Below are 144179 nucleotides of genomic sequence, written 5' to 3'. Positions count from 1 at the left end.
CATGGTGGTGGTCTATAGTACAGTACCTGTTGCATGGTGGTGTTCTAAAGTACCTCTACCTGTTGCATGGCGGTGGTCTATAGTACGGTACCTGTTGCAGGGTGGTGGTCTATAGTACAGTACCTGTTGCATGGTGGTGTTCTAAAGTACCTGTACCTGTTGCATGGCGGTTGTCTATAGTACGGTACCTGTTGCAGGGTGGTGGTCTATAGTACAGTACCTGTTGCATGGTGGTGTTCTAAAGTACCTCTACCTGTTGCATGGCGGTGGTCTATAGTATGGTACCTGTTGCATGGCGGTGGTCTTAAGTACGGTACCTGTTGCATGGCGGTTTTCTAAAGAACCTCTACCTGTTGCATGGCGGTGATCTATAGTACGGTACCTGTTGCAGGGCGGTGATCTATTGTACGGTACCTGTTGCATGGCGGTGATCTAAAGTACGGTACCTGTTGCAGGGCGGTGTTCTAAAGTACCTCTACCTGTTGCATGGCGGTGGTCTATAGTACGGTTCCTGTTGCAGGGCGGTGATCAATATTTTGGTACCCGTTTCATGGCGGTGTTCTAAAGTTCCTGTTGCATGGCGCTGGTCTATTGTACGGTACCTGTTGCAGAATAGTGATCTGTAGACGTACCTGTTGCAGGGCGGTGATCTTTAGTACGGTACCTGATGCAGGGAAGTACGGTGCCTGTTGCAGGGCGGTGATCTATAGTACGGTACCTGTTGCAGGGCGGTGATCTATAGAACGGTACCTGATGCAGGGCGGTGATCTATTGTAGATACCTGTTGCAAGGCGGTAATCTATACCTGCATCAGGTACTCTAGTTTCAGGTACCTGTTTCATGGCGGTGTTCTAAAGTACCTGTACCTGTTGCATGGCGGTTGTCTATAGTACGGTACCTGTTGCATGGTGGTGGTCTATAGTACAGTACCTGTTGCATGGTGGTGTTCTAAAGTACCTCTACCTGTTGCATGGCGGTGGTCTATAGTATGGTACCTGTTACAGGGTGGTGGTCTATAGTACAGTACCTGTTGCATGGTGGTGTTCTAAAGTACCTCTACCTGTTGCATGGCGGTGGTCTATAGTATGGTACCTGTTGCAGGGTGGTGGTCTATAGTACAGTACCTGTTGCATGGTGGTGTTCTAAAGTACCTCTACCTGTTGCATGGCGGTGGTCTATAGTATGGTACCTGTTGCATGGCGGTGATCTATAGTACGGTACCTGTTGCATGGTGGTGGTCTATAGTACAGTACCTGTTGCATGGTGGTGTTCTAAAGTACCTCTACCTGTTGCATGGCGGTGGTCTATAGTATGGTACCTGTTGCAGGGTGGTGGTCTATAGTACAGTACCTGTTGCATGGTGGTGTTCTAAAGTACCTCTACCTGTTGCATGGCGGTGGTCTATAGTATGGTACCTGTTGCATGGCGGTGTTCTAAAGTACCTGTACCTGTTGCATGGCGGTTGTCTATAGTACGGTACCTGTTGCAGGGTGGTGGTCTATAGTACAGTACCTGTTGCATGGTGGTGTTCTAAAGTACCTCTACCTGTTGCATGGCGGTGGTCTATAGTATGGTACCTGTTGCATGGCGGTGGTCTTAAGTACGGTACCTGTTGCATGGCGGTTTTCTAAAGAACCTCTACCTGTTGCATGGCGGTGATCTATAGTACGGTACCTGTTGCAGGGCGGTGATCTATTGTACGGTACCTGTTGCATGGCGGTGATCTATAGTACGGTACCTGTTGCAGGGTGGTGGTCTATAGTACGGTACCTGTTGCAGGGCGGTGTTCTAAAGTACCTCTACCTGTTGCATGGCGGTGGTCTATAGTACGGTTCCTGTTGCAGGGCGGTGATCAATATTTTGGTACCCGTTTCATGGCGGTGTTCTAAAGTTCCTGTTGCATGGCGCTGGTCTATTGTACGGTACCTGTTGCAGAATAGTGATCTGTAGACGTACCTGTTGCAGGGCGGTGATCTTTAGTACGGTACCTGATGCAGGGAAGTACGGTGCCTGTTGCAGGGCGGTGATCTATAGTACGGTACCTGTTGCAGGGCGGTGATCTATAGAACGGTACCTGATGCAGGGAGGTGGTCTATAGTACGGTACCTTTTCGGCAGAATTTTTTTACCAAACAATGTAATACAATAAATGATAAAAATTTTGCCGTTAAATGATTTTACTTTGTTTACTGATATCAAAATATAGTGTTATAGCAAGCAAGGTCATTACAATCTGAATGAAATCTCTCCCTTTCTCATCAGTTTATAGCACATGCATCTTATAGATCTTAAAATTTCTAAAAGAAGAGTAGAAATTCAAGATATTTAAAAAACCTTTTATTTCTTGCTAAAATTATGCCGTTTAATATGTCACTGATGGTTTTTTCGTTCACACTTCATAATTATATCGATGACTCCTGCAGAGGATGCTATCATTAAATTTAAACCATTCATTCATTTTTTTGTCATTTTATTTATTCTCAAATTGTATTAAAGAACATAGAGAAAATATACAATATAATCAACCTGGAGAGTTGACTCTTATTTATAATATAGATTTTACATAGGTTATTAATAAAAGCTCATTTTTTTTTTTACATGAAAATGATTCAAAAAATTAGAAAGGATTTGGTCGTTTAAAATACAATGATGGTAAATAGGCCAGGATAGGTGTACACAAAGAACAAGCATGTATATATTCTGTTGACTCTGTGGTAATTGGCTTGTTTGTAGTGTCTGAAGCACAATTAACGAGAAAGGGGGAATTAACAGCCTGGTCATATTTAACCAAGGGTTTGCCTAACAAATAATTCAATAACCTATATGATAATATTAATTTTGTATCCTCCTCGGTTAGGGAGGTGTATTTTCCCCAATATGCTTATATTACAATAACCGTCAGTTTATATGAAATAACGGTATTGCTGAAAGTTTTAAAACCGGATTCAAAATGTAAAATTCAGGTTGTTCATCTTCTCGGGGCAATGCTATTAAAGAACATGTCATTATTATCGTAACTGCAAATATCAATACAAAATTGATAAATAAAACAATAAATTGTGATTTAATGACCTGTTGATTTTTCCTGTATAAATTCTGCATAGATCTGACTATTGAGGAAAATAATACGTACTGAAAATATTGAGAAAGACTTTTTTTCTGTACAGTGGGGTGCAGTGCTGGTCAGTGCCCTGTACAGTAAAAATCGGTAAGGAAATGTACAGTAGTGTACAGTCAAAGTATACTAGATGCCAAATAATTTACTCTCGCCACAATTTTTCAAACTCTCACTCCACTCTCATCCTACTCCCCCTCTCACCTTAATCTCTCTCTCATCCCTCGTCTCACCCTACATTCTCTCATCTCTCTTACTTATATATCTCACCTCACTTACCGCCCAACAAAATCCAACCAAACTCTCTCACCCTATTCTCAAGTTACCCTCTCCCTATTCTCATTCTTCTCACCTAACTCTCTTACCCAAATCTCACTCCCCTCCTATCATGCCTGTCCCCTATTCACCCACTCTCTTACTGCACTCTCCTTCTCACAACCAATCCACTCTCCCCCTCACACTCCACTGTACCCCACTCTTACTCTCAACTCTCCCCATCACACTACCCCTCGCATCCCACTCTCCCCGACTTACACCCACTCTCCGTCTCATACAGCAGCCTCCCTTCCACACCTCACTCTCTCCCCCTCGCACCACACTCTCTCCCTCTCTCTGACTTGCACCCCACACCACTCTCTCCCCCTAAACTGCAACCTCCCCCTCGCTCCTTACTTTCCCCCTCAAGCCCCCTTGCACCCACTCTCCCCCTCACACTCCACTCTTCCCCTTGCACCCCACTCCACTCTCTCCCCATCCCAACTCTCTCACACCCACTCTCTCCCTTGCGCAACACTGTTTCACTCACATCCCACTCACACACCCCCCAACCTCCCCCCCCCCCCCACTTTCCCATCCCTCTCTCTCTCCCTTTCACACCCACTCTCTCCCTTGAACCCCACTCCACTCTCACACACCCCAACCTCCCCCCACTCTCCCCCTTGCGCCCCACTCTCTCACCCCTTGCACCCCACTCTCTCACCCCCTTGCACCCCACTCTCTCCCTCCCCTTGCACCCCACCCTCTCACTCCCTTGCGCCCCACTCTCTCACTCCACTTGCACCCCACTCTCACACCCCAACCCCACCCTCTCACTCCCTTGCGCCCCACTCTCTCACTCCCCCTTGTGCCCCACTCTCTCACTCCACTTGCGCCCCACTCTCTCACTCCACTTGCGCCCCACTCTCTCACTCCCCCTTGTGCCCCACTCTCTCACTCCACTTGCACCCCACTCTCACACCCCAACCCCCTCCACTTGCGCCCCACTCTCTCTCCACTCTCACAACCCAACCCCCCTCCACTTGCGCCCCACTCTCCCCCCCACACCCAACTCTCCTCCTTGCGCCCCACTCTCTCACTCCCCCTTGTGCCCCACTCTCTCACTCCCCTTGCACCCCACCCTCTCACTCCCTTGCGCCCCACTCTCTCACTCCCCCTTGTGCCCCACTCTCTCACTCCACTTGCACCCCACTCTCTGTGGGGTGGGGGTGAGAGTTGGATGAAAGCATGAGAGAGAGAGAGAGAGAGAGAGAGAGAGAGAATTACACTATCTTTCCACTTTCACCAATACTTACACCCCCCCCCCCCCCCACCACCACTTCCTTACTCAAAGATAACAACAAACCAAGGAACTTTAATAATATAAACTCAAACGTATAAACATATACTAGTAAGTCCAAACATACAAACATTGATCATTAGATAGAATAAAGTCTTTTGTGCCAACCATGGATTATTTTCAAACATCCATTGCCAATCTTTTACATATAAGCACACCAGCCTTTGTGCATAAATTTGACCACGAAAATGACAAATATCTCCTCAAAGATAGGTCTATTTTTTTCCAGAATTTAAACGCATGCAATAAAGATGACTCATTGTCTCGAAGAATTCCAAAACAAACAGTTGCGTTTCGGGGTTCCTGAATGATGAATCCTTTGGTTATTCTTGATGCTCCAACAGAGATTATTATGTTTGGTTATCTTTGGTACCTACAATTGTAATAAACATTAATAACCAAATATCTACATGTAGACTTTTTGTTCCAGATTGATAGCATTATGTTGTGGTACAAAATAGCTATACATCGTTTAATTAAACTCTTCTAACGAGGGGGATGAGATAAGAATGAAATCAACAAAACGCTTAGAAAATATGTCAATTTTCTTTGTGATTTAAGCTTTCAACTAACATCGATTATTAGCTGTTTTGTAAAGAAAACGTAGGATCTAAACAATATTCTGTTTCCCTGCTATTAGCAATACATTTTTATCATGTCATCTGAACAGATGATCATAAATATGTGACAGATTATCGATAAAGGTAAGCAGATATTATATTTTAATTCACTTAAACCATATATGCATGATTAATACAAAACTAAAGTACCATATGTAGTACCATCTCTTGTATTGATCCTAAATTCCCAAATGTAAAACATTTGTAGTATAAGACTTGTACTGAAAGTTTGACATTAAACTAATGTATTTTAACTAAAGTAGATATATCTATAAATAGCAATAGCAGTGGAAGCCCAGATTTGCAAGCCAAGAGGGAACAACAGAATCTTGAAAAAGAGCATGTTTTTCTTACCACATCTACATGTGTATCACTATAAACATCTAATGTATGTATTAATATGCACATGGCTGTTCTTTATAACTGCTTCGGTATATAAAAAAGTAAAAGGCAATGTAACTACTAACATTTTCTTTTAAGGTGTTTAATATATATAATGCATTCATCAAATATATAATTTTTCAGAATCAAACATTATTATAAGCACTGCCTACCTAATACCAACATTTTAACATAGACAACTCTTTAACAAGATCTTTCAAACCAAGATTTTTGCAATAATTCAGTATTTCTTTTAATATTTTCAATTTCAATCAATTTCTTTTTTTCATCTCATTAACCAGCAAATATTGTTTCTATAATTTTCAGATTTTTGTGGGATTTCATCCAGCAGTTTGCTTTAAAAGAATTTTTAAATATTTTAGTTTCATATTTTGGTGTAGAAATATCATTCATGATTATTTTGTCTTTCATTTTCAAACTTCATAACACTTCACTTTCATATAAGAATTCTAAAACAGAAACACAATCTGGAAGCAGACTGATATTTTAAACAATTAAAAACAAGAGATGTTTGTGAAACACTTATGCCCCCCTCCCTTGGAAATTACATCCACAAAGAAAATGAACGTAAACTTTTAATAACTGGAATTTTCCTAAGTCCAAGGGCCATAACTCTGTCGAAAATAGCTCTATCATACCCAAAATCAAACTTGACCTAGATATTATCATGATAAACCTGTATACCAAATTTCATTTCAATATGTTCATCCTCTGCGAAGAACATGAGCGGAAACTGCAAAAAACTAGAATTTTTCTACGCCCAAGGGCCATAACTCGAAAATTGCTGTTATTCAATAAGACTCAAGGTAAAATCAGAATGGTATTCATCTTTCAACAACTTACAATTCTTAATAAAGATTTTTAAAGCTTTTCTTTAAATATTCCTATGTAAAAATTTGACCCCCCCCCCCCTTTGTGGTTTCATCCTACCCCAGGGGACTATGATTTGAACAAACTTAAATCTACACTATCTGAGGATGCCTCCACACAAGTTTAAGCTTTTCTGTCCAAATAACCACTGTCGTGTATCCGCGACGGTAGTGACATGTTTGGATAACGTGAAAATGGCGTATCCATTGCAAAAACAATGAGTGTTGTGTCCTTTTTTCTATCGACAATGAGGTAAATATTAATTAAAATATCGTAATAGTCGTTTATATTTTTCTGAAGGTTTTGCAGTTGAAAAGAGTGTGCGTTATTTTTGTTCATCGTTAATAAAAACGACTTATTTGTAGAAAAATCAATCGTTAACGTGTCATTTTAACGCTAAAACCAAGAACTATTTCTAGATTACGTAGATAATATAACACATACTAAAAATCTGAAGCAGCCAAAATTTATTTAAAACATTAAATTAACCAAATAAAATCAAACTGATTTTTTTAATACATTAATATGTATAAAAATAGCAATAACTTCATGCACCTGCTAAAGAAGTAGTACGGTTTGGATAAATAAATTATTCCGGTTTGGATGCTAAAATATATAAATTGTGCAAATGGTACGGTTTGAATAATTTAAAGTTATAGCATTTTTGATATTTTAGACATAAAGAGAGCAGTTTGCATTTTATCGGTGTGCAACCGAAGATACATCTTTTTAAAAAATATTGGGTCATTCAATTACACAGCATGCAAAAGATGTATTTTAAGTTAGGTAAAAAGAACATAATGTACAGACGATGAATTCCTTCCTGTTCGACATTTTTATGAATGTGATGAAACCAAAATACTTCCACATGTTCGAAGGGATCTAAAACTGGATGACTAAGTTCATTTCTCATAGGCGTCGGAAGCAAATTGAAAGTGGGGGGGCTAGACTAATCCTCAGAAATATTGAGAAAAAAGTAATTCCCAAAATCATGGAAATCCTAATCCGTGGGGGGGGGGGGGGGGGGGGGGTGGGGGGGGGGGGAGTATACCTATACTTCCAAAAAAAATATTTACTTACCAAAATTTTTTTTCTCAAAATCATGAAATTCCTAATCCGTGGGGGAGGGGGGGGGGGCTAGTATGCTTCTGAATCTAACCTCTCAATCTTTCAAGGTAAATTTAGGAACAATAGTCTTTCCTGCGAGAAAAAGTGGGGGGGCTGAACCCTCTATCATGCTATGTTTCTAATGGTTAGGTATAACTTTGCAAAAAAAGTGGGGGGGCTAAGCCCCCCCTAGCCCCCCCGGTTCCGACGCCTATGTTTCTTTAGACAAGCAAGTTTTTCCCTCTGATTAAATGGTATACAAATGTATAAGTATATAATTGATCAGAAATTGATTATTTAACAAATAAGGAATCATTCTTTGATCGAATATCATGAGTTGATTATTTTGGTCGGGGCGTGGTCAAACCCAATAAAGCTCGAAACGAAATTACACCTCACAATATCGAAAGAATGATTTCTTATTACTTATATTAATTTAATTCAAAGCAATTGTACTTTCAAATATTTGAATAAGCAAATGTCATTTGAATTTACTGGACTGAATATCTTAGTGTTATCACATGAAAAAAAACACAGAAAAATGTAAATATAGTTATATCAAGTTTTTTTTTACTAACATTTCAAAAGACTACTTTCTTTAATTTTAAATTATAAAGAAAATATGAGTTGAAACATGAGGAACACAATAAAATGTAAGAAAAAAAAGATTTTCACCTTTAACCTGAAAAGCAATACATCATATTAACACCTTAACAGACAACTATCTACTACTTTTATGGCAAGCGACTATATGATGTGTTTTTTAGTTATTCTGAAATGATATTTATAATCGTGAAGTACGTTTAACGGAGAACGTGCTTGGTAATAATATCATGAAAGTGAGCGTCGTTTTCATTCAACACCAAGCCTGTACATCGCTAGACAAAGAAATTTCTACAATTATTTCACTCCCAGTGATATAATACAAAGTACCATAGATGTCTGCCAAGTCATATATTTACTCTGATGTTAGAAATAGTTGGTCCAAAAAATTCAAGTGATGTCGAGACCTAAGTAAACATAGCCATTTTATATGTACATTTATTCAATCATAATTCTCACCAGAAAATCAAAACGATTAATATGTATCAATGTATATCAAGAAGTTTCGGTGACTCTTGCGGGAAATGAAGGTATCGTTACTGCAGAAAATGTACAAAACCCGCGTTAGTATTTAACATGAAAGTATAATGATAAAAAATTCATAGTTAAAAATATGCCAAAGCGCAGTTGTTAGGCTGTTGCAAAACTAAAAAGTTGTTTTGGAACGTTTCAATTTTTAATTTGAAAATGAGACAAGTATGATATTTGATAAGTTAATTACTCTGTATCAAAAGTGATTATATTTTCATTTTCATGAAACCCATATCAGGATACCAATAATTAAAAATCCACGTTATCACGGTTTGTTCTGTGCAGTGTATCTATATATTATATCGTTTCAATTTTAAAAGAGATCAAGAAAAAAAAATATTTGTATCATTAGTTGATTTTTCAGACTTTAACATTTTTAAAGTTGGTATAATTCTGTATTTGACTGATCTCTTTTATTTTTTCACGTTTAAAGCCGATAACTTTATAGAAGCATAACAATTGAAACTGTCGTAAACACATGTGTTTTTGTGTCGGTAAAGATTTTGGTAAGGCTGAATCTTTCGAAAATAATATCGATGGAATGATTATACAACAGACTTAACATATTTGTAAAGCACTCTGTATGCCATCTTTATAAGCCAATTGCAAGTTACTTGGAGCGTGTGTAAAATTTATTAAATTCAAATTACGGTATATTAAGTTCTGTTGGCTTAAATGGACAAGTCTTTAACGTGTATGTTTATTTTTTTAAACAATGTGACTTTATAGTATATGTCTATCACATGATGATATCCATAATATTGAAAGCATGCTTTTCAATGAGGGCATGTATATCGCACGGTAGCGATGCTATATCCCCCTCGCGAGGGGAAATTAAAGAAACTGTTTACACTCACATATTAATTACATCCAAACCGTATCAGATGCGTATCCAAACCGTTCCTATTTTGAAAAACAAGGTCATCCAAACCTGTTCCGTTGTTCAAAATTAATCGACATGAACTGCTTATTTACATAATTTTAACATAAACTTCGTAGAACTTTTAAGATTTTATACACTTTTAAATAGATCTGACGATCTTTTTCATGTAAAAGTAGACAATGTATGCCTTAAATAACACGAAAACTTTTCAAGAAGCAAACGGAACCACCATTTTCACTTTATCCAAACACGTCACTACCGGCGCGGATACACGACAGTGAATAACCTTCCAGAAGAAGATTTTTAAAGATTTTCTCTATACATTCTTATGTAAAAATCCATCCCCCTATTGTGGCCCCACCTTAACCCCAGGGACCATGATTTGAACAAACTTTAATCTACACTATCTGAGGATGCTTCAATACAAGTTACAGCTTTTCTGGCCTAACATTTTTTGAGAAGAAGATTTTTGAACAATACCAACAAATTTTCAATATATCTTAACTCCCCTTAAAAGCGGGTGTGGCCCTTCATTTGAACAAAAATAAATCCCCTTCACCAAGTGTTGCTTTTTGCCAAGTTTGGTTGAATTCTGCTCAGTGGTTCTTCAGAAGATGAAAATGTAAAAAGTTTACAACAACGACAACGCCGACAGACAACGGACAAATTTTGATAAGAAAATCTCACCTGAGCCGAAAAATGTGTCAAACAAAAAATCTAGGACTATTTGTGTATTTTGATTTCAGTTGTTCTTCATCGACATGCATTTTTATTTATCAATTAATTATAAAGGAGCCAGAAACAAAATATAGTATAATGAATACATGTTTCTAAAACATGCACACTTACAAAACACTTAACGGTATCTGTTGCAAGACCTGCTGGTGCTGCGATGATGATGATGATGGGTTGATGAAGATGTGACGACGATGATGAAGTGGTTAACTTCCTTCTTTCAACATCTTTCTTCGATGTTAAAATGAAAATTAAGAACATTAAATTAATTTTCACAAAATCTTAAGTATAAACAGTAAAAAGATTTATATCATATTTTATATGGCCTATGAAGATGCCAATCATTGCAAAAATGAATACAGTAAAACTTGTTTATTACAAACATGGATATAGTGAATTCTTGGATAAAGCAAAGTTTCTTTGAGTCCCCGGTAATATTCTTGACAAATCTTTGCAAAATTTTACGGTTATAATGAATTCGGATTTAATAAATTTACCGATATAGTAAACTGACTTTGAGTTCCGTAGAGGTTAATAATAACGAAATTTAACACTTTTATAACGAATTTCAAAAAGTTTAAACAAGATTGCACTACCATTTAACATATAATAGTTTCAATGAATTTATTTTCATATAAATTTTTGACTCACACTCTGATTCGTAAAGGTATCAAAGTAATGTATTTTTATTCTAAGCCTAATTTATTAACAAAACTTATAGTCTGGTGAGAGAAAACGTGTATATAGTTAATTCACTTTAGTTATTATTACAAAATCGTTATAGGAATATAAGGAATTAGGGATATAACAAAGTAAATCCATTGGTCCCTTAGGACTTCGCTATAACCGAGTTTTACTGTATAGGCTACATTGTACTTAACCCGCGTCAGCGAATACATGAACCGCCATAACCTCATGAACACCAAAATCAGACACTTCATTTATGTAAGTGTTTATTGTAAGTCAGTACACAGGACTTAACAAAGAAGATGGGAGAAGTGTGTAAAATGCCTACAATAGGATTACTGAAACTGAACTTTATTTATTTCACAACGATTGATAAGCAAGGTTTACAACTTATATTAATATCTCTCGTTGGCACGGATGTTAGCGCGAGGGGGTTATTGGTGTGGGAAGAAGTCGGAGTACCCGGAGAGAACCCACGTGTCCAAGCGGGCGACCGCCATACCCTATCACATACAGCCACTGTCGATCACGAGGATCGAACTCGGGTCGCAGCAGTGACAAGCGAGTGCATTGTCCACTACGCTACTTGGACACCTTACAATAGGATTAGAATATCTATCAGATTATCTTTGTATTTTTATCTGCACCATACAGATAAGCAATAAATTTATATATATATATATATATATATATATGGTATAAACATTTGCATACTTGCCAACCTCCAACATGTGAAAATCTGGTCATGACCAGATTTGGAAAGTAAAAAATCTGGTCATAGCGCGTAACGACATTCACGACATATTTACCATGCACTTCATAGGTATATACAATAGAAATATGTTTAATAACTTATGTGTAATACTTTATTGCAAAGAAGCATTTTAACTAACAGTTGCTGATTTTGAATTTTGTAAAGTGATCTGACCCAGGAAATGGTAGGTTGTGTTCAGTTAAAAAAAAATGCAAAAAGAGTTTCTGCTACATAAACCTTGCCTTTGAACTCTGTAAATGATGGCATGAAAGTTGTAAGTGACTTGGAAAACTTTTGTGTATTAAAAAGCATTCTATACATGATTTAGCGTTTTTGAATGTCAGATCATTTTGGGCACACAATCCAATATTCAAATGTGCGTTACATAGAACACAAAAGCCTCGTTTTGTACACGATTACTTTGTTTTACCTATGGGGATTCATTTTCCAAGATATGTTTAGGTACAAAAATATCGTTTTCTTTTTGTTGGTTTTGATTCCGCTGGCCCTGATGAAGACCTTTTCTTATTGAAAGCCATCACATTTAATGATTTAAACTTTCGGTTAGTCAAAACAACTCACGATAATAATTACACTTAATGTGTCTGTTCTAGCCATCGGCATTGTTTACGCGTTACGTAAATCCAAGCTCAGCTTGGGTTCATAACTGGAAGTCACACGCGCAACGTAATTTACGAACCAAATCCAGAAATAAGGAGATTTTCGGGTTGTTCGACAAAAATCGTGTGAAAAGCATGACCCGCCGGGTCATAAAAAATAATCGGGTGAAGGGTCGAAAAATCGGGTGTGACCCGACGAAATCGGGTCAGTTGGCAAGTATGCATTTGGTATAAATTTAATGAAAATCCATCAAAATTTGTAGGCATGAGAGAGCTTACAAGGTCACAAAGTCCCATAACTCCAACAAAAAGTATCGACCAATGCTGATTTTCGAACTTGACCAAGGTAATAGTGGTATAAACATTTGGTATAAATTTTATGAAAATCCGTCAAAGTTTGTAGGCATGAGAGCGCTTACAAGGTCAATTTTTGGATAAAACAAAGTCATTTTTGTGGTCAAAGTCCCATAACTCCAACAAAAAGTATCAACCAATGCTGATTTTCGAACTTGACCAAAGTATTGTGGTATAAACATTTGGTATAAATTTAATGAAAATCTGTCAAAATTTGTAGGCAAGAGAGCGCTTACAAGGTCACAAAGTCCCATAACTCCAACAAAAAGTATCAACCAATGCTGATTTTCGAACTTGACCAAGGTAATAGTGGTATAAACATTTGGTATAAATTTAATGAAAATCCGTCAAAATTTGTAGGCATGAGAGCGCTTACAAAAAAGTGTGACGGACAACAACTTGCGCGAGGGGATAAAAAGTACCCCATATGACCATCTTCTTGACGAAGAGTGTTATTTAGGGGCAAACACTTAGTGTCGGTATAACTGTCTAATGATAGCCCCTATTTTATTTTAAACTTGGTTTATTCTCAAGGGATAAACATTACATCTACAAAAAACGTCATGATAATAAAATATATGATGAATTCTTAATTGTTTTCTCGCTAGGAGTATAACCGATGTGTGGAAAAACTTGTATGACAAGGTATTTCCCTGGGGGAGGAGGGTGTTCGAGCTTGTTGGGAGTGGGGGGGGGGGGGGGGGTCAGAGGGATTTGTTTGCCAAAATGGATCCGTGTACATGTATGTATTGATAACCCACTACATCTAATCGTCGTGTTGGATACTATATGAAAACAATTCACATATAGACATTTTGCCAATATCCACAAGATGTCTGCACCAGAGTAATTGCTTACACCTTAGTATTTTATCAGATGTGAGTTGATGTCCGAAAGCAATAAATGAATTTCACCTATTAAATAAGTAATACTTGAGAAACTATTTATGTCCTAATGGGACTTAAACCCCCGCAAGGCTTATTTGAAATGGGACAAATAATTAAATTGACTAATAAAGGTTTGAAACACATACCAAAAAAAAAAATTCTAGAATTGTAAAAAAAAAAAATTACCTAACAAAGAAAAATTAAAATCAAAATTGTCATAATTTCACTGTAAATGCATATGTATAACAGTAATACATTTACAAATTTATGTATCTGAAATCTTTTCATTTATTTGTTTTAAAGACAAGAGGCCCATGGGCCACATCGCTCACCTGAGCAACAATAGGTATGATAAAATCAGCTTAACACACATCTTCCCAAGTCAAGGGTTTCTGATCCGCTGTGCTCTACATAAACCCTTGACCGAATAATCAGAGTTTGACGGGGTTAGAAACCTCGCACGCTGGTTGGTGTCATACAAGTTTGCATGATCCCATAAGAAACGTTGTTTCAATAATAATGTTAATTGTGAATTGATCAATGTTGAACCGTTGTCAAATAAATTTGAGACGGAATAGTAAGTATTGGACTTACTGATATCTGTTTTTAGTCCATATTTTCTACGAATTTGATTTTGTTCATGGGAACAGCCATATTGCTAGACTGTGTCTGTTTATAAAGCATTCTCTGATTGGTCAGAACAAAGGTCACAAAGGTTTAAAAATGAGTACTCTCGCTAGATGGCGTAATCGTTAACCCGCATATGTGTTGTCTTTTCGGTCAAGGGTTTATGTAGAGCACAGCGGATCAGAAACCCTTGACTTGGGAAGATGTTTAACACTGTCATGATTCAAACTATCTTGGCAATGTAGTATATAATACATGCAGATCCTGTATAAGTAAGAGTCCATTTTTTTTACCCTGGATATTCTTATGTTTATAATCAAGTCCCTTTTTTAACAGGATTATTTTATAGTCATATCACCTGTTTTCCTGGCTGATTATAGATTCTGAGAAAAAGATTTTTAAAATTTTACTGTATATATTCCAATGTAAAACTTTGACTCCCATTGTGGCCAAACCTTATTCCCGGGGACAATGATTTGTACAAACATGAATCTACACCCTTTGAGGTCGCTTCCACACAAGTTTCAGCTTTTCTGGCCAAATGGTTTTTGAAAAGAATATTTTAAAAGATTTACACTCTATATTCCTATGTAAATTAAGACCCCCATTGTGGCCCCACCCTACCCCTGGAGGTCATGATTTTCACAACTTTAAATGTACATTACATGAAGATGCTCCCGCACAAGTTTCAGCTTTCCTGGCTGAATTGATTCTGAGAAGAAGATTTTAAAAGATTTACTCTATATATTCTATGTAAAACTTTGACACCCCCCCCCCATTGTGGCCCACCTTACCCAGGGGATAATGATTTAAACAAACTTGAATCTTTAAAAGTCTTACACTATATATTCCTATGTAAAAGTATGACCCCCAATTGTGGCTCCACCCTACCCCTTGGGGTCATGGTTATCACAACTCTAAATCTACACTACATGAGGAAGCTGCCACACAAGTTTCAGCTTTCCTTGCTGATTGGTTCCTGAGAAGAAGATATTTAAAGATTTACTATATATATTCTATGTAATACTTTAAACACCCCCCCCCCCCCCCCACCCAATTGTGTCCCCAGGAACAACGATTTGAACAAATTTGAATCTACATCATCTTAGGATACTTCGATCCACACAAGTTTCAGCTTTTCTGGCCAAATGGTTTCTGAGAAGAAGATTTTTGAAAAATATCAACAAATTTTAAATAAAGTCTAATTATCTCCCTTTGAAAGAGAGCTTGGTCTTTCATTTTAACAAACTTGAATTCCCTTTACCAAATGATGCTTTGTGCCAAGTTTAGTTGAAATTGGCCCAGTGGTTCTGGAGAAGATGTCGAAAATGTAAAAAGTTTACAGACAGACAGTCGGACGAATGCCGGACAAAAAGTGATAAGAAAAGCTCACTTGTGCTTTCAGCTCAGGTGAGCTAAAAAACCAACAAAATGACAATAACCCCTCCCTTTGCAGTAAATGGAAATACCGGTAGCCAAGCAATGCTCCTCTGTTGATAAAACTTTAAATATCTTTCTAATAAGAGTCCGGGTTGACAGATGCAGTTAGTTGTTTCAAATTTTCCCTACTTTCTTCTATTCTAAATTTAAACAACTTCTAAAAATAGTTAATTTCTTTATTAATAATGATATTATTTATTTCCTTATGATGATAGAAACTTTTGGTTTACATGAAACAGTTTTAAAATAGCGCCAAAACCACCGCCCATTTTACAGATTATCAATTTTCCCTAAACACATCCTCCATCTAAACCATGGCTCAGATAATGGCCCCCTTGGACAAATGAATTCAGCCACACTTAATAAATATTGTCTTTGATGTTCTTATTATTAGCTCCTAAGAATTATCATTGACAAACAAAAATTTTGCATTCTCAGTTGATAGAATTATACTTACAAAAAATAAACTTATTTAAGACATAAAAACAAAAAACCTCCATCTGAATGTATTTATATAAATATATTTTAGAGTGTTTTAATACTATCAATTAATTAATAAAATCTGTAAGGATTACCTCCCTTTATACTATTCAACATCAGTGAACAATATATAGAATAAGGAAAATGAAAATTGTCATAGAATCATTAAATCTTGTCTGATCTTAAAAAACATTGCAGGTACACATCTTCAGATGGTGTTCAACATATGTACAAATTTTCAGACTGTTCCATGCAGTATTAAAAAATTTCTATAGGGGGGGACAAAGTTGCATCTACAGACAGACGGACAGGGTGAAACCAATACCCCCCTAAACTTCGTTTGCGGGGGTATAATAAATTAAATAACTTATTTAGGGTATACATAAAAATTAAGATATGTCAAAAGTTGAATTAATGCTAAGATGAGTCAATTCGTTTCTTGAATGCGCGATTTTAGTTTTGATGGATATGTACTCTCCAGAAAAGGGTAACCTATTTAAATACGCAGGTTAACTAATCAAAGTCATGGCGGAAAAAGTAGGGCGAGTTAATCATCAGGCAGTTACATGTACCTTGGATCTGACAACTTTCGTTTAAGATATGCAAAATAAAAATCTGCTTACTTATCTTCTATTATTTTATTTTAAATTACAAACATTTTTATACCACTGAAGATTGGTAGTAAGCCACATAAATAAATTTGTAAACATAAACAAACCGTGTTAACAAATCTACGTCTGTGTGAATAGATGATGCATGCATAAAACAAGAAATTTGAATCGGGTCGGGTAAGGTTACAGTCATTTATCTGATTCAGAAAATCTTTTTTGGGACGGTGATAATAGTTATAGTGAAAGGACTATATTTGGTATGGTTACATTTCTGCCCCCATTTTAACCATTTTTTAAATACGTGTCATATAAAAATTAAATCTCCATAAATCATTGTACAGAGGTTGCCTATCACTTTAATCTTGATTTTAGTCATCATTACTCATTCCCTGTTTATATATGACGTCATCTAATTGACCCTATTCCCGCAATTTTGAAAGAAATCAAAATATTGTCATTTTTTCTTTATATATTGCATTCGGGAGTATTGAGCGCAGGTCTGCTCAAGTATGATTATAACATATGATTTTCTTCCTATAATATATATACACATCATACTGAAAAATGGTACTTGAGCAAGCCTGCGCTTGCATGATCAGATGTTTCCAAGTCGAAAATAATACGATTTTCATGTCATCATTTCCACCTTATGACGTCACTGTGGTGATAACCTTTTACGCACTTATTTTTAATATGATTTCAACTATCTGCCACTTTATTTTTAAAGCTCTTTGAAAAACTTAAATTTTGGGGGTGAAAATGCATAATACCGTACATACTCCTTTGGCATAAAGACCTAAAGAATATAATTTAGATAAGAGAACATACAGCCACTTCCTGGTTTGAAATAAAATGAAAAAGTTAGCATTTTTTTTTTTAATTACAGTCAGCGGCAACAAGAAGAATAGAGGCCACACACATGAAGCATTGTATCATATCTTAAAATGTTTAAAATTAGTGTTAATTTCTGCGTTTGCGTAGGATTTTATTTAGTTTAAATGAATTTTACATTATTAGTTATTGACAAATACATAAAAGTTAATGTATGAATTTTTCAAGGAGAGGGTTTCGAAAGATCGATAATTTGTATTCCGAGTTTCCCAATCCCTTTGACCCCCCTCCCTGATCTCGATCTCTCTCTCTAAATATGTGCACGTAATAAACAACTCTTGATTAAATAATTTAAGATCCCTGCATATCAGATTTTACAAACAAAGGCGAAACAAATATTTCAGGCTTGCATGAGGCCCCCAAATACATATGAAGACCAAATTAATACATTTATTTTTGACATAAATGTGAATTAACACTGGGTTTTTTTTTAAGTTATAAAGTGTATGTTTTTTAGATGACTTTTTTTTTCCTCTTGAGTTTTTATCCGAACTTAAAAACCATACAGTATACATGTATCAGCTGTGTATACAAGTACATATACTATTATTATACTTATTAGGTTAGTTACTGACTCACTACGGAAATTTATTGGGTTGATCAATCTCATAGATGGCGATGCGAAGCCGAGCCGTCTATGAGATTGATCAACCCAATATATTTCCATAGTGAGTCAGTAACTAACCGCTATTAAGTGCTTTGTTTTCCCGAGGACTTATAATCAAGCGACATATTTATTCACAAATAGCGATGATCTACGCAAAGCCATGTACAAGATGCTTAACACCTCGTCCAATTTAACTCATTTAAACTCTTCAAAATTTTCAATCTCACCTTTCAATTATACTCTTTAAAAAACTTTGCTTCACCTATGTTCACTTACAATGTTTTGTTAAAAATTGCAAATCAATTTTAAAAGTTTTCTACCTTTCCTCTGCAGGGATTTGAGCAAATTTCGAAGCAGCCATTTTGTTCTGCTCCAGACAAAACACTGTGACGTCAATATTCTAAGGGCAACTACTCTAATTTTAAAGAATTTCAAAGGGCAACTACTCCAAATACTTTAAGAACTTACAGCATGCGGTTTATGTATTAAATACCATGGAATGTCGAAATAAGTAAAGAAAGCGTCGGCCAATGACGGCCATATTGCCTCATATTATTTCTCACCGAACAAATATAGAGATATATGAGGCAATCACGTGCTATGTCTAAACCAATGAAAGTGTGACATTTCAGTCCAAGGGAAAACAAATGTTTGCTATGCATCTAATTTTATTATATATATTAAATGTTGGTATATGATAATCAGCCACGTAGCATCGTTTTTAAATTTGAGGGGGGGGGGGGGGGGGGGTTCAAAGAAAATCAAACATAAAATGTAACTGTGCCAATCATCAAATTCATTTTGGGGAGTGGGGTATAAACATTTAAATTAAATCAAAAGATATTTTCTGTTTTGAAGACACTTCCTCCCCCATTCCTCCCCAGCCGATGCTACATGTCTGACTTTTGCTAACTAAAGCAATGTAGCTTACGTTTACTATTGATGACCCGAGTTGCATTAATTGATATTGTCTTCCCTCAAAGGAGATTTTGTTGAATTGCTCAGATTTCCCAATCAGTTTCGGCACAGGTGGATTTTTTCTACGTTTTACATGGAATATGAAAGAAAAACAATATGAATAAATGAATAAAGTCATGAACAGTAGCATGCATGGATCTAGAGGAGGGTGTCAGGGGAACCAGATACCCCCACCCTCAACACAAATAAATGCAAATCTTTTACATTTTATTTCAGTAAATTAACCGAAGTTGTCAAAAATTAAGCCTTTGATCACCACAACAAACAAAACAGGTACGTACGACATAATCACATTAAAGTACGTAGCTTGAATTACCTACATAGCTTTATCCACCTACCTGAAGTAGATTTGTAAAGCTACTCAATCGTATTTGTTTCTAAATGAGCATTTGTACAAAACGTCGCACTTAGGAACATCAATAATGTTCTAATGATCTAAAATAATTACTGTAAAAGGCAAAATTGCATAAAAATTAAGGTGTCTTAATAAACCAACTTCAAGTAGGTAAATAAAGCAATGTACATGTAGGTAATTCAAGCTACCTAGCTAAATTCAGTGATTTTACATGCAGGACCTGCACAATTATTCTTTGGATCCCCCACCTCCTTCCCCCGAAGTTTAAATCAGCTCAAGAAATGTTGCTGGTAAAATTTAGACATGTATCACTTCCAAATCTGTCACATACCAGGGTGAATACCAATTTCAATAGCATCTTGTTATTTAAACATGATGATGAAAGAATAAGAAGTGTTTGAATAGACTGCTATATAAACGAAAAATAAATCATCAAACGGGTGAAAAGAGCTAGCAAATATGTATACTAATTTGATATTTACGTACCTTTGAATTTTGCAAGGATAATTTCCAGGCGGGAACCTGTTCTTGTAGGCCGTGCATGATTATTTCAAGTCTGCTGCTCTTGAGGACTGTTCAGTACAGTGCGTCTGGTCCTTGCTCTTGGTCACGTGGGCAGAGGCCGACCGTGCAGTGAGCTATTATCATGGACACACTTGTTGGGCCATCAACCATAGACCATACAGTTAAATAATGGATTTTAGGGTGCGGATCATAAATTGCAGATTATTCCGCGAGGTTGGTTGGGGGGGGGGGGGGGGGGGGTGAGGAAAATATTAGTAGTTTGAAGTATATATGTACATCAGAGACATAAATAACATGTTATTTATGTCTCTGATGTACATGTACACATGCTGGGTTTTTTCAGAGGCAGGGGGATTGGGGACCGTCCAGAAAACCAAAATTCGTATCTGTTCAGGGCGAAGTCCTTTTATGAACAAACTCATCATTTTATAGGAACCCCTCCCCCCGATTTTAAAATGTAAATTTGTATTATGTAAAAATATATATGTGCTTGTATGTAACTTAAACGTACATATACATATAATATTGCTGACCCCCCCCCCCCCCCCCCCCCCATTTTCATTTTTTCCCCTGTAACTTAATTAATGTAATTTTTCATTTCTTTTATTTTCACACTGCTACATTCTGTAAAATGCTTTCTCCGGTGATTCATGCGGAATATGAAGGTGGCGACATTGCAGAAAAATACATTACGTTAGCGGCTAATGAATTTTTTGGGAAACTGTTTAATACCTATTTATAGGCAATTTTTCCCACTTATAATAGAAATGCTGTAATTATCTCAAATAAATGCTTTTAAAATTGCTTATTTAAAGAATTTCGTATTGTTTTGTTTCCAAGAATCGGAAATTCTGTTACAAAAATACCGTGTAAGGGGTTAACCATTATGAAAATGCACAACTTTTCAAAACTTTTCTAAATACGATCGCATCTGTACTAGTGCCGGATGATGTTAGCGCACTCATTACAGAGGTCACATCAAGTTCCCTGGGACGACAATTGCTTTTACCATTGTATTACACCTACCATCTTTTCAGCAGATAAATTATCCCCATTCTTTTGTCATATCCTATCATTTAGACCTTTATTTAAGAAGGCAATCGATAGAAATCAAAATTGATAAATAGTTCAGAATTTAAAAACATCAAAGACATAAAAAAAAATTACCAAAATATCCGTTTTTATAATAGTTTGTCGCAATTAGTCTGAGTTATTTTTTGTTCCTTAGTGTTTCTTTTCTATCAAGCATATTAGACGCACTTTCTCATTGCTGGAAACTTAGGTTTCTTACGGCTAGATATTATGCATATCCTCCTTTAATTAAAAGTATTGTTTGTTATTGGTGGCTTCACTGTCTCGTTTAGCAAGCTTAACAGTACCTGCAGTTTTTAACTACGCTAAATTAAAGTTGATATTAAAGTAGGTTTGTGAAACTTTTTTTATGATGTCATGTATTTGACCAAGAGGTGCAGAAGATAAACTGTTGAATGTTGTTGTTGAATGAAAAGAAATTGTAACAAATAGAACAGTGTGCATTCTTTGCTAACAATTTATTTCATTATTTTGTCGGAAGGTAACAGCTGTTCATATTGTATACATGTGCCCAAACCATTATTGTTATATAATTCCAGTTTTGACTAATAGGGTGTGAAAGTATAATCTGAGACATTGCACAGTGGTTTTAGTACAGTGTAATAATGATTTTTACATGTATTTCAAAGAAAATAATGATATTTTAAAATAAAATGTAATCGCTCGCCTCTATTTTTTTTATGTCGCTCCTAAATTTTCAAATTTCAGTATTTTAAAATCGCTCGCTCGCCCCAATATTTTTTTGACTAAAATCCGAAGACCAAGAAATCAAATTGGTGTGGCCTTACCTAAACCAAAACGCCAAAACGCTCAATAATGCAGTGCACTCTGATGTTGAAATACATGTAGATGTGAAATAGATAGGATAGTGATGAGATAAATGTTTATTAATCAAATACAGTTGTATAACGCACTGAAAACGTTCAAAAAGTCCTTGTTTATTGACAAATAATGAATTTTGCACATATTGATTTTCATCAAATGGACCCCCCCCCCCTTTCCAAATTTCTGAATCCGCCTCTGGTCGTTACCTTCATAACCCGCATGAATCATCAAAGAAGGCATTTTATTGTTTATATTAACTTTAATCTTTCCTTTAAATTGATCGTAAAAAGTAAGTAAAATTAACAAAATTATTGAGTACATCAATACGTAATATTAGAAAAAAACCCCGGTCAAATAGACTTCCATGGGAATTTTGAGTCCGACATTATAATGATAATTTCGTGCAGTCCATGATTTTTCTTAGATTGGTTAAGGTTTCAACCAATTAATAAACGGGGCGTTTAGATTACAGATCTGTTAGTTTATACAGAAGTAGGATTTACCATTTATTTCCGTAAGAAATAAAAACATAATTTAATAAAAAAAGATGTATTTTTTCAGCAAGTCAAAACGTAATGAAACCCCAGAACTGTTTTTTTTTTCAAGATTGTCAGTTAGAAATTGTTCTTCTCATAAACATCTAGGCCTAACGCTTTCTGATGGTTTGAATGGTCTGTGTACATCAAGATATAGTAAACATCGCTTGCAAAAAATTACGACTACCGGTACTTAAAAAACTTAAATTTACTACAGGCAGAGACAAATTATCAAATTTATATATAACTTCTGTAAGACCAATATTAGAATATGCTTCTGTTGTAAGGGATGGTCGTTCTTCCGCAGAAACTGAAAAGTTAGAAAAAGTACAGCTACACGCTGCAAGAATTGTCATGGGTCTTCCAATTTTATTTGATTGCAAACTATTTTCTAAAGCAAGAAATACTTTATTTATTGAACTATTCCAAAACAAATTTTAGGTATTATAGACTTGCATACTTTACTATTAGGAACTTAGATTATAAAACTGGCAACTTAGATTATAAAACTAATGTTAGAATTATATATATATATATATATATATATATATATATATATATATATATATATATATATATATATATATATATATATATATATATATATATATGCATTTTATAATTTTTTTTTGTTCTTTACTATATATATATATATATATATATATATATATATATATATATATATATATATATATGCATTTTAAACAATTTAACGATTTACCCCTTACTTGTTATATTGTGTATAATAAAATAGTAATATTAAGAACAGAAGAGAGTGTGCTTATAGCAGATATCAATAAGGGCTAATTAAAATATATTCTATAGTTCCACAAGTTGTTATATCAACATACATCTAAACACAAAATACTTAAAAAAAAAAGAAGAAAATTATCAACAGGAGTTGAACCCAAAACACTACTTTTCAATATTCACTAATCCAGGATGAAACCAGTGAACCAGGCTAGACATTATCATATGTGGTATAAAGTAGTATTCAAAACAACATTTTCATGTCTATGGACTTTGTTTATTATCCTCCAAAACATATTTTGAAAAAGTACATAATCAGTCATCTCTCCATCATTTTTTAAAAAGCAATAATTTTCATGTTGAAATACCCCTATGTCATCTTTACATGTTTAAAATTTGTGGAGAGAAGTCCCAGAAACAACAAAATAATTTAAAATAAACTTAAATGAGTAGGATTTTGCATTAAATCGTGACAATTTTTTTCAAGACTAATTTCTGATAATATAAAAGCAACTTATGGTATATTTATCATAATAGAAATAATAGATGATGTTACAATTTGGACTGAACAGTTTTCACTTTGTATACATGTACTTAAATAAAAAGAAAATCATTTCCAGGTATCAAATGTATTACATGTACATCTTAAACAAGATGTTAAAAGTATTTCATCCATACTCTGAAAATATCTGGATAATTTTGTGTTGTCTTCATTCATTCATAGATTTACAGTGTTCATTTGGGTGGCATCTGGGTGGTCTGTTTAGTCGTATTTAAACACGGTGGATTTCATGTCCCTCCGCGGGGGCTGGGGAGGAGGGACCCCGGCCATTACTTGCCGAGCATAGGGAGAATTGTGGAGACCGGCCTCCCTCAGTTTGGCCTCGAGGCGCATCCGTGGATCTGTGGTGATCTGAAACATCATCAAATAACAAGGAATACTTATTGGGGTCAATCAGAACTAGTCTACCTTTGTACTGTAGATTCTTAATCATAAAGTAACTATGTATAATATTAAATAAAACTCACCTGCTTGGAATTAAAGGTGTTAATTTCAAACAAAGGTTTGTTGATGTTTATATCTTCATCCTCTTCACTAGGATTATTCTTAGCTTGCCATGCCTGGAAGGAATTTGCTTAATTATTCTTCATTGTTAATATAATGTAAACAAAACTGAAGATGCAAATGTTCTGTACATAGTTAAAGGAAAAAAGATGCATTGTACATGCATCTTTCAAGGTGCATGTCTTACCTTTGTGTCTTGCATCATCCGAACTGGATCACTTTCTGCAATCACTCGAACCTGAAAGAATTAAACATTAATAAAATACAGTCAAACTCTGTTATCTTGAACTAGGCAGGACTGTCAAAAAGCTTAATATTTGAGATATTCAAGTGTTCGAGATATCAAAGGCGAAATATTTAAAAAATAAGAGGTTGGGACCTAAGCCACTTCAACATGATCCATTGTATTTGAGATACCAGTGCTCGAGATATCAAAGTTCATCTGTATTTCACAATTACTACAAATGCTGAACCAAGTTGAGATGATAAACCATCAACACAGTATATACATGGGTTAGCTAAGGAGTTTAAGTGAGGATTTACAAGTTTTACTGTAATCATGCAGCATCATTTCTGAAGCCAGTCACATGAGTGCAAATACACGAGACAAATGTGGACAGTTTCAATTCCCCTCCTAAGTACGATGTCAACTAACATTAATAGCAAGTACTCAGATTCAAACTCAACAATGTACTAATTAGACTAACTTGTTCTCGTAAAGCTTCCAATCTTCTTTCTTTCTCCAGTTCATCTTCAGCTTTCTGTTCTTCCTTTAACTTTCTTTCTGATATTTTTACGTCTAATTGTTCTTTGCGATAATTTACTCTGTAATATGAAAAAGAAAATGTGTCACAAGATCTTTCTCTATTCTTCTTTATTTGCATTTAAACATGTTCATGCCCAAAAATTCAAGGTGTACTACTAGGCTATTTTTGGAGTGAGAATACTTTGAATTTTTCTTTTAACAGCATACAAAATGCAATTGAATGGTTATTGATTAAGTCATAGTACAATGTATATATTTTTAATTAAAATACTCTGAAATTCGTGGGGGCCAATTTTTGTGGATTGCTTCAATTTTAAAGGTTCGCTGAGACATAATTTCGCGTATTCTTGGATACTTACAAAAGGAAATATGACTTTATAGTCCTAATTTATTTATTCGTGGAGGATGTTAATTCATGGGTGAGCGTTGCCCACGAATTCCACAAAAATTGAGCCACCTCGAAATATTCTAATGATTCTCAGTATCCAAACAGAAATATACTACATAACATGAAAATATAATTTTCGAATTACATAGCGGAAATCTTAAATTGTGGAGATAGGAAAAAATCAAGAATAATGGCAGTTAGGTAGCGTCTGACCTTAAATAAATTAAGACTAACAAGCAATCGGAGCATATTAATATTACATAAACACTACATGTACCCACCAGATCCCTAAATTCATTTCAAAGATATCTTAATTGTTTTATCTGGTGATGTTTCAAGGAAGAAAATAGTACATTCATTTTATAGAATAGAATTATTCTGATATATCCATGGCAACAATCATTCTGAACAGATTCTCCACAGGAGGAAAAAGTACTTTTGTGAGAGTTACCTCTCTTTGTCCAGAACAGCCTGTTCCTCCATCAGTCGCCTAAGTTCCTCCATCCTCTCTTTGTCTCTCTCTTCCTGTTTTCTTCTTTTCTCTGTCCTATCATCACTGAACTTTTGAACCTGTGATATAAAAATTACTGTATCACGTTTTATCGATAACACTGTACGTGTACAGAAATGTGTATAGTATATATATTATAAATCGTACTCACTTTGGATGGGTGTATTGTTAACATTGTAAAGATTAAATGCAAAATAAAAGGCATATGTACATTGATCAATAACACTTATAATTAAACTGTTACAGGTGTATATGTTACAAGAAAAGAAAATGTTTATGATATATTTACAGAGCATATACTACCTGTCCTATGGAAGCTCTTAAAGCATTTGCCAGAACTAATTATCATAATGTTAATAATTAGAGGTACTTTTAAATAGAAAAAAACTGATCATAATGGATAATAGAAATTTCATTGTCAGGTACATGTGAATGTTTAGCATCTTCAAATAGATTGCAGCAAAACTTGGAAACAGCAAATTTAATTTGACCAGAGAAAAACTTCATATATTGACCAATGTTCATAATATGCTGTTATTTCATAACAAATTCTTTAAAAACAAATGTTGTTAATAAATGGTATAACATTCTGCATGTCACTCACATAAATATTTATAAGGATTTATAACTATACCTATACATATAGATGTATTTTTCAATATCACTATTTGTTTAATTCAAAATTAAATTTTGATAAGTTGATAAAAGCATTTTACTGGCCGGGACATCACAATGAAGCATACTGAAGCAGTAAATTCACTTAATTCTGTGTTTGTATATGACATTATTTGGTAAGTAAACGTTTTTGTGACCTTTTCTTTTTCGTGTGCCCGTCGTTTCTTCTCTTTCTCGGCCTCCATTCGTCGCTGTTCCTGGGCCTCCTCTCTCCTCCTGGCGTCCATCTTCTCCTGTAACATCATGGCTTCCAGCTTCTGCTCCCTCCAAATCCTCACCTGGTGAAAGCAATCAAAATCTTAGACATGTATCTCTAAAATTGATCATATCCTTGAATCTTATAGTGTCTAAATCAAAATCTTGTAATCTTGCTCTTGATGTGACCAAATCAAAAGTTATAATTACCTGGTACTATACAGTCATGTATATTTCCAAAGAATCCATATACAAAGAACTATATAATTATTATGATATGAGTCAAATTTGGCTCCCATAATTCACCACTTTTTAAAGTGTTTTGGGTACAATAAAATGTAATGTTATTTTTTTTTAGAAGAGTTGTTATGAAATATATTTTTCATCTATTTATTTGATTTATTTGCACTCACTGGCAGTATAATATGACATCAGAAGTGACTCTATTTTTATAATTCAATCAGAATCAGTCAAACGTTGTCATATTTGTTTTCTTTTTACAAATGGAAAATATAGAAGACGCTTTGAACAAGGAAAATTTTTAGTCTTGGCTAGATACATCTCTGATCAAAATATTTTGTTTGTTCAAGCATGCGCTCTATGATTTTTGAAAGAAAAACTGCTTGAAAACAATCTGTTTTATGCTAAAATGCAAAATGGCGAGAAAAGGTGATCTTTATGATGTCATATATATATCTAAATTGTGGGCACTTGAATCAAAATGAAAAACAAGAGGCATATGGGCAACATTGCTCACCTGAGGAACAATAGGTATGATAAAATCTGCCTAATGGAGTCATAACACAAACTGTCTGGACAATGTAGTGTAATACATGCAGATCCTGTATATTGAATAAAAATCCATTTTTTTCACCCTGGATATTCATATGTTTATAATCAAGTCCCTTTCTAACAGGATGATTTTATAGTTGTTGAACATTGCAGTTCTCCAAAAGATCCTTAACAATTGTTTATAAATAGAATATAAACCTATATCAAACTCTGGACCCTATGTGAGGCCCAAGAATCGTCCAGGGGTAAAAAGTCTAAATATAAATTTTAAAGAATCAGCAATATGTCAAAATGCTTGCATATAAGTAAAACCATATATTATAACATTTCGGTTTTTGTAAACAATTAAAAAAAATTTCTTTGTAAAATTTGATCCCAAATGTGGCCCCAACCTACTCCTCAAGATTTTAATTTGAAAGAATTTAAATCTACATTATCTTAGGTTGCTTTCAGTAAATTTTAAGCTTTTCTATGCAAATGGTTTTCAAAAAAAATATTTTTGAAAGATTTTTCTCTTTATATTCCTATGTAAATTTTTGCCCCCTCTACGTTGTGACCCTACCTACGCCCGGGGATCATGATTTGAACAAACTTAAAACTACCCTACCTGAGGATGCTTCCACACACATTTCAGCGTTTCTGGCCAATTGGTTTCTGATAAGAAGATTTTTAAAGATTTTTCTCTAAAAATTCCAAAGGAAAAATTTGACCCTCCACATTGTGTCACCACCCTACCCCCAGCGGATCATGATTTGAGCTAACTTGAATCTACACTACCTGAGAAAGCTTCCGAACTAATTTCAGCTTTCCTGGTTGACTAGTCTCTTAGAAGTAGATTTTCAAAGCTTTACTCTATATATATTCCTATGTAAAACTTCGACTCTCCATTGTGGCTCCACCCTACCCCCGAAGGTCATGATTTTCACAACTTTGAATATACACTACCTGAGGATGCTTCCACACAAGTTTCAGCTTTCTAACTGAGTAGTTTCTGAGGTTGATTTTAAAAGATTTACTCAAAATATTCCTATGTAAAAGTTCGACCCCCCATTGTGGCTCCACCCTACCCTTGGGGTTCATGATTTTCACAACTTTGAATCCACACTACCTTAGGATGCTTCCACACAAGTTTCAACTTTCCTGGCTGAGTAGTTTCCGAGAAGAAGAGTTTAAAAGATTTACTCAATATATTCCTATGTAAAAGTTCAACTCCCCATTGTGGCCCCACCCTACCCCAAGGGGTCATTATTTTCAGAACTTTAAATCCACACAGTCACTACCTGAGGATGCTTTTACATAAGTTACAGCTATCCCAGTTGATTAGTTTCTTAGAAGAAGATTTTTAAAGATTTATCCTATATATTCCTATGTAAAAGTTTGACCCCCCCCCCATTGTGGCCCCATCCTACCCCAGGGGTCATGATTTTCACAACTTTAAATCTACACTACCTGAGAATGCTTCCACACAAGTTTCAGTTTCCCTGGTTCTTGAGAAGAAGATTTTTGAAAATTTCTAAAAAAAATTCTATAATTCCTAAATATCTCCCCTTGAAAAAGAGCATGATCTTTAATTTTCACAACTTTACCTAAGGGTTTGGTTGAAATTGGCCAAGTTGTTCTAGAGAAGATGTCAAAAATGTGAAAAGTTTACAGACAGTCGCACAGACGACAGACAAATATGATCAGAAAGCTCACTTGAGCTTTCAGCTCAGGTGAGCTAATTATGAAAAAATATTACGTATGTATATTTACAAAGAAAACAAAGAATTACAGTAAAATGATGACGTTCATTTTAGGGGCCATTTTAGGCCCATATCATATATATATATATATATATATATATATATATATATATATATATATATATATATATATATATATATATATATATATATATATATATATATATATATATATATATATATATATATATATATATATATATATATATATATATATATATATATATATATATATATATATATATATATATATATATATATATATATATATATATATATATATATATATATATATATATATATATATATATATATATATATATATATATAGTCCTTTAGGTTTAAAATCATGAAGAAACAGGACTTGCAAATCTCATCAAGGTATCAAATTTTAAATTTAAGTTTTAGGTAACACTGTTAGCATTAAATATATATTTTCTCCCTTTCAATTCTGATTACCTTATTATATAATTCATCCCTGATTTTTTTCTGCCCTCTGTTATATTCTGCTTGGACTTCTGCCAGCTCCTTGGCGATTTCCACCTCTATGAATGTATTGCGGGCTTTGCTGAATAACTCACTCCGGCCTTTTCTCCAGGCTACCACTAAAGCCCTTTTGCGCTCATGGAAATATTTGTTGGATTCACACCATTCTTCATGAGCTACCTAGATATATGATGAAAAAGATAATAATAATTAGCCTTTTGATCCAATAATATGAAGTTGTATACATGTTTATCATATACTTGGTATAAAACACAGGGTTTTGGACCCCTTATATGAACAACGGCACGTGCCTTTATCACATCCCATGTATCATCATACTTGGTTTCCCTCTTTATCACACCCTTTATTACCCCTTTCTGAACACCTTTGTATTTTAAATTTGGAGTACATTGAAACATTTCCTCTTTTTCAATGCTAATCTGCAGTTTGAATTGTGACACCATGACATAAACATTTTAATTTACATGATGTCAAAATGCATTTGTGAACATTAGAAATATGACATTTTTGAGATAATTATGGGACAGAGCAGCAATTGTGCATTCACAGAAAATTGAAGACTAGTTATATTGAATTCAAATGTATAGTAAAAACAACAAAAACATGTCAAAATCTATATCACACCATACATCAACCCTCAGCCAATATTGGTCTTGGGCTGATATTGAAGTCACGGCTGATGGGACTAGACACAGATTTTGCCATGTATTATTCTCTATTTACATGAATAATTTTTGCAGTACTTGTCAAATACACCATGTTATGTGCCTAAATTGTACATGTATATATATTTAAACAATAAAATGCTTTCTTTGGTGTTTCATTCGGGATGTGAAGGTAGCGACATTGCAGAAAAAATACATAACCCGTGTTAGCGGGTTATGTAAATTTTTTCTGCAATGATCGCTACCTTCATAACCCACATGAATCATCAAAGAAAGCATTTTGTTGTTTATATTAACATCTTTCTTTTAACTAGTTAAAATATTGATTATGAAACATTAGTAAAATTCACTAATTTACTATTAATGTACATAAGTACGTTAGCTAAAAAAAACCCGAGCCTTTGAGTCTGACATCATCATGATTATTTAGTGCAGTCCATGATTATTCTTAGGCTGCTGCAGGTTACGACTAAGCGATAAACAGAGCATGTCAATTTCAGTCCTGTCAGTTTCAGTCGCTGTAGATTTCGACCAATCCATAAACGGGGCATGTAGATTTCAGTCTGGCTGTTTCTATAGAGCTATGAATTAACTATAAGTTTCCTTTAGAATAATAGGAAATACTACTTAGTAGATGTAAATATATTTGTGTTAAATCCTAATGTCTCTTCATGAGATAAATTATATAAATTGATTGAATCACTTAAACAAAATAAGCCTCACTTTATCGGAAGTATTTTATACATTGATTTCATTTACTACCATTCCTCTTATGCCTCACTTTCTGAGGTGTAGTATGTACAGGGCTTCATATACTCACCAGTTCAGGCCTAGATTTATGAGGCAGATGTCTCCTCAATCTGTCCATTATTAACTTTCTGCGATTGTTGAGTTCCCTGGGATATTGATCATAGTTGACCACAAAACAAAAGTGATCCTCCTCACTCCAGCCCCCATGTGTGCCTCGGCTGTTCAAAAGTACAAATAAATGCATATACATGCAGATAACATATTCTAATTGTGACTTCACAAAGCAGAAAACCTTTGTTATTTGCTATGGGTTATCAATATGCCATTGGATAAAAATCATATCTCATTTAAACAAACCATATATCCTTTTGATAACAAACATTGTAATGTTACTAGCTTCCTCTTTGATCATTTGAAGAAACATGTCATCAGGATAATAAGTAATTTGTCATTTAACCAGGGTGTAAATAGTCACTGTTTAGGCAGACACCTGTTACACACTACCTCAATATCTTGGAGTGTTCATCCTCCAGAAAGTGAAGCCTCTCTCTGAACTTCTCATCCAGAATGATAAACTCTTGTAACACTGTGACCTTCAACTCATCATCAGAGCACTCAAGGTCAAAGGCCTCCTCTGGAATACCCTCAGCAAAATCAATATGTGGTGTTTCTGATCCTCCATGAGTTATCTCCCACAGAAAGCCTACAAAAATTGAGGAACATTAAAATTTTGTATTTATTAGATACTCTACAACTATTTACATTTTTGAACTGAATATATAATGTTTCAGATGTCTGATATAGATAATATTAACCAAGTCTAAAAGTGAAGTGAATATCACCCATGGAAGGTACCTGAGCCATCATATTCAACTCCAAAAAAGTTATTAATTACAAAAATGTAGGTTTTATATATATATACAGGGATAGACATTAACTTTTCAATTCACTTGCCCTTTGGGCAAGTGAACTCAAATTTTGACATGCCCGAATCTAATTAAACTTGGTTGCCCGAATTCAGTAAGAAGAAAAACACACTGTCAATCAATTTTATTGATATAAACAAGTAGTAATATGCCAATAATGTTATTCTACAGCACATAGGCAAGTGGATCTTGATAATCAGATTGTTATTTCCAAGAATCAACAAATCCCCGTTTTCTTTTAAGTTCGTATTTTTTTTATTTTCAGTAGAATCTTTTGATTCTTTTGATTTACTTTCATTTTGTTTCCCCCCAAAGTATTTAAAAAGAGAAGACTGCGATGCCATGACATTTAATAAAACTGAACTATCTCCGTTTCCATCAATACACGTGTTTGTGAAATAATCAAGTCGTACGACAAATCGTTCAGAATATCGTGACATGCACAATGGTTTGGCTCTTTATTGTGACAGCACATACCGTAATACAAAAAAGAACTACTGTCATCGAGCACATGGATATATATTCGCGGGATCTGTAAATCAATGTAACAAGAATGTCATATGGAACACTTATCTAAAGTTAAACGCTAAGGTAACAGAAGACTGAAGAGTTCCAATTCGGAAAGGATGTTGATTTTATGATAAAAATTATTTGTAACCAAAACAAAAGAAATCAGAAATTTTACTGGCCTGATCAGACAAGTCTACCCAGAGTTTCACTTGCCCGAATAGAGATTTTACTTGCCCCGGGCAATCGGGCAACCGTTAATGTCGATCCCTCACACATATATATAATCAAAAAAGAAAATGAACAGTTCCAAAGTTTCTATTCACTAGCGCTTTCTGGATTTACATCCTTCTTCATATGTTACATAACTTATGTACGTTCACCTGAAGAAGGATGTAAATCTAGAAAGCGCTAGTGAATAGAAACTTTGAAACTGTTCATTTTCTTTTTCTTTTTTGATTATTTATACTGTGTGATATCACCTTTCACTCATTTTGGATTATATATATATATATATATATATATATATATATATATATATATATATATATATATATATATATATATATATATATATATGTGTGTGTGTGAACTGTGTCTAACAGCTTCAGAAGTTTAAAGAAACAAGGAAAAGCAAATTCAGCCAATATCACAGTACAGAGGCAGATATGTAAGAGATATGTAATTATTATTGTATGTAATTAACCTCAGATAATAAGTCTAACTTGTGTTTATGAAAATATTATCTACAGAAACCAGTACTTTATGGAACAAATCAAAAATTCACAATGCTTTAGATACAAGTTTGTGAGTGAGCAACATACATGTCTTTGTGTGAGTATGAGATCTACCTGAGCTGAGCTCGCCCTCCAGACACTTCTGTTCGTTGTACAGCTGCTGCAGTATACTGTTCTGTTGACCTTTGACCTGGCTGATCATCTGGCGGATCTCGGCATGTTTCTCCACCACCTCCGGGTCACCCATCCGGATTCCCTCGTGGTTGTCCTGGATCCAAAACTGCAAGTCTTCCCTGTTATATGTACCATTTATGTTTTTATATCAAGTAGAATATGGCTGATATATGTATTATTTCTTTCTAATTGTGATATGACCAGGGTAACGAGTTCATACACTCCACTACAATATTTTTTTTAGAACTATAGGCATCTGTAGAACTATTTTTAACCTTTTTGATAATAGCATCATCTACAGATTAATGGTAACATGCATGTGCTGTTTGATGATTAAAATCTTTTTCAAGGAAAATACTACATGTTTATTGATAGACTGATTCTTTATTACTTATATTTATATAATTTTCAGCAATTAAACAATTACTTGGTAAATATTAATTATTACTAGTATTGATGAAATGGAAAACTGATTCATAGTGTTAAAAATTATCACAGACAAAGACACTGGGAAATGTAAATATTATTCACTAAAGGCATAATGGATTTAGGCATCTGATAGACTTATAAGCAACAAGCTAGGCTTACTAAGTAAATATCAGAAATGCACACAACAGAAGAAAAAAACAGAGTTTTTCTTTTCTTTCTGTTTCTCCCATAATGTCACACTGAATAAACATTAATCAAAGCACTATAGAAAAGAATTTAGGCAGTTATATAAAGAAGAAAATTGAATATCATAAATTTTATGCCATTGGGCACTTTTCAAGGACCTTTTACTATCTAATAAATATCTGCATTTTTAAAGACAGGGTAAAAAATGTCTAAAACACACTTTTCATTCTATGAACCCCCTGCTGAATACTCATCTCTACTGCATTTCCAACCCCCCCCCCCCCCCCTCCTCTTTTATCCACCTCTACCCCCTTAAAAAAAATAGACACACAAAGTACCTCAAATTCCACACAGGATCACAAGTGTTCATTTTAAACTCTGCAAACTCTTCATCAAGAGATGCCTCATAGAGGTCAAAGTGTTCATACATCCGACAACAGCCGCTTCCTTCTGTGGCGTTTTGCCGACGATGGCCCTCTACCTCAGCCTGTGCCCTCTTTCTGACATTATTCAGTCTCATAAACTCCTTCTGCCAAATCAGCTTGTGCTGTTTTAACAGGAGATTTTCTTTGCTCTGTTTGGACATTTGCTCAATTTTCTTTACTTTGAGCAGACTTTTCTGAGCAGAGAATTTTTTTTCAGCAGCCATGAGTTTAAGTTTGTCATAATCCACTGGGAGGTATTTATTGCTGCGTATTCCATTATTTACTCTCAGTTGCATCCTGTCTGTAATAAATAGGCATATATGATAAAACATGATGAGTCACAGTCCCTGTTCTTTCCATTTAGAGGAATTTTGTTCCACTACATGTGCATGGGGAATCTACAGCATTTCAGAAACCCTTGACTGGAAAATGTCAGGGTTTATACTTCATATTTTATCTGTGTTCATTTTCATTTTGAGAAATGTTCTCAAAGATTCAAAAGATTAAACATGTCAAAGTTAACCTACCAGTACATACGTCTATCCCACAAACAGTTACAGAAACAAAGGGACATCAATTACAACATGAAATAATGCTGGGTTTTGATATTTTGTAAAGCATTATTTGCTTCTACAATGTCAATGTTAACCTACCAGTACTTATGTCTATCGCAAAACAGTTACAAAAACAAAGGGACATCATTTACAATATTTAATAAGACTGGGTTTTGAAATTTTATAAAGCATTATTTGCTGCTACATATTAATGAAAAGGAACCATTTATACTAACTCGATTCGTCTGAGGTGTACTGTGTGATGAATGGCTTCGTATCCATTGTTCTATTCGGCCAACTAGGACTAGACATGATTGAAGGATGGAGCACCTAAAATGAATAAAATAAAGTTTGGAACCAAGTATCACTGATTTATAAATAATTATTATAACGTTATATTATTTTTATGTGTCTTAAGATTATCAAACATGTATGATACTGTTAAAGTTTGAGGAATTCCGAACACATTGTTTACGTATTTCTTCGATAAAATAACTTTAAATCAAAACAAGTTATCTAAAAGTATATCGTGTATTTTTACTAAATACATATTTCTTTAGATAAATTGTTACTCAAATACCTCTTTGACTGATTGTTTCATTTAAAAATCGTCATTTTCTGCGAGTCATGTCTAGGACTTACCTTGTTTACCTTCTCAACGTAATTTTGTCCATCACAGATCCCGATCCCGATCCCGATCTGAAATGTTTACTACAGAATCGAGTACGGTATTTACCTATACATTCTTCTTTGAGGAAGTGAAAAATGTGACGACTTTATTGTTAAAAAAGGCATTTACTCGTAGATAATTATAAAGACAAAACTATCTAAAACGTATTCACAGACAAAGTAATAAAAGTATAATAAAAAATAGTTTCAATAATACATGCATTTAGACAATTTTTAACCATAAATTTCGACTGAGTGACCTGTACCTAATAAAGAAATTTATAGACATGAAAATGCATTGACAATAAATCTATGCACTTCATGACACCCCCCCGCCCACCACTAAATTCACAGATGTTTTGAGCATTGAAGAATGCAAGTTAATAACATGATCACAACATTCTAATTACCTTGCATTAATTTAGTATTCATTGATAATAACAATGATATTAATCTTTACTCTTTGTGTACATTTGTTTAAAGTCACTATGAGCGGCGGATCCAGCATTTGAGGATGTGCGCCAGACACCTCATCCCCCCGTGCAGTGGATGGACCAGGTCGAGGAAATGTTGTCTTACAGAAAAAAATATTTTTTTAAAACGTCACCTTATGTATCTCAAACCGCTGTCATACAACAAATGAATAAAATATTATGAAATATGTTTGAAATTTAAATTAAAATATTATTTCAATTTCTATTAATCAGATATTTTTGTAGAAACCTAAAAATAAAAATTTTAAACATCCGGTAAGGACATGTATTCAGACAACGTCGTACGTTTAAATATGCACACGGTGGACATAAAAAAATCACTGAAAGATGACGTTCTAAATAATTGACAACAATTATAGAATTTATGCGTCTGGGTTTTGTTTTGTTTTGTTTTGTTGGACTGTGTAGAGTGCATTACAAATTTGAACAAAAGGAGACGCAGAAAGCTTTGCTTGTATAAATAAAAAGAACGCATACAGATGTACATATTTGAAATTTGAACACCGTTTTATGTAATGTTCATTGAACATCACTAGCTATTATAATCAGACTTTATAATTTATATGCAGGATTTACCTGTGAATCATTGTCAGCACCATTTCTATGGCCGCTGGCGGAGTCGCCCATCAGTACATGCCGTGGTCACGTCAATTTGACAAACGTCAAAATTCTATCATTGGGAAGAGACAAACTATATCAATTAATGTTTGGCGGTGTTCATTAATTGATTAACATGCGGTAAGTGTGAAATCTGACACTGTAGAAATGCCTATTATCATCAGTGTCTACTAAGAGACATCTCTCAGTGGTCCATGACACATGTCGACGGCAGTGGGTTAAACTTTATACCAGTTTCTTGGATTTTATCTGCATTAATTTTAGTCTATAACTTATTTTGAAATTAATTGTAGTATGTCCATATTCAATTTTCCACACACAAACACACAGAGAGCATTCTTATCAAGTGTTAAATAAAAAAAATACATGTAGTTAGGTATACAATGTAGGTGTGATTCTATTGCTACGCTATAAAAATAAGATATAGAGGTTAAACGACACCAGCATACTCAGACATTAAATTAAATAAATTTATACAAATACACTTTATTTATTCCTTTGTGTTGCTCTTTAACAATTGCCCTTGCAAATGTGTTTGCGTCAGTTGTTTTTTAATTAAAAAAATATTTCTTTGAAGCAATACTCTTTGCCCTCACAAAATTGTTCAAAATGTTTGACTGATTGAATCTTAAGTGATCTGAATTGATCCGGATAATCCCAAAGATAGGCCTATAGACACTACAAAATGTTTAATTTGGTAAAAAGGAACGAGAAGATATTATGAAAAGAACGCTTGCTGCTGCTGGCAATTTCGTCGACTTACCGTGAATTAATATTTTTTTTTAATATATCGATCTTTGTGATGTCATCCCGGGCTGCGCCGTTAATAGAGGGAGTATTGCATTAATATCCTTTTAATTGGAAGTATATTCACTTGTTGTAAAAACCATAAATCAGCGAAACCTCGCTGGATTTTTAGACATTTTGTTTGAACATTTCTTGAAATTATTGACTGGGTATTAAAGAAGTTAAACTGACTCTCAATTTCTTTCCTACCTGAGCTTTGCACCTGTCCTTTTCTGGTCAGGTAAGACGGTGCCCCTCTCATGTTTCTGCAAAAGTTACCGCAAAATAATTAATTTTCCGTTTCAAACAGGTAATTTTTGCGAAGTGATTTATTTGTTTGAATCTGCAAATGGAAGGATTATTTGAAAGAAAACTCTGTTTTTGCTACTTGATCTTTTCCATCTTTCTTCTCGAATCTATTTGTTTGTAAGTTTGTAAGTGGTAGAGAGAGAGAAAAAGTAAATATTTATCATACAAAAGTATATTCCACGTTTTTATCGACGAGATTTGGCAAAGGTAGTATTCTAGGAAATTAAACATATGCATGTACATGTATGTATGGCTATGTACACTAAATATACAGTTAAATTGGGTTTAATGGGATATTTACATGTACATGTAGCTATATATAGTGCGCTACAACTGAAATAAAAATTTCGGAACTTTTCCATTATACTTTCAAATATAAACTGAACTTGGGTAAGGACAAATAAATAAAACAGTTTATCAATTTGATTTAAAAACACTTTAAATGCTTTATGATCTATTAATGATTTTTTTCCAAAAACACGAATATCTAAAGCTAGTTAGAATTTCAAAGAATAAACTCGTCAAATCCTTCAATCCAAAAGTATATGTCTCAGGCACGTAGCATCAGGGGGGGGGGGGGGCAGGGGGGGGGCCTGGCCCCCCCCCCCCACACACACTTTTTCTCGCAGCAACAATTTTTTTTAAATTTACATATAAATTTCCCTTTTTTTTTCTTTTTTTTTTTTTTTGCTTGTCAAGATTTTTCGGATGAGTCTGCCCCCCCCCCCCCCCACTTTCTAAAACGATGCTACGTGCCTGTGTCTAATGATTACCATAAAATATATATGTCTGCATTGTCGCACAGTAAAAATATAGTATATGTTTGAAATATTGACAAAATTATCAGCTCTGTTTGTTGATTTAAAAAAAAAAAGATTCTTAAGTGCAGAATTTCTCATATGAAATATTCATAAGTATAGTAAAATCGTGGAACTAATGGCGAATTAAAGGCTTTGCACGGGAAAATCCCCTCCATGTATTTGCATTTCTTTTCTCGTTGAAATCGCGTTAGTGACGGAGCGCCAATTGACCCCACCGAATTATTTGGGGTGGAAATTAGCCCCTCCGATGCCCTATTGAGTGTCAAACTATGCGTGCATAACACCAGAGAACCTACAAGCAGATTAGGGTTTCTTAATCCTTAAAGCATAGAGATTGAATACTTAGACCTTACGCTGGTTCAGAGTTCCCTCATTGTGTTTCTAAATTTTGCCATCCTTGTCAAAATTTTCCAATTTTCCCCTGTGAATAAGATTCATTTAAAGTATAGTTGCATGGACCTTTCATTATAATTTTTGTAATTTCAACTTTGATATTTTTCTTTTAGTGTTGTACATTGTATAGCTACAGATTGTAATCACTGAGAAAATTCTTAAACGTATAGGACCACCCTTTCCTGAATTGAGAACACTTCACGATTCATTCAGTGGCATATCCATCACAATATTTCAATAGAACCCAATTGTGGAAAAGAACTCTGTTAAAATACGACAAATCATCCATCTACCCAAAGTAGAAAAAAGAGGGGAAAAAAGAAGTTTCCCTTGAAATCAACATCATATAGTGATTTACGTGCAATTAAGAAAACATTTGTCACTCCAAACCACAAAAATGAAAAAAAAAAAAAAAAAAAAAACAAATTGCATTGTATTTCCAGAACTTCGTTGCGCATCACTTTATAATTGAAGACTAAAGGAAAGATTAATATTGTCTTTATAGTGGTAAATTAGCTTAGTTCTGCTTCATTAAAGTGCAAATAGAAAAGGCCCAATCTCTGACACACTATAGACACACACGGTGTGTTTTCCTTTTCTTTATCTGAGGACGTTACAATAACAGCGTTATTTTCATTCAGCGACGCTCCGGTCCCTATTGTGTTCTCCGTGCCGCACAGGAGTAATAGAATATTACGCAGGGATTACGGAGGTCAGGTTTAAATTCGCCTATTTTGCCCGTCTTGCCGAGACGATCGATCCCTCATGGTTTGCCTTTTTTTCTCTTCGACTTGCGGAAGGTGTTGACTTTCATGTAATAAAAAAATCTTCAAGCTGGCACATCATCGTCTTCATGGCCTTGTTGGCGGTCGGATTTTTAGTCGAAGCCACGCCTTCCGTTTTTTTCCCCCGTCTGATTATTGGAAGCTCCGCCCCTGCACGCGTCTGTCGTCAAAAACCGAGACCCGCTTAAGCCAATAAAAACACGCTTGCCTGTTACCAAGTTCAAAAAGGCAACGGATAACTATAGTATCAATCTGCAAATGGTATAAATTTCCCCGATTTGATATTTAGACAGTGTTCTACCCCCATCCTCTTTGGTGCTGCTTGGTTTGGGGGTTAAAAAGTAACGCATATCCGACAAGGACCTGTAAGTTAGCAAGAGGTAAACTTTGACAACTTCGAAATGATGGAGATTCCAGAGGCTGGCTTTGCCAATCATGTGGGATACGAAGATTCTTATTATTCGGCTGTGCCCAATCTTAACTTCAATGATGGATCATACCCGATGTATTCCGAATGTCAACAAGACGGTGATGCCCAGCAGAATCTAGCATTGATGGGAATATCTTCCCAAAATCATCTAGAAACTAGCACCAGTTGGACTGATGTCTTGTCAAGTGAGTGCGGATTTAGTAACTTTGACCAATATTGTGCAGCAGAAGAATCCTCATCCATTGATTTAGACTTTTTGTCACCCAGTCCACAATCTGTAAGCAAAAACGGAAAACCTAAACGGAAACGAGTGCAGTCCAAGTCCCAGCGGAAAGCGGCGAACGTTCGCGAGCGGAAGCGGATGTTCCATCTGAATACCGCCTTTGACGATTTGAGGAAGCGGCTCCCAGCATTTAACTACGAAAAACGGCTCTCCAGAATCGAAACGCTGAAATTAGCCATGACTTACATTTCATTTATGAAAGACATTTCCGATGGTAAGGACCCCGAGAGCGTTAAACTGAAAGCGGGCAACACGATCCCTTGTGATATCTTTAGTCAGACCGACAACGCCAGTTGTAGTGAAGATTCTCTGAGTACATAGCGTTACTACAGGATCTACACCACCAATGTATGAATCGTCTTCCTCTGAAAACTTTTTTTCTAGACGAGTACAAACTTTTTGTCTGGCGTTGAGCGATTGAATTTTTTTCGTTCTTTAGATTTGTCTTGGTATGAAAGTTATAATATAAAAAGTAAGCTGATTTTACCCGTCCACCTGAAGATTATAATAGTGTAGTGAAAGGAAGAAAAGAAGCTAATATTATCTTAAAATTTTCATATATATATACTTATATTACATGTATAAAAAGTGTTCACGGACATATGAAATCCGAAGTGTGTTCATATCATGTAAATCTTGTATTTACATACATAGAATGGCATATGTTTTATACGATTTTTTTTTTGTTATTTTTGATTCATGTTCATCATATAAACATGATATTTTACTTCATGATCATAACGCTCGCAATATTGAGATTTCGTTCCATTTTACATATCACGCCGTTGTGTGTTCATAAATTGAATGAAGTAGGTTGTTCATGATACTATCGTGTACCTACATGTATTGAACAAGCCCGTGTGTTCTTTTATCAATACCACTGAACTATAGTGCCTGAATTACTGTACATAATACTGCTGTTTTATATTAATTATACATATTTATAGATAACGAAGTTTTACGATGGTTGAAATAAAAAAAATACCAATTAATATGACTTTGACGTTCTAATTCATGCTAATCAAGAAAGAATTTTGATGAAAAAAAAAAACAAAAAAACAAAAAAAACAAAGAAAGAAAGAAACGAGGGCTAACTGGCCTGTCAGGTGTAGTGTACAAGAAACAAGAAGAGATAAGATACGAACACAATCTATAATACTATAGTGCAAGCAAAAATGTCAACACTTCAGAATTACAACGTCAAAAAGAAAATATGATTAATAATCATATGGAGGTTCTATTCAGTGGTCCGCTGTTTTCGACTTTCGCTATGTAATTTCGTTTTTACACATGGATTATAATGCTGATTTACTCACATGCTTCACAAGTTTCTCTGAATCAATTTTAAAATTGAGATTTTTTTTATATCTGATATCGTATTAGGCTATTTTTTATCTTCCACTTAATATTTTACGTATGCGGCTTGTTTATGATTTGCTAATAGGGGTCTGTTCTGATCTTAATCAAAGCTCTTAACGATAAAATAGTGTTGGTAATAAGAATGAACAACATCCATTTTTGCCACCAGCTGAGAGGAACAAGTCGCCAATTCATTCATCAACAGAAGCACGTGGACTGGTTTAAATGACACTTTCTGTGCGACTTTTACCTGTGCCGTATTCCATTCATGTAAAGCTTTAAGCACCGCCCACCTTTCAAATTTAGCTCACGAGAAGCCACGCCCAGCTCTCGTTCAGCACGCGACTGACTGCATGCCTGCCTAATAGCTTACCTACCAATAAAAACCCGACGATCTGTTGCATGCTCTTCACTTCAGAGTTGACTGAAAAAAACCCACCAATGCAGGTATGAATATACGTAATCTTGAAGGGTTATTGCATTGAGAAACTTATTTCACAAATTTTTTCTAATAATGATGAAACTCAAAGACAAACTAAAACACCAGAAACCAAGAAAAATCTTAGAATGCAATATGATATGTACTAGAAAGTTATAAACAATGCAGAATGCGAAGCATCTGACGCTCTCACAGCATTATAATGTCGTTATTTTAAACGAAATTCACCCCCCCCCCCTGAAAAGTTTTCTTAAAAATATGTCTAAGGCTTCATCAATGATGAAGAATCAATTTGTCTTCTCTTCATAGATAGTTTGTCCCGTGTTTACAAGGAACAATCGGTACATCTGTGGACCAGTTGGTAGTTTGTACTGTAGGCTAGTTTTGATGGTCAGCGTCTAGTTGACAAACTATCGATGTTCTTCACGGAATGTTTAATTGCACACGTCACCAAGTATGATTTACTGCAGCTGGACTCGACAACACAATGTACAGCTTTTATGATTATTTTAAGGTAAAATGTGTTTTTCTTTCATTAAAAATACAAGAAACACTGCACTGTAAGTACAAACAAACTGCGTGTGTGTCAATATAAATACTGTTTTATTGCCTACTTCAACCCCCCCCCCCCCCCGCCGACAAAAAAACAAAAACAAAACAAAATAAGACTATAAAAAAGAAAAAAAAAAGAAAAAAGAATCCCCCATCACACACAGAATAATGAAAATAGAAACAACAAAAACTGCAGCGGAAAACGTTTCAAACTGACAATCGTATAATATTATTTTTTTATGTTCATGTAACTGCAACAGTTACACGGTCCGTCAACCCGAAATTTTACTGCGATTAACCAAGAATTACGTCATTTTCGCCATTTTTCGCCAGATTAGTCTTGCGATAATTGTACAGACGGTGCATTTTTCGAATCTAGTACGACTCGACCACGATGTCTGTTCGACAATGTACGATGTTTGTGCGATAGCAGGATGAGATGTGACGATTCATGTACGAATTTCGGCGATTGAGTAACGAACGTTTTGAGATCTTCCTCCGAGCAGTTAGGATGGAAGACAATTTGTATGATATGCTCTTACGAATGAGTAAGAAATTGTACAATTGATACACGATATTCCCACGAATAAATAAGTGTTTACGATTATATATCTTGTGTGTTAAATTATCAAGTGATTAATAAACGAAATAATGATTGCATTTTTGACTGAAATACTTACGTGGAAGTACTAGCATATTTTAATTATGAAGAATGCAATCAGAGTTATTTTCCTTTAGATTATAAAAGATATATGAAAACACATACAATTATATAGGTGTAAATTTGTGAGTTAAGAATACCAACGAACGCGAAATACACATTGTGACAATGTTTGCAACTTTGAGTAAAATGTTTTAATATTTTGCTAACGGACAGTTATCATTTTAGCTATAAAGGAACAAGAAGATTGTGTTATTGTTTTGAAATCACAAGTATTTTGAAATAAAAGGTTCTGCAAGTAACTTACGTACTTAGTAATCAAAATAAGAACACTATTACGAAACACTTACTAGTCTCTCATTTTCGTACTAACTCTTAGTTCACTCGCAAGATTCTCGTATTGCACTCGCCCCCAATCGCCTGTTTTCGTATTGTATTTGCATCAAATCGAACTACATTCTCTCGGAGGACACTCGGGGAAGACTCGAGAGAAACAATCGCATGAACTCGTAGAATACCCGGTGTATAGATCGTAGGATATTCATAGCATCGTAAGTATACTACGAAGATTCGCGAGTTTCCTACGCAAGAGTTCAGTGCGAGTGTCGTGCGAAAGTCTGGGCACGTTGTTTTGAACATGCTCAGGACAATCGCCGCGGTTGACAATTTGCTGCAATGAAGGAAGAGAGTTTACGATTTTCTCTACAATGAATCCCAAATAAATGCGATGATTAAATTTGTACACTATCATAGCTCAAAATCGTGACAGGGGCTTAACGTCCGTGTTAATAGTTCAAGTGATATGCTCCTAAAACTTAAATAACATGTTCATATCACTTATTAATATTAGTATCGTAATAAAAGACGCTCTAGACTTATACACAAGTCTAATACTGGTTTGGCGAAACAGATATACATTCGTCTACGTAACGTCTTAACATTTCACTTTGTAACGTAGATTTCTTTCTAGTCCTAAATACATAACTAACGTTTTTCTGGCTTTGTTAACGATTTTGATATTTTACTTGTCAGGAAAATAGCTATAAAAACGTCAAATATTTGGGACTAACAGTAATTTCTGTCTTGTCACGCATGTGTGAATTACAATCGATTATCGTACAAAACTTTCACTTGATGTAAATATATGAACACGTACACTTGCGCATTCTTCGAAAATTAAACTCCCTACGATTACCGTTAGTTTTTTTTATTAAAATACTCTGAAGAAATGAAGCATCTTTAACACATGTGGTTGAAAACTGTTTTTGAGTCGACTTAACAAAAGGGATAATGAACTTAGCTGCTAAAAACTGCATTTCACATTCAGATTCACAACGTGCTCCATAAATAAGTAAAAAATATTAGAAAATAATGGCGCAAGGTGTGCGCAATGCATACATCTTTCATCTGTTGACACCTCTTTGCCAGAAGACAAGATGGTCACGTGCATTTTCAGAAAACCTACGTCATGCATGCGCAGCTCCAATAATGGTGGGGGATGCTTCTCGTTTTAGGCTATTTTGTATCTAATTAAGGATTATTCATTTATCAGACACGTCTGCATTTGTCGATGCACGGTGTTTATATATCGTCTGCTTCCGTGACGAACTATTGGCAGTTTCCTTAAATGACGCTCGCCATTTAGCTGGTACAAAAGGATTATCGGGTATGTTTAAATTCCAGCACGTGCGTGCAAGGACTCGCTAATAACAGTCATTAATTAGATATTAATTATTAATCAATCTATCGTCATCTTTAACATCGTGAATAAATGTCGATGAATGGATCCGATCAAAGATATCTTGCGGTTTTTAATATTACAAATAAAAAACGAATATTTTAATATTTGATTAGGAACGATAAGTTTAAGTTTGTTTAATGATTGAATCAAAAGAAATTAACAATCGTTGAATTCTTTTGATTCAAACATTAAACAAACTTATGTCACTCTTACTTCTTTTTTGTACTTTTATACATATATCTTCTGATTTAATTATTAATTCTGTAGCAATATCTTATTATGTATAAAATTCAAGCCCCCTTCCAAGAAGGTAAAAGAAAACGTGGTAACTAATACAGAATTTTTGGTAACGATTTTAATTAAAGAATAAGGAATCATTCTTTGAGTATTATGAGGTGATAATTTCGGTCGGGGCGTGATCAAAACTAATAAAGCCCGATTTTGGAGTACCGATTTTAAGTAAAAGGAAAGTGGATTACTTAAAATAATCACACAATATTGCATTTCGTGCGCTATGCAAAACGACATGATTTATCTAAAAAATGCTTAAATATTATATTTGTACTAATTAAACCTTTTAATTCATTAAACAGTGTATGCTTTCATGGAAACTTAAGTTACTACCACCATAAACATCATATAAATCAGCAATTTTAATAACAATTGTAAATTGTCAAATGGCCAAAATGCATTAATACAAACCTAATCACATATATCACATCTACATAGCGTTACCGATATCTCGCAGACTGTGATTATAAAGGTCAATTGAGTTACATGTATTTAAAATACTGGGCTTTATTTCGTGACGGACAGCGTAAAGTACTAACCTTCTTGTAACTCTTTTCGTAATGACCCTAAAGCTTAGTCGGTTTTCTGGACAGCTAATCTTTTAAAAAAAATTTAAATAATGGAAATGTAGGTAGATATTTTAAATCTTAAAGGGACTTGGACACGATTTAAATTCAAATTTTCAAATTTTATTTTTCCATTTTCAATGTTTATACTGATAAATATAGAAGTTTATAATGCTATGTCAGAAACTCAAATATCAAGTTATAAGCAAGATACGGAGTTCGTAATTGTTTGTTTTGTAAACAAAGCTCGAATATTGTCATTTTTTTTTTTTTACATATTCGTGGTATTGGTGTAAATTTCAATCAAATGTAACTTTCATTTGTTGATAATAGTATTTAAGAAGACATTGAACTAGTTTAAATTGTTTTTTACATGTCATTTTGTCTAACAAATGGTAATTCTCTACATTTCATTTTTTGTAAACAGCTATAAGACTCGAGCTTTGTTTACATAACTATCAATTCTTACCTCTGTATCTCGCTTGTGACTTGACTTTAACATTTAGTATTTGGGTCAATTATTCAAAATGCACCAGTAAACCATTTTATACATTAAATAAAAATAAATTTTTAAATCTCAAATCGTGTCCAAGTCCAAGTTCGTTCTGACAAATGAACACTTAACACATGATTACCGGTAACTCTTTGGGAAAATTTGTACACACCTGCTTTTTCGTTAAAAAATCTTCAAAGATGAGTTTCTTTTATACAAGAAATTAAACACTTTATGAACCTTTTTTGAAATTTTAAATGTCTAAATACACGAAGCAGATTGGCTAACTCCTTTTCCTCATGATTTTAAAGATTCACAGAAAATCAAACAGTATTGAAATTAGAATTCATTTAAAATATCTCTTACTACCATTCATTATTAACATAAGAATTCTTTAAAAATTCTCCCTCTGTGTGTCTGTCTGTCTCTCTGTGTGTCTGTCTGTGTCTCTTTGTCTGTCTGTCTGTGTGTGTCTGTCTCTCTGTGTCTCTCTCTCTCTCTCTCTCTCTCTCTCTCTCTCTCTTAAATAGAATGCTGTACTAACCCGTATATGCATTATTGGATTGGGTTTTGTTCTGGGTTTAGTTTTAAACTGAATAAGACGTTTGCCTAAAGGAAGAGGAATGCATGTGTCAGGGAGGGATTTAGTCTTCATTCAGAAGACGGGACGATTAGAAACCCTGGATATAACACACACGGGGTACAAGTCACAAAAATCCAATTTTTCATATTTTGTAAATAAATAATTACCAAGCCTCATGCCTGGGTTCACAGTCTATTTTGATTTAAATCCGTTATAGGTGATAAATTTATTTCTAGTTTTCCTTTTGACACTCGCACGCTTTTAAACTCTCCATGTTTTTCTTTCCAGCTGCAATAAAATATGGGACAAAAGATCTCGCGAGTTTTATTTTATTCCTTTCTTCGTCAGTAATTCTTCATTTTTATTCAAAAGACTAAATATGTGTCCCAACGCCTTCTGTGGAAACGTATAAATAAAAGCCGACATTAAAAGCTTGAAACTTTCCGATTTTTAATATTCCATCGTCTTCGCCTCAGTTGCCATAGTGAAAAATATCAGACGCAATCGCATCACTTCCGGTTGAGTGAATCGCCGCACATTTCATCGCCTGATTATGTAGCTATTTACAAGTCGACGAAATTTAAAATCCTTATTGAGATGTGATTTTGTTTTATCCTCTCTAGCAATAAGATCCTGTACTGTCTTTGATGATAATATTCAATTTTGCTATTTCATTATAACTTGAAAATTCTTTTGTTACATTATGAGAAAAATTGTGGTATTTGAATATGATATTTGATCCAAGCATTTCATTAAAAAGATATTTCCAATCTTCTTTTGTCAATTATGCCCTTTCATTCACTTGAAAATACTGACCAAAACAAACACTGAAAAACCTAAATAAACTAAAATATTGTAGAATAAAGGCACAGTGTGATGAACCACATAAGATTATTTATAAAGAGCGTTCTCTTGTATCTGTTTGGAGTGTTGATGGAAAAATAATTCGTTATCAGGGGCTCGTAATATAAAGGGTACCAACTCTAAGACAGTGCCTAAGTAGAACTAAGTATATTCTTAGAATTTAGTCCGTAACTAGAATTTTTAAGAGTGCTTAGCTAGGACAATTTATCCAAAGCTTAGGCGGCCTGTAGAGGTTACTTAAGTATGTCTTATGTATTCTTTACGCCCATTTAGAACTTTTTTTTTGTCGGAAAGATCCGAAAAATTGGGTTTTGTGACCGTCTATTTTATTTTTGTTGGCATAATACAACTTGTTTTGTTCATTGTGCCTTATAAAATACGTTTTTTGTATACGGACGCAAGGTTCCGGTCCTAGGCAAAAACTGTAGATTTTATTGCACCTCGCCTTATACCACATTTAACAACCAGAAACGTATGTAGACAACATTTTAATATGTGAAGGCTTTGAAGAAGAGTATTTCTTGCGACATGTTACCATGTTTAACACTTAACCACCTTAACTACGCTAGCTACCTAATCTTTTGTAAAAAGATAAACGTATTTTAAACATACATCAGTCGCTGTGATTCCTCTCCAGAGTCAGTGTCAAACACCACATCCGCCGCTTCGCTCGCGCACACATGTAGAACGCGGACAAATAAATATATTCTGTTTTTTATTTTAAATGTTAACGGAAAATATATTTTCCATACATGTTTTTTTTATCTCTAGGTCATATTTCCAATTACACTTATTAACAGTAAATGTTTAAAATCCATAGAAAGACCAAAAAAACCATCCATTTGTATTTGTATCGTATATGTATACAATAAAATATGTTTAAATCAGTTTTAACAACTGTTGAACATGAGTAGAATTTTTAGATAAAAAGCAGCGTTTAACCAGACTGATTAAACTAACTTAAACACCGGATGTAAGAATTTTATACAAAATGGAGTCGCTTCCCATTAAAATAAGTATCGGCTAGACAGTCTTGTATGTCGCTTCTGAGTTATATTTTAATGGATATCGTTTACTTTAATGAAGTATAGCTCACATCTCAACAAATCGTAAAATGTGTTGTATTTATATCAAGTTTTATAAAAAGGGGGGTTGTCATGGACGCCTAGTTAATACATACGAGATGTTTTTCCGAGCCTGCCGGAAAGACCCGAGAAGTTGCGATTAGCATCACACCGGTAATCAATTGTAGTTCCATACATGTATATACTTCAGAATTATTTTTTTTCTTGAGTGCATTTTTACATTTTCTTTTTCTCAGTTTTAAAATTTTTTGTACCACTGAGTAGAATATTTCATGTATTTTGTTAGGTGATGATCTTTTTTCACAGGGACTACTTCTTTCAGGGCACATGCAGCAGCTTCCTGGGGAGTGTGCAGTCTGTTTACATACAAATGGAAAACACGTGGTTTTGAGGGTAGACCTGTTTGGAGCTAGATATTTTGAGAAAATGCCGTATCGCTTGCCCTTTTTATGGTGTTAGCTGATGAGATAGGTAACAAATAACCTTTCCTCCGAATATTTTGTCATGAGAAATACAAACTGATTTTTAAGAATTGTTTCCCCTCTATAGTGCTATATAGTGAAACAATTACCGGTGTGATACCTTGAAATTTTGCCCAAACCCACCCAACCCTCAGACATTGCAGATGCATTTAATTATTCAATTATATTAAATTTTATTTTATAAATTTTGTTTTTGGAACAGTTTGCTATTTGAAAGTTATTTGCATATTTGTTGCAATAGTATTCTAAAGTCAAAACAATTTTATAACAACTGTCTTACAATCGTACGTTTGTGGTTAGTAATCGCAATTATCCAAATGTTAATTTGCAATTCGTACTAATAATATTGTATGTTTGTTGGTAACGGATACTGCTGTTGTTTACCGTTGTATTTGCAGTTTACTATGAGGACTTTTAAAATCAACTATGTATGGTATATCAAAGATTCAAGAACTCATCATAGCTTATTTCATCTTCTGCTTGTGCTTCAACAGTGGACTGGCTCAGTGTTGGTAAATTGAATGTGAATGAACTCTCTGTACGGTGGAATTTGCACCATGGCAAGATTTCTCACGTCTTTGATGTAGTCAACTGTTCCCAGGGCCTGCTCAAAGATTGGGATTAGGTGGTCAACTGTTCCCAGGGTCCGCCTAACCTAGCCATTAACCCGCCTTAATCATATACATATATGATACATTATTGTTTATGCATTTGATTATATTGACATTTTTCAATAATTGACATTAATTATTGATTGCATGCATTATTGTGATTATTAAATTGCTTGAACATTGTTTGCATTGATTATCATGATTGATTGACATTGATTGAACACTTGATTTTGTTTATTGTACAGCCATATACCTGCTCATCAAGGGGGTGGCAGGTCGGTTGTTAAACTGTTGGTAAATTTTGTAAAATAAATAAGCCATAACCAAAAATCACCAATTGGTGTTCTGCTGTTGTTTTTTTTATAAAATTTTCACTCTTATTTTACGCCTAGATTAATGCCGAACCCAAATCTAATGAGCCTAGTTGCTTTGACATAATTTTATGAAGCCATTATATAAATAGTGCCCGCTTCGCGTCGGTTGACAATGGTTTTCTCGGGGTGTCAATTTCAACAGTTACCCTCCCAAACAGGCACTATTTATTTTATCATACTGAATGTCTTGATTTTAAAGAAAATTTTACTGCTTTTATATAGAAATGAAGTGAGTTCTACGGTGAACCGTACGCGCATAATTTACGCGCATGTAACAATTCGTTGTGTTACCCGTTGCCAAGTGTGTTGCTAACGGATTATCACCTGCGTATAAACCAATCAGATTTCAGTATTTAACATGAAAGTATAAAAATATATTTTACTATGAGCGCAGCATAATTATACTTAATTGTGTTGTGTCTTTGGAATCTACTAGTATACATGGAAAATGAACGAACCACCAAGCGTGTGTTTCTTTGGGACTGTGAGCAAAACAATAGCTCTAACTGGAGCTCTCAAGTTAGAAAAACCCTGCAATCTCTAAACATGGGAGGTACCTACACCAATTTTACACCTTGTAATTTACACTATGCATGGGGAAAGTTACGTAATAACTTTGAAACCGAATGGCTCAACAATATTCAAGATGTACCAAAACTGTACCGAACATATATAACCTATTTAAATCAAGCTACTCCGTCGAAAAATACAATGTACGATACGCTAGATCTTCCAAAATCCATCAGATTAAAATTGGCAATGCTTAGATGTGGTGTAGTTCCCCTCAGGGTTGATACAGGTCGCTACAGAGGAGAACCGGTAGAGGACAGAATATGTAACGTGTGACTTGAATGAAATAGAAGCTGAAAAGTATTTTTATTACATTGTCCATTCTTCAATAAGCAGAGAAGTCACTTTAGTCTTAATTTCATAAAATTGGATAAAATTTAACTATAAGTCAAAATATTATCAATTATAGTACTCTGTTCACTGATCTATATAATATGTAACTATCCCCGCCAAATTTCTCATATTATTTATAAATTATACAACTTAAAACCCTAAAACATGCAAATTTTATTCATCTAATAACAGTTTTAAAGCGACTTTTAGGTCCGTTGGGCCGGGTGTATTGACATTATATCTGTAAAATAAATTTTGTAATTAATTAGATACACGTGTCACTATAATAAACCATATACTTAAATACTTATATTTAATTACACATTTCTTCCGTTTTTAAATAATCAATATCTTTTTTATTTATTTGGTGGTAAGGCTTGTATCGATTATAGTAGAAAAATAAATAATTTTAGTTTAATGAAAGAAAAGTAAATACCGCCACATTTCTGCAACTTTCGTTTACAGATGCTAGTCTTACATGTACCATAATAGCAAACCACATTGATAATGAAGGGTTGGCATAATAAAGGAACACATTTTATATTATTATATACATTTATTGCATGATGGAGAGGGAGATATGGATATTTATTCTTCGAAAAAAAAATCATATTTCTCGAGGGCATCGCCCGAATATTGCTTTCAGCTGGTTTATTGAAAAAATAACGCGTCATTTTCATTCATCATAGCAATTTTATGATTTTTCGTTCTCTATCTTTAAGATTGAGAATCTTGGAAAATAGTGTCCGTTTATGTCGTTCGTAAATTAAATCATCATCATAAAATTGTCTCCTTTGCGTCGATCATTATTTTTTACCAACCACAAAGGAGAGAAAGAGAGAGAGAGAGAGAGAGAGAGAGAGAGAGAGAGAGAAACAAAGACAGTCTTACAAAGAACACGGTAATCATAGGATCGATGTGCAGCTGGCCCGAATTTTCTCTTCCCACTCGCCTTGCTGAGTGAGCTCGCATTGATTGCCGGAGCTTCACTCGTAATGATAAACCACATACTTAATTCCAAAAAATTACACTCTAATGAATATATGTACTAAAATGCATACATTCTTACCATGATGAAAGGGTGTAAATATGTTGTAAGTATATGCATTATGTGTTCATGGTTATTTTGCTCAAAAATGTATCATTATTTGCTACAGACCTACTTGTGAGCGCCTTTGCACCTACTGATTGTTTGTTATACGCATAATAGTTATTCTTGGAAATATGCACTCTGGATGACAACATGGTGACCGAAGCATTATTTTTTTCGTATTTCATTATTACACATGGTTTTTATTGTAAAGGCAGACAAATGGTTTGATTCTCGACAAAAATGGAAAATTGCGCATGTAACACCCCCCCCCCCCCCCCCCCCCCCGCATTCTATGGACATCAACAACCAGCTAAACATACACAGTAATTAAACCTATATGTTAAAGCTTTCCTTGTATTTAGAAACAAAATTTCAGTGCAAAAAGTACTTTAAATTCACTTTCTTGCGATGTATATTTTTGATGTCGCATTGTCCAGAAACAAGGAGTTAGTCGAAGATATATATCAATTAAATAATCAACACTTTATCAACTTACAACATATCATTTTTATGGATTTATTTCCTTTTTCTAATTAATTGCGCTAGCTTCCTCATTTTTTAAAAAGATAAGCTTGTAACATTGTATGAAGTGTCTTTTGTTGAAAAACCAAATTAAACTTATTCAACTAATGTTTTTGTGACTAAAAAAATGACGCCTTTTCTAGGAACATTATTTTTAAAAATTTTTCCCAATGTATGTTTTTTATGATTTTCTCGAACTCAAATGATGACAAGACAGTCAATTATACTTAATAAGCTGAAAGGAAAACATCGTTTGTCGTCTCCTTAATCCATAATATCATACATTTGTATGATAATGTACTTGGCTGATTTTCAAATTGGTCTGCATATGTATGAATGCACTGGAGTGTAGACAGTTTCGAAGCAGATATCAATCAAATATCTCAGGTGCCCCGGATGAAGACCAGCTCGGCAACAGTTGGTGAATATTGAATCAACAATTTAATTACTGCGGGCTAATGGAAAGCTATCTAGCCTATGCCATAACCTTTGATAGAAATATTTGGGAGATAAATAATAGCAGCTATTAAAAGCGATTTTTAAATGTAAATTATGACATATTCATCAACAAATTTATAAAGAATCGTACATTTCATTAAAGTTTATTTCAATAATTCGTTCAAAGACGTACATGTGCACTTAAAAGTAAAAAAATGTATGTTTCTGTCCTCCGTATACACTCATTAAACAATAATAAGGTCGGAGTACGGTAAATATGCCTGCTAATATAAGGAACAACCGGGTTTTACAAAATAAGATCATGAAAAATAGGTGTATCTAGATTTAAAATGTGTTTTAAACTGTCATTTTCAATTAACATAGTTCACTAAAATAGATTGTCTCTGAAACATCATTCATTTAGAATCCCATGTCCGTGCTCCGTTTATATGCTACATTCTATTGGTCCAAAAATAATATACAACATGTATCATTTTTAACCCCCCCCCCCCCATGACCGCAACTGAGCCATAAAGAATAAAGAACGATAGTGCAGTATATAAACGTACTGCCATGTTGAAAAAAAAATGGGTTTTGGGGTTGTTTGTTTGGTTACTTTGATATTTACATTCATCTTTTAAAGGGGCATAGTCACGATTTTGGTCAAATTCTATTTTTATGTTTTTATTATTTACAATGCTTTAGAAATGCATTTCTAATGATCACATAAAATTTGAGAGTCATTCGTAGCGTTACAAGCAAGATACAGGGCTCACAATTCTTTGTCATGTAAACAAGGCTCGTGCCCTGTGTTTGTTTACATAGGTACAATATACCAGTAAAAAATCTTTTTCCAGCTTATTTGTCTATCTTTCTATTCATTTTAAGCATAGATAAACAGTTCCTAAAGTTTAAAACATACGTTTTAGGTTAAAAACTGAAATTTTTAATTCAACGTTCAAAATGTAAACAAACGCTTTGTTTACATATCGAAGAATTTCAAGCTCGGTAACTCGGTTATAACTCAACAAATGACATTCAAATTGCAGTTGTCTATTAAAAATGCCATTCTAAAGCATTGTAAATATGAAAATCGGAAAAATAATTTTTGACCAAAATCGTGACCATTAACCCTCGTACGGTTGGATGTTAACTAGCAATAAATGTATTTTTATTCATAGATTGCAGCAATAAAACTATAATTTCATACAGATATTTGCAGAACATGTAAGCTACTAATACTAACTCCATGTAACCATTATTTGCTGTTAAACTCAGGGTAGTCTAAATGTATTGCAATCACACTCATCTAAAGCACGATCAAAAAATTAATACAAAGTTCTGAAGCTATCTGATTCAAAAGTTGGACTGTCCGTCCTTCTGTCCGTTTGTACACATTTTACAAATAGAAATTGAGAATTGCGGTGGGATGACACAAGAGTGGAGTTCCATTTTTTATTATTATTATTATTTTTTTTTTTTTACATAAAACACATTCAATTAATGATTATGGAAAACAATATAAAAGACAGTTGGTATAAAAATGTTTTAAATTAATGAGTTTGACATTATCTGAACATTTTTACATGTTTAAATCTTTGAGTGTGGCATATTATCTGTATATAGCAAGCTGCGTTATTTTGGGTGTCAACTACAAATTCTAATACAGAAATATAAGATGGTGAACATAGAGGTCAAATGCGAGAAAAATGAATGCAATGATAATCACGGTGCATGTATATAAAAAAGTTTATACGAAAAATCAAAACACAACCTAAATTCTTTGATTAACATTCAGTTTAGTTTGTTACTAAGATCAAAGGTAGACGTCGTGGGTCAGGTGAGTGATGTTTTAAATATTTTGACGAATGTTCGTCAATGTTAGTAATGATATCATACGCGCAGTTTCTCTGAGTTTTATTTGTTTTGAACCACATTTTTGAATGTAATTCTTCAAGCGTTCCATGCCCTTCTACGTCTCCGCTGATTTATTTCTATCAGTTTCTTTTATGGTGAGCGAATATTGGTCATTTCTTTTAATTCAGAAACAGGATTGGTATTTGAAGTGGCACTATAATAATAGCGCTGGTTTGATTACTATTGTTATTAAATTTACGAGCTTAACTAATTATTTCAAAAGTAATGTTTCCTTTTAAAAGCCGGCTATGTACTAATTTTTACATTTCATGATCAGAAAAGTTTTGAAAACGGACGTAAAAATGTTAACTGATTAAAATCAAATATTTCTTTAACGTTTATGAAATAAATTGTTATCCCAGAAAAAATCAGCATCGCCTGTTCCTGCATATTAAGTCTCTACATGTATAAAGGTTAAGATACATGTGGAATCTTTTGTCTTGTATTCACTGTGTTTATGTTATAGCTAAATCATATTTTATAAGTGGCATATTCTAGCGAACATGACAGTACGGAGGGAGCTAAGAACGGCCAACGTGAAGTGTATCGTATCTGGAAAAATAATTAAACTTTTGGAATTACTTTAGTTTTGACTTTTCACAATATTCAAGTTAGATGATTGTCAGTACACGTAGTAAAGTTTAGACGTCTTGTTGCTGATTGATACGTTTGTGAAGCAAGGCCTATCTTAACGTCTTCACAACTGCAGGCATAATGAAGTCATTCCAAAACTTTGAACCAAGACGTTGTTGTGATATTCAAAAGATGTTGGGATTCTGTTCTGATCAACTAGTTGGCTTATCTATTTTTCAACAGATTGTATTAAACCGGTAATTACGTGAAGGAGTGGAGGTGGTACATGTACGTGTGTATAGAATTGATTGAAGTTATTACAATTTTGAAACAAGTGGGGATGGGAGGGGGTATCTCAAAATTCAATTTTCTGTAGATAAATTTAAGAATAATTGTTTTTTTTCTTCTCAAAACAGATGCTACATGTACGCGCCTACATAAAAACTTAATTCAATCCTTTAATATTAAAAAACCCTAAGGTTTCAAATTTTTACATGGTATTAACACCTGTTTTGTCTTTTATTGACAACTCAGCTTTAATACAAAAATTGTCCCTTTGGTTTGTTATTTAAGGTAAAAAATTGAGTGATATTGAAGATTTTATAGATATTTACATCCATCTAGAGCTAATGAATTGAAAGATTCGATAACAAAAATATGTTGCACAAATAAATATGAATCTGATAAAAAGCATGCTCCCCAAAATAACTTTTCAACCATTGATATTGAATTGATAGGATCTGCAAAAATATGAAAATGTTTTCACGGCAAGGAGTCCAGCAAAATTAAACCCAATTTTATTCTTTGACAACATGATCTGGTGAATTTGTTACATAACAGATAATAAACTCGCTGACATCAAGCGTTTGCCGTGTTTGCTGAAATACAGATCCTGTGAATTTAAGAATTTGTACACAGATTATAAAAAATCGATCGGATAGGGAAATCAAATAAAACGCCGAATTACACTTTTTCAATATAACAGTTCCGATTTCTTAACAATGAACTGTTAAAAATCTGTGAAAGATTAAAGGTAGCTAAATAAAAATGGCTACGTCCAGCATTAGAAGTGGTCGATATATTTGATTTGAACTTGATTACTTTGATATTCTGCATGTAAACACCTATATCGTTTAATGTTTAGAGAAATCGTTATCTGTGTCAACATTTGTAGATGATTCTATAGAGATTGGATTACCCAGGTGCGAAGATGGAGAAAGAGCCGCAGCGAAATAATAATGATTCTGTATAGATCTCTCCTTTTAATTGCCGTTGCATTCAAACTTTGGACTGTAAACATTTAACATAAAACTGGAATGAAACATATCATGAACACGACAATTTCTATCTAATTCTCAGTCAATCTAATTGTCACTTTCGAATGTTTTATTGTGCATGTCACGTCATCTGGAGTTCTGTCCATCCAATCAAAATAGAATAGTCTGAATGCATCAAAAAGGGGTCGAGTGAAATATCAAAATTTAAAGAAAATAATGCACAATCATTAACGAGTTTGATAAATATAATTTTTGTTTTAATCATCTTAAAAATTATACCTATGCTTAAAAAGTGCTTTACCCGTAGTCTAAACAAATCAAAATGAAATCAAAGTTATATAGAAATATCATTTATGAAAAACAAATTTATAGATCCCCTTCAAAAGGAAGAATTTTAAAGATCCGGTAGATTGTTAAAAAAGGCTTATATTCCGCCTAAACGGTAAAGTACATAAACAACAAAAACTAAGCAGATATTTTATTTAATGAATTTGAGCACACTGTGAATAATTCGCGTCAGCAATTGACGCACCTTTAAATTCAGCTAGAAATCTATGACAAGGTGCTTATCGTGTTTCATATGTACTTCTTGTCTCATTCAGTGAATGGAACAAAGCAGTCAACAGACCAACAAACAAGTGAAGTCTCTGAATACGTCTTCTCTAGCTGTATCAGCAGCTGGCGCTTGTAACCTGAGGCAACAGACGACCAACAAATCAGAGTGCTAGTATAAGCCGTTATAAGTTCATGTTAACGATTTTACAATTTGGTTTTTAATAAGACGTAAAACAGGTATTCATATATGGTATCTAGAACGTTAAGAGATTAATATGTTGCGTTAGTGATGCTAAGATAATGATTATCAACACGTACTTTAAGTCAGATACTGTGGAAGCCGTATAACTCTGTGAAAATCCCTTGTATGGATAAATGAGTTTTCAATATTTCAACGGAATTTTGACTCAGAAACATACCAGGATCCAGTTTCACAAAGTGATCCGTGTCCAAGATCTGTCTAAAGCTAAATATTTAACATAAGATCTTATCATAGATAGCTGTTTCACAAAATCATAGGCATATCATAGAAATCTTTTAAGACAACCAATAGTTTTTGTATTTGAAGTAAACTTGGCGGTGGTAGAAGTATATGATTTATCAAAAAAATAGTTATAGTTTTAAACAGAGGGAATGTATCCTTTAGAACGTATAATTCATGAAGGATATGGGCTTCAATTATAAGTTCTACTGTTTTGTCTGTGTGATGAATTCAATATTCGTTGATACACTTAATTTGCTTAAAGTGATGGTTGATGCAAGTAAAATGGAGCAAGCTTTCCTCCTCGATATTATAAGATTTTATAGTTGGTATGGAAACTTTTCATGCTACGAGACACTGTTTGGTTAGTTTAGATAAGATTTGAAGAGTATTAGTTATTTAATGAAATTAAAATATGTACAGCTTTTGAAGAGATGAATATGCTTAAAGAATTTATTATCGAACTTCTCATTAAATTTTACCCGATACTGTATGTTTATTGAAGCTTGTTTTATCAAAAATCTGTTATTTTCCACATATTTTTTCAGCAGATTTTAAAACAATTTAAACTTTTTCTTAATTCAGTTAACATAATAAATGATAAACAATCATAATATGACTGGTTTTATATTTGTAGGCAACGATGTTAATATAATATCTTTTTTTAACATTAAAAATTAATATCCGTAGTATCAGCATTCTTGTTATAATGTAGAATTGCATTTTTTCATAGATATACCTAAATATATCTCCAAAGTGCGATAATTTTTGTGAGACGGCAATCTATTTCACGAAATAGATATTATACATTCAGTTAACGATATCCTGTTCTAAGAGTTTTTGCAGTTTTATCTCCAAAGACAGAACTATTTTATTGGACTGTCAAAGCTGAACTTTATCCGGTTACAAAGTGCAAATTCCTTCTTGTTTGTATAAACAATGCTTAAGTGTTGACAAAACATCTTGTCATGTCACAGACTGGTTTCGATGTTAGAAAAGTATACAAAGACACCGGTCCCGGCACGCGACTGGAACAGGACCGCCATTGAAAGCAGGCCCGCACTAAATGACGCAACAAGCAGCTTATTAGCCAATTCATTGGTGTTAAAAAGTCCCTTTGTTAGATAAATGTAGTCAAATTTCTCTTTTATGAAAATCGATTTAAATCGGTAAATTGACATAATTTGCCATTTACATTTGCAACGTTAAACGTATCGCAAATCATTAAACCCTTTTAAGAAAGAAAATTATTATAATTAGACTCAAGTTATGTTGATAATTAGAAAAAAATAAGGTTTTGTTATTTTGGTTTTGATTTCTTCTAAATGAATGAACGATGCAAACTTAGAAATCTTGTGGCGCATGGTATTTATGATAATTTCTATTTACGGCTAGATTTGCTAGGAATTATTGCTGTGACAGTTTTGTCTTGGGTCATCAATCAAACGTATGATACATAGCACCGGTAATAAAACACACACACAAAAAGTTTGACCTCAGTTTTCGAGGTGGGAAATATAACGTTGAAGCATTCGGTTATCTTACATCCGTTTCACGAAAATTCTATTGATCAGATTGACCGTTGAAGGTTTTGGATAGAAGCATAACATTTGAAGTTTTGGTCATCCCGACACTTGATCAGGGACAACATCGAATCATAGTCATTGATCAAAGCATGTAAACGGTTAACGTACACAACGTAAAGAAGACGCATCAAGTCATTGGAGGAATACAGAAAGGATGTAATCAACTGTGATTCTTATTCTGCATTACCTTTATCTACAGGTTCAAGCTTTTTAATCTTTTGAAATTCTGCAAATAATTTAAGTTAAAAACAACAGGACACGTGACGGTAATCTCAACTGTTTTGAATTTGCATCGAATTTTTCTAAATATATAACATGAACAAAAATTGATCATAAATTACATGTACATGTAAGTAATACTAGTAATAACGTTTAGTTTAGAAACTTCATGAACAACTGTTTTATCTGAATATTTTAGGGAACTGTTATATCTGAATATCTTAGGGAAGTGATGCAATGTTATGTGATAAAAAATTTCATGAAGCCAGACAAAAAGAGCGTAATATAAGATCATATACGATCACAGGCAAACGCATAAAAAGTTAGACAGTCAGTAATTGTAATTAAGATTTTCTGGCTCTAATTAGGCGATCAGTAAATTTTAGGGACTGTAATTTATAATTTGTCAAATTTTCTAGTTGACATCTGTATTCAGGTGCTGCAGTTCGGTTTATAAAGATAAAAAAGACCCCAGTTTTTCCTTTGAAAGCAATAATTTCCATGTAATGCTTAAAGCCCTGAATACCACACGTGTATGTTGATTGCAAATAGATCGTTCGCACGTGCATACCTGCGCGCTTTCATTCTCGATTAGCCGGTCTCGACGCCTTGCAACTGTCGTTTATAAAATGGCCATTTGCCTGGCATGCATTCGGTCGTATCCACGGCATTATTCCCCAGCTTGTGTACATTGCGCTGTTAAAGGTTTCAATGACAATGACGTATTTTTGACGTCCGTGTCTTTATAGTCCTTTCGTTTTATTTTTAACTTTGAGCCCCCATTCAACTCTGATGTATACCGGCGACCGTTGCCACGTCTCGCCTCATCTCACCTTACAATTCATCAATTATTTCTGAGGTACGGGGACGCCAGGATATACGGTGTATACTATAACCACGCTCCAATCAAGTATCTCACTGCTAATTGTTTGATTTTTGTTCGAGTTTCATTAAGAATAAATTTAATTACAATTTTTATAAAGTTGTTCATTTTTCCTCTCCATTTATTGACGTGACTGTATATTCAATGTGTTCTAACAAAAGAAAATCTTTTAGCGCAATATTTCAGCGCTCTCTGATATAACTTATTTTGGATTAACCTTAAAAATCATTAATAAATGCACTTCAAGAGCATAAAAAGCTTTCATATTATCAAGTACTAGTATTACCATCTTTTTGCGTATTTTAGATTAAAATTTATCAATCTTATTATTTTATTTAAAGTGAAATACCTGTTGGCAGCAAGTAACTATGTTTAGAAAATGATTCGTCCTTGTTTTCTGAAATGTCAGATATAAAGATGGTCTCCTATTTTGAATGTGTCAAATCAAGTAACATTGAGTAAATATGCCAGCAATTATTTGTCATCTTTACAAGTAACATAATAGAGCCACCCGTATATTCGTTCCTCTTATAGCAAAGGTTCGTGCAAGACCTGTAGGAACTTGTGCACTGCGTTGTGATACTTCCTCGAAGCAAAGGTATTGTTGAAGCTCCAGTTCAATTTGTCTCGTATTATGACGAATTATCAATCCAAACGGCTTGTTTCTGATTTTATTCTTCTGTTCAGTACATTACTTGTACATTTGTACTCGTTACCTTCACAAATTGCACCGATCATCACATCAATTGTATTTCAATTTTTAGAATGATATCTCTAAACGAATACACGTAAATGCATATAGCGTTAGCAAAGATTCAGTAATTCGAATGTGCATTTACCTTTTCAATTTCAAGCTATTTTATAACGGGTCAAACTGAATAGTCACTGTTACGATGTCACACAAAATCGGAAACAGAAGCCAGAGCACGACAAACAGAAATAGTTGCCATTATAAGTATTTGCACCTGCCTCAACACTATTTACCAAATCATGACATAATATTTTTCACCTCAAAGCTAGGTCAGTCAACTGATTGAAAATCACAGGGACGATTCTCCGATCTGAATGTGAAAGATTATCAAAAGCAAATCTGAGCTTTTAAACAACTGAAATGTTTTGCACAGAAGTTTTACTAAGGTATCCAACTAAAGTAAACAGCCAATTTACGAAAATATCGATTAACAGACTTAATATAGTCATCGGACTCTTTAATTTTTCATTTTTTTTCGAATTTGTCGTTATGACTCCGTTTTTTTTGGAACACTTTTCCACACAAACGTCACAAATATGTTTATATTTTCTGTTAGGGAGAGGATTGTCATACATTGTGACGTGCGATATCCACGTTCCATCACACAAACCCGCATTTGTTTGAGAAAAATTGTTCTGGGTGGTTTGAGCGCATTGATACTACCAAATTAACCCTCAAATATTTTTTAAATGTTTGAATGTCTCCCTAACTCTACAATTCTGTATTTGCTAATAATATTTTTTGAAATAAATCACCCCATATCATTATAGAAATTTAAAGGCGTCGAATTGGTAGGAGTCAGCCGGCTATTCTCCACTACGAAACATACAGTATTCATTCATATTTTAAGAATTGACGCGATGAAGTGTCATATTTTTTAAGTGTCTCGAAGATTTTATAAGCAGACAACAGGATATTGTATATTGAAAATAAACATTGCTACCGCTTATCTGACCGCTTATCATGAATGTTACATGTAGAATATTTCACAAATATTTCCTGATTAAAATATACATTTACCAATGATCTATCAATTTTAGCAAATACATGTATATACGTAATTCAAAACATTCTAGTATTAGGCTGCAAAAATCCAGAAGTTTGCGATTTGAATCTAAGATATTGCTATGAAATTAGAGTTAACCATACAACTCACTATGAATCACAATTAGGCTTTTTTGTTGATGTGATAGAGTCGGTCGATTTTCACTATTCATCAGACATCATGTACACAAACGGTGCACCACAGTGCAGCATGCAAAGCACGAACAAAGCAATGACTATGCAATTGCAAAATATATAAACATAATCAATGCTGTTTAATTCTATTTACTGCTTTATGCTAAATTTTGCTAAATGCTAAATCCCTTCTCGATACGGTAGTTCGGACGCTAGAAATTAACTACTTAAACAAAGTACTAGTATACTAATCGAACACATTAAGACAATCGTGAAATCTCATTGGGAATTTGAAATCTCATCGGGAGTTTTCATTTGCTGTTAAAAAAAGCATACAAAAACACTAATAGAGACATACTCACAAGCACATACTGTTTACTTCTTCTACGGGTAATAAATTGTGTAATATATATATATATATATATATATATATATATATATATATATATATATATATATATATATATATATATATATATATATATATATATATATATATATATATATAATATATATATCACTGATGGCATCGTGTACATTCATTGCAATCATTCCACTTTTGAATTTTACCTTCATCTTTACTATTTATTTGTGTTTTAGAACGAAGATTAGTTTTACCAATCTAACATTTGATAACAAATTGTTTTAATATTTTCATCTTAGAATTAATTAATTTTGAAGCAAAGGTTCATCGTAATGTTACAATTAGGAAACGGTTTCGTTTTGGGGAGTGTATGTTTTTAATACCAAGTAAATACCAGAGAGGCGGTTATGGATTCCACTTATACTGATTTGCATCTTTTTTACCTTGCTGAATGATGATCTAGAATTGCGATAACAACCGCAGCTGTCAGTCAAAGATCCCCGCCCACTTTTCTTTCTTTTTTTTCTTTTTTACACACGATAGAAATGTCTTAATTCAACAAGTATCAGAGTCTGTTTTCTTATTCTCACGTGAAAAAGAAACTTAATGTATGTGATTTGATGACCATTTCGTTTCAGAAACTGTTTTCTGAATAAAATCAACTATCAAATTTATACGAAATACACAAAGCATTCTGACTTGGAATAAAATCAATAATTTACAGTGTTTTTTTTATTATTGTAATTTTATTACAAAACACTGTTTATATTAACAAGAGGCTTTTTATTTCTAAATTCTATTTCACAAAAGGTGTAGCACGTTTTAAACAAAACCGCAAAATCAATTCATATGTCCTATACATTGGTTTAATGTTAAACAATTGTGTAAGCAGCTTTTTTCTTCAAAATAAGCCAAGTAGTTTGAATTACATATGAATTCGGAAACATAACTTTCAATGTCAGAATACATGTAGATATCATTTTTGAAAAAAAAAATGATTTCACAATAATGGAAATAAATGATAAAGGTTGCAACATATATATTTGCAAGGAAAATTAAAGTTATAGACATGAATTTCAATCTTTAGCAATCGGCCTAAAAGCATTCATTTTTATCTTTGTTCAAGGATTAATAATTAATGAATTATAAAATTTAAACAAATCAATTGAATGTAAGTATTATCATCATGAAGCATAGGTAAACAACGCACTTCATAGTATGGGGCTTCAATTAATTTATACCCTACATTCGAAAATATAAAGATACAAAACATCTTCACATATATATTATGCCGATTATTACAACGCATTTCAATTGAACAATGGCTGACAATTTTCAAAATAACAATGAACTGATCCTTAAAATTGTTTCCCTCTTTTTGGGCTATGTATATAGTTTTGTAATATAATTAATGTACAGGATGTTAAAACACTGAAAGATAAACCTATGAGATTAAGTTTTAACGACAGTACAATAATTGCTTTTAGAATGAAAACCAGTTGTTTATTCGTTGCAGCCAAGTTCCGAAGTCTAACCCCCGCATACAAAACCATTGTTATTGCTCATTGTGTGTCTTGTTGTTATGTATTAAGTATACCAAAATAAAAGTAATGCTATTAACCGATTAAAGATAGGGCTAGCGCGTGACAGCCACGCTTCAGAAAGATGATCGCATGTCTGCGTGCTTTGAGTTGGATATCTTTAAAACAAAATTGCTACTTCGTATTCAAGTAATGTTAATCCATTCGTTTGTTATCTTCAAAATAAACCGTATACTTTCTAAATAGTCACTTTACAACAGAGAGAGATAACCTTGTTCTGCTGTAGGCATCTGATATGGTTAATAACGTTATCAATCTTTGGAGTTAGGACTGATATCAGTGCTCGAGTTGTATCGGGTATTTGCTATGATACACTGGAGCTTTAAAACTTCCGGGTAAGTTCTAAGATTTACAATCTGATGATCGCTTTCATGTGCTACGCTCTTGTCCAGTAAAAAAACCCCATAAAGGCACCGTGGTTTGAACGATTAGAAAATATAATTGGCCTTTTCGAAACTAATTTGCGTGTGTGTGTGTGTGTGTGTGTGTGGTATTATATCTTAGAAAGGGTATACGTATGTTATGATCATAAAGAGATTGCAAAAATTAAAAAAAGAATAACGTGTGTGTAAATAATGTGTGTGTGTGTGTGAGGGGTATTATTAATATCTTAGAAAGGTTATATTAGTTATGATCATAAAGAGATTGCAAAAAAATAAATAATAATAACCATACAAGCATTACCAATGTGGTTAATTGTTCTCCACCGTCTAGTCATTAAATGGACCAAATCATATTTTAGAACTGTGACCATTTATTTATTGTTCTTTCATCTCCCTATGAATCTTTTATCTGAGCAAAATAATTTTTTTCTATAAGTTTATTTTGCTCAACCATTTCATAATTAAATTGCCATCCTTAACAGGGTTGCATTGGTCTCTTGTATGTTATGGGCAATTTGTTCTTCCGATGCAAATGCTTGTACTGTTTTAATCCATATTAAAAGACTTCGTTTTCTTCAATATTAGTTTATACGAAAAAATGGTACTTTTGTGTAGATAATTATTGCAGTTGTTATGCAGTTTTGTTCTTGAAATGTTTGTTATCCACCTAGATGGACGCTAAAGCGCATCTCCTGGAATAAATTATTTGATGTTTATCACATCGCGTGAACAGGTAAGATGATCACATATCAATTGTATCATATACCGGGTAAAGACCACCTACCTCAACACCCTTCCTCTCATCTAATCTTCCAAGCCTACGATGTCGAAAATGCGGTCAAGCGTTCAACCATATATTTGATCTTTTATAAATAATTTCAAACAATTTTTAAGAATTTTTAAAAAAAAGCCATTGGTAGCTTATTAACACATAAAGTTGCAAATACGAGTAGTGTCAAAGCTTGGGTCTTTTGGGATAGTGGGTTTAATGTATAAAACTGATTGAGGGGGTTACACACTTATAATTGTTTAACAAATGCATATCAATCAAGGTGTGAAATTACTGAAATGTCAAACGTCAAATCACCGTCTACCTGTAGACGCCGGTCCATTTGATAAAAAAGTTTGAATACACATTGATAGCAGATGAAATGTATTTCCAAGTTTTATCATAGCTTTTAAATTCATTAAAGAGAGCTGTATGACACAATATTTAATAACAAAAGTGAATAATTTTAGTTATGTTAATTTAGAAAATGAAAATACTTTAACAGAGTTTTTATTTTTTATTCTTAAAATTTATGAATAAGTCTCACCTCCTTGAAACTAAATTATAAATCCGATGTTATAATAATATCATTATCGTAAAAATAATTCGTTTGTATTTATTTCTTAAGTGCATAAAGATGATCAATTAATTATTGCATAAATTACACAACACTTACAGAGAAAATTCGTCAAAAATTGATAAATGATATCAACTTAACAGATGATGTTAAGTTTTGCCAGGAACTATATTTTCTTGCGGAACTTTTTTTTGAAAAAAAGAAGAAGATAAAAATCAAGAAATGTTTTGAAATATATTAACAGTTTATGTATCCTAGAAATAAACTTTTTTAAGCACGTTAACTTTTTATCTTTGAGACCCTCTTCCTAAAAGGTAACATAACTGGTCCCCATGCTTATAAAGTCAATCAAACACTGACAACAGATCTAGACAAACTGAATTTTAAAAAATCTTTGATTAAAAAACTGTATTTAAAATGCATTAAGGACGTTGTTTACTCAGGGTTTGAGTTCTCAAATCCGAATTGTGAAAAGGTTCAATTTCATGGGTAAAAATTGTTTTAAATACAAAAAGTATTTATGAAATGAATTATTATTGACATAACAATAGATAGTTTTACTACATTATGGAATAAGGCTCTGACAAAGTTTGTGTTTTAGCGAAACAGAGGAAATTCGGACTAAATTTTTCAGATTTTGTTTTCCACTGAAACATCTTTGATAGTACTATAATAACTAAAGTTAAGAATTTATTTGTTAGTCAACATAATTTTGCATATTTTCTGTTGGTTTTACTTTGCTTTTTCGTTTAGATAAGCGCATGGACACACTACAAAAATATTGAAAAATGCTTAAAAATGATTAAAGACACCATATCTCAAAATTTTGATCATTGACCTCATATAAATTTCATGCCAGCAGAGAAAAGTCAATATACTTGGTTTAATACTATAAATGTTTTAGCATTATCATCATTCAGTTTTTTGTTATATTGAATCAAAAATGGATAGTAATTTGAAAACTGATAGAGGAAATTCGGACTAGAATATCTATAAAAATTGGGAATGAAAACTTAATGCTTTGTATCTATTTAATGTCACTACCATTCATAAACTGTATTTCATTTGTTAAAGAGTTAAGCAATTTGTATTATTTTCACAATTAAGAAAATCTCAATCATAGTGTAAAATTTTTATGGATTTTTCTTAAATTTTCAAAAAATATTCAATGGCCATTTACTCAAAAATTAGGTCATTGACCTACTTTTTTGAAAGTGAAGAATGACACTACCATGTAAGGTCTATAACACACAATAGTTGGTTTTTCATTATCATCAGTGGAATTTTTTTTCATTCTGAGTAAACGTCATCCTTAAGGTCGTTTTTTTTTAAATGCCCGAACTCAGATTGCACACTGACCAATTTTTCCTTTTATTTTAAAGTATGCTTGTGGAAAGATTTCAATAATATACATGAACCTCTCAAGAAAGTTTTGATACAACCATGTTGAGGAGCGATATACCTTCATATTTGACTCTCCGATATGATAGCTAGATTTTGATCGAAGAGGAATGAATTTGCACATCTATATAACTTAATATACAATATTGCTAATATGACTTGTCTTTTATGCATAACAAGAGGTCCACAAGCCTTGACAGTCATCTGAGTACTAAAGGCCTTAGATTGACCTGTCAAAGGGTCTCATTTTTGCATTTTAAGCTTCATTTTGGAGTTTAAACCGTAATCTAAATTTTAATGTCTGAAAAACATTTATTCCTAAAGGGGGAGGGCAAGTGTCGGAACATTAGGTAATTCACCTTAAGCTGTTTTAATTATAACGGTGTTAAAATTTCACGATTTCTCAAAAAGTACCTATTGCGATAATTTTAATTTTAAACTGCAATTTTCAAAGTATTAGCATTGAATCGTTTTGGAAAACTAATGATAGCATTCACGGTAGCATTAATTTTGCGGAAAATGATTAATTGCGAACATAGTGATATTTAAACCATCAATCTACAGTATACCCTGGCTCCAGGTCCCAAAACTTTTAAACTTTTGGTAAAAAAGAGAGTTGAAGACCTATAATAATATCATGCATACAGTTTATTTCTATACATAAAATGCACAGTAAATTAAAGTAGACTTCCAAAGATATGGCGGCAATAAGTTACCCGAGTGACCCAAGTGACTTCCAACAATTTAATGTTCGCTATATGGACACAGCCGTATGCCAGTACAATATGTAAATAATAACAATGCATTTAGTTTCCAACGGCTTTGAGAGCACAGAAGAAAATATTATAAAATTTAATACATTTATGCTACATGTATGTGGCCATATTGGCCCTACTAAAGGGTCCTCAATATTATAACCAAGAAATTAATCGCCCCCCTGCTAAGGACGAAGGGAAGAAGATTTTCTAAGATTAAATACGTTTTACTATTATGGCAATATTAACCTTCTCTACAGCCTGAACTCCGACACCGGGGCCATGGAGTTCAATATTTTCTTGGGGCTACATTAACATCATATTTATGCACTTAGTTCATCTTCCCCTGCTGTGGATAGAAAAAAGAAGACATTTCACTATATGATCATATTAGATGCACCCTATGGCCTGACCCTGATCCAGGGACCAAGCATTTCACAATATAGGTATAAGAAGGATTCATGGACATCACAATCATGTATTTACTTTTGTTCTCAAAAGTATTTGTTGAAAGAGTGTAAGATGTTCTTATATTTAAGACATTTTCACCATATGTCCATATTGGCCCGATCTTGAACCACTAACCCAGGGACAATGAATTTCACAATTTTGGTTAAAGGCTCTTTGGACATCATAGCAATGCAGTTTTGCTCATATATATATTGGATTAAAAAAAAAGTTGACTTCTGAGATTAAACACATTGGTCCTTTTTTGCTTAGTATAGTCATAAGTTTCCAAATTTATATTTCTCTATTCTCAGAGATGCTTCCAACCAAAAATGGTAATAATTAGCCTTGTATTTTTCAACAAAAAGTTTAAAACGTAAATTTTTAACGGACAACGCGTGACGACAAACGGACGATGACGAACAAATACCAATTGCATTAGGAGTAAATACTAAAGCATCGAATTATTATTTTTTTTAAAGATGTTGTCTTTATGAACAAATCGCCATTAACGGAAGAGCGATCAGAACAGCTGAAGTAAGCTGACAAATAGTGCACAATGCTTTATATTCTAATAACACAATTTTAGTTTTCATTCTGTTAACTTATGGTTACCTTTGGTATGATTTTAAATTAATCAATTGGATTCATTCAACTGTTAACAAATGTTTAAATCAATGAAATGTTTTCAGCGTAGGTACAGATGTATAATATTAGGTCGTGATCCGGTTTGCAGTCGAAGGCGAGTCAAAAATGTTCTGAGAGAAATACTGAAAGATATAATTGTATTCATACGCACCATATTTAGTCATTGCGTATATTGCGTGAATATCACTCAAATCAATCAATGCAATTTAAAAGGAGGAAAGAGGTAAATGTAAATATAATGATATAACTGAATCATTATGTTTTCGTTTAATATTTCTTCGAAACGATGAAGTTATATCAGTGCAAGATAGAGAGAGAGAGAAAATGGATTACAGAAAGAGAGCATAGATTATACTTTGATACACCGGTCTTTTTACTTCTTTGAGTTTTATATCCTGGGCTGCATTTTACAAAAGAACTTACGACAAAGTCGTAAATATTTACAGTCTGGTAGAATTATCTTAAAAGAACAAAACTGACATAAAACCATTTGTTTCCAAGTATTTCAATTATTATGTTTTCCAGCCACAAGAATAAATCATTGATTAGTTGGTGATTAATTAGCATTCATTAATTTTGACTTAAGTCGTACGTTCTTTTGTAAAACGCAGCCCAGGTTAGTTCATTCATAAAATGTCTTTTTATAAATACGTAACTCTCATATTGTATAAAAGAGTTTTTTTTACATAGGCAAAAGTCAATCATTGTTTCATACAAACACCGCTTTATACATTTCTTCACCCTGAAAGAACATATTTGATTACTCCTAGCAGCATAGGATTAAAAGAAATGAGTTTGTTAAAATAAAAGGATTATCCAGGTGCGAAATATCTTTATCTTGTCAAGGGTCTGGTTTTCAAGAAGGATTTGGGCGGCACGCGTTGTAGCAAAATATCGAGCACCAGTCACAAGTATTAAACACACCGACGGCAATTCGAACTCTTTTTTTTGATTTACATTCAAACACAAAATCCAACATAAACAGAGATTTTTCATGTTCACGCACGTCTGAAGTGCAATTGGGAGAAGAGAACAAATTGAGACGTCGTCTAACCAAGATTTACTATCTCGATGCTGCAATATTGAGGACTTAAGCTTGCAAGGATTGACAAGCACATCTTGTTAAAGTTAAATATTTGAAGTGTACGTCTCTACTTCAGAACAATGTAAAGTCATTGATTTCACTTGAATTTGTATGAAAAATGTTTCCAGTTCTTAAATCTAGTAAGACCAAATCTCAAATGCTATTGTATAAATGAGTACCTCTTGGACAAGAATCGAAGACTGGGTAATCTTTCTGGATATTTTATTGGTTTTCTATTTCACTCTTTATGCTAAATTGTCAAAGAAAATTAAGCAAAAGAAGCGTTTTGGTTAGAATTGGAGATTTTATCTAAATAAACCCTAATCGTTTCTAGAGTACAATCGTGTGAAATATGCGATATTTCTTACAAAGATAATATAACAGAACAACGTACATGTATCGGTTAAGAAAACATAACCATGACAGAAATGGAAAAGTGTATTTATTGTTTGTCAATTACATATTATGTCACTTATATTCAGAACAATTTACATGATTTCTTTATCGATGGATTCAGTGTATTCAAGAAAAGGTTGATGATCAAAATACTCATGTTATCCAATGTCAAAAGACTCTATAATAGTCATGCAGAGACACTAGTTTACGATCCGTCCAAAATGGTTTTATAAATCGGCATATGCAAATACTTTTACACCAACAAGAGCGATGCTATGAAATAAATATTGTCATAACGCAAGAGAACTTTTGATATGTATTTCAAGACTCTTCGTATAGCCAAGCTAAATGTTGTGATGCTTTTAGTTCAACTTATTTCTTTGTGTTTGTCACTTCTCGCGTTCAATCCCCACTTCTGGGTAGCAGCAAAAGGGGAAGCTATAAGTCTTCCATTGCCAGTACAAAGCCTCTCCACAACAAGTGATGCCTCCACGTGAAAGCAGACAGATATTGCACTGGGCATCATACAGCCCCAGGCTTACTTCACAAGGGCGTACGGAAAGATTAGGCTCGACAACCTTAGTCAGGAACTCATCTAAGAGAGAAAACTCTGTTCACAAAGTGGGAGTGGAAGAACCGTTATCAACTACTATGTTGGCCTCCAGACATAAAGTGGAGATTGGACTTGAGGCTAATTACATCTTTCCATTAAAAATAAAGTACTGAAAGTACTGTTAGACGGTGGCGTCGTTTGGATGTGGCATATTACATGCACGATAATTATTGTCCTCAAAAACCCGCGGCTCATTAAAAAAAACACAATTTCATACATTATTTAGATGTATTTACAAAATAATTAGCAGTTATAATGCTTAAGATATCTGATAAGGTGTAATTATAGTTCTCAAACTAAAATCGACACATAGGTAAAGCATTGCCTGTAACACTGCATACCCAATCGGAACATCGCTCGGCCTTTTCCGTCAAGTCGAGAAAAAACTCTTTTTTCTCGACTTGACGGAAAAGGCCGAGCGATGTTCCGATTGACTGCATACCTAACAGAGTTATCGTTCCTTATACGCTAGGGTCCCCGTGAGAAATACTCTTCCGGTCAGGACGATAGCAATAGACCGTGGCTATTTATAGCCACCGTCTAAAAACCCAAACGAAAGCGCACTGTACAAGACAAAATCTACCTTCATTGGGAACCCGAGAGTATGGTGGATATGAGAAATAAGTAGAAAGACTTCAATGGCCCGAAAGAAACGCAAATACCATCCATATCAAAACATTAACTCACATGGGAAGTTTAGATAAAGAGAAGCTTGATGCGTTCCATCGGAAATGTCTTCGGAGAATTTTGAAGATATGCTGGCCAGGCAGGATATCAAATCAACAACTATATGAAAGTACAGCAACGATGCCACTACCAAGAACAATTCAAGGGAGGTGTTGGAATTGGTTAGGCCCTGTTGTCTGAAAGGACAACAGTTCAAACATCAGAACAGCGCTGACTTAGGCTCCTGAGGGAAAGAGAAGGAGAGAACGGCCAAAGAGCACCCAGAGGCACACCGTGGAGAAAGAGGAAAGACCTGGGGCGGCACAGTTGGAGGGAGGCGCAGGTTGTTGCCAGCGACCGTCGTAAGTGGCGTCTTTTGTTGCACGGCCTCATGCGTCCTCCAGGTCATGGATAGGATTAAGCAATCCAATTAAAGTCAAGAGGTTGTCAAAGACAGTTTGCATGTAGCTACACGCGTTGATGTTTTCTGAAGACCCATGGGTCTCTCCGATCAAGATTTGGTCTACGGAAAAATCTACGCAGTTCTCCCACGGAAATTTAGCTCTACTGTACGATTTTCTCCATTGGAAGTTTAAAATGAAAACTTACCGACAAATTTTCTCACCGTGAGTATGGCTAGAAAGAAATGAAACCGGAGATCTAGCCCAATTAATGGTAAAAAGTTCAACAGTTGTTTAATATATTTTGAAAATGAATGCTCGCTACACTAATACCTTTTCTGCAACTACAGAAATTGTTTCACTATAAATTTGTAACATATATAAGATTTTGATGTTGGGGCGGGCCGAGCCACATGAACTATAGACAGACAAATTAGTCGATGTGTCTGATCTAAGGATAAGTGAGGATCAACGTGTGCGGCTCAACGCCTTTTGAAATTCTAGAAAACTAATTTGCATATTCCATTAAATTATGCAATTTTGATGAAATTTGGGAGTAACATTGCGATCCACCTTGACTGAAAGTAAAAGATAACATAATTCTTCGTACCTGACACGTACCCCATAACATAAACAATGGAATAAACAAATAATTAACAACAGACATGTCATCAGGAAAATCTTTAAAGTTTTTAAAGTATTTCTCATTGACATTTGCATTGCAAATATTTACTGCATGTCTGTCGGATTCTTTCAAGCTCGCATTACAAATGAGTATTCATGTTGTATTTTAATGTAAAAATTATTCGCATGTTGCGAATTATGAAACTGAAAAACAACGTAAAATGTCCTAAAATCAGTACAACAAGTTCGTTCGACACCTGTTCAAATTATGCTTATTTGATATAGTAAGTGCTCACACAGCTCAACATAGAATTCCCGAATTCAATTTTGCGCAAAGTTCATTTCCAAAATATCGTCGGCATCAAACGGTCACCGCTGATATTCCGCTGCCCGTAGGAATTAAGTTAAAGACGTTCTTCTTGATTTTACTTCACAGTAATTCAAACTGAAGATATCTAAACATGCACATCATGGTGCCATAAGATACTTGTACTGAAGTACACCTCAGCAGTTTAATCTCTCTCTCTCTCTCTCTCTCTCTCTCTCTCTCTCTCTCTCTCTCTCTCTCTCTCTCTGAGGTAACATATAGCCTCACAGTTGCATTCGTCTCAAATTATGTTTACAGATTCTTCAAATTTATCTTTCAATACTGGTAAATAAAATGAAAAGAGAAAAATATAGTTCTGATTTCTGAATAGGAAATAAACAACCCTCTTATTCTACAATTTTTTGTCGAATAAAAAGCAATGTGGTGTTATAATTTTCATATACACTTTGAAAAGTACTCCATTGACCCTCCCCCACCCCCCGAAAAAAGAAAAAAAAAGAAAATTAAATAAATAGAAACGACACCAAACGAACAGAAATTTAACTACATGTAATTTACGAATTATCCCATGAATGTAAATTTTCTAAACTCATGCACATCTATCTCTGTTGACGTCATCACATGAGGAAAAACAACAACAAAAACGACAACGACCCACTCCCACCAAAAACATTTCAATTTTAGAATTTGATCATAATTTATTTTCTTTGTTTATGTAATCAAATAAATCAGATGTCATTTCAGTAATAAATACATGTAATTATTTTGCCAATTTGCTTTTATTTATTTTTTTTTATCAAATCCTAACTTTGTTCCTAATCCTAACTCCTAACGTTTTGAATATATTTATTATTGTAAGATTAAATGAAACGTTCAAACTAAATCATATCTATTCGTTTATGAATAAGATTTTTCTTCACAATGTTTTTTGCACTACATTAGTTCCTATTTTAGTTGCGGAAACGAACTCAATACCATGTTAATATGGCTGTTTCGATTATGTTTCATATCCATGACCAAGAGCGTATATAATGGCTTTAAAGCGACAATGCACAAATATTTCATACAAATTAACATCAATATGAATATAAGCATTGAATGCTTATATGTACAAGACATGTACTATCTGCTTTTACAAAATTGTCAATTTCAAGCTAAAATTATACATGTATTAAAACAATTGTAGAAGGCTCTAATGGAGCAATCTTTTAATTGAAAAAAAAACATGCTAAAATACGGCATTCAAACTTTTTTATCTTATGAATGATAAATTTCTAGCTCTCTGATTGGCTCATATCCAACTATCTCGAAAAAAAACCCACCGAACGTTATATTCACCTGCACGTGACCTTGGAGGTCAATATAGCATTTGATTTTCTCTACATTATATTGGACTAAAAATAGATTGTCCGATGAAACGTCGCATTTCTCAATTTGTTCGGCTATGGCTTGAAACTGAAACGTTGCTTGATAACAATTAGTATGTCTGTATCAATTCGTTGCTGAATCATATAATAAAATAATTTTTTTTTCGATCAATACGATGATTTAGCTACAATCGAAGTACTATATTCACCTCGCCTCTGGCTCGGGTAGCTAAATCATCGTATTGACCTCAAAAACAGTAATAATTGTATATTTACATTCCACATATTTTTTGCTTGTAAAGTGTGTTGAAAGCTACGGCAGCTACTGATATTATAGCATTGAATCATGATTTTTTGAAGTATACACTCTCATAACTGCCGCGGTGTGTGCATACAAATTGAGTAACGCGCGTTAGCGCGTTATGAAAATTTGTATGCACACACCGCGGCAGTTATGAGAGTGTATACTTCAAAAAATCATGATTTAATGCTTATATTTACATTTTTTAACTTCTTGCCTTGTCTGCAAATGTGAATTATACCTTAAAATTCCGATCTTATCCTAAGGGTAAGTTAACATTAATGGAAGAGCCACAGTAACAGCCACAAGCGTGAACTTTGATTTTCGCTTGTGACGTTGCAGTTTACAGCGTTCAACGTTTGTGACGTCATAACAAAACTCGTCAATTTGACCTTTGACTACTTGTTGCATTTAGAGGCATTTAAACATCACGGAATTTAATGGAAAAACACAGTAGAATGTAAATATTATAGCATTGAATCATGATTTTTTGAAGTATACACTCTCATAACTGCAGCGGTGTGTGCATACAAATTGAGTAACGCGCGTTAGCGCGTTATGAAAATTTGTATGCACACACCGCTGCAGTTATGAGAGTGTATACTTCAAAACATCATGATTCAATGCTTATATTTACATTTTTTAACTTCTTGCCTTGTCTGCAAATGTGATTCATACCTTAAAATTCATATCTTATCCTAAGGGTAAGTTAACATTAATGGAAGAGCCACAGTAACAGCCACAAGCGTGAACTTTGATTTTCGCTTGTGACGTTGCAGTTTACAGCGTTCAACGTTTGTGACGTCATAATAAAACTCTTCAATTTGACCTTTGACTACTTGTTGCATTTAGAGGCATTTGAAGATCACAGAATTTAATGGAAAAACACAGTAGAATGTAAATATAACATAATACACAGAGGGTACTCAAAGGTTAAAATGACGAGTTTTATTGTGACGTCACAAACGTTGAACGCTGTAAACTGCAATGTCACAAGCGTAAATAAAAGTTCACGCTGGTGGCTGTGACTGTGGCCCTTGCATTAAAATATGAACCTACCCTTACGATAAAATAGGAATTGTAAGATATAAATGATATTTGTAGACAAGGCAAGAAGTAAAAAAAAAGGTAAATATATGCATTAAATCATGATTTTCTGAAGTATACAGTCTCATAACTGCAGCGATGTGTGCATACAAATTCTGCCTTGCAGAAATATTAGAAACATTTCCTCTTATTTTTACTAGACTTTGACCCGTGCGTGCACGGGTTGACATTGCATATGATATTGGATATTTACGAAATAGATACATCAATATCAATTTGTATGCACACAACCACTGCAGTTATGAGACTGTATACTTCAAAAAATCATGATTCAATGCTATAGTATGACTTTTATCCAATCGTAATTCAATCAGGCAATAAAATTACTATGTTCCATATTCCGCAATAATTATTGTCAACCTTTGTCTACTAAGTCCGATAAGAACCAGGGGCGGATCTATGATTTGAAGTTAGAGCCCCCCCCCCCCCCCTAGTTTTAGTTTTAGGCAGGGGGTCTGGGGCTGCCTTTGATGCCCCCAGGGGACGAAAGCTTCTGGATTCTACAGATTTTGCACGGGACAAAATGAAGGCTTCAAATTTTAAATCTTTTGGGATATTTCTTCTCGTGATTATAAGTTAAGGTAATAAAATTATTTATAATTTCTAAAAGTTTATAGATTTAAGAACTGCGCTAATCATATTAATACCCTCTGCCTTGCAGAAATATTAGAAACATTTTCTATTATTTTTACTAAACTTTGACCCGTGCGTGCACGGGTTGACATTGCATATGATATTAGATATATACGAAATAGTACATCGACACACCGTATTGTTGACATTTACGTATTAACCAAGCTTTAAGCCTGCAATAATGCTATTTATTTTACAACACTCTGCTTATAGTTAGAACAATATGTGTCTCGGGACATACAGTCATTTCATGCATATCTTTTACAATTGTATGCTATGCTATGGTATGCGATTTTAATAATAAGCTATGAGATTTGTATGCTATGCTATGAGATTTGTTTGCTATCCTATGAGAAATTGAAATGAAGGGCTTAATGATATGGTATGCTATGCTATGAGATTTGAACAAAAACGCCTCCATACACAGAAGAGTTCAGCACATTTCAAAGTAAAATAATTAGCCAAAGTGTACCACAAATCTGGAATATAAACATTTAGATTTTCAAATAAAAACATTTAGAATCGAGTTAAAATAATATTGTATGCTATGCTATGCTATGACGAATGAGATTCTATGATATGGTATGAGATTCCAATGCTATGCTATGAGATTTCAATGCTATGCTTTGAGATTTCAAAACTATGCTATGCTATTATGGTGCACGTTGTTAAAGATATGCTTGAACTAACTGTACCTTCATCACAGTTAAAATGCCTCCCATATACCCGTTATGTAGAAAAAAATTGCAGAATCGCTCCGAAACGATTTTGGAGAAAATTAATGAAGTTGCATTGAAAATAACAGTCAAATCATTCATACCAATCCATTTTGAGGCTGTAAATACCTTTCATCTAAAAAAAATTTGATTCATATTATTGAAGAATTCAACACTTATTCAACAACGGTTTTACTCGCCTCAAATTTACATACCATGTTGACATTTGGAAATCTAGGGATTTTTCATAGTTAATGCACTGTGTACGGGTTTTCTCCCGCATTTTCTTTGATGAACAGACGGTATTAAGCAAATTTTCAATGAAAATTTACACGTATTTGTATTATCGTTTCTGAGTTTATACATGCAAATTTGATATTGTGGAAATATGAACTAAAGAACCTCCCGTGATTTAGCGTGAATGTAATGCGCATGTAATTGTAAGATTAAAAAAAAATCCAGATGATTTCCGGAATTTTTGGGGGAAAATTTGTTGATTATTAATAGCGAAGCCTGATTGAGAAAAAAATAAAAACAATTTTGTAATCTTCAAGTGTCATTGCTGTTTAAAATATATAAAACAAAAGACAGTACTCTTCCGATTTATCGGTATTAAAGGCCAAAAATTCAAGTCTAGTATTTTAATATAGTAGTATAGATTGATGGGGGCCGAAGGGGACGGAGCCCCAGGAAGCTCATGGATTCTAGAGATTGTGTAGGATAAAAATAAAATCTTAAAATTTATATTTTTTTCTTGTGATTATACTTAACTTTCCATTCTTTAAAGTTTTGTAGATTTGAGACCTGCAGTAATCCCATTTAAACCCTATACCTTGCAGAAATATAAGAAAAATTTCCTATTATTTTTACGGGTCCCAAGGGAGCGGAGCCCCCGGAAGCTTATGGATTCTAGAGATTGTGTAGGGGAAAATTGAAATCTTAAAATTTATACTTTTTTATTTCTTGTAACTATAATTAAAAGTAATAAAATTATATTCCATTTTTTTAAGGTTTGTAGATTTGAGATCTGCATTAATCCCATCAAAACCCCCTGCCGTGCAGAAATATTACAATTTCTACTAAGAATGGCTGTAAATTAATCTATTTTAAAAAATCAAGTTTAATGGGACAATGCAAAGGAAGTTTTAAAAAAAGATAACCATGATAAATATGAAAAAAGGTAGGATGACTAGTCCCTCCCCCCCCCCCCCCCCCTTGAATTCGCCACTGAGGACAGTAGTGCCATACGTCATGACACAGATATTGACTCCAAATAAGGCAATATACATGTATTTTTTATATTCAAAAGTATATTCTTACTATATAACTCTATATAGACAAAAAAATCAATGAGTGAAATATTAGCTTATCTAAAAAATATTGACCGGCTAGGAATAAAAGTGATGTATATACAGTGAGTAAATATAGAGTTTTTGTTTTACGCATCCAGTTTGCAATCAGTGATAACATTAGTTTTAGGAGCTATCTTCTTTTTATAAAGTTATTCTTTATTTTTAAAACTATAATATAAGTCTTTGAGTAATAAAACCATCTATACCATCCTATATTACGGGCTCTTACATTGATACTAAAACTCTCCGGCCTGATTTTCATTCAAACATTCATCTCTTGGTTGAATTTGTAAAATGATAGGAGATATTTTTATGTAAGAAAATAGCAAATTATCTTGAAATAGGACCTTAACCAGGCACAAACCGGCACTTTTTGCGATAAAAACAACACTTTCAATTTCAGAATCAACACACAATAGCCAGCATTTCAAGATGGGTAATGGTATATCAAAGATCTGATTTAACACTCTTTAATTATTATTCATAAGAAACTTAAGAAAATAATAGACCCAGGTGCAAAAGTTGAACGGAGGAACTTTTTTTTTTTTTTTTTATTGTAAACAAAGGTTAAATATATAAATCATTTTATGAAACATTTACTCTCTCACTTCTCACATGAACAGAGGAACTTTATACATATCGCTCATCTAATACTGTAAAGTAAAATAGTCTTTAATTTCTTTCTGAGCTTATCTAAACTCTGTGTCCGGATAGCTAAGACGCCAGTATTCTTTTAGCGTAAATTAACCTTTACAATTGAATAGTATATAAGCACTTCACTTTTAATGAACTCTGTATATAGAGTCAATAAACATGTTTTTTTCTGCTATGATGGTAGAAACATGGGCTTTTCACAAACACCCCACCCCGGATCCGCCTCTGGGATTTTACTTGCAAATTCTTCCACATTAGAACTCGTAAAAGATAGAGCGTAGAACTTTGAAATATTAGTAACTCATTACGACATTGTCTGCACTGATAATGATCAGCTCGTTCTGAATCCATTATTGATGGCTCTTTGAGGCAAAATAACAGCATAATTATGCTTGTTAAACATAAAGAAAATGCACCAAAACGAGCCTAATCTGGAAAAAAGTTAACGAAATTGAGCAAAATATCTTCGAACAATCTTTGAAGAGGTTTGCTTCAATGCTTTTATTATACATTTTTGTTCATTACTAGTCTTAAAATCATGCACCTAATATTCATTTATCATATATTTACACATGTATTCTACCCTGTCAATTAAATTAATCTTAATTAATTAATCTCTAAGTAGCTGCCTATGCAAACTTGCTTAAAAGATTAAAAAAACCCAAAAAACTTATAAAACCAATGGAATTGAAAAAGGTAGTAGAAACCAATTAAATAATCTAATGTATCTGATACTACTTTTAGCCAACAGAGAAAATATAAATAGGGAATGAAAATTTTATAACAGTACTATTTCATTTATTGTTGTATCACTTTTTGCTGAAGTCCATCCACATTTTGCATTTTTCTCTTATATCATTAGTGGATGTGAATTTTGACTCTAAATGGTTTAATTTTGAAATTTATTCATTAATGGACGGCAAAGTAGTTTGTTAATGATAAAATGATATCATTAATGGTCAAAATTCACACACTTATGCAACTTTCTATCCTTAGTGGATACAGTATCAATAAAGGAAGCTAAATTCAGCAGAAGAGGAATGTCAACAAGTCTATCAAAATATAAATCAAATAAGGACAAGAACTTCCTCTAGAGTGTTTCCATATATTTTTCTGTGGTTAAAAAATATCTATCAATGATAGAAGTTTAAAGTCTCTATGTTGATGGAATATCATGTTATAGTCTGGACAATCTTTTTCAGAAAATGATGGAAAAATGATGGATGGAAAAATCGGTCAAGGTCAAAAAATTTGATAAGTTATATTTATGTTATATATTATCTATCTATGGTATTATAATAGTTTTAAAAGCTGATAAAGGAATCTATATTATAGCCTAGAAATATATTTTTATTGATGATTGATTTTGAGATACAAAATAGGTCAAGGTCAAAATGTTTGGCATGGGTCACTTTTTCTGTAGATCATTTAAGTATTTTTAAATTTGACGTCTATCAGTGAAAGGATTTTTAGATCACCTGAGCTGAAAGCTCATGAGCTTTTTCTGATCACATTTTGTCTGTCCTCTGTCTAAAACTCATGAGAAAGAATCCTCTGCTAATGTTTATTCAAAGTTGTGAAAATCATGATTCTCAGGGGTAGGGTAGGGTCACAATGGGGTCAAGTTTTTACATAGGAATATATAATTATATAGAAAATCTGAAATCTGTGTTCTGCACATCATGGTTTAGTTTAAATAACCGCATCATTATATGATGGAATAAGACATATATCTTAATAGATTTTTATGTTTTAACATAACCCAAAGTAGGATATGATATGAAAAACGACCAGTACTTACGTATTTTGAGAATATTATCCAAACACTTATACGTATTTTGATAATATTATTCAAACACTTATACGTATTTTGATAATATTATTCAAACACTTATACTTCCGCTCGAAATTTCACAGGAACGGAGCAAATCTCTGGAAAGTCTCGTGAAGTTTTATTCGAGCACCTCTGGATATATTACATACTTTGCAACGATAAAGAAAACATTCCGAACACATTCGCAGGGGTGTTATAACTTGGCTTCTAACATTCAAATTAATTCAGTCATTCAAAATGCGCACGTTAACTATTTCTTACATAAATTAAAAATAAAATTTTGATCTAAATCCTGTCCAAGTCCTTTTACGCTTGAAGTACTTCTGTCCAGGTATATTCACTATTCAGGAAATGACTGAGAATGTTCTATTCTAATTTGACCTTGAAATAAAAATATTAGGTCAAGTTTAAACATTTTGGTGGGGTTCAGCTAGATTATATACTATCAATAATTCAAAGAACAAGGATGCACATGGCATTAAATATCCCCCATTTGGATCAATAAAAAAACTTTATCAAATGTTGCTAAAATATTCATTTTTGGCTTGTATACATTGTTTATACTATATATTTCAAAATGATTGCCAATAACGTGCTTTCAATCTGTAATCACCAGAGATAGAGGTTTCCAAATTAAACCACACGACGTTTTATGCCTCAATCTTGACCATTTACTGTGATAAATTGCACATTTTATGGTACGAATGGGAATACACCCATCCTAAAAATACTTTTATTAAAAGGATAAGTTTTAATTTTGTTTATTATTTATTTTGTAAAGTGGAGTCCTAACCCATTATGGGTCAAAATTCGTAAATTTGATAAAAACTTGAATATTTAAAATTGTCAAACTAAAAAAAATATTTAGAGGGATTGTTATGTTTTAGAGTAGCTCAGTGTGTTAGGGGAGGATTGTAGACAGCACCTCCTGGCTGAGAGTGTTCGGATAGTAGTGGCCGTATTCTTTTTAATTACTGCGCTTTGCTTTCTTAACCTTTTTTCTCCAAATTTTATATAATAGAATTCCTTTGAAAATATATGAAACCCTTCGGATAGCGATAAAAATATATATAATGTTCTTCCTCAGTCCAAATAATGTCAAATAAACAATAGCGCTTGTACAGTCAGAGATTGTTTCAGATCACTTTGTATTGTTAACAAACAGAAATGAAACTAAGGAGAAGAGTGTAAAGCATAATTGTATGTTTGTTAATGGTCGGGCAATGCAGTTCTATATTGCACATGTACCGTAGCACACATTCGAATGTAAGATTCTATTATATCATATAGATATACGTTTAAATATTCTAGGTGCGAGGAATTCGACAGGCATTGTACGCTCTTCTCCTTAAAAGTCTGTATGTGGAAACTCATGCTATGGTCCGGTCTCTATTTTTATTTTTTCGAAATAATCGATCTCTGGATAAAAGATAAGTTCAAGGTCAAAATTTTTGGTGGCAAGCACTTTTTTTTTTATCATTTTTATCATTCTTAAGTCAAATGCATACAATAATTTGCAAACAACCACTAGCGCCTCACCAACTTGCAGAATTGTAGCTCTCCGGTAAAAAAAATCCGTCTACGGCATGGCAACCCGAGCTTTTCATCTGCAGTTTGCGCCTTTCACCCCTGGTTATTGGGCATTTAATTTCAAGATTTTTGTAATGACTTCTATGCTCCACACATAATTATGTGCTTACTTTGTGTATTCAGTTTCCAGCATTAGAGAATTTACATCGATTTTTTTAATAGTGTTTACTCTATTAAAGATGTTATACATTTTTGGTCAAGATAATCTTGGTTGTTTTAGAGAAGATGCTGCTCATGTTCAAATGTTGTCGCCTCAACATGTGAAAACAGCAATAGATCACCTGGGTTATTCAGGTAATCTAAGATAGATTATGTGCAACGTAATCATTTCTAAGATAAGTTCAACTGTTCATTATGTATACCGCATCTAATGTAAAGAACGCTCTTTATTTTCGCATAAACGTCAACCAAATCTTATGTGCATTTTGAAGCAGAAGATCTCCATAGGTGGTTAATTGTACATCGTGTTTTAAAGACCAACATGTCAAGTCCCACGCGCGCTTGACACGCGAAAAGTGGGGGCTTTTACTGAAGTTATGTTTAATATCTTTTGAAATATGACAGTGCTCAAAATGTCATTCTAAATCATTTCCGACGCCGGGTCAGGAAGACTTGATAATGACTAAAACGCGTATTTTGGTTATTTTAGGGTCAGACAGGGTCAAACTATTTGTTTACTACTGATATGAGAGAGAAAGAGAGAGCGTGCGAGAGAGAGAGAGAGAGAGAGAGAGAGAGAGAGAGAGAGAGAGAGAGAGAGTGCGTTGAGTATAGAAACCGAAACAATTGCTAAACAATATTTAATAAAAATAAATTCTTTCTAAAGGAAAAATCAAATGTTTACCATATAAAACTAGAGGAATTATTATATTATTATTATATACTTCCCCCTTTCAGTTCTGCTCGTGAAAAAGCATACACAAAGTCCATATAATCTAGGGCGATGAAAGTGCTTGAGAGTGAAAGGTAACCGTGAAACTCGGTGAAAAACAGAGAACTGACGGCATTAAAACGATATTATTATCACCAGTCAAAGAAAGGAAGCGTGTTGTTATATCATCTTGGTATTTTATTTCAAGTTAAATTTTTTTTTATTGCTTCCAGCTGAGTTTATAATCCTTCCTTTTTGGCAAATAATGTTATCATTTCATGATAATAGTAAAAATGTACGACTTGGGATCAGAAATAGGTCGCATGTGTGATTTATGACACTGTAAAAGGTCAAAGATGGGGCATCGTAAAAATACAGTTATCAAGTCATTGCAAAGAAGCACTTTTAAAGACTAAACACGATATTATACATGTAACATAACCTAATATGGTATGATAATGTTACAGGATATGAAAATTCAATTCTTAATTCTGAAGTAAAAGAAAAAATAGCCAGATTTTTTTTTAAATTTATGAAATTATTCATTAGATTATTTTATTGTGATTACAACCGTGTGTGAATTTAATTTATTACAATTGAATAGTTTTATTATTCATTTTACCAAATACGCATTTACATTCTATGCTCTATGTCTGTGATCACTCCACAAATTAAATTGAACGGCATGGTACGCATTAAATACACAAAATAAAAAATATAAAGGCATACATGAAACACACACCCCTCCAGAACCACCAAATTATTCCATATTTCTACTTTTGTTTTTATCAACAACAATTTTTTTTTATCTCTATCAAAAGAAAAAATAATGAAATCGGAATTTTCTGGCGATTTGCACAAACATGTACAATGTATACACACTGCGTCCCAAATACGAAGTTCTTTGCAGCATTTCGCTTTTAAGTTTTTCAATTCTATATTCAATTCAAGACCAAAATTCAAGTTCCAAAGGCTCGAAATTCCTAGGAAAAAACATAAGAGGCCCATGGGCCACATCGCTCACCTGAGGAACAATAGGTATGATAAAATCAGCTTAATGGAGTCATAATACAAACTATCTGGACAATGTACAATAATACATGTACATCCTGTATAAATAAAATCCATTTTCCCCTGGATATTCTTATGTTAATAATCATTAGTCCCATTTCTAACAGGATGATTTTATAGTCATATCATATGTTGAGTATTGCAGTTCTCAAAAAGATCCTTAACAATAGTTTATATATGGGATATAAACCTACATCAAACTCTAAACCTTCTTGTGAGGACAAGGAATTGTCCTGGGGCCAAAGTTTTAACAATTATAAAGAATCATCTAGCTGTTTAGTTTCTGAGAAGAAGATGTTTAAAGATTTACTCTATATATCCCTTTGTTAAACTTTGACCCCCCCCCCCCCATTGTGGCTCCACCCTACCCTTGGGGATCATGATTTTCACAACTTTGAATCTACACTACCTGAGGATGTTTTCACACAAGTTTCAGCTTTCCAGGCTGATTAGTTTCTGAGAAGGAAATTTTTAAAGATTTACTCTATACATTCCTATGTTAAACTTCTATCCCCCCCCCCCCATTGTGGCTCCACCCTACCCCCAGGGTTCATGATTTTCACAACTTTCAATCTACACTACCTGAGGATGCTTTCACATAAGTTTCAGCTTTCCTTGCCGATAAGTTTCTGAGAAGAAGATTTTTAAAAATTTACTCTATATACATATTCATATGTTAAACTTCGACCCCCCATTGTGGCCCCACCCTACCCCTGGGGGTTATGATTTTCACAACATGGAATCTACACTACCTGAGGATGCTTTCACATAAGTTTCAGCTTTCCTGGTCTTATGGTTCATGAGAAGAAGATTTTCAGAGATTTTCTCTGTATATTCCTATGTAAAATTTCGACCCTCCATTGTGGCCCCACCCTACCCCCGGGGGTCATGATTTTCACAACTTTGAATCTACACTACCTGAGGATGCTTTCACACACGTTTCAGCTTTCCTGGCTGATTAGTTTTTGAGAAGAATGTTTTTAAAGATTTACTCTATATATTCCTATGTTAAACTTCGACCCCCCCCCCATTGTGGCTCCACCCTACCCCCAGGGTTCATGATTTTCACAACTTTGATTCTACACTACCTGAGGATGCTTTCACACAAGTTTCAGCTTTCCTGGCTGATTAGTTTCTGAGAAAAAGATTTTTAAAGATTTACTCTATATATTCCTACGTTAAACTTCGACCCCCCATTGTGGCTTCATCCTACCCCTGGGGGTTATGATTTTCACAACATGGAATCTACACTACCTGAAGATGCTTTCACATATTCCTATGTAAAACTTCGACCCCCCATTGTGGCCCCACCCTACCCCCGGGGGTTATGATTTTCACAACATGGAATCTACACTACCTGAGGATGCTTTCACACAAGTTTCAGCTTTCCGGGTTTTATGGTTCATGAGAAGAAGATTTTTTAAAATTTCTCGAAAATTTTCATAAATTCATAATTATCTCCCTTTGCAAAAGGGCGTGATCTTTAATTTTCACAGCTTTGAATCCCCTTAGGCTAAGGATGCTTTGTGCCAAGTTTGGTTGAAATTGGCCCAGTGGTTCTTGAGAAGATGTTGAAAATGTGAAAAGTTTACAGACAGACGGACGGACAGACAGACGGACGACAGACAAAATGTGATCAGAATAGCTCACTTGAGCTTTCAGCTCAGGTGAGCTAAAAATGGAAATTTCCTCTTAATATCTATACAATGTACCTTAATTTTTTTACGATTTTTCGTTTAGCGGCTTAAAGTTGTGCTTACCAAAATTTTGAAAAAAGCCCCACACAAACATAAAAAAAACTAGATACGACCTCGTTACGAGTAACGAGTAGGTCTTCCGTCCGATTTTTTTTTTGAGATAAAATGATACCATGAGATATCGATACAATTTCAAAATTACCCCCCCCCCCTAAAAAAAAAAAAAATTGAAGATAAAGAATAAAAACCCTAATTACGTCAGACATGGGCCTGACGATGACTCTTTCAAACCGATAATGTAGAGATCAACAACTTTGATTTTTATAATGCATAACAAAATATTTATCGTTTTCAAGATTTTCGTAATAGAATTTACGAGTCTCTTTGTCCCTAATAAAAGGGGCCAGCCCCTTTTTCTTGATTTTATTGGATAGAACCTTTGATTCTCTACTACTTTTGTTCGATATGTCTTGTCAAAATATCAACTGATAAAAAGATACTGATCAAAACATATGGAAATTTTGATTCGAAATCTGTACCCCATTTTTGTGCCTAAGCGAGCTCCAAGGAATAGCGCCACTGGTGCAAAACAACTTAATAGTGCACAACTTCAAACCATGCTCTACCTATCCTGAAAATTTCAAAGTCATATCTGTTATAGTTTCTGAGATCAACTCTGCACAAAATTGGTCGTAAAAAATTACAAAATCGACCGTAAATCCGAACCGGAAGTGACGACGACAAAAAATTCAAAAACATATAAAATTCAGATAATTTCCCATCTTCTGTGAAAAAATTGTTCAGATCGGTTGAGTAGTTTTCGAGAAATCGCGTGCACAAAATTTGGAAAAAAAAAATAATAATAAACAGTACGAAAACAATAAGGTCTTCCGTTGGAAACGGAAGACCTTAATTAAACAACAAAACAAGCATATGCTATATCTATTTTAATGATTTTTTTCTGATGCCCCAGTATTGGTCCGGGGTTTATGGTTGGCTTTAACAATTTAGAATCTACATTATTTGATCTTTTCATAGTAATCTCACAAACTGTAGCATTGAAGTTCTCGAGAAGAACATTTTTAAACATTTTCCATACATGTATATACTTTGAACCCCTCTTGCGGCCCCAGTATTAGTCCTGTGGCCACAGCTTTATTAATTTAGAATCTACATTATTTAAGAGTGCTTGCATACTAATTTCACAATATGAAGATTAGAGTTCTTAAGAGGAACATTTTTAAAAACATGTTCCCTCTATTTTTCTATGTTAAACCTTGAACGCCATCTCGGGCCCCAGTATTAGATCGACGGTCACGGCTTACCTAATTTAGAATCTTCAATATTTAAGGATGCTTAACTATTTTAAAAATATTGAATCTACATTGTCCAAGGTTGCATGCATATTAATCTCACAAATTATAGCAATGTAGTTCGCGAGAACATTTTCAAACTTTTTTTCTATTTACTTCTATGTTAAACATTGAAACCCTCTTGGGGGCCCAGCATTAGTCCGGGGTCACGATTTTACTAATTTAGAATCTACAATATCCACGGATGATTGCATAGTTATACCACAAACTGATGCACTGTAGTTCTTCAAACATGTTCCTTATATATAACTAGATTAATTTTGAACCCCTTCTGGGTCCCCAATATTAGTATGGCGGTCACGGCTTCCACAATTTAGAGTCTGAGGATGCTTGCATTGTAATCTCACAAACTGTAGCATTGTAGTTTTAAAGCAAAAACATTTTAAACACTGTCCCTTTATACTTTTATGTTTAACTTTGAACCCCTTTTGGGGCCCCAGTATTGGTCCGGGGGTTTAACAATTTAGACTTTTCACTATTTAAGGATCCTTACATATTGATCTCATAAACTGTAACATTTTAGTTCTCGAGAATAAGATTTTTAAACATGTTTCCTATATATTTCTTGTTAAATATTGAACCGCTCTTGGTGCAAAAGTATTAGTCAAGGGGTTACGATTTTAACAATTTAGAATCTACAATAGCCAAGGATGTATGCATAGTAATATAATATACTGTAGCATTGTAGTTCTTGAGAAGAAGATTTTTACACATTTTTCTAACATATGTTTAACTTTGAACCTCGTCTTGGGCCCCAGTTTTAGCCCGGGGATTACGATTTTTACAATTAAGAATCTTCACTATATAAACAAGCCTTCGAGTAAATATTGGCATTTCTGGTGAAGTGGTTCTTAAGAAAAAGATCTTTAAAAACATTTTTCCAACTTATTTCTATATCAACCTTTTAACCCCACCTGGGCCTTTTGATCCAGCGGTCACGAATTTTATAATTTAGAATCTTCACTATCTATACACAAACTTCTGAGTAAATATTGGCATTTCTGGTGCAGTGGTTCCTGAGAAGAAGATTTTTAAACATCATTCCTACGTATTTCTTTGCTAAACTTTGAACCCCGCCTTGGGCCCCAGTTTAAGCCAGGGGGGGTTACGATTTTTACAATTTAATATCATCACTATATACACAAACTTTTGGGTAAATTTTGGCATTTCTGATGACGTGGTTCTTGAGAGGAAGATTTTTTTTAGCATTTTTCTACGTATTTCTATGATAAGCTTTGAACCCCGCCTGGGTCCCCAGTTTTAGCCCGGGGCTACAATTTTTACCATTTAGAGTCTTCACTACACATTTATAAACAAGCTTTTGGGTAAAGATTGGCATTTCCGGTGAAGTGGTTCTTTAGAAAAGGATCTTTAAACATTTTCCTACGTATTTCTATTTTTAACTTCGAACCCCACCTGGGGCCCCAGTTTTGGTCCACGGGTCACGAGTTTCACAAATTAAAATTTTCAATATATATATATATACACACTTTTGATTAAATATTGGCATTTCTGGTGCAGTGGTTCCTGAGAAGAAGGTTTTAAAACATCTTTCCTACGTATATCTATGTTAAACTTTGAACTCCGCCTTGGGTCCCAGTTTTAGCCCCGGGATAATTACGATTTTTACAATTTAACATCTTCAATACAAAAACATACTTTTATGTAAATATTGGCATTTCTTGTGAAGTTGTTCTTGAGAAGAAGATTTTAAACATTTTTCCTGCGTATTTCTATGTTTAACTTTGAACCCCGCCTTGGGCCCTAGTTTTGGTCCAGGGGTCACGATTTTAAAAATTTAGAATCTTCACTATATAATTATACTTGTACAAGCTTTTGAGTAGATATTAGGTTAAATTTAGTTAAAGGCCAAGTGGTTTTAGAGAGATAAAAGTGTGAGAAGTTTAAAGACGGACAAACGGACGACCGACAACGGCTGATCAGAAAAGCTAACTTGAACCCTCGGTTCGGGTGAGCTAAAATCCCTAGGACTGATCGAAGAACTGACAGACTGATGGACGTACGGGTCAAAAACATTACACAAAAAAGTTGCATGAGGTTAAATGAGGAAATATTCTTTGAATATTACTGATGGCTAATTTGTTGACCAATCCCCCTAAAGAAAAATCAAACATACCGATATGAGTATTTTATATTCAGAAGCTATAAATACCGTAAAGACATTTAAAGGCAATACCGTAACGACATCTAAAGGCAATACCGTAATGACATCTAAAGGCTATTGCCATCTAAAGGCAATTTTCTTAATTCCTCAAGTGCAAGTTTGGTTTAGAGGAAATTGCTAGCCCTTAGTCGCCCCACTTTCTAGATCAGTTTATGTATTAACAAATCATTTGAAAACCGTTACTAAGATGACCGACGAAGCCTGTGGATCTCTAGTTTTAATATGTATTTCAATGCATTTTTAAAATGCGTGTATCAATCTCAAAATAAGATTTGATCTTGGTCTTACGATTGACTGTACATGTACACTGGTAAGTTAAAAAAAATTAAGTATTTACTTCACTATAAACATACACAACAAAATAACATATAAATATATGACAGCAAGCCGGGTGTGTGCGCTGGACGCCGTATTGTTTGCATTTCACTCTCAATGAAATTTTAAATTACATTATAAAATAGAATAACCGCATACAGCATATTTCGACCTGACATATTTGTAATACTTAAGGAATATAATTCATATTAAGCATGTACGAAAAATATGCGAAGCGCATCAGGGCCGGTCAGAAAAAGACTAGAAATAAAATAAAACAATTTTACTTTTAAAACTCAATAAAACAGCAGCTGAAGTGTCCAACCCATACATTATTACCATTGAAAAAAATTCAATTGGACATTTTCTGACTATATAATACAATGCATAAAACTTATAAAACTTATATAGTCGTCGATACTACATTTTCCCGCTATTGGTATCGATACGCGGAATAATAAAAGGATTTTCCGACTAGAATACAACCAAATATAGATATACAATATATCATGTATCTCTTATAAAAAATAAGTTTCCCTTCGAGTTATTGATGACGAAGTGTAGCTCTGTTCAATGGACCAATGGGATCATCTAAATCTGTCTCCGCAGCAACATATGTTGTCAAACGATGATGTAGACAACATTTCGATTATATCAAGTTGTATTTTCTATCAAAATGTCCATGAGAAAAAACAGAAACTGAAATCTAATTGTTAAAACCTTTGTAAACAATAAGGAAACTTGTGGTGATTCTGACATGGATATTGCATCATCGGAGGCTCAAATGCAAGGATTTGGGGCAACCGTTTATCCCGAGGGAACAAATTTCCATGGCATTGTGTATACTGGCTACAATGACTATCACCAATCTGCAGTGGATGCAAGTCGGCAAATGGATGGAGTCCCCCAGTATCAGTATTTTGGATACTCCGCCTTGCCACAGACTGAACTAGAAAACGGCACTTATTGGCAAACCGGTGATATGGGTGTTCATCCAGGACTCGCGGCTTACCCAGTAGCCTACGCCAACCCCACGGATTCTTCACAGGGGATTGACTATACGAGTTCCTCTCCTGGAGGCCAGCATGCCATTGGCAAAAATGGCAAACCTAAACGCAAAAGGGTGCAGTCTGCGGCCCAACGTCGTGCAGCGAACGTTCGAGAAAGACGCAGAATGTTCCATCTAAATGAGGCTTTTGACGAGCTGCGCAAGCGTCTCCCAGCATTTAACTATGAAAAGCGGTTATCCCGAATTGAAACACTGAGGTTAGCAATGACTTATATTTCTTTTATGAAGGGAGTTTCCGAAGGACAGGATCCACAAAAAATAAAACTTAGACCTTGCAAGACTGAGGAGAGTGAAAATTACCACTCTTTGGATAGAGAAAGTGGAAGTCCGTATTTTAGCAATGATACGCTAGATGACTAGTTTGCAGAATATTTAAATTTTGTAAAATAATGAAGCATCTATCTTGTAGTTTTAAATGGGGAAATCAAGTATGACTATCATTTACTGTAAGTTCCTCGTGTTTATTATAAGTTCCTCGTGTTTATTATATGATTCTATACCCAAAAAAAAACATTTTTGTCCCATCTGTCAACATGAGTTCGCCTTTAATAGCATTACTCCCCATTTGAATGCGTCAACACTTTATTTAAACAATGTAGGTGCAAAAATATTAACAGAAGCGATATTTCTGATAAGCGCATTCATTTTATACTATCTCGTATGCCTAAATACAGTGCTTCATATACAATAAGGGAAGAAATGAGTAGATTTAGTTGTTCTGACAATTTTGACTTCCTCAGTTTATTGCCACAATTTGTTTATCTCAAGGAAAGGTTTTGATTTTCTCTGTTGATGAATGTATTGCATGCACTTAAGGCTGCTTCTTGTGATTCATACTGTCAATATGTACATAACTATACACAGAACTTGTGCTGGGTTCAATCAGCAAAATCACCATGTCTTCCACAAAACTATCGCAAATTAAAATAGGAATTTTCTTTCAGGAAAATAAATATTTTAAAGTTTTCAATCAGTCATTTTATAAAATTTAATTGTATTGTACTAGAAAAATTGAAAAATAAATATGTTGAATCATATAAAGAAATGTTTTATTTCGTTGCGGAATTTTATTATCGGCTTCGGCCGATCATAGTTAATTCAATATCATATCAGGCAAAGTTCACTGTTTGAGCACAAACTTGACGCTTTTCACGTTAACTTTGTTGGCAACGCAGCAACAATTTCGTGTGAATCATTAATAAAATGTTTTGTACGAAGGAACATTATTAGATAAAATCATTTTGAGATGCAAACAACTATTATCTATATTATGATTAAAGTCACGGTCCATGTGCTTAAAAATTTCATTCGAACGTGTTTCCCCATAGAGAGTACATGTACACGTACATTCATTGGTATTTCGGAAAGCAACAAATTGTCAGATTAGTAGAGCTTAACGTATCTTTTTATTGTACGATGGACTTTTATAGAAATGCACATTAATATATACATACATGAAGCTAACCATTAATATCACAGGCCGATCACTCTTTTTGAAAGGTTCTCTTCATTCTTTAATAGCTAACCTACATGTGTAGCTACATTTGTATCTGTTTGACATTTTACATTCATTTTAACCTTACAAACAAGCATTATCTATTTCAAATCTTTATGCAATGAAACCATATCAATCTATTTCATGCATTTATAAGATTTAAAGTCTTTTAAAATTGTCAGTGTCCTGTCATTGATTTACAGTGCTCATATCTAATTACATATAGTAAAGATACTTTAAGGTACTTATCAAAATCTCACAGATTGGTTTTAACAACACTGGTGTGCTTTTTTGAAACGTTTGTTTCAAAATTTACATTTGAAAATATAATAATACAAAACAGCATCTATCAAATATATTGCGAAGCATCGTAAGCACTTTTGAGATTATCAACATAAAACAGTTAAATTATTCCTTGACTGTGACTTTTGTGATATATATCCATCGGAAATGAAATTGCAATCGATTTTATTCACAATAAATACCTTAGTTCACAGAATTTGTCGGTAACATTTGGCGGGATATTGATTTTAAAGGTTTGCCGGTGCAACATATTGTGATGTGGCAATGGCTAACAGTAAACGTCAATGAAAATGAAAAACCGCAGCTTTTGTTGACAAGACCATTTTAGCAATATAAACAGATACATTTACAAACGCACATCTCGATAACTTCACAGAGTTATTTCTAAGATAGTAGTATTTACTAGATTTGTTTTTAGTATTGAATTTATTATAGAATATAAAAATCCGACCCAATTAAATAAGATGGTTCAAACTCGAACTGATACTTAAAAGCTTTGGAAATAATACAAGAGGGGACATTTTACAGTAGAATAAGATGTATTGTTTTGATGTTAAACGTAATTATTTCAATGATTGCATGTTCAATCATTTCAACTTTATTTTCTTGACGTTGAACACTGTCCAGCAGATATCGATAACTGTTAAAAATATTCAACTTAAACGTCAGTAAAGATATTGCATGTTCAAAAATACGCAAGATTCACTAAACAGTTTCCTTATTAAAATGAAATTGTTTTAAGAACAAATTGCAAGAAAATTCAAATTTCGATTTAAAAAAAAAAGCACGGGTGATCAAATATGACAACTGTAGGCTACATATTTCTACCACCATCATAGGGATGTGGGTAGACAAGTGCAATTATAGCTTTTAATATGGGAATTTATCCACAAACATTAAATCTCCTGAAAGTACTTAAGTTTCAGAAATTTAGCAAACTTTTATGTTACGAAAAACCAAATTAGGAAAAAATCGAAAACAGACTAATGATTTTGTGAAATGTTACATATGTAGCTGTAATCAAAATATGCGGAAATCTTTATGCAACATACAAATGTTACCTATTTATTATGTTTTAATTGTGCTAGAAGTACAACAATCGCGCAGCGTGTCTTGTCGACTAAATTCAAATACCATGACGTAGGTACATGTATGTTTTTTTCTTCAGTATAATCTATCTTTATTTCATATAATAATTTGCTTTTCTGTTACAATCCTTCAAATAAATAAACTTAGTAGGGAAATACCTTACAAAAATAAAACATTTATCAAATATGACAATTTATATCTTCATTCCGTTATATGATCCCTTTTTTCGATATAATTTACTTGTTTTATTATACTGATAAGGGAAATTGTATTTCCCGTTAAAATTCGATTTAGCTTAATGGGTTTGCAAGGTATAACGGATCAAGTAATCAACGTCCTTCGTAAACCGTTCCTTAAAATCACTTGCGATTTTCCAGCTGTGATTTATATGCAAATTTTCTTGAATTTACTGTTTACTTTGTATGCATTAAAGTTGGGACCAGAGAGCTGCAACAGTTGGCCCAGTAAGCGGCGAGTGAGCCAAGCTCCGTTATATACAGTGCCCATATGGTGCAGTGTTTTCTGATCCGCGGAGATTATAGCGGGTAACACGTGCGCCCTTGTCCCGGTATTATTCTAACTGCAGCCGTATCACTACACGCTACAGAAACGGTATTCCATTCATAAATTCACCTCCGGATGTTTTTACAGCAATGTATTTCATAACATTTATTGAAAAGAAGTCTCAAATGCTGGGTGACACCTTTGTGTTCTTTTATTCATTTACATGTAATATTTGCAGTTAATTTGATCCTGGGAAGTCAAGACGAAAAAAAATTATTTAATAAATTTTATTAAACACCTCTCTCGTTTAGACTATTTTTTTACACCGGAGTACGTAGTATTAATTAAAAAATAAGCAACAAGCCTAACAGGGAAAACCAACTTTTTATTAATTTTCTGATGAATTGTAATGCGGACCTCTTATAATTACATGTATGTAAGACCTGTTAATACCAATCATTATAAGCATTCATTGCAGTGGAATGCATGCATGTCAATGGTAAAGTTTTTAGGTTTGTTAAACGCTAATTTCTAATGTTCTTTGCTTTAAAAATAAATCATAAACAATAAATCATATGATTTTAAGTTAAATGGAATAATAACGAAGGAAAAAATTCCTGCGCATTTGCTATGAAGAATGTCTAATAATCACCAACTGTGGATTGCTTCCACTACATGATTATATAGGTATTATTAGTTGTTTTTTTCAAGTACTGCATACTTCTACAGTATTAGGTTTCACTACGATGAACTTTTGTGATAGATCCTTTACGGGTTGATTCCATCAAGTGGCGTCTGGGGGGACTTAAGAGACCGAGCTGTATCCGGGGCGGAGTGTGGGGGTCCACCACATCCCACACATGAGGGTTCGTGACCTCGACCTTCAGCAGCTCGGCGGCCTCTACATGACCTTGAACACAACAGCAACAGTTGGGTTATTGAAGGGAGGCTTCAGTTACCGGTTTCTTTGCCTAGTGGACCAATCTTACATGAACAGATTTAATATTCTGAAGGTATGTGAATCAACGAAATACATTTTTCCATGATGCGCTTTATTGATTCTTTTTTTAATCAGGGTAAAAATATTATCAATGTTACCATTAATGAATTTTACATTCCTAAATTCTTAAGAATTGGCGGTTGGTAGTTCTACATATATGTTAAATTAAGCTTTTTAAAATTTCATGTAGCATTTTTATTGATTTAATATCTAAATTTTAAGGACAAATGACAAATTTTACATGAACCAATATAATTATAATATTAAACGCATGTTGTTTTACATTTTTGCAATACAACAGAATTGAAATGAAAAATGATATCAAGCATGTAAATAGAAGGTCAGTTCTGTAAGTCTTATTTGCTACATTACCTGCAGTAATGGCACTGTCAATTGGATAGATTCCTGATTTGCTACACAGGTAAGGGTCTGCACCTGAGACACATCAAAGTATTATTAATCAGAGCAATGTTTCTTTTAATTCCAAAATTTATTTAAAATATTTTTATATTGTATACTCATGAATGATTGTAGCAAACAAACTTTTACCTGATTAATTAAATTAATTTAAGGTTAACAACACCTTATAAACTAAAATTTAGGAAAAATAATTTTTTTTAGGAAAATCTATTAGCCCCCAGAGGAACTCGTTTTATAAAAATGCAATTTTAAAAATGATGTGACCTTGACCTTGGTCAGTGACCTCACATCATATTAATGACACATCTGCAACCTTTGTGTCAAATAAGAGCATCTGATGTTTAATCTTATAAAAATCAAGGAGTACCAAAAATTATAGTCTGATGCCATGGACAAATGAACAGACAGAAAGATAAACATGCGATTCTGATATATCTCTAAATCTTCTTTTGTTGGGAAACTGATTTTAACAATTATCACTATAGATAGAAAGCTAAAAAAAAATTACTTGTCTGCCCAAGTTTATGAGATTGCCATGTTTTTTGATACTGTGTTGGTACTGACCATTGTGAAGCAAGCAGCTGATGATGGTGAGATTTCCTTTACTGGCTGCTCGGTGGAGAGGGGTGTAGCCTTTGGCATTTTGTTGATTCACATCACATCCTAAATATTGCATTATTCTTGATGAATTTAATGGTTCATTGAAGGTTAACTAATTCTGTCTCCTGAACATTTCAAAATTATAGGTGTTCTTTGCACACTCATTTTTTGTTTGACTGTTGATTAAAATTAAGACAGGCGTGCAGTGGTGTACATATGATTGAACACAAACTGTTATCTTCATTCAATGATCTATCAGCCAGCTTGTTCACTGACAAATAATTCAACATTAGTAGTTTTTTTATTACTGAAATTGATTATATTCATGTTTTTGTTTCTTTGCAATTTGCAATCTGGTTTTCATCCTTTTTGACTTGTCTAAAAATGTTTATTAAATCAAGATGAAAGAATATAAAATATGTTTTTCTTTCTTTTTTTCTATTATACGACTTGGCATAGAAATAGTAATCAAAGTTTAAAATCTAACAAGGATTATATTCTTGGAAGAACATTGGCCAAGAAAAATATCACGCTTATGCAATTCAGAATAGCTGTAGATTCATGAGTTTATTTAGCATAATTATAAACAATAACACTAATATTGGATTTTTTCTTAGGAAAAAAAAGAACTTCAACCAATATATGTACCAAACTAAACAAAAACAAGGTGCAAGCCTTGTTTACTTTGTGAAGAATTGAGAGTTTGTATCTTGCTTAAAGTTTTACGACCAACACTAACATTTTGGTTGATCATTAGAAATTATTACTAAAACAATTTATAAACCATAAAAATTGAAAAATAAAATTTGGCCAAAATCATGACTATGCCCCTTTAAAATTTGATTTGACTATCAAATTACATTTTATTAGCTTTTTTAAGTGCTTATTCAAAAAATAGATATCGATTTGTGTTAAATAATCACTGAAATTGATATTTTATAATCTGTAAAATGGTCAATATATTAGCTTTACTGTCAATTTTATATCTTTATATATAAAATTTTCACAATTTGTAACTAGACAACATTGAGATGGTGTCCACCTAAAATGGCCCTGCTTAAATAGTGGACAGTAGGATGAAAAGAATTTCAGAGAATTTTGCTATGACCTTGACCTATAACTTTGAAATTTTCCAGCTGAAATAAAACTTCTAATTCAATTTCTTTACCCCTTACATACAGGCACTTTTGATCAATCTGAACAGATTAACCAAATGGGAAATAATCTATGGTCTAAAACTGCTATGACCTTCACACTGACTTGGTTCAAGATCACTGCACGCCATTAACCAAAAAGCTCTGTTTAAGTAGAGTATTAGTCCAAAAGGGCTAAATGGAGTGCATAAATATGCTCTTAAAAAGGATTTTTGTTTGATCTGATATGACCTTGACACTTGATCTACAAAGATCATTCAAGTTCACTGCATACCCTTTGATCACCATGAGGCACCATGTTGGTGAAGTATGAGTCAGATTAGAGCAATGGGAGAGAAGATGTGCACTTGACAACAGTTTTTCATATAATTCTGCTATGACCTTCACATTTGACTTTTGAAATTGATTCAAGGTCACTACACACCAATTGTTCATGAGCTCTGTTTATGTGAGGCATGAGCCAAACAGGGCTAAGGGGAAAGTACATATGCTCTGAAAAAAAAGGATTTTTACTTGGCCCAATATGACCTTGACCCTTAACTTACAAACTTTATTCAAGGTCACTGCAAACCCTTTGACCATAAGCACTCTGTGAGTGAAGTACTTGCCAGACTGGACCAAGGAAAGAGAAGATATTCTCTGGACAAGGATTTTATTTATTGTGACCTTAACCTTAAACCTAAAAACATGGTTTAAGGTCATTGCACATCCTTTACCCAAAGGCACTCTGTAGGTGAAGTATGAGCCTGATTGGGCCATGGGGAGAGAAGATATGCTCCAGACAAGCAATATTGGATGGACAGATGGATGGAAAGACAGATAGACTGATCACTATTGGGTGCCCTCCGAGCAGGATCCTAATACGGTAATCAGAAATATTCTATTATTGAAAGCATAAAGAAATAATCAAAATATCTTCAAAATTTAAGAAAATTAAGGGTTTAAATATTTATTTCAATTTAGTAGTATGAACTGATTGACATTTTGATTTTCTATCATTTCATTAAAGAATAGAAACTTCATATCTTAAACAGATGTCTACATAACTGCAGATAATTACATTTATTTTTATCATCCTTTGATTTGAGAAAAAAAGGCAGTGACTGTGACCTGACCTTGATGTGAGAAACAAGATGGTCAACTTTGATTTAACTGATACATGTACCATCATTCGATTATATTATCTGTTTGACTGAGTAAATTTCATAAATTTATTAGTATAAGAAGTGCATGTGTCTGATAATGAAAAGACTCCTTCCTTAAGAGATCAATGACATAAACTTTCATTATTGGTTTTTATTCACTCCTCATCCTCAATCAAAAATTTGCCAAATGTATTAACCCTGATTAATTCACAGAATTGCAAGGGTTAAATATTTATGTCACCGGTTGTTGTAGATCTGTATATTTACAGTTCTGCATGATGCTCACCTGCCTTTATGAGGTCATTAATGATTTCTTGGTCTGGTGTGTGGGAATTAAGAATACCATATGTGGCCAGGTATAGAGCAGTGTCTCCTGAAGATGTGGTCCTTCTCACGTCAGCCCCTTAAAAAAGTTAAACAGTTTTTTAAAAAATATTCTTTTTCAAGTTTGAACCACAAAAATTCAATTTAGAAACAAATTCATGCTTTCTTTACAGCTGTTTTTATGGGTATTACGTAACCTATATTAGAAGACTAGGGAAATATTTTGGCATGGTTTTAACACTTCCTGGTATTTTGAATTGCAACTGACAAGTAATAATTACTAATAGCATGCTGATGTTGTTTTATTTATATTCAATGCTGACAGGTTCAAAATATATAGTACATGAATACCTCTTTCCAGCATGTATAAAATCAACTCCCTTCTTCCACCCAGACATGCACACTGAGAATGAAAATATTTCAAAGCAAATTAAGTAGTTGGGATTTGAATTTAAACAAACACTTACAATCAAACATCAAAAATTATATTTCAACAATTTTACTCTCAACAAAATGATAAATGTTAAAAATTAATGTAATTGTTCTATCATTATTGATACTTGATTTATAAAGTTGCATTCTGTAACAATTAATACACAAAAAAAGAAAGAAGTTTTGACTAATTTAAGGAAGCAAGATAATTCAGAAAATTTTGCATGACTGCTTGACTACCATATTTTTATGAGAAACTAACCAGAAATAAGGATAGACCATTTGTTGGCATGACATAGTTAATGTTATATCCATAGTGCTCCACTAGCTTGACAACAGCCTCTGTGTGTCCTGGTTCATAAGCTGTCTGGAAAAGAAACAGAATTTGTGCCGCTCTTGCTAAGAATAATTATGGTTTAAACAAGAGGCCCAGGGGCCACATCGCTCACCTGAGCAACAATATCCTTAACTCTAATCCAATTAGCATTACAGTATCAAAATCAAAACCCACTATGTGGCCCCACTTTTCTCGTAATAGTTTTTGAGTAAGATTTTTAAAGATTTTCTTCCCACTGTTCTATAGAACAAACTTGAATCTACACTACCTGATGATGCCTTCACACAAGTGTAAGTTTTTCTGGCCATATAGTTTTTGAGAAGAAGATTTTCTCTATATATTCCTATGTAAAAATTCATCCCCCCCCCCCCATGATGGCCCCATCCTACCCCGGGGGACCATGATTTGAACAAATTTGAATCTACCCTACCTGAGGATGACTCCACAAAAGTTTTAGCTTTTCTGGCCAAATAGTTTTTGTGAAGAAGATTTTTATTAAAGGTTTTCTTTATATATTCTTATGTAAAAATCCACTCCCCATTGTGGCCCCACACTACCCCGGGGACCAAAATTTGAATAAAATTGAATCTACACTATCTGAGGATGCTTTCACTCCAATTTGAGCTTTTCTGGCCCAATAATTTTTGAGAAGAAGATTTTTTAAGATTTTCTCAATATATTCCTATGTAATTTAAAAATTCATCCCCCCATTATTGCCCCACCCTACCCCTGGGGACCATGATTTGAACAAACTTGAATCTACAATATCTGAGGATGCCAATTACACAAGCTTAAGCTTTTCTGGCCTAATAGTTTTTGCGAAGAAGATTTTAAAAGATTTTCATCTATATATTACTATGTAAAAATTCATCCCCCCATTGTGGACCCACCCTACCCCTGGGGACCATGATTTGAACAAACTTGAATCTACAATATCTGAAGAAGCCAATTACACAAGCTTAAGCTTTTCTGGCCTAATAGTTTTTGAGAAGAAGATTTTTAAAGATTTTCTCTATATATTCCTATGTAAAAATTCATCCCCCCATTGTGGCCCCACCCTACCCCTGTGACCATGATTTGAACAAACTTGAATCTAGCACTATCTGAGGATGCCTTCACACAAGCTTAAGCGTTTCTGGCCTAACAGTTTTTGAAAGGAAGGATTTTAAAGATTTTCTCTATATATTATTCTCATGTAAAAATCCACCAACCCCCCCCCCCCCATTGTGGCCCCACCCTATCCTGGGGGATAATGATTTGAAAAAACTTGAATCTACACTACCTGAGAATGCCTCCACACAAGTTTAAGCATTTCTGACCAAATAGTTTTTGAGAAGAAGATTTTTAAAGATTTTCTTTATATATTCTTATGTAAAAATCCATCCCCCATTGTGGCCCCACCCTACTCCCGGGGACCATGATTTGAACAAACTTAAATCTACACTACCTGAGGATGCTTCAATACAAGTTACAGCTTTTATGGCTGAATAGTTTTTGAAAAAGATTTTTGAAAAATACCAACATTTTTTCAATAATTCTAAATTATCTCCCCTTGAAAGAGGGTGTGGCCCTTCATTTAATCAAACTTGAATCTCCTTCACATAGTGATGCTTTGTGCAAAGTTTGGTTGAAATTTGCCTGTTGGTTCTTGAGAAGAAGATGAAAATGTGAAAAGTTTACAACATCGCCAATGCCCACAGACAATAACAGACAAATTTTGATCGGAAAAGCTCACCTTGGGTGAGCTAAAAATGAAATCATTCACATCTTTAAATATCTTTTTTAAATATCTTTTTTAAATATCTTTTGGTTACATGTCAAAAGTGGTGGCAAATTATAGGCATAAAAGAAAGCATAATTTAACCAGATTAGGTTACATGGTATACTCAATTAAGTTACCATTGTTTCTGTTAATAAGTTAATCACAGTTGAATCTCATTGTAAATTCCTATCAATCATATAACATTGACTCTCAAATATTTATTAACAAATTCAAAGCAGGAAAGCGAAACCCAAAAAATTTAATATTCATGTGCCCTGTTACTTTAAATAGTAATAGGAGGAGAAATAATGACGGTCCAGACCGGGATTCGAACCCGGGCCCCCTGAATCTCTAGTCAGGTGCTCTACCAACTGAGTTATCTGGCACCGGTATTTAAGAACCGGTCTGACCGTCACATTCCTCCCCCCTTAAATGATCTTCCCTCTCAAAGATCACCCCAGGCTCTACATTAATTCCCCTGGCAGGAATCAACCTGTCAGGGGTTGGTCACAGCTCCAAATGTAACGGGATGGGAGAAATAATGATGGTCAATGATAACATCTAGCTATCATTGAAAATAATTTTCAACATTTAGTGCCAAATATAGGAATCTGCATAAATATAATACTCACATATATAACTGATAAACATACCTTTGCTAAATCAAACACACTAGTGTCATACATGGAATTAGTACCAGCAGGAGGAAATAAGCTTTCCTTACGATGATTTGATGCTGTCATACAGATAAAGAAAATAGTAAAATGCAAGGAATTTCAACAAAACTATCTGCTGCATGAATTTTTTTTAATATCAGAATTTTATAGGCCTAACATATACCTTTCATGCATGTTATCCCACAAATCAGCACAGAAATTGTACAAAAAACTAAGATGAGCTTAGTTTCCAGTTGTGCACATGGCAAAATCTGGACTATGCCTTCCAAAAGTTTGTTGCTAACATCTAGAATCCAAATAACTGCTTCACTGATTGTATTATGAAGTAACAGTGTGTAATGGACAGCGACTGAGAAAATGTACTCTTTCTCCAATATTAGACCAAGAAAAGGCGGGTTCTCTATAAAGACAAATATGTAACTATATATATATAATAAGAGTACTCAGAAATTTATTTTTAAAGTAACAAAGAGGTCAACAAAGGTTGCGATGGAATGAAAATTCATAATGCCTGAAGCATGTACTTCCCATTCCCAATTGTTACCATAATAATACACAATCAGATCTTGACTCTCTCCTTCTCTCTCTCTCTCAATATATTGATATAAACAAAATATAAGTAGACATATGTAGTCATATTACATGTAATTTGTGGAGCATAATTGTAATTAATGTATGATATATCTACATGTATATATGTATAACGTTACAAAACTCTGAAAAATTCATGAAAATCATTGCCACGAGGCCATCATTTTCTTTAAAGAAGCCACTGTATATGTATACCGGTACATGTATCTTTAGAGAAATGTATGGACAGACTAGCTACATGTATGTCACTGTAGCTTTCCTCTTACATGCGCATTTAAGGCTTCTATTGTTACGTCATTTCAATTCAGAATCCAATATGACACATAGGGTCGGGCAGACACCGCGTCTATCTGTCTATTGCACGTCTATCTGTTTACTGCAGCATAAGTTACTCATGATAAACGCTTAATTATTTGAAATTGTGTTGCACAATGATATTATCAAAATGAATCATGTTTGGTGGAGAAAACTAAAGTTTACCTGTGTCATTCATGTTATTTAGCTAGTCACATATAACGTTAGAGAGTCTATTTTCAGCAGACGATCCGAGTCGTAAACACGTGACGTCATTTCCTATAACTCATATAGGCCTAAATAATGTGTGAGAAAAATATTTCGACTTTCTTCATTCAAAAAGTTTTGTCTTTTTATTAGAAATTGCAGACTTTGTAACGAAGGATTTTGATTTTGGGTGAAGATTTTAACCTTGAAAACGTTTCTTAATAAAGGAATTGATATTTATATCTTTGAAGTTGCGATTTGTGTGATATTTATTTTGAAAATTTTGTCGAATGTTGGAATATATGGTTACATGTGATATAATTTATGTAAATGTGTTTTTTTATTTGCTGGATGATTCACCATACGTCATGATCATATTGTTTAACTTTGTATTAATTAATTTTCATGCACTCACCCAGTGAATTGAAAATGTTGTAAATGTAAATAAGGTTATTTGTTTGTATTATATGTGTTACGTTCTTGTCGACGTAAATGTTTTATAATAAATGTAATTTGTAACAGTAAAATGTTATCTTTGGTGCTTCATTCGGGTTATGAAGGTGGCTAGCTTTGCAGGTAAAATAGTATAAAAAAAAATTACCTGCTAACCGGCGCTTGTTATGTATTTTTCTGCAATGCAAGCTACATGTATAATACCGGTTACCTTCACACCCTCATGAAGCATTAAAAAGCATTATGATTTTATTGTTTAAAAAGTAATAAATGCTTCGCATGTACCGCAAAAGATACTCTAACTTACTCATTCCTAAAATATATCGTAATATACATGTAACGACTTATCTCAGTCGTTTTACGAGTTCAGTTTTAACTCGTTATAACGACTTAATTATAACTTATTGAACTTTGTCTTCATAAGCTATTGATATTTATTATTATTTTAGTTAGGCCATTCTAACAAAATTGTAGCGTCTTTTAATTCATTTCAAAATAGACGTTTTATATGCCTTAATTGAATGTTGTATTCTCCCATGCATCTTAATTTCTTTCTTTGAGCATCGTTGGAACCCCTCCGCCAGTCTCAAACTCGCTTTTGAAACCTGAGGAAATTTCCGTTCTGTAGCTACATGTTTGTCAATTACATTGTACATCTTATTCACAACTTAGAACCGAATTATTTACTAGTATTGGCTTTAATAATCAATTACTAAACATGTCAGACTCTGACTGCACTGGATTTCTCTTATCTAACTTTCCTAGACAAGCTGCAAAATTCGTATATTCAGCGTATATTCAGCTTTTATGTGCAGACAATCTATCCTATATAAAAAATAACAATGTGTAAACTTATTATTATTTGTATACTCATGTTTATAAAGTGACATATATGCTCGATGGGCCGGGTGTTTATTCATCAAGTTAATATATTATATATTAAATTTTTTTTACTTACTTACTTACTTACAAAACAAATAGAATTCATATATTTACTAAATACATGTACATATACATACTTTTTTCAAATAATATATGAAAAATCAATTTGTTCAAGTTGATGGGTTTTTTTTTAAATTTTATTACTAAGTAAGTCAATAAAATAATATATACCCTTTTCCATATCACAGCTTGTATCAGCCCTCGACCAATATCATCCCTCGGGCCTTCAGCTCTAGGGCTGATAATGGAGGCTGCATGATACAAGCTGTGATATGGAAAAGGGTATGAATTATTCTCTATATATCACATGCACAATACGTTAATATTTTTTTTCATTAAAAAAATTCAACTTATAAAAATACAAATAATGAATTAAGATGTAATTTTGTCGCTTAACGTTTTAAAATTCGCCCTTTTTTGTGGGATCACACTTCAAAAACGCGATTCTCTGTAGATTCATCAAATAAAGTTTTGGTGTGTCGAGGAACCTTTAAAGTAGTCCATCCACTATCATATTTCATATCTAATTGATTGCAAGTTTGATCACTAAAATCTTAGTGTGATTTTAAGGAGTTTAGTTAAAGGCTATAGAAGTTAACATTGAAGTCTATAGGAGAAATGTGTTTTTTTAAAATACATTTCTTCAGTACAAGCAATTTTCTCACAGTTCTCTTGGTAAAAAGTTGCCAAAGCTTCTCACAGTTCTCTTGGTAAAAAGTTGCCAAGCTTCTCACAGTTCTCTTGGTAAAAAGTTGCCAAAGCTTCTCACAGTTCTCTTGGTAAAAAGTTGCAAAAGCTTCCCCTTTCTTCGAATATGCTTAAATAATTCATAGTTTACCATATATATTTTCAGAAAGTGATTATTTAATTTTTCCTAAAGGGCAGACAACTCTTTAAAAAAAGGTTTTTTTATAGATACAAACACCCGAGTTTGGTTTATGTCAGCCTCATAATAGCTTTAAAATACGTATTTGGTGTATTATAGATCAAACAAAATTGTTAAATTCGCCTTAGTTATGGATGGACTACCTTAATAGAGTTTATCTTGTGTACGTTTTTCAAAAGTTCAAACTTGTATAACGTTACTGGTCTTAGGTTTACTTTCATGTTATTTACTTCCGGTTTTGACTTTGGGATATACGGTAAGTACTACCCGTATTGACATATTTTGCGGCAAAAGGGATAGAATAAAAAAGTTATTTTTCATTGCTATATTATGCTTCTTGAGGACAGTGAGTTCATTCTAAACCATGCATTGACACTCCATGATATTAGATTGCATTTTTGTGTTCTTTCGTGTCTTCGACTGTGTAAACGTCACGTGCCCCATTTTAACCTTACCATACACACCTACCTATGTGACATGACACTGCCCGATCTAAACGTAAGCGTTTGTAGTTTTTCTTTAAAAAGGCATGCATATGCAGATAGTCGACATCCAATGCTAAGAAGAAGCAATGGGGGAAAGTTTTGCACGGAGCTCAATGTCCCACATTCACTAGAAAGAATAATCTTACCGTGACCAGGCTACGCTCAGGTCACAGTAAGAATTCCCATATACTTGCAATGTAGCAGCCGCAAAGCGGATCAGCTTCGCGTCGATTTTAAGTATGTTAAAAATAATCTGCAGGGGAAAAACACATTTTTATACATTACAAACCTTTTTGAACATGCATATGCATGTAGTTTAGTCCACAAAATATCCATTTACATGTAATGAGTCGTACCAAGACATTTTATAAAGATACACGTTTGAATTTGCCTGTCATTTTGTCGGAAATCGCACTCGGAATGTCTCTGATTTTATCATTAATATGGCCACCATATATGAAAATTTAGGCGTGATACATTGCGGTATAATTTTTTTATTTGCTACAAAGCGAGTATATAGGATGAATTCTATCGTTAAACCGGGTCTGTAGTACACCTGTCATTTTAACGATAGAACATTCTATCTACACATTCACATAAACTTGTTTCTTGAGATAGTTTATACCAAAGTACCGGTACATGTATCATAACAAATATGACGACCTAACATTAAGATAGTGTGATGGTTTTTCCCTTTAGGACTTAACAGTATCTTCTAATTTCAAGGACTGCCGTCTTTCGTGAATTGCACTCATTTTTTCCTTTAACTCATAGGCATCGGAGTCGGGGGGGGGGGGGGGGGGGGGGGGGGGGGCTAGGGAAGGCTTAGCTGCCCCCCCCTCCCCCTCTTTTTTTGCAAAGTTAGACAACCATAATGATAACCCTTCTTTTTGGTATGTCTAGCCGCCTTCCCCCCCCCCCCCCCCCCCCCCCCCCCCAAACTTTCAAACTGCTTTCGACACCACTGTAATTGAAATGCTGTTTGAGGTCTTTGGTATGAACATCTCTACTCAATGAGCAATGTTTGGACCCTGTTAAAATAAAGGTAAGCATGCTAGCTATAATATGACTTTGTAGGTAAATAACATTTGTTGCTGTCAGCTGATTTTTCGTTGAAAACAAAAATGAAAAGGGGTACTCCATGTAATTTGGGGTTAGCTACTGTACCATATGTGTTATTTTTATACTATAAGATAAACTTTATCTGCGGAACAAGTGCCTATGCTCAAATAAGATGTAAACAAAATACCCAGTTTGGAATGTATACCAAATAAGATATAAATTTAAAGTGTAAGAACTATGAAGTTAAAAGAAACAAATATTTACATGATAATTTAAAGAAGTCAATATAGATGTACATTGAATTTAAGATTCTCCGATCCTCAGCCTCAATGTATTCTTTTCATCATAAAAATGTTATTTATCATGCAAACTTTATAAATGAAATGAAATGAAAAGAAATTTACTGATGGCATCCATGCATTTTACGAAGTTATTGCTTTTTTTTCCACCATGGATATAAAGTAATTAATATACAAGTTGAGATCAAATTAGAAACAAAAAGATGGCCGTTCCGGTGCATCGGAGGATTGAACCCCTTTCTCAGTGTTTAGTAGTTCTGCATGAAACCACAAAGCTAAGGAGTTCATTGAATAACTGCATGCATGTAATTTTAACACTACAAAACTAAATATATTATATAAAAGACAGATTTATGGTACAAATCAAAAAATTCTGGATAATTTAGGGTTATTGAACATTGCTAAGGATTGGAGATTATTATCAGGATTTTATTGTATTGTACATGTATGTCCCAAGATTTTGGGAGCCAAGATGTTTACATAAAGCACATATTCTTAAACTACATGCATTAATAAATACATCTGGGTTTAAATGATATTTATTTACTACTATCAAAAAATTCCAGGATTTCTTCATTAAAACATCCCTATCTTGTCAGGTTGGAGAATACAGCTAAAATTAAAAAGTCTAAGTAGATTTTGCATTGCAATGGACATGAAATGAAAGTTCCCAAAATGTTTTATTAAAATATTATGCAAAGCATACTGAGAGACTTTTGAATGGAAAAAAGATATCAGATTTTCTCATTTTAAATCTTTCTTAGAAATTTTTCGATTTTCGGTCCTGTAAGTTTTTCGGGATAAAAAGACATGAGAGGTCAAGGAAGAAATCTTGGATTTTGTACATAGTTTCTAGTGACATAACCATGATAATGCTGGTGAAAAATAATTGGCAAACACTGGCAAACAAATTCTTAAAAAATGTATGATATGCATTTTTATTTTTATTTTTTAGAGCTATGTCCAGCAAATTACGTGACCTGTATCCAGAGCTAGAGCCTTTTGACAAAGAGTTCCTGAAAGTATCAGATATACACAGCATTTATGTAGAGCAAAGTGGAAACAAAACTGGAAAACCAGTGATTTTTGTGTAAGTGGGGAAAAAATATGTCTTAGTTTGTAGTACAGTGTCAACCAAATGCAGCCTTACAGGAAGTGGTTCCTAACTGGATCCGTGTTTGCTTTCCTTGTCCAACAGGTATTTGCTTTTAGTCTGCTAGAATGGACCCAGAGCAAACCAGAGCACCCCAGGCAGACTAAAAGCCTACCCTGATGTCCAACCCAGATTTCAGAAGTGAACCCTGACACCAATAGAAAGGTTCTAGTCTAATAACAGACATATAATTTTATAACATGTAAATGTATGTACTGAAGTGCTTTCCATAAAAAGTTATACACTAATATGAATGTGTACAAGTTGGTATCTTAGCTACCAATGGGTTCAACTTTGTTTTTAAGTGCCATAAACATGGTATTAAGAATAACTTCTCTTGTTTTGTAGGCATTCTAAAGCTTTGTCCCATCTATTCGCTTAGTTTTTACACTAGTACACCAGAAATATATACTCTTTGGGTACACCCAAACATGTGAGCTTGTCTTTGACTATATATGTAATGGTCAAATAACTTAAGGTGGTATGGGACATCTGTCAATATTAATACAAATTTAAGTACATTAAAATTAAAATACTTTCACCAGTTCAGAATTTTCAAATTTTACACTATTTACCGGTAACCAAATAATAGCTTTTTAAAATTTTTGGAGGGGTAAAAGATGTAAAACCCCCAGTGGGATTCGAACTCATGACTTACAGATTGGTAGTAAACCCTCTAACCCACTGCGCTATGCTATTAGGTGAGAAAGAAACTCAAAGAGATATTGAGAAAGAAACTCCTTAATAAATTACACTTCATTTTATGTTTATTTCGATAAACAATACCTTAATTCAAATATTCTAGACAAGTATGGTAATACATGTTTGTAATAATGTTGATTGATTTGTATCAGACATGGGGGACCGGGAGGAGGAACAAGTCCCAGAGACAGAAGATTTTTTGACCCTGATGTGTACAGAATTATTTTGTTTGATCAAAGAGGAAGTGGAAAAAGCACACCTGCAGCAGAGCTTAAGGTTGGTTTTAACAAAGCAGCAGTTGATTTTCATATTTCATGAAAACAATGTATACATGTAGTTAAAAAGTTTTCTTATCCATTTAATCATTTTCATATTCATTATAATGTGTAATGGAGTAGGCTTATTAGTGGGTTATGTAAAAAAATTTTTGCAATTACTTTCATAACTCGCATGAATCATCAAAGAAAGCATTTTATTATTTATATTTACATCTTTCTTTCAACAAATTAATTTTTACAATAAATTGATTGGAAAAAGTAAGTAAAGTTCACTAAATTACTGTTCATGTACAGGATCAGTATGCTAGCTAAAAGACACAGCCAAATTTTCTCTTATGGGAATTTGAGTCCAACATCATTATGAATTATGCGTAGTCTGTGATTTTTCTTAGGCTGCTGTAGGTCTCAACCAATCAATAAACAGGGCGTGCAGATTTCAGTCTGGCTGTTTTTATATAGCTATAAATTAACTAAGTCTCAGTAAGAATTTGAGGGAATCATACTGGGTAGATGTAAATATATTTTATTACATGTGTGACAGTCAAACCGGTTGGAATGCCAGTGACAGATAGGCCAGTTGGTAAAATGCCTGACTACCTGAAGATTCAGGGGGCCTGGGTTGGAATCCTGGTCTGGTATGTTATTATTTCTCCCATCTAATTACATTTGGTGCTGTACCAACCCTTGGAACTGACAGGTTAACACTTAGCTGCCAGGGGAATAGCCTCGGGTGACCTTTGAAGGAGAAGATCATTTTAGAGGGAGAAATGTGACTGTCGATCAGACCGGTTCAAATACCAGTACCAGATAGCTCAGTTGGTAGAGCATTTGACTACAGCTTAAGGGGACCTGGTTTCGAATCTCGGTCTTGTCCGTCATTATTTCTTCCATCGCTTTACACATGTATGGTTACACATCCATATGCAAAAGGTTAGGAGAATTAGAGATGGACCAAACCTAGATTTGAACTTGGGCCCCTTGGATATCTAGTCAGGTGTTCTACCAGCTGAGCTGCATTTTAATGAACATGTTTCAGGCGCTGGTGATTGAACTGGTTTTACGGTCACACATAACCTTGATTATTTTTATGATTTGTTACAGTGCATCTACAATATACTAGATAAATGATTACTTAGTCTGGTTCACAGAGGCTCTTTATATACTCTTTTTGTAGGCATGGCTATTAAAGTAGCAGAGATTGAATAGAAAGTTTTGATTTTCAAATTAATGAACACATAAAAAATGTGATTGAAGAGAGATAACTCTTACTGAAATGTGAATTTGAGGACACTTCATGTCATACGAAATGTATAGTAAATGTCTATGAAAGTGATATGCTTAAACAATAAAATGCTTTCTTTGGTGATTCATTCGGGATATAAAGGTAGCGACATTGCAGAAAAAATACATAACCCGCATTAACAGTCCGGCTGTTTCTGTAGAGCTATGAATTAACTATAAGTTTCAATAAGAAATAGAGGGAATAATACCTGGTGGATGTAAATATTTCTTTATTAGAGCCTCTTATTAACAAGAGCTGAAAGCTGAAGTCAGTTGTATGAGCACATTTTTCCATAAACTTTTTACATTTTATACTGCAAATGGGCCAATCTTAACACCTACATGTAAGGCTAGCTCTTCTTTCAGAAAGAAATGAATTGTAATTAGAAAATAATAACAGGATGTGGGTTAAAAATCATCTCAAGCCTCAAATAATCAGTAATATCAAAACTAAACTTAATCTTTGGGTCAGATCTATTATTAGCCATACCTTATAGTCTATTGATATTTTTCAGATACATGTACAATAAGTATAAGCAAATGATTGAAATCGGCCGAGCCGTTTCTGAGAAATCGCGTGCACAAAAAAAGGCAGAAAAATAATAATAATCAGGGTTGTCTCTAAAAATTGAAGTAGAAGGGAGAAATAAGAAAGTAGAAGGGGATCTGAAGGTCTAGCTTATAACTAGATTGTGTTTGAAATGCAATAATAGCCGGGTAATTACGTCACTTTAGGCGGGGGAATTCCCCGCCTCCCGGGTCTTAGAGACAACCCTGATAATAATAGGGAAAAAGAAACAAAGCAATAACAATAAGGTCTTCCGTTGGAAACGGAAGACCTTAATAATTCCTAGACTCGGTGAGTTGAATTGATATCAATATGAATGGCTGAGGGACAGACATTGTGAAGTCAGGAAAAAAAGAATATAAAGGAAACATATACCGGTATTTGCTCTGCTTCATGCCTCTATCATTACAGGAAAACACAACATGGGACTTAGTGTCAGACATGGAGAGGATCAGAAAGCACTACAACATTGACAAGTGGGTTGTGTTTGGGGGCAGTTGGGGGTCGACCCTCTCCCTCACATATGCTGAGACTCACCCAGACAGAGTAAAGGCCCTTGTATTAAGGGGGATCTTCACTCTCAGAAGGCAAGTGAAATTCTTTAACGCTTTATGTACATATTTACAGAAAGCAAACAGGCAAAAAAAAATGAATGTCAGCTTGATTATCTTTATCTAGAAGGTAATTTTTTGATACCAAAATTCATTTTTGATAAATTTAAGAAATGAGTAAATGGCAATGAAAACAGAATAAATGGAAATTAAAGTATGATTAAACTCAAAGTTTAATCCCTATTCACCAAATAGAGTTGTTTTGTTTTTTTTAAATAAATCTAAATTAAAAGTTTACAGAGTTTAGAGTTTGTTTTCTCTATTTGGCATCTTATATTAACAGTTGAATCATTTTTTCAGACGGGAACTAGTTTGGTTTTACCAAGATGGTGCAAGTTTTGTATACCCAGATAAATGGGAGGAGTACCTTAAACCTATTTCTGAGGTATTTTTTATTCATCCCAATGTGTGTTTTTGACAGCAAGGCTAAGTTTTAGTAAGCATTGGCTTGTATCCAGGTTGAGTGAATACAATATTTAATTGTATACTTGTTAATGGTTTGAAACAGCTTTTTGTAATTTGCTGATTTTTTTTCAAACTTTATACCTGTAATGTAGTGTTCTATCCTGCCAACTTTTGAAATTAATTTTAATATGGAAATTTTATACAATGTGCATAAGTCAAGTTCAACATTTAACAACACAATTTTATGATTAAGGTTATTTATCAAGGTCAAGGTTGAATTAAACAATAACAGTTGTATTACCTTAAATTTTTAATAGCATCTTTTAGATACTATTTAATTATGAATTAAGGTAGAGAGAGGGGACATAATGAGTGCTTACTACAGGAGGCTTACCAGTGAGGATGAGGAAACACGGGTCAGTGCTGCCAGAGCCTGGAGCTCCTGGGAGATGGCGACCTCTAGAATTTTTATTGATGATGAGATGTTGAAGAAAGCTGAAGAAGATAAATGGGTTTTACAGTTTGCTAGGGTTGAATGGTGAGTTACTATGTTTGGTTGAATCCAGGTATTATAATTATTTAAGTTGTATTGTTCATGCATATCTTTTACAATTAATTTCACTAAATAAATGTGTATGATCTCGTTGTATTATTCATGAATATCTTTATAAATTTCTCTAAATTGTGTGTGTCTACTGCAATGATTGCATAAGAGTTAATGGATAAAGTCAGTAAGTGAAATTGGAAGTGAAATATTAAAGTATCTACCCAGATAATAGGTAAAACACTGGTATGGAATTTATTTTTTTCTTTGTTGGATATTATACAGCACAACTAAGGTACTGTGAATTTCAAGAAAATTAGCTTTATAACCGTAATTTTGATTATACTCATGTTATTACCAAATTCACTGTTACATTTTTGTTCAAAATAACATTTAATTTGTTTTTAATTGATTTCCTTATCGGAAAAATATGCTAATAAATATATTTTACAGAAACTCACAAAAAAATGTAATAATAATTACAAGAAAGACTTTGTAACAATCCACAAAGAAATGAAGAAAAAAAATTGATAGGAACAAGCCTTGATACATATATCATACAAAAAAAAAATTGTTAGAATTTCCAAAGTGGAGATGTGATAAATACATTATATCTAGGATTTAATCCATTAAATCTACTGTAACTTTATATATTAGTTATGTTCATTTAATATTTTTAATTAAGTTATATTATGACTTACAATATAGAAACCATAACACAAAAAAGGCATGCAAAATGTAAATATTTTTAGCTCACCTGAGTTGAAAGCTCAAGTGGGGTTATCTGATCACATTTTGTCTGTCATCCACCTGCTGTTCGTAAACTTTTCACATTTTAACATCTTCTGCAGAACCCCTGGTTTCAACCATACTTGGCACAGAGCACACTTAGGCAAATTGAATTCAAAGTTGTGAAAATTAAGAACCACACCCTTTTTCAAGGGATGAAAAGTAGGAATTATTGTAAATTTTTGAAAAATTTTCAAAAATCTTCTTCTCAAGAACCATTTGGCCAGGAAAGCTAAAACCTATGTGGAAGCATCCTCAGGTAGTGTTAAACCAAAGTTGTGAAAATATGACCCCGGGGGTAGGGTGTGGCCACAATTGGGGGGGGAGTCAAATTTTTACTTAGGAATTTATAGAGTAAATCTTTAAAATTCTTCTCAGAAGCTAATCAACCAGGAAAGCTGAAACTTAAGTGGAAGCATCCTCTGGTATTATAGATTCAAATTTGTTCAAATCATGATCCCCAGGGGTAGGGTGGGGCCATAACAGGGGGTCGAAATTTTACACAGGAATATACAGAGAAAAATCTTCTTCTAAAAAAGCCAGAAAATCTTAAACTTGTGTCACAAGTTATCTGGAAGCATTAGGTAAGGTAGATTTAAGTTTGTTCAAATCATTATTCCCATGGGTAGGTTGGGGCCACAATGGGAGGGGGGGTCAAACTTTTACATAGGAATATAAAGAGAAAAATCTTCAAAATTTTTTCGTAAAAACCATTTGTCCAGAAAAGCTGTAACTTTAGTGAAAGCAACCTCAGATAATGCAGATTCAAATTGGTTAAATTAAAAATCTAAAAGAGTAGTACAAACTTAAGGAAAACATTTTAATTATTCACAAAAACTGAAATGTTATAGAATTTTGACATATTGCTGATTCTTTAAAATAATTTTGACTTTGGCACCTGGATGATTATTGGGCCTCACAAGGGGTTCAGAGTTTGATGTAGGTTTAAATGCCATATACAAACAATTGTTTAGGATATATTTGAGAACTGCCATGCTCAACATGTGATATGACTCTAAAATCATCCTGTTAAATAAAGGATTTGATTATAAACATAAGAATATCTGAGGGGATGGATTTTTATTTATGTAGGATCTACATGCACATGTATTAAACTACATTGTTATGACTTCATTAAGATTGTTGCACAGGTGAGCGATGTGGCTCATTGTCTTTTTGTTATACATGTATATTGAGAGTGTAATTAGTTGTGCTTACTTAGTACATGTATTTGAAATCAAAAGTGCCATAATTGCATGCTTGAAAAATTGGTGTAAATCCACAAAAAGTGTTGCAAATTTGTAATTTTAATTAATATAATTATAGCTCTACTTATTTTTCACTATATATTTTGCTTATTCCCTGATAATCACTGTAAACAGACCAATTTCCTGTAAAAGGTGCGTCAGTAAACAAAGCTTATGTTTACATTTTGAATGTTGACATGAAATTCCAGTTTTAGACCTAAAAAGAATGTGTTAAAACAAAACAACCCAAAACAATTTTTCGCCAAATTTAAGAAAAGGTCTAAAACTAATTCAAATATTTCTTTGGAAAATTTTTACGAGCATTTTAAATCAATTGCTTCCACGCAGGATGACGGTGACATCGAAAGTGGAAATGAAGGTTTAGATATTAATTGTATTTTTGAAGAGCTAGTTAAAAACATTAGTATTGATGAAATTAAAGAGGCTATCGGTAATCTAAAGCCTGGAAAATCCCACGGTGAAGATGGAATTTTGAACGAATATTTTATTGAATTTCAAGACTATTTTTTACCTATACTACATAATCTTTTTAATTGTATATTAAATACTGGTATTTTTCCCAGTACGTGGTCTTCCTCAATAATTATTCCAGTGTTTAAAAAGGGTGATTCTACAGACCCTAACAACTACAGGGGTATAAGTCTTGTTAGTAATATGTGTAAGTTATTTACTTCAATTTTAAACAAAAGGTTATTGGAATGGTCAAAATATAATGATGTTATAACGGATGCACAATTTGGTTTTAAACCAAGCTGTGGAACACGTGATGCTATTTTTGCTTTACATTCTATTATTAGTAACAGTCTATGTAAAAAGAAGAGGTTATATTGTGCGTTCATCGATTTTAAAAAAGCTTTTGATTCTATTGATAGACGACTTTTGTGGCTTAAACTTTCAAAGGTTGGCATTGAAGGAAAATTATTGTCAGTTATTAAAGCGTTATATCGTCATGTGAAATCCTGTATTGGTGTTGATGGATTTTTGAGTGAATATTTTTGTAATAACCTAGGATTAATGCAGGGCGAAGTGTTATCACCTATTTTATTCAATTTATATGTTAACGATTTCGAAAATAGCTTTTTAAATGCCGGTTGTTTGTCTTACGAGTTATCTTCCCTAAATCTGTTTCTTTTAATGTACGCTGATGATATGGTCCTGTTCTCTGAATCTGTGGAAGGTTTACAATGTCTTTTGAATGAACTACATAGCTATTGTAATACTTGGAAAATGCATGTTAATGCGGAAAAGTCAAAAATTGTGGTTTTTAGAAACAATGGCAGAGTAAAAGATAGTGAGTGTTGGCATATTGGTAATGATGTTTTAGAAATTGTACAACAATTCACTTACTTAGGAATACTTTTCAACTTTAACAACAAGTTTACCAAAGCTGAAAAACAATTATCTGAACAAGGTAGAAAAGCATTGTTTGCGCTTAGAAAGAATATACGGGGAATGTCATTTAATATAGAAACATTATTGTCGCTTTTTGATTGTTTTATTGGTGGAATTGTTAATTACTGTTCAGAAATATGGGGAAATAATATAGGTTGCAATATCGAGAAACTTCATACAGACTTCTGTAAACAAATTCTCGGAGTGAAGAAAAGTACAAATACTGCTTACTTATATGCTGAATTAGGCCGTGTGCCCCTTGTACATTATAGAATGTTTAACATTATTAAGTTTTGGAAAAATGTCTTAATTAGTGACAATTGTATAATTAGACATTGCTACGAAGTTATGTATATTAATTGTGAAGAACACGGTTATAAAAACTGGGTTTTCTATGTAAAGAAAATTCTCATTGACCTCGGTTTTTTTGATATATGGTGTAACCAAAAAATAAACAATGGTATTTTACAACTTGTAAAACAAAGAATTTTTGATCAGGCAAAACAAGATATTTTTGCAAATGTTGAAAATTCAAAGAAATGTTCTTTTTACAAATATCTTATCGATGGTATACATCTTCAATACTATTTAAGAAAATCTATTCCCATTAAATTACAGAAATATATAACTAAATTACGACTATCGTCACATCGCCTGGCTATTGAAACTGGTAGATATAATAACACAAATAGAGAAAATAGATTTTGTCCACATTGCAAATCTAGTGTTGAAGATGAATTCCATTTTTTATTTGTTTGTCCTCTATACAGAACATTGCGCAGATTATACATGAAAGAATATTATTATAAAAAACCTTGTATGTTTAAATTAATTCAACTTTTTAATACTGACAATGTCAAAGATCTCTGTAATCTTGGCAAATTCATCTCAAAAAGTATGTTATTAAGGGACAACTGTATTACATAATTGTAGTCTTTTGTTTTCTCAACCTGTATATGTAACAGTAAATGTTATTATCTGTACGTGCACAAGTTCTCCTGTAAATACACTACCACCTCATGTTATACATATGTCATACTGATAAGCTGTAAAGCTTAAAGAAATAAAGAATTGAAATTGAAATGCTAGGAACTGTTTATTTATGCTCAAAATTGATAAGAAGATAGACATACCAGCTTGAAAAAGATTTTTTGAAGCTATGCAAACAAAAACAGGGCACGAGCCTTGTTTACATGACAAAGAATTGTGAGCGCTGTATCTTGCTTATAACTCTACAACTGACTCTCAAATTTTAATTGATCATTAGAAATGCATTCCTAAAGCATTGTAAATAATAAAAACAGAAAAATATATATATAAAATTTGACCAAAATCATGACCATGCCCCTTTAAGAATACATGTGGAGAAAAGCCGCAAAAGAGTCTGGATCATTAACCAAGATATACACTACTAAATTGTCCTCAGGATTTGGTATTAAACTTTAAAGTTGCTTAATTAAAGTTACATGTATGATCATTGTTCATTGAGTGAGGAAAAGTTGTCCCTGCATGGCCTTTTCTTTCATACCCACATGAAACACAGAAGAAAGCATTTCATTCATGTTCAGATAACAAATTCATGTTGTGAAAATTTTGACGTTTCATTTTCTGTTATACGGTGACTATGATTCAATTTGGGATCTACCCTTGTATATATTTTTATACATAGGGAGTTATAAGAATTTTTAAGTTAAAGATAAAGGAGCTAACAATCATGTTATTTAAAAATTAATTGTATCGCTATTTTCTGTTTCATAATTAATTTTTCTTCTTTTTTTTTTTACAATCTTTCAGCCATTATTTTGTTAATGGGGGATTCTTTAAAAAAGATGGCCAGCTATTGGATGAAGTGGATAAAATCCGACACATTCCCTGCACTATTGTTCAGGGTCGATATGATATGGTGTGTCCTGCAGAAACAGCCTGGTTGCTTCACAAAGTAAGTTAGGGAGTACTTGTATAAGTGGTTTAGAGAATTTGATTAAGGTGGATCCCAACTCCAGTGACATCATCATTGATAGTTCTGTATACTCTGCATTGAAAATATGTAATAATCATTGTTATCACAGAGTCATTTTAAAGATCTTGTATTCATTTGATAATATTTTATAGACCTTGTATTGATGATATTTTATAGACCTTGTATTCATTTGATAATATTTTATAGACCTTGTATTGATGATATTTTATAGACCTTGTATTGATGATATTGCATTAGTAGCAGATCAATGTGTACCGTTTGTTCTCAGCATGTTGAGAAGGTTTTAGACTTTTTAACTACTTTAGGTTTCAAAATACTATACATGTATTTTGTAAATGTATTGTAGAGTATACATTAACTCTTCACAAAGTTGGTACATGTACAAAAATTTCAATTTAATTTCAGTGAAATTTCTTTAAAATAAGGACTTCTGCTATTATTTAAATCATACAAACCAATTCACTTATAAATTTTAAGAAGAAAAAAAATTAGTTACACCCAAGTGAAATGGGGGAAGACATGCTCTTAAAGTTGTAAAAAGATAATATTTGCATTGACACGTATATTGTTTTTTTTGCTTTTTAGAATGTTATCTTATTTTCAGAAATGGCCAGAGGCTGAGTTTCATATTGTTCCAGATGCTGGACATTCTGCTAAAGAACCAGGAATATTTTCTCGTTTGTTGGATGCCACAGATAAATATAAAACTCTATGAAAAAAGACAAATTATTATAGTACGCAGAAAAGAAAAATTGTAAACGTCTGTGTAGATGAACAATTATTTGCATTATTTGATGATATGAATTTAATTAAAATACTTTCTTCATGGATAAAGGACTATGTGCAGTATTGTCAAATATCTGCCCCCGATTTCAACCAATTTTTAAATAGTATCGTATAAAAATAAAATCTTCACAAATCATTGTATAGAGGATGCTTATAACTTTAATAATGATTTTAGTCATCGTTGCTCATTCGCTGTGTATCTATGACGTCACCTAAATGGCCCAATTCCCGCAAATTTGCAAACAAATGAAAATATTCTCATTTTTGCTCTATATTTTCCATTCGGAAGTATAGAGCGCAGGTCTGCTCAAGTGCGATTTTAACATATGTTTTTCTTCAGATAGTTATACACATTATACTAAAATATGGTACTTGAGCAAGCCTGCGCTCGATGTTTCCCAGTCGAAAAACCATCGGAAAACACCCATATTTTGCTTCAAAACATCAATTTATCAAAAAAATGCAATATTCATGACGTCATTTCTACATTATGACGTCACTGTGGTGATAACCTTTTTCACCTTTATTTCCAATATGATTTTAACTATCTTTCACCTTATTTTAAAGCTATTTCTAAAACTTTGATTTTTGGGGGGCAAAAATTGCATAAAACCGCACTTAGCCCTTTCCAATTACATAGAAGTTTGTTGAGATTTTTGATGATGTTATGTTTATTTCTTTTAGCAGATCTATTAAATAATACATAATAAATGCATGCATGGTATGATAGAAATTTAAAGAAAAAATTATTTTGACGAAAATAAATATAGATTGCACATGAATGATTTGTGGAAGTAAAGTGAAAGCAAAGTACATGTACAATCATATGTATTATAGAGATTTCCCGTAATTAGTCTTACATGTATATCATATACCTATATAGTAGTGTATCAGCCCCAATACACACGTTTTGAACTATATAAATATTTAGGTGAGACAGCTGTTTAGAGATAGGATTGTATTCCTTGGGGCTGAGATCACTCCTCTCGCCCTACTGTAGCTAAGGGGATGTATCGCCCTCAAATTGAAGTAGTTTGAATAAAAATCATGATTGCATAAGGCCTAAAATTTTAATTAAGATATATGTAATTAATTTTGTGTTTAATTCTACATGAAATAAAACTTTCTGATTAGTTTAACTTATTTTTGATTACTAAAAATGATTTGGAAAAAAAAATCCGTCAAATATAATGAGCATACGAGACAAGGGAGGTAATCCAGGTAAGTTGATCCAGGTAACTATTCTGTATTTGGAAATTTGAAGAAGAAAAAACGTGATCGTTATTTAAAGAATCCATTGGCAGTTAAAGTAAACATGGATGACTTTAGACGACATTTGAAATACAAGTATATCTTATTCTTCTGGGAGTAAAGGGTGTTCCAGTTTTACATCAGAGGGTAGAAAAAAAATCTTTTGTATCAATTTCAGTTAAATTTTTTGATTTGTGAACTATAGTCTGTCCCAAGATATTTTTGCCGCATATTTTCTTAAATTATTCAATATTTATAAATATCTCTTGGTTCAGACGATGTTCATTCAATAATATGAAAAAATCCCAAGATTTCCCCTTTGAAAGCCCCCTCTAGCTTGTCGGGTATCAGTACACGACTAAAAATAAAAAGTCTACGAGGTTTTTCCATTGCCAAGAAGATGAAGACGCCCGGATGTTAACGTTGAAAAATTGCGCGAGGGGTCCCGAGTATTTCCGAATGGAGAAAAGATGTCAACATTCCCCATTATAAATCTCCGTAGGAAATCTGTTTTCGTTCCTGTGAATTTTTACGAGGGAAAAATGATAATGTGTGAATGAAGTTATCTTGGGAATTTTCCCTTCCATCGATTTTAATTGCACTTCAGTCACAGGTATGTATATTTTTATTAAAAATAGTTCAAATATGCAGCAAAAATAACTTGGGACAGACTATAATTAAAAAATGAAGCAACTTTAAAGATGCTTAAGATTTAGCTAGCTACCTTCATAACCCGAATGAATCACCAATGCAAAGAAAGCATTTTATTGTTTATATTAACATCTTTCTTTCAACTATGGAAAGTATAAGTAAAGTTCACTAAATTACTGTTAACGTACATATTATTAAGTAAATTAGCTAAAAGAAAGCCAAATCGTCTCCTGTGAGACTTTGAGTCTGATATCATCATGATTATTTCGTGCAGTCCGTGGTTTATTTTAGGTCGCTGTAGGTTTCGACCAGTCGATAAACGGGGCGTGTCAATTTCAGTCCTATTAGTTTCAGCCGCAATCGATATACGGGGCGTGTAGATTTCAGTCTGGCCATTTCTATAGCTATTAATGAACTGTAAGTTTTTGTAAGAAATAGGGAGAATGCTGCATGGTAGATGTAAATATATAATTATAAATTTTGAAAACTATGTGACATGCTTTTACACTTCTTCTACATGTACATGTACATGCTACACTCTTTTCAGTAGCTTGTACAAACACTCAAGTCTTCCAAACTCACTTTGTTTTTTACCGACATGCAGTGCTGGCCAGACGATGACGTCCACTAGTATGAGGGTTTATAGTCCGAATGCATCACATGTTATTATTCTGAGAAATCTTTCCAGAATTTCATACAGCAATTGTTCACGTAAAAATTCATCATAAGCAAACTAAATGCAAAAAGGTAGCTTAAATGATTCGAATTTAATCAGTTAATATTAAATTGATTTGTTTTTAAATATCAAAAAATTAAGTGTATGATTTGGATTTAATTTGCTGCAAATTAAGTACGTGTATACAAGCATCATTAATAATATTCCTCCAAGAGAACATGTAGTTCTACGTGTTAAACACCATTTACAATATGTATTTTCTAATATAAGCAACTCGCACGCTGCTTTTAAAAATTAAATTAAATGTATTTTTTACCTTTCAAAATATTTGTACGTTTTTATTCGTCTGTAATTCAGGTTTTTTTTTAACTTTTATTTATTTATCTATTTATTCTGTTCATGCAGATTCTTTAGGATTCGTTTTGTTTCAATGTATTATACATATATTGTCCCCCGCTTTTACTCTAAGTGGGGAATATTAATTTACCTCTGTGCGTTCGTTCGTCTATGGGTGTATATGTCTTTCTGTCTGTGCATTTTCGGTTATGATAAATTTTACAGCGAGCTTTAAAATAAAAAAAATCCTGATTAATACTAATTCTTATTTCTAGAATGATAAAGTATACAATCCCCTATCCCTTCTTTTGCGGGAGACAAATAAACGTTCACACCAAGTGGGAGACACAAACATATGTATAAATCCATTAGGTTTTGTTTCAATTTGATTTCGTTTCGCACTTAAAAGGCATTTTAGATATGGCACGTATCAGTAAACTTTATTCGATGAAACATTATTTCTGTTTTACAAGTTGATGGTTTTTGGGGGGTTTCTTTGCAAAATGATCATACTCGATAAAATATCGTTCTAATCCCCAAAAATGTTATTTTTAAACATCTTTATTGCAACTTTCCAACACATCTGTATCTATCATAAAAGATTGACGTGGATACAAATAGATCATACTAGATAAAATATCGTTCTTATCTATTAAAAAAGAAAACATTCTTATTTTAACTTTTCAACACATCTGTATATATCATAAAGAAATGTATCAGTCTTTCCCAAGATATTTCTGGAGCACATTTGGCCAATTTTTAATAAAAATACACATACCTGTGAAAGAAGTGCGATTGAAATAGTTGTAAGGGATAATTTACAAGAAAATTTCATTGACACAAAATCATCTTTCACTCGGAAAAATTCACAGGAACGAAGAAAGATTTTAACGGATATTTATAATGCAATGGGAAGTGTTTACATCTTTTCTCCATTCGGAATACATCGCGCAATTTCACAACGTTATCATCCGGGCTTGCTGCAATACAAAATCCCGGTAGACATCACATTCGAAACCTGAAATAAGCTAGCAGGGGCGTTTCGACTGAAAAATCTTAGAAATTTTTCATACTGTTGAATGAACATCGTTTGAACCCTAAGGTATTTATAAATATCATGCGATTAAGCAAAATGTGAATGCAGGATATCTTGGGACAGAGTATAGATGTTGTTTTCCAAACTTCCAAGAACTTAATTTTGTTAAGGTGAAAATGATTAATCAAACCGGACCTTTTGTTATTTTGATTTTCACAACATTTCTGCATGGAGTTTCGGACTAGTGGGCCTTCGGACTAATGAACCTTCTGGCTACCGGGCTGACCCTGGCCAGACAGGATTACTCACGGCTCACTTCACATGGCTCGGGTACTTTACCTGTGCACCTGTAAAGTGACACCACTGGCTGTGTATTGTTTACTTTGGTGTTTCAGTGTAAAATTGGAATATTTGAAGCTTTCAATTATTTTATATAAGGCCTTTGCATTACGTACGTTACAGATTTTTGTCAAAACCGGAAGTAATGGTAAAAAGTAAATAGTCAAAAGGATGTAACTGTGATCACAGTAGACAGTACTTGGATGGGTTCTGATATATCCAAACTACATAGCAGCTTTTTGACGCCAAAATGACAGAAAAACCCGCATGGTTGCTGAAATTTGCACGTAAAGATTCAGATGTTAGGAGGGGGTTGTTATTGGGAAGACAAAAACGTTTGCGGGAGAAATTAGTCTCCCGCGCGGGAGATTGGTTGGATGCGGGAGGTTTTAGATGGTTGGATGCGGGAGGTTTTAGACTATTAGGCCGTTTTGCGGGAGTCTCCCGCGCAATGCGGTAGGGTTAACAGGTATGCATTTTAAAACAAGGCATTACTTAATATCAGAAAGAATACATGGATATAGAGGAAATCTTTAGAAAATACAAGCTGAAATTTAATACATGTAGAATTAAGGTACACAATTTTAAGGGCATTTCCGGGTTGGATCATTGCAATTTTCAACAATAACAAAATAACGATTGCTATAGTTCACTTATTTCTGTAGCCAGTGCTATAAAGAAGACTAACATCGATCTGGCACAAACAATACATTATTTTATTTGCATACAAGTAAAGGATCCCATGTATATAACGAAAGATTTGACCTGAAGGGGAGATTGATTTCCCCGGAAAAAAAACAAACCACTTTTGAGAATCGAAGTTCATTTGATATTTTTGATATATATATCACCATTTTGAAATCAGACAATAGAATGCTTTCCTTAAATTTGTTGGTTTACAACATGTTATTATGAAGGCATTGAACACTGCAGACAGAAATCATACATGTTACATGTATCTGGCTTGACAGAATAAGTGTTTGCATTAACCATAAAATAAAAAATTTTTTGTCTGTTTTACTATTCATGAATTTTTCTTTAAAAGTCTATATGAAATGTGTAAATTAATGTATGTTATAAAATCCCCAATAAACATCTCTAACCATAAGTATTGAACATTGAACGGAACAATATTATATAATGATTAGAATATTAATCTGATTGAAATTAGATTTTTGCGATATCGAATTTGTCGGAGCGGATCAAAGACCTAATTTTAATTAGATTGTGCGTTTGAATGTAGTTTAAAACAGTTTAAGGATTGTTTATATTCTTACACAAACAATTTTATTTGATCGTTATTCGGGATTTGTCATGAACAACTATCAGTGAGTTCCACGAACAGACAATGTATGTAAAAAAGAGAAAGAAAACATTCAGTAGTAATAGATATCTACTTCAGGCTTCCTTACCTAATCTGAATGTACACGTAATTGTACTATTATCATGCAGATAACTCATTAAGACTAACGTGTCACTTATCAATCTACTTGACTATGTGTTCAAAACGGAGACTTTGATCAGACGAGAGTGTACCTATTAAAATGAAATAGGAAGATAACATGCAAAGTATTGACTGTGAGAGAGGTCACACATACATACAGTTTTCTCCATAAAGGATATTTTGCTGACACAAAGGCTGGTAATATTTAGTTGATTTTGCACATTTCTTTGTTTTAGCAATCATTATGTTTACATTTGGAAACAGTTTTCTCAGAATGTGTCGAAATCGGCTCTAGCAACTGGTTTTTGCTGACAGCTTATCTCTAATACGTACCATGGAGGCATTGAGAAGGAAATATGTGACTATAGATATATACTGTGGAATCATTTAATTTCGTGGGGGCCAATTTTCGTGGAGTGGTTGTGTTTTGTTATTCGTGGGGTTGTAATTTCGTGGATGCGTCGGTTTTCAGTTTTAGTAACGATAACTCTTCCTAAATTTGTGTTCGTTGAGGTTGTAAATTCGTGGGAGAGGGCTACCCACGATTACCACGAAAATTAAGCCACCACGAATTCTAATGATTCCACAGTATCAGATAAAACTAAACAAAAGTATAAATGCAACTGCCACGATCCCGACTCTCAATAACTAATAGCCAATTGTTGAAACATTTTTGTGTGAAGCTTCCTTAAGATGTAAATAATGTAAATTACGGATTCATGATTACATATGCAAACCCTTCCCTTGATGCCATGACTCTCGAAACAAGTGCAGTCATATAAAATCGTCTCTACTTCTGAACATTTTAATGGCAAATTTATTATATAAGAGGCTTTTACCAAACTTTTGAGAGAAAATCACGACCCAAGGGTCAGGGGTTTTGGTACACGTATAGAAGTAAAGTGATCATAGAGCAACTTCGTGTATAGAAGTATAGGGATCATAGAGCAACTTCGTGTATAGAAGTATAGGGATCATAGAGCAACTTCGTGTATAGAAGTAAAGTGATCATAGAGCAACTTCGTGTATAGAAGTATAGGGATCATAGAGCAACTTCGTGTATAGAAGTAAAGTGATCATAGAGCAACTTCGTGTATAGAAGTATAGGGATCATAGAGCAACTTCGTGTATAGAAGTATAGGGATCATAGACCAACTTCGTGTATAGAAGTAAAGGGATCATAGAGCAACTTCGTGTATAGAAGTAAAGTGATCATAGAGCAACTTCGTGTATAGAAGTATAGGGATCATAGAGCAACTTCGTGTATAGAAGTAAAGGGATCATAGAGCAACTTCGTTACAAGGTATAAAGCAAGCACACTTATTACATGGTTATAATGGTGAAGGAGGCGTTTCTCATGATCAAAATTAACAAATTCACCACCTCTTGATAAACTGTGTTGGTGTCTGTGTTGGGGTGTAGGGGGCTTATTCGGCCTTTTAGTGAGTCTTTTGCTTCTGGGCATCTCTTTATCAGAAAATAGGTTCATAGTAAGTATGGACATGCCATTGGAGGCTTCAACCAAAATTTTAAAAAAATTACCCTTTGAGGGGGGGGGGGGGTCTTTTAGTTATTCTGTGGAATCATTAGAATTCGCGGTGGCTCAAATTTCGTGGTATTTGTAGGTAGCACTCCCCAGAGAATTTACAACCTTGAGAAAAAAATATTGAAGCAGGTCAGTTTTGTTACTGAAACTGAAAACCGACACATCTAAGAAATTACAGTACATCTCCACTAAAATGAGCTAAAAAAACCCCCACAATCACGGAAATTAGCCCCCATGAATTCAAATGATTCCACAGGACATGTATTTATATTTCAAATATTCGTACAAATAAAAAATACTTAAAACTACTTTTCTTCTAGACTAAGTTGTCATGGTGGATTCAGAAAGGAAGCCGATCTTGGGAATAAGCAAACAAAACTCATTCTACAGCCACAGCAATGGAGGATTCGACGATGATGTTGATGGTACATAAAAAAAATTAATTTAGCAACTGTATTTCTGAAATGAAAAGAACACAGCGAAAGATAAAAAAGTATATATTCTTTTGGTAATAAAGCCGTCATTCCTTCACTGTGTCCGGATTGATAATTTAGAATGTGTTCATAATTGCTTTAAACAAATTATGATTTTTTGAAGTATTCAGTACAGTCTGAAAACTGCAGCGGTGTGTGCATACAAATTGAGTAACGCGCGTTAGCAAACATCGTTGCAGTTATCAGACTGTATACTTCAAAAAATCATGATTTAATGCTTATATTTAAATTATTTCAACTTCATGCCTTGTCTGCAAATGTGATTTATACCTTAAAATTCCCATCTTATCCTAAGGGTAAGTTCATATTAATGGAAGAGCCACAGTAACAGCCGCAAGCGTGAACTTTGATTTTCGCTTGTGACATTGCAGTTAACAGCGTTTAACGTTTGTGACGTCATAATAAAACTCGTCATTTTAACCCTGTGTGCATTACAGTGTTATAACTGCCGTATCTTTCAACACACTTTACAAGCAAAAAAATATCTGGAATGTAAATTTATTCATTTGTCGACAGCTTACTAATAATATTAATTTGATACAAAAATATTGTAAAACACCTTTCTAAATTATGTTTGCTTTTAAATTATGACCCCACCTAAATTAGCAAAGCTGTTGTTATGCATTTTTTAAAGAGAAATTTATTTTCCAGAATTCTGTCAGATTCTTAAAAATATGTACTAGTTTACTAGATCTTAGCCCTAAACACTTTGTCTTTCGTTTTGTTATACAACTAAAAATAAACCCATATAACGTAAGAGTTCAAATACCTGTATCGTTAAGAATGTTATCAGTTTTGAAGTATAGAAAACACCAAGTGTAATTTACTCTTGTCTACAATGGCAGTCGTGAAGCAAGGTACAGTTCTCGTTCCCTTTATTTGTAAGGCTTGTTGAATATGTTCTGTCACTTTGCCGTAATTATGCTATACAATATTTATATGATAGTGTTGTGTTTAGCATGTACTATGCCTAAATAGTAGTCAGGGTTTGATACATAGTGCACTCGCCTCCGGATCGTGCACTGTTCCTGACTATTGAATATTTAAACAATAAAATGCTTTCTTTGGTGATTCATGCGGGATATGAAGGTAGCGACATTGCAGGAAAAATAAATAACCCGCGTTCGCGGGTTATGCATATTTTTCTGCAATGATCGCTACCTTCATAACCCGCATGAATCATTAAAGAAAGCATTTTTATTGTTTATATCAACATCTTTCTATTAACTAATTAATAAATTGAGCGTGAAAGTAAGTAAAATTCACTTAATTACTGGTAACGTACATAAGTACGTTAGCTAAAAGAAACAGCCAAATCGTCTCCTGTGAGACTTTGAGTCTGACATCATCATGGTTATTTCGTGCAGTCCGTGATTTTTCTTAGGTAGTTGTAGGTCTCGACCAATCGATAAACAGGGCGTGTCAATTTCAGCCCTGTCACTTTCTTGTCAGTTTCAGCTGCTGTAAATTTCGACCAATTGATAATCGGGGCGTGTTTATCTCAGCCTGGCTGTTTCTATAGAGCTATGAATTAACTATAAGTTTCCATAAGAAATAGAGGGAATAATACTTGGTAGATGTAAATATATATTGATATCTGAGTAGCGCATTTGACTGAAGCTTATAACAATCTCAAGAAAAACAAGGTGAATTTTCGGGACATTTGATTAAACATGTACATTTGTATTAAGGTAACAATAACAGTAATTCTAACGATTATACGTTGGAATATAACAATTGATTTCAATAACGTTGAATGATTGTGATTGTTGATGGTTCCAGAGAAAATAGAGATTTTGGTTGTGGACCTCCAGAATGAAATGCATCCCGGGGAAAATCCCCGTACACACTTGATTGGACCTGGATAACTAATATTATTTTCTATGTCGTTTATAACCCGAGATCTGATTGGTTAACAAGCCGGGTGTAAATTTCCGTACCACCTGCTAAAACCGGGTGTAAATAAAATGTGATGTCAATGCACTTCTTTTTTACATCTTTGGTCAACATAATGTAACGTTTAATAGAAGTCAATGAATAAAGAATTTGTCAAAATCCCTATTTCTTCATATTTTAGCCAGTGGCATGAAGAAATGATTTTCAGCACAATTTCAAATGATTTTGTAATTTTTGGTTCTTTGTATCAAACTTACTTCACTGAAAAAAAACCCAATATAATTTTAAAAATTGTATATCAAAGGAAAAAAATTCGTTATTCAAGTCCAACCAAGCGTTTACGGGGATTTGCCCCGGGTTTTATTCTATACATCCTTCAGCTTGCGGCCTCAGGGTGTATGGAAGATTTTTTAAAGATGACATGTAAGAGTTAACAAACATACAGCTTTTCTTTTAACAAAACCAAAAGAATAATTATTTTTTCATTTTTCAATATCTTTATTCATAAGGCAAACATTATGCTTGCAAAACCAAAGATAAATAAGATATTGTCATGTTCTGATATTTAATCGTTTTGCCAAATTGTAATTATTTTCAAATTTATCGAACTTTGTGCTAACTGTAACAAAAATTTTCTTATACATTTAACGCTTTTATAAATTCTAAATACTTACTACGAGTGGTTTTTTTTTTTTACCGGAGATGATAATCTTTGAACTGAATCTTTTTGCAGCCAATAGGCTCCCAAGAGCCAGTGTTTATTCCCAGAGAGCGTATTAGATTCATACATATACATAAGAGCTGATTATCACTGCGCCATGTGCTCTGATCATATTATATTCTCTAGTTTTTTTGTAATTGTTGCTGCAAATTTAACTAGACCCTGAACTTGGATCCAAAGGCGGCGGATTGGAAAAATCAGTAGCTGAAGATTTGGATCCAGTTACTTTGACATGGAAAGATGTTAATGTTTACGCAATGCCAAAGAAAGGATGCTGTAACAGAGGTCAAAAACTTGAGTCACCGAAACAAATATTATCAAATGGTATGAAAGTTTAGTTATAGTTGTGTTTTTAACTTAATTTGTCTAATTGATAATAAGTATATATGGATTTTATCAACAATTATCTTTCGCAAATTTTAGATTGATATTAATTCTTAAAATTCACCAATAAATTATTTAATCCAAAATAAATCAACACTGCTCTAAGATGCTTTAGTGTTTGGAACAAATGAAACGAAGGTCGAGTTAGGTCTTTTTATGTGTTCAGTAAGTGGTGGGATGAAAATGAGGTGTCTGTCTTTTCACGGAATGGTAGATGGGGATAAAATGAGATGCAATGAGATACAATGTGCTCGGAATCATCATTTATATAGGGGTATTTTATTGTTTCAGTCAGTGGTATGATCAAACCAGGAAAGCTTATGGCCGTGATGGGGGCCAGGTAGGAGATCGTTGTATTCTATCAATTTTCACTGACGAAGTCACTGTTTATTGAATGATTAATATCAACGATGTTAAATAAAAACTGCCATTATATTTGTACAAATAAGGAAACGGGAGAATAATTTAATGCAATTCCACAAATTTCTTCAAAGCGGAGCAGGAAAATCGACAATGCTGAATGTTTTGACCTTCCGAAATAGAGGATCCCTCATCATACAAGGAGACATCCGTATCAATGGTGTAGTGGTCGACAAAACAAAGATAGCCAATATATCAGCCTATGTCCAGCAGGACGATCTATTTATAGGATCATTGACAGTCAGAGAACACCTAACATTCAGGGTACACGTATACATTAAACGACAGTAGAGTTTTACACTTTGCCAGATAATTATTCCATGCAGTGCAAAAGTGACTTTTTTTGTACAAAAGTCAATGGCGCAGTTTAAAAAAATATCAAATGCGAATTAGAAGTTACGCTCTGGAAACTTAACAACTAAGCATGGCCAATGTCCTTTGAAAAACAGCGTTTACCACTTACTAAATGCATTCTATATTTTATTGCAAATGATTATGACTTTAGGCTTTACTACGTATGGATAAAAGGAAAAGTCGGGAACAACGACTGCAGAAAGTTGAAGATGTAATCTATGAGGTATGTTTCTTGTTCTCTAAAAAATTGATAAATCATATAGAGCCAATCATGATTTTTATCTAAGAAAATATTTAAATTTGTGTACACAAAACAGAAGTTATTGTAAAAATATAATTTTTATTAAAATTATGAAACATTAAGCTTAATGAGAAACAAAAAGTAAGCAATATGAGAATATATTCTTTATTTGTCAATTAACAAAATTAATGGATTGTGCTTCTCTTTATGATGAAAAGCTGGGCTTGAAGAAATGTGCCGACACTGTCATTGGAATTCCCGGTCGACTTAGAGGGATCTCTGGAGGAGAGATGAAGCGATTGTCATTTGCGTCAGATGTGAGTTACTAGCTTTTGTTCTTTTTTATATGATTTTCTGAAGCGTATAAGTCTTCAACGCCAAAAGCATTTATTATTTAGACTAGACTAGGCCCCTATACAAAATTGACTGATTTTTTACTCGTAAGATTTAGGCTACATGTACACACCGTGACAGTTCTGTTTTAATATAATAATCGTTAAGGTGAATTTACCAACTTAAAAAGCACTTACATAATAAATGAATAATGTTAGAAAATTACTGTAAGTAAACATGAGTCCGTAATATTTGACAATGATTATTTTGTAATAGCTAAGGTGTTTGTTTCTAAGCTAATTTTTATGGAAAAAGTCAAGTGTCATCACACAAGCCAATTTCATTACAGCTTCTAACCAACCCTCCTTTAATGTTTTGTGACGAAGCCACGTCCGGTTTAGACTCATTTATGGCATACAGCGTCATCCAATCTCTGAAGGCATTGGTCCAAAAAGGCAGGACCATTATCTGCACAATACATCAGCCACCCTCTGAGGTCTTTGAATTGTTTGACGAGTTAGTATTTAAACTTAATCTCAGGGTGTACTCAGTACAGAATGACTTATCATCCACGGTGAGACAGAACAATTAATATCGAATTTATATTTCTTACATTCTAGGGTTTTTCTTTTGGCAGAAGGTCGTGTTGCATTTTCTGGTCCGATTCCTGATGCTCTTGAATTCTTTAAAAGGTGTGTTATCATTAAATTTTATTATTTTTTTTTAATATATAAAATAGTTTAAGTACATACGAAGTATCAAAATATGCATGTACATACGTTTGTCAAACTAAAGCTAATAGCCCTAAGGTTCCTGATATTCTCTAGCAATGGACACCCTAGCCCTGTCAACTACAACCCGGCTGATCACTTTATTTTGACATTGGCAATCGTACCAGGAAAGGAAAAAGATTGTAAAGCAAAGGTCAAGGTAACTACGGTGTAGATTTTACAGAATTATTCTATTATGAATAAAGCATGAAACCTTTGTAATTTTTAAAAGCTCTTATATTTACAGTTTACTATAGTTTTAAATTATCATTACAGGACATATGCGATGTTTATGAGGCATCGCAACCATATTTACAAATGAAGGAAGAGATAAAAACTGGTAGTGCTCAGGTGTCTCAAAGTTTTGTAAGTTAATTATTTCACTCTAGCAATCCTTAAAAAACCTATATAGGGTGTTTTTTTTCTTTCTTCGTTTATATTGCTTATCATGCATAGAGATAAGTATTTCTTTAGCATTTTTGAGAGGTAGTATTTTTTTTTCAAGATATAACAATTTCTTTCTTGTTCTGCGGTATGAATCATATTTCTTTATTTGTAGGTAGAAAACACATTAAATAATACTTCAAGGTAAGTAGTTTTAATATAGATAAATCCATAATGAATCTGGTCCTTTTTTCATTTTCTTTTAACAACACGGTTATTTCTAAAATACAGATTATATCTATGATTATGCAATTTCAATGGTCTGTGCAACGTTCACATACATATAGATCATAACAATTAAACTGTTATGATCTATATGTATGTGAAAGCCCAAAATGAACTGAATTTTTTTTAAAAACTAGATATATTATTATGCTGCAGTAAAACATTTACAACTATTGCATGCATGTCCCTCTTTTATAGATACGGGGCATCTCTCCTTCAGCAAGTGAAGTCTGTGTTTTGGAGAAGTTGGATTACAAGTATAAGAGATCCTCTTATTGTCCGGATCAAGTTTGTCCAAACGATAGTAAGATTAAATATAACAAAGAAAAACATCTCTCCATTGTGGAGCATTTATCCTTCATGACGTAGATAAAGAATATAATTAAATATTTACTTTCTATAAATTGATTTGATTCTTAATTGTAAATTAGCCAACACAGCATACGTCCTTGTAAGAGACAGTGAAAAACAAATTAAGATAGTGTAGTATTTTGAAAAAAGGGTACAATTAAGTTACATGTTATCCACAGTGATAAGGCAAAGTTTTATGTTATGCACAGTGATAAGGCAAAGTTATATGTTATCCACAGTGATAAGTTATATGTTATCCACAGTGATAAGTTATATGTTATCTACAGTGATAAGTTATGTTATCCACAGTGATAAGGCAAAGTTGCTTTACATGTCGATTGAGGAAAAATGCCTGTAAGGCTTTTTATGCAATCTTAATGAGAGGTGAAATATGGCCATATAGGCATTTTCCATACAATTTACATTACAGTTTTTCTCAGTAATCTTGGGTTTGATCTACCTGAAGACGGACGACGAATATTCACAAGAGGACATAATGAATATCAATGGAGCTATATTTGTCATCATTACAAATCTCAGTTTCACCAACATTTTTTCCGTTCTTAACGTAAGTCCATTGAAGATCATATGCAGAATTTTAACATTTGGATTATTTACGTATCATATCTAAAGGACGTATATTCCAGTTAATTGAATACTACTACATGTAACTCATTTAATTTTTTCTTGGTGAAAAACTGGGGGGGGGGGGGGGGGGTGGGAGGGTAGTGGCAAATACGTCAACTCAAAGTTTTTAACTTGCTGTTTATAACGCATATGGAAGAAAAAACATATAAAACAAGTTTTGATAAGACGTTGCACATGTTTTTGATAAAATAATAAATATCATTTTAAATGGATGATAAAAATATAAATGTTTTTACAATCTTTCAAGGAAATTTAGTACAAACTACATTCAAATATATGAGAGAATCATATTCAGATAAGATTCAAATGATTTTTAAATATTTGGAAATAATTATACGAATTTTGTAAATAGAACTGATCAAAACAAAGGTTATTTTGTTTCAAATTAACAAAACAGGTATTAAAAACTTAGTTGCAAACGAATAATTGAACCTAAAACATACTACCGCAAAGGAACTAGTAACCGTATGAAATTGATATATATATATATATATATATATATATATATATATATATATATATATATATATATATATATATATATACACAAATTTTGTTTTTTATATTTCAATTTGGGTTGAACCTAGTTTAGATTGTTCGTATTTAGATTTAAATATAATCAGCAATATGTCTTAGGACATCTCTTTAATTTCATGTATAGTGTTTATCCGCCTTTATTAGTTAGGGATTTTTATTACTGAGCTTTTTCAATGCTAAAAAAAAAATACAAAAATTAAATACATGTAACTAAATTAACTTAAATCACATAGACAAATGGTAAATTTAAAACTCAAATATGTTTTTTGTGCAGCCAAGACAAGCTTTTATTCTGTTCAGAATTTTTTTTTCTTCAATTTTTTATATTACAAAATAACAAAAGATAATTTAGAAGTAAAACTGAGATCAAATAAATGTGGTTTAAAGAACAAAATAAATAATCATTTTATTGACTTCATTGATTATTAGGTCATTTTACTAAAAAGATCTAGATTCAAGCCACATGTACAATATTTACATCTACTGAATATGATTCCCTCTATTTCCTACGGAAATTTATAGTTAATTCATAGCTCTATAAAAACAGCCAGACTAAAATCTACAAGCCCCGTTTATCGATTGGTCGAAACCTACAGCGACCTGGGAAAAATCACGGACTGCACAAAATAATCATGATGATGTCAGACTCAAATTCCCATAGGAAACGATTTTGCTGTTTCTTTTAGCTAACGTACATATAATTTCAGTACATTAGCAGTAATTTAGTGGATTTTACTTACCTTTTACAATCCATTTATTTATTTGTTACATGTAAAAGAAAGATGAAAATATAACAATAACACGATTTCTTTGATGATTTATGCAGGTAATGAAGGTAGCGATCATTGCAGAAAAAAATTTACATAACTCGTTAACGCGGGTTATTTTTATTTTTTTTTATTTTGTTTAAATGTACTTGAAAAGACACTCTCCGCTCAATATTTTGAATTTAGTTGCTACTAATTTAAGAAGGCATACGAATGTTATGCGACATTCTTGTAAATTTAGCTATATTGGTAGCATTATAATTTATAATTTTACTTGTTAGGTGTTTCCACTGGAGATCCCAATTTTTCTAAGAGAGTACGGGTCTGGACTTTACGGAGTCGGGGTTTACTACTTAAGCAAAACTCTGGTTGAGGTATGTTGCGTGTAAATTAAAACATAAATCAAATTTGATCGGACATTTTTTGCTTTCGATGATACTTTATTTCGTGTAAATTTAGAGCAATGTATCAGAATTTCCTGCAATATTTATATCAGTGAATATCTATAACTTTTATAAAAATTCTCCCAGTGATTTAAAGGATGCGCCAAAAACACAAGATCAGAATGATGCTTAAAAATATCATGATTTCTGAGTAAAAAGGGGTCAAAGGAAAATAAAAGAATCGTGTTTTGTTTTAAGAATGCACATGAACTTAAAATGAACAAAATTATGTTCAGTGGTTTGGGTGGGGGTTGGAGGGGGGGGGGGCTGATCTGGAAAAAACATTCAGCTCAAAAAAGATCAATTCCCATTTAAAAAATATGCTCAGCTATGCAGTAATTATCTTGGGTTCCTTTTGAAGAAAGAATCTATGAGCTAGTTTAACCACCAAGTTTTACAATAAATAATCACTGTTGTTTGGTTTCAGATTCCGTTCCTCATTTTGATTCCTGTCATATTTATGTCAATTCTTTATTGGATGAGCGGTAAGTATATGTGAATTTTGAGTTTAAAATTTTCAATTTGTTGCTTATTGACTTCAAATTGACATGCAAACAGAACTATTACAGTAGTGAAATGTGTAACTTGATTTAGCGATTATTAAAATTCATATTTGTTTTCGTGCAGTAGATGAAAATGTAGTATATCATCACACTTAGATTTGTCATATATGAAGTATATTATTTATATAAAACTTGCTAATTCATATAGTTGTATTCTGACGAAAAAGATAATGAAATGAACAAGTTATTTAGAATGCAATATATTTAGGTTTGGTTCATGACGCAAACTCTTTCTTAACCGCCACCGGCATTGCAGTTCTTATTGGAAACACTGCTGCTTCCTTTGGTATGAACATGTTTATGTCTTTGTTTTCTTCTGATTTATCAACTTTAAAACCCTTGAAGCAACATAAGTATGACAAATGATTTTTTAATTGATATACTTCCTATTCTTACATGTATCATTATTTAAATGAAAAGTAAAATATTTACTATTTGATGAATTGATCCAGCGACAGAAAAATCAAAAACACTTACGCTGTATCAATAGGCTACACATGCAACACTTTCTTATGACGTCTTTTTCACATATGTAGCTATTGTATTAATGCAAAGTAAACATGTACCACGATACATGGTACAATATGATTTTAGTCGAATTTCTTTGGTTGAAGGTGGTTCAAATATTCCAATATCCAACTATTATTGCAAACTATTTTTCTATATATCTCATATATCAATGATGTCGTGTAAGATACGTCAGATCTATTAACATGGTTATTGTGATGTTTGCGTTTTTTGAATGTTTTAATTAAGAAAATAATGTACAATATTGATAATGTTTGAAGTTTGCAAAAGCGCTATATTGTGAGGTTTTTGTTAAGTATGTGCGCTGTACCTCTTTTTTAAATGTGTGTTTTAAGGTTATTTGGTCTCAGCAGCTGTTCCATCTGTAACAGCGGCCCTTGCCATAGCCCCCGCTCTAATGATTCCATTTCTTTTGTTTGGAGGATTTTTCCTTAACAATGGGTTGGTAATGTTTAGATGATTATACTAGTAGTATGTCTTGAATTCAAATAGTCTATTACAATTTGACAAGCATTATTTTATCAATATGTCTGTATTGAAAACAGACTTTGACATATTTTATTGCGTATGTACTTCGACATATACTTGGTTATTCTTATGGTGTGATTTAAAAAAAAAACCTAACAGCTAATCAAATTGATTTGGTTTTAAAAAACAAGGTTTAGATAAAAATAAAAATAATTGAAATTTCGTTCACAAGTATGCATCAATATTCAGTTCAACAGCTGGTGTTTTTTTATGAATAGATCAACACCTGATTACCTTATATGGTTGAAGTATCTCTCATGGTTTTCGTATGGAAATGAGATGTTAGTTGTGAACCAGTGGGAGGATGTCAAAAATATAAGTACGTATAATATTAAACATTAAAAGTTTTGCCACTACCACTTAAAGAGGTTCACTCCTTAGGTTTTGGGTCGCCAATGTTACTATAAATAGCACAAGTAAACAAAAAACCAAACAGCGTCAAGGTAAAGCTTCCGCTATACCAAATAGTTACACAAAGAACCACGTTTTGTCAAAAGTGTTTGCATTTTGTTTCTTTTTTTTAAATTTCGAATGAATTGTCTATCTTTTTTAGTTTTCTTATTAATAACGTGTTTTTAAAACATTACTATGCATTTTGGACACATACAATGCGCATGAATTTCCATGAACTACTTTGCTGCGCGATGAAGAAATGAGGATTGAATATATAATGCTTGTTGCAAAATTCAAGGCAGCAACTGTTGAACTTTTTAACTTCTACTAGACAGACTTATTTTTTGTTTATAGCCGCTTACAAAATTTGGTCGCTCTCTGATGCTTTGCCGACTTTAAAAGCATGAGAGAGAGAGAGAGAGAGAGAGAGAGAGAGAGAGAGAGAGAGAGAGATATTTTCAGTCTTTACTACACAATATGCATAAAGACACACCAAAAGAGCCCGGCTTTCAGTACTTCAGTACTTTGATTTTATAAGTTGAGCCCCCTTCAAACTTTCAATTTGCTATGTGTAGTTTATAAAACTGCAAATTTTAAGTTATCTATATCAAGAAGTTCATCCTGGCGACGTGATGAAAACAGAGCGCACTGGTTGTGTTTATATACAAGAACTTACAGAAATAATGTTTCATAAGACTTTGATTCCATCACCAGTAAGCATCCTTATTCACTATTTTCAATCTCGAATCATTAGGCTGGTGTTTGTGTTATAAAACATCATGCATCAACAACTGTTCCTCGTTCGAGTCAATTCAAACTAACGAGCATTCGCAACTTTGTGTTTGTCAATAAACTTGATTATTCAAGCCTTCTGATCAGTATTTCCATTTAATCAAATGAGTAAGCTCTAGGAAAAATTATTTAGGGCTAAAACATTATTTCAAAGTTTATTTCAGTGAAACTTTACATTAAAACAGTTAGATTTATCTCTGATATGACGTACTAAATTGTATTGCGGAAGGTCGCAATAACTGCATAACACAACGTTGCATCATCGTTTTTAATCTTTGAAAAAAAATCAATTCGGGTCATATATTTAAATCAAATAATATAAATCAAGTTGTATGAAATAAATAGAACATCTATAATTGTGTGATTTTATATTTGCTCGGCAAGCCTCGCGAATATATAACCATATCAACTCTTTGGATAAAGCAAATATGGAATCACACAATATAGATATCCTCTAGATATTCATGATGTTCTAAAAACACAGTTAAACAATATTTTGATATTTCTATCGATATAGTTTGGCATATTTAGCTTATATTTCATAGAAGTAAAGAAAAAATTAACTCCAATTTTTGCCTAAAATTAGCTTATTTCATGCTATATCTCAAATTTTTGAGATGTGACTCCTACTTGCTTTACTTTTAAATGAGATACTAATTATATAATAATTAATGTAGATCGTATTTTTGAAACATTAAGTGTACTCACATACTGGTCACTGTAGTATTGCACTCTCGGTTCTCTTTTAGTGTCGGGCTTAACTTAAAACAGCGTTCTGTTTGATCATGAACATCTACCTCGTTAACCTTAATAGTTGTACTGAAAATAAAGTTTATTGATTTGAATAAGACCATATAGTTGATTTCATACATTATACATTTGGGAAACTTGGTTATGTGCTAAGTTTACTTAGGTGGATTTTGTGATGAAATAAATTGAAAAGAAAATTATGTATAGTCTGTCCCAAGATATGTATTCAGCACATTTGGAAGATTTTTAATATAAATACACGTAACTTTGAAAGAAGTGCAATTTAAATCGATGAAAGGAAAAATATCCAAGATATCTTCATTGAATCGTTATAAATATTCACTCGGAAAAATTACAGGAACGAAAACAGAGTTCGTACGGAGATTTAAAATTGGAAATGTTGACATCTTTTCTCCATTCGGAAAGTCACTCGGAACACCTCACACAATTTTTCAATGTTATCATCAACGGTATTGTTCAGTGCAAATAACCCGTAGACTTCTTTATTTTATTAATAAGCTGTGTACTGAAACCTGATAAGCTATACTGAGCGTTTCAAAGGAGAATTCTTGGAGTTTTTTCATGCATTTGAATGAACATCGTTTAAATCCTGAGATATTTTTGACTATCGAATAATTAAGCAAAACTTTGAGAGTATCTTGGGACAGACAGACTTTCATTGACATTGCTGACTTTAATTTTCCCTTTCGTTCCTACCTATATATACCCATCTAACTAATTGTAGATTGTACCTCCAGTACACAATGTATTCCTGATGGCAATTCGGTGATCAAGAACCTAAGTTTTGACAAGGTTGTGTATTTCTTCAGATAGTAACATCGTGCATATCTATCTATCTATCTATCTATCTCTCTCTCTCTCTCTCTCTCTCTCTCTCTCTCTCTCACACACACACACACACACACACACACACACACACACACACACACACACAAGTGCTTTAAATTTTGAAATGTTTTACAAATGTCTTTTTTCTATTGTAGGATAATTTTTATCTTGACCTCGGTTTGTTGTTTGCCCTTTTCCTTGGATTTAGACTTATATCCTTTATCACACTGTATGCGAGAGCAAGGCGATCGTCATCTTAAGAGATTACGTCCATGTGCCTGGGAACAATAGTTTCATAATCGGATTCCTTTAAAGGGATACATGTATTATTTTAACGTTTAAGAAAGAACTTGAACATTTTGTGAATTATAAATTGAACTTCAATTTTCAAGCTAGTGAAGAATCAACTAGATTACCTATGTTATCGATCAGCTATAATTTGAACCGTTATCGATATTGTTAAAGTTGATTGAGTATGTATCATTAACTTAAATATTCATTTTGTATGTTGAACAACATTTTAAAGACTTCTGCCTGTTTTGTGAATTCTCTTGATATGATCATTCGAGTTTTCATCTTTTATTTTACAGTGATTTCATATACATGTACTATAGCATTGAATGATTTATTGTTGACGTCGTCGTGTCAATAACTGCCGTCAGGTGAGCAGACAAATTGAATAACGCGCGTTACTGAAGAAATCAATTGTTTACTTAAATAAATCGATATAAAGTGGAGACCAAGGAGGGAGTAAATTAGTAACAGCAAGAACAGCTGATTTGTAATACCGGTTTAAACTGGTTTTTACAGAGACCGTTGAGATGAGATCGACGAGCATGAAAATATAATCCATGAAAAATAACTATTGAAATGTTGCTTTTAACAATAAAGTCAACTGTTTTGTTGAATAATTATAAAACATGGTGTTTTGACAACATTTATGAAATACATTTTTTAACCGATTACATAGAAATCACTGTTTGAGAACTACTTATGTAAATTACATGTAAATTCATACGCAGTGAATAGGTGTTGCATTTAGAGGCATTTAAACATCACGGAATTTAATGGAAAAACACAGTAGAATGTAAATATTTGTATTTATTTCATATGTTTGATAACTAAGAATATATATCAACTAAAACAATTTTATTAAAGGTAGCTGCAGGTCTGTAGTTCCCGGTCCGAAAAATTCGGATGGACGACCTAGGAGCTACAGTGCCCCCCCCCCCTTCCATAGTATAAAAAAACCTGCAATTTACGGCGCATAAAAACTTGCGCTAGTTTTGGGCTGATTAATTTAATTTCCGAACACATTCTATAAAAATATTTGATTCCAAAAAATTCCCTGGACATTTTACTACAGACATCTTGCCTCTGATTTTATTTTAAACTCCATCACCAGCCCCGTAATGTGAAGTGGTGCAGTTTGTTTACATTTAAAAATGGCGACTCTCGAGCTCGATGTGAATTTAACATCCGAGGTCGGCAGTGTGTTTAAGACAAAGTTTGAGGCAAGTAAAGTACCGATTTCAGCAGTAAATTGAATGAAGAAATTAAAAGTACTAATTTTATCCAAAGAATATGTTCGAAAATAGGGTTAATCTGTCCAAAACTGGCGCAAATTTTTGTGCGCCGTAAATTGCAGGGGTTCCTTTCACAAAGAGGCCTAAATTTTGGGCCTTGTTTAGTCTAGTCCGAGGTCTTACACCGAAACTTAGGCGGGCGTATTTTGCATTTCATAAAGCGGCGTAACTAGAGGCGTAAACTTTAGACTATAGTTTTAGCATAAGTCCCTGACAACGCAGCACTGCACGTGCATAAAATTGTTTCTATTACACTGTTATGTATAACTTTATATAGCATGTGAAAATATGATCAATTTTAGAGGAACTAGCAATTGTAATCATTTTTACTTAAAAATATTTAAGATTTGATAAATTCTTGTTTCACACGAAGGTTAAAATTTTTAAATAATAATGCCTTTTCTTTCAACAGTTTACCGGACAAAAAAAACACATAATATCAAAATTAAATGATATAACGTTAAATAGATAAAACACTGATTAAACGGACCCCCCCCCCCCAAAAAAAAAAAAATGGTGAAGTGTATATGATTTTCTGGAATACCAGCGCAAGAAGTATTATTAAATGTCAAAAACACATGGAAATTTTAAATGAAGTATCTGTATAATACATGTATAATGTTTAATTTAAAGCCGGCTTACTCGGCATTATTTTGGTTGAAGTACATGACTTGTGTAATGTGCTCAATAGAATAATCAATATATCATATCAGGTAGTCCAAAATATATCTTATAATATTTTATTACTTTTAAATAAAAAAATAACGTATCAGTAAAAATTCAATTATACCTTACGGACATCATCACTCATATGTTGAAATACCAAAGGTGTACATGTAAGCAAGTACTCTGGTGCAAGCATTTTGTAGTTTATAAGTATAGATCATCATAATAAAAACAACTTATAGTAAA

The 144179-nt window shown here is 33.4% G+C and overlaps 6 protein-coding genes and 2 long non-coding RNA genes across 18 annotated transcripts; 5 read left to right on the top strand and 3 right to left on the bottom strand.

Moving 5' to 3' along the window:
• Nucleotides 1–4778: 4778 nt before the first annotated feature.
• Nucleotides 4779–20444, bottom strand: LOC105333597 (uncharacterized). The gene is made up of 4 exons (XR_900979.4): nucleotides 20258–20444; nucleotides 19370–19478; nucleotides 10595–10711; nucleotides 4779–5102 (listed from the first exon to the last, which is right to left on the bottom strand). It is a non-coding gene; the product is annotated as an uncharacterized lncRNA (long non-coding RNA).
• A 3772-nt stretch (nucleotides 20445–24216) lies between these two features.
• Nucleotides 24217–37299, bottom strand: LOC105333606 (coiled-coil domain-containing protein 148). 2 transcript variants are annotated; one of them, XM_066073232.1, is made up of 14 exons: nucleotides 37234–37299; nucleotides 36137–36193; nucleotides 35731–35824; nucleotides 34854–35241; nucleotides 33841–34019; nucleotides 32061–32259; nucleotides 31627–31774; nucleotides 30094–30300; nucleotides 27043–27183; nucleotides 26171–26289; nucleotides 25273–25390; nucleotides 24753–24803; nucleotides 24529–24621; nucleotides 24217–24412 (listed from the first exon to the last, which is right to left on the bottom strand). In XM_066073232.1, the coding sequence occupies exons 1-14, from the start codon at nucleotides 37282–37284 to the stop codon at nucleotides 24263–24265; spliced, it is 1995 nt and encodes a 664-aa protein (XP_065929304.1). In that variant the 5' UTR covers nucleotides 37285–37299; the 3' UTR covers nucleotides 24217–24262. The 2 variants fall into 2 exon arrangements, with proteins under 2 accessions (XP_065929304.1, XP_034308736.2); XM_034452845.2 differs by lacking the exon at nucleotides 37234–37299 and having other exon boundaries at nucleotides 36075–36154.
• A 2959-nt stretch (nucleotides 37300–40258) lies between these two features.
• On the top strand, nucleotides 40259–42074 carry LOC105333598 (neurogenic differentiation factor 1). Its single transcript, XM_011436643.4, has one exon. The coding sequence runs from the start codon at nucleotides 40771–40773 to the stop codon at nucleotides 41401–41403; it is 633 nt and encodes a 210-aa protein (XP_011434945.3). The 5' UTR covers nucleotides 40259–40770; the 3' UTR covers nucleotides 41404–42074.
• Nucleotides 42075–42513: 439 nt separating this feature from the next.
• On the top strand, nucleotides 42514–51113 carry LOC136272322 (uncharacterized). The gene is made up of 3 exons (XR_010710302.1): nucleotides 42514–42888; nucleotides 43190–43394; nucleotides 50039–51113. It is a non-coding gene; the product is annotated as an uncharacterized lncRNA (long non-coding RNA).
• A 41183-nt stretch (nucleotides 51114–92296) lies between these two features.
• LOC105333600 (protein Fer3) lies at nucleotides 92297–93228 on the top strand. Its single transcript, XM_011436644.4, has one exon. It carries the CDS (start codon nucleotides 92441–92443, stop codon nucleotides 93110–93112), a length of 672 nt encoding a protein of 223 aa, XP_011434946.3. The 5' UTR covers nucleotides 92297–92440; the 3' UTR covers nucleotides 93113–93228.
• Nucleotides 93229–96508: 3280 nt separating this feature from the next.
• Nucleotides 96509–105194, bottom strand: LOC105333601 (sex-determining protein fem-1). 3 transcript variants are annotated; one of them, XM_011436645.4, is made up of 9 exons: nucleotides 105066–105194; nucleotides 104158–104394; nucleotides 103971–104053; nucleotides 101481–101585; nucleotides 101138–101189; nucleotides 100749–100865; nucleotides 98128–98226; nucleotides 97516–97578; nucleotides 96509–97053 (listed from the first exon to the last, which is right to left on the bottom strand). In XM_011436645.4, exons 1-9 carry the CDS (start codon nucleotides 105076–105078, stop codon nucleotides 96875–96877), a joined length of 948 nt encoding a protein of 315 aa, XP_011434947.3. In that variant the 5' UTR covers nucleotides 105079–105194; the 3' UTR covers nucleotides 96509–96874. The 3 variants fall into 3 exon arrangements, with proteins under 3 accessions (XP_011434947.3, XP_034308745.1, XP_034308746.1); XM_034452854.2 differs by lacking the exon at nucleotides 105066–105194 and adding an exon at nucleotides 104852–104961; XM_034452855.2 differs by lacking the exons at nucleotides 103971–104053; nucleotides 104158–104394 and having other exon boundaries at nucleotides 105066–105114.
• On the top strand, nucleotides 100043–122110 carry LOC105333602 (probable proline iminopeptidase). 5 transcript variants are annotated; one of them, XM_066073702.1, is made up of 8 exons: nucleotides 100043–100182; nucleotides 110169–110303; nucleotides 111221–111344; nucleotides 113607–113782; nucleotides 114107–114191; nucleotides 114562–114749; nucleotides 119999–120143; nucleotides 120790–122110. In XM_066073702.1, exons 1-8 carry the CDS (start codon nucleotides 100058–100060, stop codon nucleotides 120898–120900), a joined length of 1089 nt encoding a protein of 362 aa, XP_065929774.1. In that variant the 5' UTR covers nucleotides 100043–100057; the 3' UTR covers nucleotides 120901–122110. The 5 variants fall into 5 exon arrangements, with proteins under 5 accessions (XP_065929774.1, XP_034308742.2, XP_065929775.1 ...); XM_034452851.2 differs by lacking the exon at nucleotides 100043–100182 and adding an exon at nucleotides 107483–107623; XM_066073703.1 differs by lacking the exon at nucleotides 100043–100182 and adding an exon at nucleotides 107487–107530.
• A 3600-nt stretch (nucleotides 122111–125710) lies between these two features.
• Nucleotides 125711–142692, top strand: LOC105333603 (protein white). 4 transcript variants are annotated; one of them, XM_066073698.1, is made up of 21 exons: nucleotides 125711–125729; nucleotides 128571–128675; nucleotides 131521–131685; nucleotides 132037–132085; nucleotides 132240–132429; nucleotides 132671–132742; nucleotides 132979–133077; nucleotides 133443–133609; nucleotides 133714–133785; nucleotides 133921–134023; nucleotides 134140–134229; nucleotides 134423–134451; nucleotides 134731–134836; nucleotides 135314–135451; nucleotides 137117–137209; nucleotides 137706–137763; nucleotides 138050–138127; nucleotides 138705–138810; nucleotides 139116–139216; nucleotides 141578–141645; nucleotides 141837–142692. In XM_066073698.1, the coding sequence occupies exons 2-21, from the start codon at nucleotides 128582–128584 to the stop codon at nucleotides 141939–141941; spliced, it is 1983 nt and encodes a 660-aa protein (XP_065929770.1). In that variant the 5' UTR covers nucleotides 125711–125729; nucleotides 128571–128581; the 3' UTR covers nucleotides 141942–142692. The 4 variants fall into 4 exon arrangements, with proteins under 4 accessions (XP_065929770.1, XP_011434953.2, XP_065929769.1 ...); XM_011436651.4 differs by lacking the exon at nucleotides 125711–125729 and adding an exon at nucleotides 126744–126902; XM_066073697.1 differs by lacking the exon at nucleotides 125711–125729 and adding an exon at nucleotides 126931–127062.
• The last annotated feature ends 1487 nt before the right edge of the window (nucleotides 142693–144179 follow it).

This window comes from Magallana gigas, chromosome 10 (genome assembly GCF_963853765.1).
Source record: "Magallana gigas chromosome 10, xbMagGiga1.1, whole genome shotgun sequence".
Lineage (NCBI taxonomy): Eukaryota > Metazoa > Mollusca > Bivalvia > Ostreida > Ostreidae > Magallana > Magallana gigas.
The sequence above is the reverse complement of the archived record's forward strand: the minus strand, read 5'-3'. Positions and strand labels throughout refer to the sequence as shown.

Bases quoted from the DNA above. Each gene is read 5' to 3' on its own strand.
- LOC105333606 (XM_066073232.1), bottom strand. From the start codon at position 37,284: ATGGGCGACTCCGCCAGCGGCCATAGAAATGGTGCTGACAATGATTCA. The intron at 36,194-37,233 runs GTAAATCCTGCA...TAAACATTTCAG, and splicing joins GTGCTGACAATGATTCACAG to ATCGGGATCGGGATCGGGAT. The intron at 35,242-35,730 runs GTTAGTATAAAT...TATTTATTACAG, and splicing joins GTACACCTCAGACGAATCGA to ACAGGATGCAACTGAGAGTA.
- LOC105333598 (XM_011436643.4), top strand. From the start codon at position 40,771: ATGATGGAGATTCCAGAGGCTGGCTTTGCCAATCATGTGGGATACGAA.
- LOC105333600 (XM_011436644.4), top strand. From the start codon at position 92,441: ATGGATATTGCATCATCGGAGGCTCAAATGCAAGGATTTGGGGCAACC.
- LOC105333602 (XM_066073702.1), top strand. From the start codon at position 100,058: ATGAGCCTGATTGGGCCATGGGGAGAGAAGATATGCTCCAGACAAGCA. The intron at 114,192-114,561 runs GTATTTTTTATT...TTATGAATTAAG, and splicing joins ACCTTAAACCTATTTCTGAG to GTAGAGAGAGGGGACATAAT. The intron at 120,144-120,789 runs GTAAGTTAGGGA...TCTTATTTTCAG, and splicing joins CAGCCTGGTTGCTTCACAAA to AAATGGCCAGAGGCTGAGTT.
- LOC105333601 (XM_011436645.4), bottom strand. The intron at 98,227-100,748 runs GTGAGCATCATG...TGCAATATTTAG, and splicing joins TAATGACCTCATAAAGGCAG to GATGTGATGTGAATCAACAA. The intron at 97,054-97,515 runs GTAATGTAGCAA...GTTGTGTTCAAG, and splicing joins TGACAGTGCCATTACTGCAG to GTCATGTAGAGGCCGCCGAG.
- LOC105333603 (XM_066073698.1), top strand. From the start codon at position 128,582: ATGGTGGATTCAGAAAGGAAGCCGATCTTGGGAATAAGCAAACAAAAC. The intron at 131,686-132,036 runs GTATGAAAGTTT...TTATTGTTTCAG, and splicing joins GAAACAAATATTATCAAATG to TCAGTGGTATGATCAAACCA. The intron at 137,210-137,705 runs GTATGTTGCGTG...GTTTGGTTTCAG, and splicing joins TAAGCAAAACTCTGGTTGAG to ATTCCGTTCCTCATTTTGAT.